This window comes from Martes martes, assembly GCF_963455335.1.
Source record: "Martes martes genome assembly, chromosome: 9".
NCBI classification, from domain to species: Eukaryota; Metazoa; Chordata; class Mammalia; order Carnivora; family Mustelidae; genus Martes; species Martes martes.
Window position 1 is genome coordinate 29298479 of NC_137896.1, and position 121537 is coordinate 29420015.

General features: G+C 48.4%; 1 protein-coding gene and 1 long non-coding RNA gene across 6 annotated transcripts; both read left to right on the forward strand.

Moving 5' to 3' along the window:
* The first annotated feature begins 9243 nt into the window (after positions 1-9243).
* LOC308349433 lies at positions 9244-39866 on the forward strand. The gene is made up of 3 exons (XR_013967450.1): positions 9244-9341; positions 9422-9557; positions 39444-39866. It is a non-coding gene; the product is annotated as an uncharacterized lncRNA (long non-coding RNA).
* An 11841-nt stretch (positions 39867-51707) lies between these two features.
* On the forward strand, positions 51708-113577 carry SMOX (spermine oxidase). Of its 5 annotated transcripts, XM_080814669.1 has the most exons (9): positions 51713-51774; positions 72311-72424; positions 100395-100628; positions 104514-104740; positions 108741-108914; positions 109075-109834; positions 110508-110668; positions 112531-112620; positions 113075-113574. In XM_080814669.1, exons 3-9 carry the CDS (start codon positions 100421-100423, stop codon positions 113210-113212), a joined length of 1758 nt encoding a protein of 585 aa, XP_080670795.1. In that variant the 5' UTR covers positions 51713-51774; positions 72311-72424; positions 100395-100420; the 3' UTR covers positions 113213-113574. The 5 variants fall into 5 exon arrangements, with proteins under 5 accessions (XP_080670794.1, XP_080670795.1, XP_080670798.1 ...); XM_080814668.1 differs by lacking the exon at positions 72311-72424 and having other exon boundaries at positions 51708-51774; XM_080814672.1 differs by lacking the exon at positions 112531-112620 and having other exon boundaries at positions 113075-113575.
* Positions 113578-121537: the final 7960 nt, after the last annotated feature.

Here is a 121537-nt window from a genome sequence, read left to right on the forward strand (position 1 = left end):
TCCTTTCTATGTGTAGTAATCCAGGTTCTCCAGAGAAATGGACCAATCCAATATGCATAGAGAGGGGGAATGGAACAGGGGGAGGGGAAGGGGAAGGGACTGGTTTATGTGATTATGGAAGCTGATAAGGCCAAACTCTGAAGGGTGGGCCACCAGGCTGGAGACGCAGGGAAGAGATGTTACAGTGACAGTCCAAAGCCCATCTGCTGGCAGAATTTCCTTTTGTTTGGGGCAGGTCAGACCTTTTCTCTATTTAGGCCTTCAACTGATTGGATGAGGCGCACCCACATTATGGAAGGCAATCTGCTTTACTCAAAGCCAACTGATTTGAATATTCATATCATTTAGATATGATAGACACTCTCACAGAAATACCCAGAATAATGTTTGGCCAAATATCTGGATGCCCCATGGTAAGCCATGTTAACACATAAAATTAATCTCTGTACTAAAGTGACTTCACCAAGCAATAGAAGTGGTAGCTTTAAGTCACTGAGGTGTTACCTTGTATTGGGGGCCTTGTGCTTACTTCCCAACACCTCACACACGTATGGTAAGTTTTATGTTCCTTTCACAGAGGAGTCAACTGAATCTTGCCCAGTGTTATAGCCAATGTTGATGACCGGTTTTGATCTCTTTTCCCCACCAACGATCCCTCTCCCAGCTGCTGTCAGGGGGGTGGTTAAAAGCTTACATCTGAGACTCCCTCTGGAGGATGGCCTGTGGCTGCTGGGCTTGCTTTATTCTAGAACTTTCTGGGAGTTTACACCCTCCTCTCCCATTGCCACTGCCCCCATCTTCCAGGGATGGACAATGACTGATTGACACAGGGGTACAAAAGCGTGGCCTGCTTACCTCAAGGGGAGAGAGCGCTAGACCATTTACTCCCCAGAGCTCCCTGTGGGATCTCTGGCAGAGGTTAGGCACCAACTGAGACCCCATTCTTGCTGAGTATCTTCTCCTACTTTGTCCTGCTTCCCTCTCTCCCTCCCTTTCTCTTGAGATCACTTCCTCAGTAAATCATGTGCCCAAGAATCCCCATCTCAGGTTCTGACTCTGGAGAGTGGGATCAAAGGCCCCTGTTAATAAGGAATTTAACGCTAGGTGTACTTGACTTCAAAGTTGGCCCACTGAACCCCTGCATTGTCTATAGCTAGGGGTGGTAGGCTGGCAGGTGTGAATGCATCCTTGAGAGACCCTGGTCTCAGCTGCGAAGAGGAGAAGAGTCCTAGCCTTGAGGAAGGTCTTAGTGACTGTGTTAAACCCTCTTCCTCGCTTTCTTGTCTCTTATTCCACAAAGCACAGCACTAGCAACAAGCTGCTCAATTAGGTACCACCACAAGGTCAGGGAGGGGCAAGCTGAAAGCTGGGCTTGTGAGCAAAGAGACCAGGGGTCCATAAGTCTCATGCCTAAGGCTTCTCAGAGCAGAGAGTCACAGCTTTCAATAGCAGGAGACCAGATGCACAGTAATAGGAACGTACTGGAAGTCCTGAGCTGTAACTTGGGAGAGGGTGCGAGCCAGACCCAGGTGGGCAGGCTGCCTAGTCAGCAGGCTCCGGTCCTCGGCTGTGGTCTGAGGCCCCCGTTTGCAGCCCCCTGCCTGTGGGAGTGCTGAGTCACCACCCTGGGAAGGTCTCGGCTGGATTTTTCCATAACTTAGAGGTTTGGACGTGCTCCAGTCATGCCTGTTCCAGTTAGAATGTTGCCTTCAGATTTCCCAGGAGGCTTCCAGCCCTGTTTGAGAGTCAGCTGCTCAAGGATAGCAAATAAGTGAGAACAAGCTGTCCCAGGTGAAGATGAGGGAGTCTGGACCCAGGAAGGTAGAGAGCCAGAGCCTGGCAGAGAAATTAGTGAGGGGGGCTATCCAGTTGGGGAACGGGTCCTCACTGGCCCCCAAAGAGCCTTCTACTCCGCCTGGCTGGAGAAGACAACAAAGAATGGGGTGCCCACTACTGGAAGGCGTCTCTCTTTTTTTTTTTCTTAAGAGAAAGCATGTGTGTGCATGGAGAGTTGGGGAGAGGGAGAGATCCCAGGAAGACTCCACTGTAGAGCCCGGGGCGGGGCTTGATCTCACCATCCTGAGATCCTAACCTGAGCCAAAATCAAGAGTCGGACATGTCACCGCTTAACCGACTGAGCCACCCAGATGCCCCTGGTGGAAGGCTTCTCTTAATGAAAAGAGACATTATTGGGCTGTTCTCTTTGGTTAAAGACCTTTATTACTGCCTCCTCTATGAAAGAATACAGAGTGGGGGCTTTGGTGTCAGGTAGACCTGAATTAAAAGCTCTGTTCAAGCCTTATAACTTCTGTGATGCTGGGAGGGTCACTTAATGTTTCAGAGCCTCAGTTTCCTCATCCAGTAAATGGGTGGCCATGGTCAGCAGACAGGCTCGTTGTCTGGGATGGGGCAAGTCAGAGAAAGTAAGTAGACTATTAAGAGGCAGAGATAGCCTAGATGGATTAAGAATGCTAGGGGAAAATCATCCAACTTTACCATGAAGGAGACAATTTGCTTCCAGAGCCAGGGTGGTAGACAAAAGGCCCCCGCTCACCCAGTCCAGTGCTCGAGGCAGACATCACTAGGTGTGTCTGCGAAGTGTAACCCTGGAGAGAGCCTCTGGGTAGCTTCTCTTGTTGGATCAGACATGGCACTTGGGATAGAACCTATGTGTCATCCTCACTCTAGAGTCAAGATAGCTTGATAGCCATCACTAGGAGTCTCTACGTGAGTATATAAGAAGGAATTTCAAGGACAGAAAATTGTTCTTTAAGGTATCTTCTAGCTGGAATGCCTGTGGATGGAGATGGCTCTGACTGAGTGACCCAAAGGGTCTGTTATTTTCTGGCAGCTTGAGTTATGTGGCAGAGGTCAGGCGTGGTGTGGACCTTCCAGATGACCACTAGCTTGGCAGCCCTGGTCTCATCAAAGATGGACTCTTAAGCTGCACCACTCTCAGCAGCAGGCCCTGAGACAAGGATTATACAAACAGTACAAGAATGCAAGTAGCTTATTTGCAATATGATCCCAGGACTACCCATGGGAGATTCAAGAAGTGAGATGGGGTGGAGGGAGCAGAGAAAGAAGCCAGTGCAAGTTGGATTTTGAAGTAGGTTGTCATTGTAGGTGTCTAGAGCTGAATCCTGCAGAACAAAGGCTGGGAGACAGTGCAGAGCACACATCAGTGCTATGGTATCAAAGGGTGAAGGAGCTGGTGGGTATTTGTATATGCCAACTCCCACCAGTAATTAGTTGAGGGTTGCTGGAGTAGGATGTTAAGTCCCTGGTTACAGATGAACAGGATGGGGTCAAACAATCAGAGAAAGCTCTCAGGCAAAAAAAAAAAAAAAAAAAAAAAAAAAATCACAAATACTGGCAACCAGAAGTGATAAGAGTCAAAATTAGTTATCTGTTATTCATGTGGTCCCCAGATCCCGAGGAGCTCGAGCAAGTCTGTGCATTGAAAATCAGATCAGCCTAACCTTTTCCCAGCACGCAGTTCTCTTTAAGATGCCAGCCTCACCCTGCCCCACTTTGTTCCACTTCTAGGGTATAGAATGCATTGTCCCTGGACTGAATGACCAGAACCCTTATGATTAAAATAGCAAATACTTATTTTGTGTTTACCATAGACCAGGTGTTCTGGTAATTGCTTTATAAGAATGACCTCATTCTTATTGAGGTTGTCATTTTTATGACAACCCTGTGAAACAGGTGCTATCACTTTTTAATTTTATTTTATTTTTTAGGGAGGGAGTAGGGAGAGGCAGAGGGAGAGGAAGAGAGAGACTCCCAAGCAGGCTCCACACCCAGTGCAGAGCTCAATGTGCAGCCCAACACGGGGCTCGATCTCACAACCCTGAGATCATGACCTGGGCCAGAATGAAGAATCGGATGCTTAACTGACTTATAGATTGAATGTTTGTTTTCTTCCAAAATTCATCTGTTGAAATCCTTCCCACCCCACCCCCCCCGCCAATTCGTATCTCCCCTAAGTGACACTATCCCATGAGAGCCCATGCTGTCCTCTCACCCACCCACCCAGGCTGCACCTCACCTCACCATTTCCCAGAGCCTCATCAAATCCCGGAGCCTGTGCTGGACTCCCACGGGCTGTGAGACTGGGGGCTTGGGCCAAAGTGAGCTAGATCTCTGGGGTGGGGAGCAGAGGGAGCCCAAACAATGCTCTTAGTAGTCTTTTCCAGACTCCAACACCCAAATAATGAGTTCAAGGGAGAAGACACCAGACTTGATTCTCATTTTCGTGTACCCTATGCCCATTGCACCGTAGGCCCTTCAGTGTCTCCTGTTTGGTGCCTAGGACAGGGCTGATGCTGTGGGGCACTGGCAACGTGTGCAAATTACCAAAGCCCTACCCTTGTGGAGCTGACATGTTGACTGATGACAGACTGACAGAAAACAAACATGTCAATCAGTAAACAGACTGTGTCAGATGGTGGTAAGTGCTCTAGAGAAAAACAGAGGTGGTAAAGTCTACAGGGCTGAAGGAAAGTAAAAGAAGGAGTGGGCACTAGAGGAAGAGCTTTGCTCTCAGGGGACCAGCCAGTGCTAAAGTCCAGAGGCAGGAGCATCCTTAGCCTATGAAAGGACCATGTACAGTGTGACGGAAGTGAAGGAAGGGAAGGGATGATCGGAGAGTAGTAGCAAGGAGGGGATCACATAGGACTTCGCAGACATTATAAGGACTCTTTCTTTTCTTTAGAGTGGGGTGGGAGCCATGGGAGAGTTTCCAGCAAAGGCAGAACAGGGTCCTGCTTAGCCTCTGCGGGGTTACTCAGCAGTGAGAATCACCCAGGGCTGGGGAGTCCTGGAGGGAGAAAGAAACAAGGAGGAAGCCGAGGAGAGGGTTTCTGCAGAGAGCCTGTTGACAGGTGATGGTGGTCCAGACCCCTGGTAGCCGTGAAGGTAAGCAGTCAGGTGTTTTGAAGGCACATATGATGGGACCACTCATGGCTTGGATGAAGGATGTATGATTTTTTTTTTTAAGATTTTTTAAAAAAGATTTATTTATTTATTTATTTATTTGAGAGAGAGAGAGAGAGAGAGAGAGAGAGAGGAAATTGCATGTGAGTGGGAGGAGGGGCAAAGGGAGAGAGAGAGAATTCCCAAGCTGACTCCCCACTGAGCAGGGAGCCCAGCTCAGAGCTTGATGCAAGGACCCTGAGATCATGACCTCAGCTGAAATCAAGAGTCAGATGCTTAACTGACTGAGCCACCCAGGTGCCCCCATATGATTCTTTATATATGAAGTTCAAGAACAGGCTAAACTAAGCTAAAATCAGAACAGTAATTCCCCCTGGGGAGGATGTTGGGATTGACGAGGAGCGGCACACACGACCTTTCTGGGGTGATGGAAATGTTCTCTATTTTTATTTGGGCGGTGGTTTCACAATATATAGACAGGTTTTTTTAAATCTACTGAGTGGAATCCTTAAGGTGTATGCATTTTACTGTGTGTAAATTAAACTTCAATTTTTAAAAATGGCACAATGAAAAAAGCAAATGACCTTTGAAACGGGGGTCTATTTGGAATACCTAGGTCCTTATAACAGAGTGTAAAAGGATAGAGTGGTGTGAGGGAATTTATTACCTTCTTTCAGTTGTACAGTATCAACCCCCCCCCCCCTACACTTGGGGCACCCAACACTGTGAACTTGCTTTCTCCAGCCACGAGAGTGCAGGTCCAGAACCGAGCTTGGCCTCTCTGGAAGGCTTCCCAGAGCGCTGAGTCTGAGGCCACAGAAAGCAGACAGCGCCAAGAACACGGCCACGGTCAGAGGTGCCAATGCCCGGCCACATTCCTCCAGTGATCAGTTCTTCTGATCAATCCTATAAGTCACCCTGTAATCTTCTAATAAATCCCTCTTCTGGTTAGGCCACTCCGAGCCATTTTTGTGGTTTGAGACCAAGCGCCCTGCCTGGTCAATGCTGCGTGGAAAGAGCCCAGGGCTGAGTCAGAGAGACCTGGACGGTGTCCTAAGTCACTCTGGTTCATCAGGTCCTGCCACACTGGTGATCAGACAGCCAGAGGGAGCTTATCCCATGACCAGCCCAATCCACGAGGGAAAGCCAGAGGGCAGGGAGAGCCCCCTGCGAGGGCGGGGAGAGCTGCAGAGGGCAGCTGCAGGGCAAGCCGGCCCAGCCAGGGAGCCTAGTTTCATCTCTGAAGGTGCAGACTGTGGCCTACCAGTCTTGCTGGATTTAGGGGCCGGACCTAACCCTTATAATCTAGCCTGAACACTAGGCAAAGACAGCTTTCAAGGAAGGAGGGGCCCACATTCCTGCCTGTGGAATGTCTCCCAGCATGAAACAGAGCTTGGGCCTCAGCAAGAGGAGGAGACCAAGGGGTGCCTGGGTGGCTCAGTCATTAAGCATCTGCCTTAGGCTCAGGTCATGAACCCAGGATTCTGGGATTGGGCCCTGCATCAGGCTCCCTGCTAGGTGGGAAGCCTGCTTCTCCCTCTCCCACTCCCCCAGCTTGTGTTCCCTCTCTCGCTGTGTATCTCTCTGTCAAATAAATAAATAAATAAATTTTTAAAAAAGAGAGAGAGAGAAGGAGACCAAACCCAAGATGTGAAATGGGCCTTGGAGCCCACGGAGGTGTGCGTGTGTGCGCGCACACCCTAGCCTCCTCTAAGAGGGGTCTCCCTGCTCAGTTTTGCTCTGATTACAACCACAGCTGACGTTGCTAATTCAGCAGCAAACTCAGCATAGCCACTCACGGAATTGGGGTGCCGGCGGGTAACTGCTGGAGAAAGACCTGTGTGGCTTGGAGCCCCGCACAGGGCAGGCCCTGGAGGCCTGGGAGACTGCAGTGTGCCTGTGGATTTGAGCCCTGGGGTCCCTGCTGGGCTCCAGGCCGGGAGACCTTGTCCAGTCCTCTGACATTTCCTGGGCTCGGTGCCACAAACCAAGGCCCCAGTGTGTGGAAGCATTTTGTAAACTCGTCTGGGCTGTTCCCTTCTGAGTGGTTTTAAGGCTTGGTTTTTGTTTTTCATTTGAGAGACACTAGCCCCTTGGGGATGGTGGCCATGAGGGAGCTAGGAAGAATCTAGGGAGGCACATGAAGGGAGAAGATGAGGACTTGGGGTTCTGTTTGAGGGGAAGGGTTTGCCTAGGAGGTGGGAGGAGTAGAAGGATCCAGAAAGAGAGAGCGCTTGGCCTTCTGGAGTCCCCCCCAGCTCGGGGAGGGGAAGGCTTGGGACAGTTGCTGCAGAGGACTTTTGTTCACAGCAGCTCTGCGTTCCCTCAGCTGCTGGGCTCAGAGAGTTGGAGTTGGGGGGGGGGTGGCGGGAGTAGGGTGGAAGAGGTTATCCTCCCTGCCTTCCAAAGGCAGACTCCTGGGTGGTCTGGACCTACGTCAACACAACTCTCCCCTCCTCTCTTCATCCTCCTCCCTGCTGCTCTGAAAGTCCAGTGGCGTCACTGCTTCCAGATGTGGTGTCCAGATGTGGCTTGGAGCGGGTCAGGCAGATCAGGGAGGCAGAGGCAGCCACCTGGCTTTTCCTCCCCCCTCCTCCTCCAATGGGGCCTGCCCAGTGCACTCCCTCCCTTGCCTTCCTTTCACCACTGGGTCAGGGTACCAGGGACCTAGAGGCACGGGTGGATGGATAAATAAATACCAGTTAGGAATAAACCTGAGCCAGACAGATGCATCTTTATTCATGTTGGAAAGAGCTTATAACTGGGGGAGTGGAGAACTCTCAGATATTTCCGTTCTGAGCAGTCCTAGTGGCTCCAGGAGGAGGAAGTGAGCTGTCTCCTTGGCTGGGGACCTGCCAGGGCACTGGGCTCTGGGCCAGCCAAGGCCTGAGAGAAGCTGCTGAAAACCTCCCCCTTAATGGGAACAGCCTGGCCCCTTGTGTCTCACTGGGACGGAGCCCCAGTTAGGGGGGAAAGGCAGCTGTTTTATTAGTGACAGGCTGTGCAAACCAGGCGGTGCTGTGGGGAGCGAGTTCTCTTGTTGCCTGGACAAGCCTGTATCCAAGAGCACCATGCGCGAAGTCCCCAGGGCTCACGTTCAAATGCAGGTTCTGACTCAGTCCATCTGGGATGGGGCTTGGAATCTCTTATTTCTAACTTGCCCTCAGGTGATTCTGATGCTTGCTGGTCTGTGGACCACATTTTGAGTAGCAAGGCCCTGGACCAGACATCTAAAACATGTCAATATTTTTTGACACTTCTTTATTTTTTCCTGCAGGCTCTCCTCGACTCTTCTTTCTTTTTCCTTTTCTTTTCTCTTTTTTCTTTCTTCCTTCTTTGCTTCCTTCCTTCCTTTCCCTTTCTTTCCTCCCTCCCTTCATTCCCTACTTAATCCCTCCCTCCTTCTTTCTTTTCTTTTCTTTCTTCTCTCTTTTCTTTTCCTTTCTTTCCTTCCTTCCTTCCTTCCTTCCTTCCTTCCTTCCTTCCCTCCCTCCTCACTCCCTTCCTTCCTTCCTTCCCTCCCTCCTTTCCTTCCTGCCTTCCTTTAATTAAAAAAGTACCAAAGACGGTGAAAAATCTCCTAACCCCACCCCCGCAAGGCCATAATCCCTTCCCATGGCCAACCAGTGCTGTTGACTTTCGTGTACATCTCTCCTGAGATATTTCATGAACATACAAATAACTCCGTGTATTCTCTTCTCCCTCTGTGTCCTGTCCGAGCACCTGCTATGGTGCTGTTTTGTATTTTGCTTTTTTCACTTAACAACATGCCTTGGAAGTAGCTCCAGTTCTTTATTTCTCTTTTGAAGTTGCACACTTCCGTTAGATACCAGAACTTATGGAGGAAATCTCTTTTTGATGGATACTTGGTTGTGTCCAGTCTTCCGTCCTTGCATACAGGAGTGCAATGGACACCTTGGAGTCCTGTTACTTCCTGCAGGTGCGAGTCTATCAGGCAGACAGAGGACTGCAAGTGGAAATGCAAGGTCAAAGTCTACATGCTTTTGTAATTTTGATAAATATTGTCAAATCGACCTCCCCAGGGAGGTTGTGCTGACAAGGGAGAGAGGGCCTGTTGCCCTTATTCTCCCAATGCCAGGTGTGAACAAATTCCTCATCTCTGCCAACTGGAGATGGAAAACATGGTAACTGTACTTTTTGAAACTCTCCTCCTGGGATCGCCAGTCTGGTTCAGTAGACTGAGTGTTTGACTCTTGATCTCAGGGTGGTGAGTTTGAGCCCCAGGTTGGGTGTAGAGATTACTTAAAAAATAAAATAAAATCCAAAGAAAGAAGAAAGAAAGAAAGAAAGAAAGAGGGAAAGAAAGAAAGAAAAGAAAAGAAAGAAACTCTCTCCTCCTTTAGCGTCCATGGCTCTCTTCAACTATTTATTTATCGGTGAGTCACTGCTTTGATTGTTTCTGGGCCAATGACCCAGCAGAAAACTCTGGACTAATCCCCATGCTCTCCTCTGGTAGAGGAAGACAAGCCAGTAGATCGTCAATAATTCCTGATGAGCACAGAGAATGCTGTGAGAAGGGGGTGAATTCTCCAGACAGCGCTTCTCAAACTTCAACGGTGACTGTTGCCTCAACCAGAGGATCTGATTTAAAGGTAAATTCTCACTCAGCAGGTCTGGCGTGGAGGCCAGGATTCTAGAGTTTTAACAAGCTCCTAGGCGAAGCTGGGCCATTGGGCCCCAGGTGACATGTTAGTAGCAAGGACTAACCTGAAACAGGGTTGGCAAACTGTTTCTGTAAAGGACGAGATAGTAAATCTTTTCAGCCTTGTGGGCCACATGGGGTCCATTGCAGCTCTTGAACTTCGTCTTTGAAAGCAGCCTTGGGGGGCACCTGGGTGGCTCAGTGGGTTAAAGCCTCTGCCTTCGGCTTGGGTTGTGATCCCAGGGTTCTGGGATCGAGCCCCACATCGGGCTCTCTGCTCAGCGGGGAGCCTGCTTCCTCCTCTCTCTCTGCCTGCCTCTCTGCTTACTTGTGATCTCTGTCTGTCAAATAAATAAATAATATCTTTAAAAAAAAAAAAAGAAAGAAAGCAGCCTTGGACAACACATACATGAGTGGGTGTGGCTGTGTCCCAGGAAAAATCTATTTACAAAATAAGCAGTGGGCCGGATTTGGCCAGCGGGCCAGTGTTGTTTGCCCCTTGCCCTAGAACATCAGAAGCATCCCAGGCCTGCTTGTGGCCCTGATGAGTAAAGGGTGCTATTGGAGCAGTTGCAGGGGCCTGAGCTCGTCAAGGGGTCAGTGGTGCTGGAGGAATGGCTTATTAGTCAGAGTCCTACCAGGAAAACAGAAACCAGCGTTTAATAGAGGCAATTAAATGCCGGGAATTGGTTACATAGGTAATGGAAGAGCTGAGAAGTCATCCAGGGGTGGCCCAGAGATTAGCAACAGCAGGAAGCTGCTACCACCCTGGGGAGGAGGAGGAGGAGATGGGAGGAGGTGGTGTTGCTGAGCTCAGATTACCCGGTGGGAGTGGGAACCATGGTAGGTATACCCACTGGGAGCAGGAACCATAGACGAGGTCCAGCTGTGGTTGGAGACCCTGGAATATCCCGGCTTCTTCCTTTTTCTTGCCCTCCCTTCTCTCATCCATTGGCCAAACCTAGCTGTGATCCAGCCTACACAGGACACTGCAGGGGCCAGCCCCCCTCCCAGAGAGCTGAGCAGGGGAAGTCAAGGCATGGCCTGAGACCAATAGGACAATGCCCGGCCACAGAGATACTTAGAATGAGACTTGAAGTGTAGGTAATTGACCCAGCACAGGAGAGAGGAAGGATGGGTATTTCGGGCAAAGAGAACAGCCTAGCTAGGGTGTGTAGGGGTGAGTGTGTGGGAGGAGGTCAGCAGGGAGGCCTCTCCCTTAGGCAGGCTGAGATTTATGATTTAGAACAGGGTTTGGCAAACATCTGTGTCACATAGTTTTCCTTGTTTTGTTTAAAAACAAAATGTAAATACGTAAAAACCATTCTTAGCTCACAGGCCACAGACGGCTTTTGGCCCATGGTTGTTTGTTAGCCTGTTTTAGAAAAATCTACTTTAAAAGGATGGATAGAGGTGGATAGGAGGCTGAGAGCAGACAGAGAGGTGGGAAAGGAGGTGGCTGAAGATGCCAGGCAGGAGATGGTAGCCGTCCACCTGGGGGGCCATCATGGTGGAGAGAAGGGATGATGTAGAGATTCAGAATGGACAGGATGTAGAATGAAATTCTGGGCCAGGCCTGGAGGGGTTTTCATACTGACACATTGCTTAGCTCAGAACTCCTGGCTCCCTTGCTTCAAGGAGCTAGAGGGACACCTGTCATCCCAGCAGTGTGCTTCCCTACCCCACCCCCCAACTCCTCCCCAGTCCTCTGTTTAAGAGGAATGAGTTGTGCTGCCTCTAAGTTGGGATTCAGGGCTGCCCAACTGATAGTGACTCACTGACTGCTCATTCTAGAATATTGGTGCTGAGCATCTGCTGTCCTCAGTTTCAGGGGTTGGTGGCCATTCCAAGATGACCATGGGTAAGACCTGGGAGGCCCCTTGCCCAGTGTGGGTCCAGACACCTGCTGGTAGCCCCTTCCAGGTGTGAACAAATATGCCAAGGATAATTGTGGCATAGATAGGGCTGGAAGGATGTCTTAGTTTGGGGTCCCCAGAAGGGAGAGACAAAGATTCGAGCGTAAGTAGTTCAATGCACCGTGGGGGAGTGGGAAAGTGAGACAGGAGGGCAGTAGTCCATATGGGGCATATTATGGAGGTAGCTCCACTGTGGGCAGCTGGCACTTAGTCCTGGAGAACTCTGGACTCAGAGTAGAACATGGTCCTGTCAGAGGGGCAAGGCAGCCGTATTTCTCCATCATTTCCTGTGAGGGACAGATGGAGGGCTCTCCAAGGCATGCTTACTCCCTGGCATTTGAAGTCCACTCTTTGGCTTTCTGCAGCTCAGGAAAGAGAACTCTGAGGTGTAGACATGCAGTAGGAAGATAGCTGGAGCTTTCTGATGCGGTAAAGCCCCCAGGAGATGAGCAGGAGGCCTGTAGAAATACTCTATAGATAATTATCTTCTGCTTTTGATGGTTGGGGAAACTGAGAAGCAAAGTGACAGCTCAAATCACACAGCAGTTTTATGACAGTTGGGGGGCCAGAGCTCAGAGCCTGTGAGTCCAGCCCCTGCTGTCATGGGTCACCGGGGCATGAAAGGCCCTACCCTTCGTGTCTTATAGGTTGACTCCAGTTATCCCATCTGCCCACCTGCTATATTCTCTGCCCTGAATATTCCCCACTTCCTTAGTCTACCCAGAGCCCAGAGCCATATCCAGGGGAAGGGGGAGTTGCAGGACATGTTTATGTGGCAAGGCTTGGCTTCCTTACCAAGTATCTATATGGGGCATCCAGAGACTAGGAGGAGGGTAAGCAGAAGACAGAATGGGGCCAGGAGTTGGGAGGTGGCCAACTGGTGAAGCTGTGGGGGCAGGGTGTTCTGAGAAGAGGCAGAGATAGAATGTGATGGAGTTAGTGTGGAAGTCTCTCAAGGGGACTATGAAGTGGGCTGGGCAATTCTGAGCCCCTTACCTCTTGTCCTGGTTACTTGGGACTGGGACCCTTTGCAGAGCAGGGAACAGAGGTCCCAGGCCTCAACACTGAAGCCTGTGTGTGTTCAGAATTGAGCACGAGCCAACCACTTGGTCATCTGTTCATTCAAGGATCAGTTATGGGGGCTCAGGGTATCCCAGTCATGTGCCAACCACTTGGGGGAGACTTGGAGGAATCAGACTGTTCTCAGAACCTGTTGTATCCTGTCGGGGGAGTAGATCAGCTTTCTTTCACCTGAATTTTCCATTCTGTATTGAGTCCTGAGTTGAACGGTTGAAGACAGCACAGCCCTCAGGAAGTCTTCAGTCTGAGAGGGAGACAAACTTTCAAATCCAGGTGCGGAGTTGCTCCTTGCACAGGGAGGCTTAGAAATAGTTTTGTTCCTGAAGTCTTTGACACCCAACAGGGGATAGGGGTGACCGGAAGCTCTACCTGAGTGGCCCAGCGGAACCTGCATGAAATCCCATCCTATTCCCAAACCTAGCCTGTGACCAATGATTATCAAAGATGGTGTACTCTTTCTCTCCTTATGCCCTCACCCTTTGCAGTGTGACTTTGCCACTTATCCCATCAGGAATCTCTTCTTTACCCCTTGAATTTGGGCTGGTGTATTAGGGTTCTTAAGAGAAACAGAACCAACAGGATTTATCAATCTATTGATTAGTTAATCTAGATCTAGATAGAATTATCTCAAATTAGATAATTAATCTAAAATTAACCACCAGGGGGTATCTGGGTGGCTCAGTGGGTTGAAGCCTCTGCCTTCCGCTCAGGTCATGATCCCAGGGTCCTGGGATCGAGCCCCCCATCGGGCTTTCTGCTCAGCGGGAAGCCTGTTTCCTCCTCTCTCTCTCTGCCTGCCTCTCTGCCTACTTGTGATCTGTCTGTCAAATAAATAAATAAAATCTTTAAAAAAAAAAGGTAATTTTAAAATAAATAAATAAATAAATAAATAAATAAATAAAATTAACCACCAGGGTTGACCTGTCACTTGCTTTGGGCCATAGAATGTGGTAAAAGTGATGGTGTCTGAGTCCTGAGCCTAGTTCTTAAGAGGCCTTGCTCAGTTCCACTCACTGTCTTGGAATTCTGCCCAGTCACCATGTGAACAGTCAGGCTGACCCTTGGCAGATGAGAGACCATCTGGAACAGAGATGATTTGTGTCAATTGATGCCAGGTCTCACTCAACCTGGCAGCTGACAGTGTATGTACAAGGGAGTCCAACCAAGATAAAATTGCCCAGCAGAGCCCAGACCAAACTGCTGACCCATAGAACCATGAACTAAATAAAGAGTTGTTGTTTTGCCACTTAGTTTTTGGAGTGGTTTGTTACACAGCAAAACTAACTGATACACAGTCCAACTTCTGTGGTACCCTAACAGCCTGCCATCTTGGCTGATAGAGAAGACACAGGCAAACAGAGGGCCTGTTTCAGGTTATAATGAGGCTCTGTGGGTGTCTATATTCATTGGGGGCATGCATGTAGACATTCTTCCACCCTGATATTTAAATATAGCTCTGCACAAGCCCACTCTGGCCTGGCAGGCCCCCACAATAACGCACCAGAGCAGAGGGAGGGGTGGTAACTGGCAGCTGGCAGCCAAGAAAGTTCATGTTGGGGGTTGAGGGAGACCAAGGGCTGGTCTCAGCCCTGTAGACTGCGAGGAGCTTCAAGGATGCATCATAGGATCGAGCACAGGAAAAGGCCTGGAGCCAAACCTGGGCCAAGTTCTGTTTCTGTTGCTTGTCATGTGTGTGTCCTGGGGCAAGCTGCCTTACCATTCAGAGTCTCAGGTTCTCCAAGGGGAGAGTTAGGTTTTGGGGGGCCCAAAGCTGATGGCAGTTGGGAGACTGCTTTAAGCAGAAGGATACAATACTATGATGGTAAAGTTGCAGGAAGGGGCCCAGGCAAGCGATCCTAAGCTTCGTGAGCTTGGCAGTAAATTGCTCCTGGCTTCCTCACTAGTAAAATGGGAAAGTTAATAATAGCCATTGAACAGGATTGTTTTGAAGGTCAAACGAATACACTATAGATTCATAGATCATCTACGCATATTATAGTGGGTATCCTAGTGGGTGGGGTCTGGCAGGAAGACAGCTGTGCATGGGGGAAAGGGCCCATGTGGCAGCTGGTGGGTGGGCTAGTGGGAGGAGAGCTGGGCAGGGAGGAGGAGGAGTGGAGTGAGAGGAATGGTGTGGAATTTCTACTACCACCTGGCCCACAAACTGCCCCAAGGCTTGCAGGAGGGAATTCAGGCAGATGCAGGTGCTCATTTCATGAGGGTCTTGGGGAGGTCCTGGGACCTAAGTAAGGTTATAGCAGGTTTCTGGATGCAAAAGTTTCTTCTCTGGCATAAGAGGTTGAAATGGGGATTCTTGAGCAAGTGATATATTGAGGGCATGCTCTCGGAGAAGCATAAAAAAGAGGGAGGGCAGCAGGACAGTGCAGGGGAAGATGCTTAGTAAGGATGGGGTCTCAGCTGGCATCTAGCCTCCCCCTGATCCCACAGGGAGCTCTGGGGTGTGAATGGACCAGTTGAAGTAAGGAGGGCAGGCTTTTGTCAATCAGTTGTTGGGAGGATGGTGGGAAGTATCATTTTCCAGGGTTACCTATCAGCCAAGGGCAATTCTCAGGAGACGGGGGCAGCCTTGTAGCAGCTGGTGGATGAGTACAGTGGCCTGGGAAAGGGGATCTGCTCAGGGCACCAACAGAATGTACTACAAGGATCCTCCCCACATTTCTCCATGATATTCAGACTTATCATGGCATGGCGTTGGCAACTTGGGGAGTGCAAAGGAATGAATGGATGGAATTTAGGAGGGACCGGAGTGCTGATCTTTAGGGCACTCTGGCAGGGGAAGTGATGAGGTGTTGCCCCTCCAGTGGCTTCTAAGGACTTGGTTTTCTAGGAGGGATCACTGTGCTAAGTTCATTGGAAATGGGCGGGACTTTCAGAAATAACTGGGCAAGTTGAGGGACCCCGAAGCCCCCGTGGTCTGCAGATGGGGGGGGGCGGTTAAAGCCCACAAGATGTGTATTTTTCCTGTTAATGCAACCTAATTTGTGTCCATGTATTGATCAGACTTGTAGGAACTCGGGGCACATACGGTAAAGGGCTTTGGCAACTATAAAGTAGAGGATGATTTCCAAGGTCATGCATGTGATGAGATGGTAGGTGGTTTCCAACCCTGTGGAAGGACCAGAGATTCACTCCAATTCTGGCAGCGGTGCATTGGTTGGTTCCTAAAGAAGAGGAGCTAGGGAGGAAGGTGTGGTGGTTTGGTGCACCTGGGGTCCTGTGATCAAATGCAATGTTCTTTGTCTTCGGTGAGATGGGTCTTAGAGAAAAACAGCTGAATTGGGGTGTGGTGTAGGCTGGAATGTAAAATGGGAGAGAAACTTTGGAAAACTGGCAGCTTTTTGTGAAGTTAAACATACATCATAGGACCTAGCAATTCTACTTGTATCTACTCAGGAGAAAGGAAAATGTACACTGTGGTTTATTTGCTGCTGCGTACTAAATTATGTCCCAACTTAGAAGCTTAAAAGAACAAAAAACACTTATTATCTTCCCAGTGTCTGTAGATCGGGAATCCAGGAGCAGCTTAGCTGGGTGGTTCTGACGGGAGGTTTTTCATAAAGTTATAGCCAATTTGGTGGCCAGCCAACAGGAAGGTTTAATGGAGTTGGAAGATCTGTTCCTAAGATAGGGCTCACTCATACACCGGGCAAGTTAGTGCTATCAGTGAGAGGCTTCAGTTCTTCTCCACGTGGACCTCCCTGTAGAGCTGCTTGAGTTTCCTTATGACATGGTGGCTTGCTTCCCCCAGAACAAAGGATTCTAGAAAGTGAGGCCATGCTGCAAGCCTTTCATGACTTAGCTTTGAAATACACATACTGACACTTCTGTATATCCTATCATCTACTTGTCTGCTCTATTCTGTGTTGCAGGGATCTGCATGAGCTCATGAAGGGTAGGAAGGGAGGGTCATTGGAGGCCATTTTGGAGGCTGGTGACCTCAAAGGTTAATGCAGTCACACCTCCTCTGTTCTGCGTAGAGCAACACATGCACACCTGTGGCATCTTGAGATGAATGTGTTGAGTCTTGAGTATCATTCATTCCCAGTGGAGCTGTAAGAGCAGAAGAAGAAGGAGGAGGAGGAAGTGAAGGAGGAGGAGAGAAGAAGACTGCAGTTCTCGGCAAGAGGCTGTGCAAAGGTCCCATGGCCTGGCTGGAGTGTGTGAGTTCTTGAGTGAATAAAACCTTGACCCATGAGCCAGCCATGGTGTACAGTGTGGCTTGGTGTGGGTTAGTTAGGCCCAATGGGAGGGACTGGAGGAGCCAACCTGGTCTCTACTTTTATAGACCCTGAAACAAGGGTGCAGGACCTCTAAGGTAACCTCTCAGCTGGTGTGTCAAGTTCAACCAAAGTGGCTATAAAAGCACTTCCATGAGGAGGAATTTCCAAGCCCAAGGGCTTAACTTTTCCTCATCCTGGAGTCTCCATGGCAGGGTAGGGAGTGTGTGAGGGGTCTGCTCTGTGCCATTAAGCCAAGGAAGAGCAGTCTCCAGACTATGGTCCCATGATACCTCTCCTGCTTTCCAAGACAGGAAACAGGACTTACCCTTAAAGACCTTTATTACCTGGCCTTGTGCTTTATGAATAGGTCACTTCAACTGAATTGCAGGGAGTTCTGATTGGTGGGCTCTTCCCCAGGAGTTGAGTCCTTGACTGAATGTAAGATCCTCAGTCCCCAATCCTTCTCCACAAACCCTATCAGCTCAATTTCCCATCTGGGAGCCTGGGGGTAAGGTGAGTTGGTGCCCATCATATGGGCTGTGTTAGAGGATAGAGGTAGGAGATCAAGACATGGCCTCCTTCTGGAGGGCAGCCTATGTTCCCATAATGGATTTTGGAGCCTCAATAATGGATTTTGAATGAATACAGAAACTTAGGGACCTCACAAACAGGTCGACTTCTTCTTTTTCTTCACCAAAGCCCACATGACCTAGGAGTATGTGTGAAGAGATGAGAATGGAATGGGAAAGAGAGGCACTAGCCCTTTAAAGAGAAATCCAGGGTTTGCAGAGAAGTGCAAATTAACATGCAAATGGTCTGCAAAAGCAGACTTGGGACACAGGGTAGTGGACTTGGATGAACCAAAGGGTACCCGTGCCAGTTTGCCCAGCCCTGAATCGTGGTTCCCTGCTGGATGTGAAAAGAAGCACTACAGCTCCAGAATTTCTATAAAGGAGGCAATGGGGTAGGGAGCACAATCTGGCTGGGGAGGCGGGAGGCTAGAGAGTCATTGAACTGACCTGGGAGCCACTCACTTTTTTAAAAAAAACTGATTATACATTTATTAGAGGGTGGCTCTGATTCTCAGTTTCTGTCTCTAATCTGTCAATGTGACTGCAAGAATCAATGCCACTTAAATAACTCCCATACCCAGTTCTTGGGCTACCTCTTTCCAACTTGATGGTCTATTTTGGAATTTTGTAAACCACCCCTCCCTCCATATTCCTTTACCACCTGGATTCAGCCATTCTTTTCATGACTGATGGAATTCGACATTCTTTTCATGTACTTGCCTGGTGCTAAGGTTGTTCCAGTGACCTATGCAGACTCCTTCCTGGAGCTCTGGACTCAAGCAGCACAGTGTTTCCTAAACAACTCTCTCTGGATGCCTGTCTCCCAGGGACCCCAAGCTGTGCAGATTTGAGGTAGGACTCAGAGTCCTCCAAAATCCAGTTCTTGGGAATATTCGACAGCTCACTCCATGTCCCGGTAAAATGGCAGCCCCATCCAACTGGCGTACAAGTCAGAAGGCTGAGGTCAGCTGGGACACCTTTCTTACTCTCATGCCTTTCTCCTCCCCTCTGCCATGAAGTCTGTAAGTCCCAAGTCCTCTTGTCTGATACCTATACCATTTCAATGGCTCTTAGCTGGTCTCCCCACACCCTCTCTTACTACCCTCCTACCTTACTACCAGACTCCTTCGATCTTCACTTAGATATCAGAATTATTCTTGTCCCCACTCTGATACAATAATCTATCTGTGTGATACTTGGAAAGTTGCTACACTTCTCTGAGCCTTAGCTCCCCATTGGTCAAAGAAGCTTGCCAAGGACCAGAACAGACCAGTTTCTGAGGTGTCATGGCTCTGAGAGGTGGGCTGCTTTCTGGATAGAGGGTACCCCATGGTGAGGTGAAGGACCCCCATGGGTCCAGGAACTGCCATGTAAGCAGTCCTCAGAGCCTTTGCTTTCCAGGTCTTTACAGCCTGCCTGCCACTTTTTGCCACCAAGAAGTGGGGGGAGGAGTCAAGATGGCAGAGAAGTAGCAGGCTGAGACGACATCAGGTAGCAGGAGATCAGCTAGACAGCTTATCTAACCATTGGGAACACCTACAAATCCAAGGGGAAATTGAAGAGAAGAAGAGCAACAATTCTAGAAACAGAAAATCGACCACTTTCTGAAAGGTAGGACCTGCGGAGAAGTGAATCCAAAGCGACGGGAAGATAGACCACGGGGGGAGGGGCCGGCTCCCGGCAAGCGGTGGAGCAACGGAGCACAAAATTGGGACTTTTAAAAGTCTGCTCCACGGAGGGACATCGCTCCAGAGGCTAAACCAGGGGGAAACCCAGGCGGGATCAGCGTAACCCCAGGTCCCACGGGGTCACAAAAGGACAGGGGGCGTCTGAGTACCACAGAGCTCGCAGGTATTAGAGCGGGGAAGCCGGCTACAGCGACAAAGCTGAGGAGCAAGCTCTCAGCCCGGGGTTACCTTGTGCCGGTCGCAGGCTGGGTGGGCTCGGAGCACAGCCGGAGGCCACGGAGACGGAAGTGACCAGGCGCATTTCTCCAAGTGCCAGCAATTGACTGCTTTCCTACCGGCGCGACCACAGGCCAGGGAGGTGGGGTGGTTGGGCTCTTTTCTCCGAGGGCACACTGAGGAGCGGAACCCCAAGCTCTCGGCTCCTCTGGGTGGAGAGATTGGGAGGCCGCCATCTTCATTCCCGTCCTCCAGAACTCTATGGAAAGCGCTCAGGGAACAAAAGCTCCCGAAAGCAAACCCGAGCGGACTACTTAGCCCCGCCCCTGGCAAGGGCGGTGCAATTCCGCCTGCGGCAAAGACACTTGAGAATCACCACAACAGGCCCCTCCCCCCAGAACATCAACGAGAAACCCAGCCAAGACCAACTTCACTCACTAAGGAACAGCAGAATTCTATAGGAGGAGAAAGCAAATCTTATCTGGACAAAATGACAAGGCGAAAAAACTCACCACAAAAAAAAAAAAAAGAACAAGAGGCAGTACCGAAGGCTGGAGACCTAATCAATATGGACATTGGTAACATGACAGATCTAGAGTTCAGAATGACAATTCTCAAGGTTCTAGCTGGGCTCGAAAAAGGCATAGAAGATATTAGAGAAACCCTCTCCGGAGAGATAAAAGCCCTTTCTGGAGAAATAAAAGAACTAAAATCTAACCAAGTTGAAATCAAAAAAGCTATTAATGAGGTGCAATAAAAATGGAAGCTCACACTGCTAGGATAAATGAGGCAGAAGAAAGAATTAGTGACATAGAAGACCAAATGACAGAGAATAAAGAAGCTGAGCAAAAGAGAGACAAACAAATACTGGACCACGAGGAGAGAATTTGAGAGATAAGAAACACCATAAGACGACACAACATTAGAATAATCGGGATTCCAGAAGAAGAAGAAAGAGAGAGGGGAGCAGAAGGTATATTGGAGACAATTATTGGAGAGAATTTCCCTAATATGGCAAAGGGAACAAACATCAAAATCCAGGAGATGCTAAGAACGCCCCTCAAAATCAATAAAAATAGGTCCACACCTCGTCACCTGATAGTAAAATTTACAAGTCTTAGCAACAAAGAGAAAATCCTGAAAGCAGCCCGGGAAAAGAAGTCTGTAACATACAAGGGTAAAAACATTAGACTGGCAGCGGACCTATCCACAGAGACCTGGCAGGCCAGAAAGAACTGGCATGATATATTCAGAGCACTAAACGAGAAAAACATGCAGCCAAGAATACTATATCCGGTTAGGCTATCATTGAAAATAGAAGGAGAGATAAAGAGCTTCCAGGACAAACAAAAGCTGAAAGAATTTGCAAACACCAAACCAGCTCTACAGGAAATATTGAAAGGGGTCCTCTAAGCAAAGAGAGACCCTAAAAGGAGTAGATCAGAAAGAAACAGAGACAATATACAGTAACAGTCACCTTACAGGCCATACAATGGCACTAAATTCATCTCTCTCAATAGTTACCCTGAATGTTAATGGGCTAAATGCCCCAATCAAAAGACACAGGGTATCAGAATGGGTAAAAAAGCAAAACCCATCAATATGCTGCCTACAAGAAACTCATTTTAGACCCGAAGACACCTCCAGATTTAAAGTGAGGGGGTGGAAAACAATGTACCATGCTAATGGACATCAGAAGAAAGCTGGGGTGGCGATCCTTATATCAGATCAATTAGATTTTAAGCCAAAGACTATAATAAGAGATGACGAAGGACACTATATCATACTCAAAGGGTCTGTACAACAAGAAGACCTAACAATCTTAGATATCTATGCCCCTAACATGGGAGCAGCCAACTATATAAACCAATTAATAACAAAATCAAAGAAATACATCAACAGGAATACAATAATAGTAGGGGACTTTAACAGTCCCCTCACTGAAATGGACAGATCATCTAAGCAAAAGATCAACAAGGAAATAAAGGCCTTAAATGACACACTGGATCAGATGGACATCACAGATATCTTCAGAACATTCCATCCCAAAGCAACAGAATATACATTCTTCTCTAGTGCACATGGAACATTCTCCAGAATAGACCACATCCTGGGTCATAAATCAGGTCTCAACTGGTATCAAAAGATTAGGATCATTCCCTGCATATTTACAGACCACAATGCTCTGAAGCTAGAACTCAATCACAAGAGGAAATATGGAAAGAACGCAAATATATGGAGACTAAACAGCATCCTTCTAAAGAATGAATGGGTCAACCAGGAAATTAAAGAAGAATTGAAAAATTCATGGAAAAAAATGATAATGAAAACACAATGGTTCAAAATCTGTGGGACACAACAAAGGCAGTCCTTAGAGGAAAATACATAGCGGCACAAGCCTTTCTCAAGAAACAAGAAAGGTCTCAAATAACAACCTAACCCTACACCTAAAGGAGCTGGAGAAAGAACAACAAAGAAAGCCTAAACCCAGCAGGAGAAGAGAAATCATAAAGATCAGAGCAGAAATCAATGAAATAGAAACTAAAAAAACAATAGAACAAATCAACAAAACTAGGAGCTGGTTCTTTGAAAGAATTAGTAAGATTGACAAACCCCTGGTCAGACTTACCAAAAAGAAAAGAGAAAGGACGCAAATAAATAAAATCATGAATGAAAGAAGAGAGATCACAACCAACACCAAAGAAATACAAACAATTATAAGAACATACTACAAGCAACTCTACGCCAACAAATTTGACAACCTGGAAGAAATGGGTACATTTCTAGAGACATATAAACTACCACAACTGAACCAGGAAGAAATAGATAACCTGAACAGACCCATAACCAGTAAGGAGATTGAAACAGTCATCAAAAATCTCCAAACAAACAAAAGTCCAGGACCAGACGGCTTCCCAGGGGAATTCTACCAAACATTTAAAGAAGAATTAATTGCTATTCTCCTGAAACTGTTCCAAAAAATAGAAATGGAAGGAAAACTTCCAAACTCATTTTATGAGGCCAGCATCACCTTGATCCCAAAACCAGACAAGGATCCCACCAAAAAAGAGAATTATAGACCAATATCCTTGATGAACACAGATGCGAAAATTCTCACCAAAATACTGGCCAATAGGATCCAACAGTACATTAAAAGGATTATTCACCACGACCAAGTGGGATTTATTCCAGGGCTGCAAGGTTGGTTCAACACCCGCAAATCCATCAATGTGATACAATACATTAATAAAAGAAAGAGTAAGAACCATATGATACTCTCAATAGATGCTGAAAAAGCATTTGACAAAGTGCAGCATCCCTTCCTGATGAAAACTCTTCAAAGTGTAGGGATAGAAGGCACATACCTCAATATTATCAAAGCCATCTATGAAAAACCCACCGCAAATATCATTCTCAATGGAGAAAAACTGAAAGCTTTTCTGCTAAGGTCAGGAACATGGCAAGGATGTCTGTTATCACCACTGCTGTTCAACATTGTACTAGAAGTCCTAGCCTCAGCAATCAGACAACAAAAAGAAATTAAAGGCATCCAAATTGGCAAAGCAGAAGTCAAACTATCACTCTTTGCAGATGATATGATACTGTATGTGGAAAACTCAAAAGATTCCACTCCAAAAGTGCTAGAACTTGTACAGGAATTCAGTAAAGTGTCAGGATATAAAGTCAATGCACAGAAATCAGTCGCATTTCTTTACACTAACAACAAGACAGAAGAAAGAGAAATTGAAGAGTCAGTCCCATTTACAATCACACCCAAAACCATAAGATACCTAGGAATAAATCTAACCAAAGAGGCAAAGAATCTGTACTCAGAAAACTATAAAGTACTCATGAAAGAAATTGAGGAAGACACAAAGAAATGGAAAAATATTCCATGCTCATGGATTGGAAGAACAAATATTGTGAAAATGTCTATTCTACCTAAAGCAATCTGCACATTTAATGCAATCCTTATCAAAATCCCATCCACTTTTTTTTAAAGAAATAGAACAAATAATCCTAAAATTTATATGGAACCAGAAAAGACCTCGAATAGCCAAAGGAATATTGAAAAAGAAAGCCAAAGTCGGTGGGATCACAATTCCAGACTTCATGCTCTATTACAAAGCTGTCATCATCAAGACAGCATGGTACTGGCACAAAAACAGACATATAGATCAATGGAACAGAATAGAGAGCCCAGAAATAGACCCTCAACTCTATGGTCAACTAATCTTTGACAAAGCAGGAAAGAATATCCAATGGAAAAAAGACAGCCTCTTCAACAAATGGTGCTGGGAAAATTGGACAGCCACATGCAGAAAAATGAAATTGGACTATTTCCTTACACCACACATGAAAATAGACTCAAAATGGATGAAGGACCTCAATGTGAGAAAGGAATCCATCAAAATCCTTGAGGAGAATGCAGGCAACAACCTCTTTGACCTCAACCGCAGCAACTTCTTCCTAGGAACATCACCAAAGGCAACAGAAGCAAGGGCAAAAATGAACTATTGGGATTTTCATAAAGATCAAAAGCTTTTGCACAGCAAAGGGAACAGTTAACAAAACCAAAAGACAACTGACAGAATGGGAGAAGATATTTGCAAACGACATATCAGATAAAGGGCTAGTATCCAAAATCTATAAAGAGCTTATCAAACTCAACACCCAAAGAACAAATAATCCAATCAAGAAATGGGCAGAGGACATGAACAGACATTTCTGCAAAGAAGACATACAGATGGCCAACAGACACATGAAAAAGTGCTCCACATCACTCGGCATCAGGGAAATACAAATCAAAACCACAATGAGATACCACTTCACACCAGTCAGAATGGCTGAAATTAACAAGTCAAGAAATGACAGATGCTGGCCAGCATGCAGAGAGAGGGGAACCCTCCTACACTGCTGGTGGGAATGCAACCTGGTGCAACCACTCTGGAAAACAGTGTGGAGGTTCCTCAAAAAACTGAAAATAGAGCTACCCTCTGACCCAGCAATTGCACTACTGGGTATATATCCTAAAGATACAAACGTGGTGCTCTGAAGGGGCACATGCACCCGAATGTTTGTAGCAGCAATGTCCACAATAGCCAAACTGTTGAACCTAGATGTCCATCAACAGATGAATGGATAAAGAAGAAGTGGTATATATACACAATGGAATACTATGCAGCCATCAAAAGAAATGAAATCTTGCCATTTGCGATGACGTGGATGGAACTAGAGGGTATTATGCTTAGCGAAATAAGTCAATCGGAGAAAGACAACTATCATATGACCTCTTTGAGATGAGGAAGTGGAGATGCAATGTGGGGGGATTGGGGGGGAGGTAGGAAAAGAAAAAATGAAAGGATGGGATTGGGAGGGAGACAAACCATAAAGGACTCAATCTCAAAAAACAGACTGAGGGTTGCTGGGGGGAGGGGGGATAGGAGAGGGTGGTGGGGATATGGACATTGGGGAGGGTATGTGCTATGATGAGTGCTGTGAAATGTGTAAACCTGACGATTCACAGACCTGTACCCCTGGGGATAAAAATACATTATATGTTTATTAAAATTAAAAAAAAAAGAATTAAAAAAAAACAAAAAAACAAAGACGGAAGAAGTGTAAGCCACAGCTGAAACTCATGTGTCTCTTCTGTTCCTCTCCCTGTCTCCCACATGCCAAAAATACGGGCTTGCTTCTCTCCCATTCCACAACTTCAAAGCCAATACAGTCTAAGCCAGGCTGTCATCCTGTGAACTATCATATATTGATCTGAAAACCCCTTTTTATTTTAAAATTATTATAGATTCACAGAGAGTTACAAAGGTGGTAGAGAAAGGTCTCAGGTGCCCCATACCCCTCATCCTGCTCCCCCCAATGGTTACATCCGACCTGACTATAGTAAGGTATCAAAACTGGAAAATTGACATCGATATGATGTATGCATAGTTCTGAGTTATTTTGTTATTTTTATGGGTTTTCATAACCACCACTCTTGTCGAGATGCAGAACTATGGCACCTCTGCAAAGATCTCCCTCCCACTACTCCTTTGTAGTCATGTTTGCTCCTCTCCCTACCATCCCTCATCCTTGGCAACCACGGATGTGTCCTCTATCTCTATATTTTTGTCATTTTGAAAATGTTACGCAAGTGTAAGTATACAGTATGTGATCTTTTGTATTCCCCCCCGCCCCACCAAGTCCCACAGATCCATCCAGGTTGTTGAATGTACCAATCGTTTCATTTTCTGAGTAGTGAATGTACCACTTGCTGTGACTGAACCAGTTTGTGTAACCATTCACTTGTAGGATGTTTTGTTTGTTTCCAGTTTTTGTTACTATAATTGAAACTGATGAACAGTTTTTGACAGGCTTTTGTGTGGGTATAACACTTTATTTCTCTGGGATAAATGTCCAGGGGAACCATTGCTGGGTTGTATGGTAAGTGTATCCTTCGTTTTTTAAAAGAACTTGCCAAGCTATTTTCTGAGTGGCTTTACAATTTTCCATTCCCACCAGCAATGTATGACAGATCCTGATTCTCTGCATCCTCTCAAGTATTTGGTATTGCCACTATTTGTTTTTTAATTTTAGCTGTTTTAACGGGTATGTGATGATATTATATATGGTCTTAATTTGTACTTCCCTAAGGGCTAATGATGTTAAGCATCTTTCCATGGGCTTATTTACCGTAATGTACATCTTCTTTGGTGAAACATCTCTTCACGTCTTTAGCTCATTTTTAAAAAAAGATTTTACCTATTTACTTGAGAGAGAGAGAGAGAGAGAGCGTGCGAGAGTGAGTGGACGTGAATGGGGGAGGGACAGAAAGGGAGGGAGAGAGAGAGAGAGAGAGAGAATCTTGAGCAGACTCTGTACTGAGTGTGAGGCCCAATGGGGACTGGATCTCATGACCCAAGATCATGACCTGAGCCAAAATCAAAAGTCGGTTGTTTAACCAACTGAGCCACTCAGGTGCCCCTTTTGCCCATTTTCTAATTGGATTGTTTTGTTTTTTTAAATGTTAAATTTTGAGAGTTCCTTATATATTCTGATATGCATTCTCTGTTACATATGTGGTCTGCAAATATTCTTTTTATAGTATAGCTTGTATTTTCTTCTTCTTTTTAAAAAGATTTTATTCATTTATTTGAGAGAGAGAGAGAGAGCATAAGAAGAGAAAGGGTCAGAGGGAGAAGCAGGCTCCCTGCTGAGCAGAGAGCCTGATGTGGGCCTTGATAATGGGACTCTGGGATCATGACCTGAGCCGAAGGCAGTCGCCCAACAAACAGAGCCACCCAGGTGTCCTGTAGCTTTTATTGTCATCCTTTTAACAGTATCTTTTGCAGAGCAAAAGTTGTTAATTTTGACAATGCCCAGTTTATTGATTTTATGAATTAAGATTTTGGTGTCATATCTAAGAACTCTTAGGTCATCTGTTTGGATGACTTTCTTCTCTAAAAGTTTTATAGTTCCATCTCTAAATCTGTGATCCATTTTGAGGGACTCTTTTGTATAAGATGTGAGGTTTAGGACTAGTTTCATATTTTTGCCCATGGATATCTAATTTCTCTAACGCCATTTGCTAAAAATTTCTCTATTGGATCGCTTTTCTACCTTAATCAATGTCAGTTGGCCAGGGGCACCTGGGTGGCTCAGTCAGTTAAGTGTCTAACTCTTGATGTCAGGTCAGGTCATGATCTCATGGTGGGGAGATTGAGTCCCATGTAGGGCTCTGAGCTCAGCATGGAGTCTGCTTTGTCTCTCTTCCTCTGCTCCTCTGTTCAATCTCTATCTCTGAAATAAATAAATAAATAAATAAAATCTAAAGTTTTAAAAGAAAAAATGGTCAGTTGGCTGTGTCTGTGTAGGGCTATTTCTGCGTTCTCTAGTCCATTCCATTAATCTGTTTGTCTATCTCTCTGCTGATAACATACTGTCTTGATGATTATTGCTATATATTAGACCTTAACATTGAATAGAATGAACTCTTCCCACCTTATTATTCTTTCTCAAAATTCTTAGTTCCTTTCTGTACAAATTAGAGAGTAATCTTGTCTATATAACATTTTTCTGGGATTTTGATAGGAATTGTATTAAACTTCTATATCAGTTTGAGAAGAATTGACTTCTTTACTATAGTGAACACAATCCATGAACACATTATCTCTCTCCATTTAATTAGATTTTTAAAATTTCTGGGCCACCTGACTGGCTCAGTCAGTAGAGCATGTGAGTCTTGATCTGGGGGCTGGAAGTTCAAGCCCCACGTTGGGGATAGAGATTACTTAAAAATAAAATCTAAAAAAAATGTCTTTATGTTTTGTAGTTTTTAGTATACAAGTTCTATACATGTTTTGTTAAATTTATATGTAAATATATCATTTGTTTATAAATAAATAAATTTTAACAACTATAAATGGTATTGCATTTTTTCCAGTTTATTGAGGGGTGTGCTTATGATTAACCATTAAATTGTATATGTTTAGATAGTACAATACCTTTTAAAGGTGTGCAACATGATGTTTTAATATGTATACCTTGTGAAATGATGACCACAGTCAAGTTAATGAATACATCCATTACATCACATAGTTAGTGTTTTTATGTGTGTTAGAACATTTATGATCTCCCTTGAATTTTAGCAGATTTCAAGTATACAATATAGATTTCAAGTATTTCAAGTATACAGTATATATAGTATTTCAAGTATACAATATAGTACTATAATCACCATGCTATAAATTAGATCTCCAGAACTTATTCATCTTATAATTGAAAGTTTGTAGCCTTTGGCCAACATCTCCCCATATTTCCTCTGCCTTCCTTCCCCAGTCCTTGGCAAACACTGTTCTACTCTCTGGTTCCATGAGTTAGATTTTTTTAGACTCCACATGTAAGTAAGATTGGACGGTATTTGTCTTTCTGTGTCTGGCTTTTTCCACTTAGCATGAAGTCCTCTAGGTTTATCCAGGCTGTGAATGACAGGATTTCTAATAATATTCCATTGTATATAAATACCACATTAAAAAAAAGATTTATTTGAGAGAGAGAGAGAGAGAAAGAAAAAGAGAGAGAGCGTGACCAGGGGAGGGGCAGAGGGAGAGGGAGAGCAAGAGAATCCTCAAGCAAACTCCCTACTCAGTGTGGAGCCAAATGCAGGGCTCGGTCCCAGGAGCCTGAGATCATGACCTCAGTTGAAATCAAGAGTCAGACACTTAAAGGTATGAGCCTCCAGGTGCTCCTATACCACATTTTCTGTATCCATTCATCTGTAGATTGACAGGTTGTTTCCATATCTTGACTATTGTAAACAATGCTACAATGAGCACCGTAGGGCACATTATCTCCTTGAGATACTGATTTCACTTCCTTTGGATACATATCCAGAAGTGATATTGGCTGTCCTACAATGGTTTTATATTTAAATTTTTGAGGAACCTCCATACTATTTTCCATAGTGGCTGTCCTAATTTACATTTCTATCAACAGTGCATAAAGTTTCCCTTTTCTCTACAGCCCTGGCCAACACTAGTTATTTTCAGGTCTTTTGATAATAGCCATCTTAATGGAAGTGAGGTGATCTCTCATTGTGATTTTGATTTACATTTCCCTGATAATTAGTGAGGTTGAGCATCTTTTCATAGATCATTTGCATGACTTCTTTGGAATAACGTCCCTTCATTCTTCAGGTCTTTTGTCTGTTTTTTTAATCAGGTCATTTGTTTTTGTTTTTTGCTGTTGAGTTGCTTGGGTTCCTTATATATTTTGGATATTAACCAATATTTGGATATATCAGATATATGGTTTGTGACTCTTTTGTCCCATTGGGTAGGTTGTCTTTTCATTCTGTTGATTGGTTCCTTTGGTGTGTAGAAGTTTTTTAGTTTTATGTAGTCCCACTGTTTATTTTTGCTTTTGTTGCCTGTGCTTTTGGTGTCATACCCCAAAAAATCCAGCTCTCCAACTCCCTTGCTCTCTAAGGACATTTTCTTCTGTTCATGACAGGTTTCAAGAGTATCAGGTCATGGAATTACCTTCCTTAGGCCCTCCTGGTCTGCCCTAACCTTCATTCTTTTGCTTCTTCCACTATACATGTTCTTTGCCAGCCTGTGCATATTCTCTCATGGGGACTCCAACCAGACCCCTGCTGGTGTGTTGTTTTTCCAATATATTCTCTGAGTGCATGGAGATAGAAAAAAAAATACAATTGATTTTTATATGTTGATCTTTTATGTTGTGACTTTGGTGAGCTCACTTATTACTTCCAGAAGGTTTTATTTTTTTGTTTTTGCTTTTTTTTGTTTTGTTTTGTAAATCACTAGGTATTTTCTAGATAGGCGATCACTCTGGCCTATTCAGCCAGGGTGGCCTCACCCCAGTTGAACTGCCATTTTGTTGTAAAACTTAAATTGACCTTGCCCCCCACCCCCACCCCAGGAACTTATTTAAAAGCAAGTCCAGGAAATCAGTCCCAGGTAACAAAGTCCAAGTACAAGGGTGGGTCAGGCCAGGTGGAGGTATTCAATCAGTGGGGGCGCATACTGTCTCCTAGTTACCAAGGTGATGGGCTAGTTTCCATGGCTACTGTGGGGTGAATTGTAATTCAATTAGCCACCTGTGTGGGGCCAGGCCCAACCACATGGCCTTTGCTCTATAAAAGTTAGTCTGGAAAGCTGGGAGGGGTCATTCTCTCTGCAGGGGCCGGCCGGACCCGTTTGTTTGATGGTCGGTCTGATTCTTGATGCTTGGCGCGAAATAAAGCTTTGCTTGGCCTTCGCTTTCTATCAGTCTCGCTCCTTTAATCACGGACCCATTATTGGGGTACCCAATTTTGGGGGGACCCAACAATGTAATCTGCAAACAGAGGAGTTTTACTTTCTTTTTAATCTGTATGTTTATTTCCTTTCCTTGCCTTTTTGCATGGGTTAGAGCACTATGTTGAATGGCACTGGTGACAGTGGACATCCTCACCTTATTCTTCTTCATAGTAGAAAAGCATTCAGTCTTTCACCATTGGATGTGATGTTAGTTGTAGCTTTCTGTAAATATGCCTTATCAAGTTGGGGAAATTTCTCTCTATTCTGAGTTTTCTGAGAGTTTTTTTTTTTTAAAGATTTTATTTATTTATTTGACAGACAGATCACAAGCAGGCAGAGAGGCAGGCAGAGAGAGGGAGGAAGCAGGCTCCCTGCTGAGCAGAGAGCCCGATTCGGGGCTCGATCCCAGGATCCCAGGATCATGACCTGAGCTGAAGGCAGAGGCTTTAACCCACTGAGCCACCCAGGTGCCCCGAGAGTTTTTTTTTTTTTTAAGATTAATTAATTAATTTTTTTTTTGAGAAGGAGAGAATGAGTGAGCAGGGGGAGGGGCAAAGGGAGAGGGAGAGAGAGAATCTCAAGCAGACTCCCCTTGTGGGGCTTGATTCCATGACCCTGAGATCATGACCTGAGCCAAATCAAGAATTGGATGTTTAACTGGTTGAACCATCCAGGCACCCCTGAGAGTTTTTATTATGAACAGATGTCAAATGCCTTTCTGCATCAATTGATATCATTTTTAAAAAATGATTTTTAAGAAATATTTATTTATTTCAGAGAGAGAGAGAGAGTGTGTGAGCATGAGTGGGAGAGGCAGAGGGAGAGATTCTCAAGCAGACTCCTTGCTGAGTGCAAAGCCTGACTGACGTGGGGCCCAATCCCATGACCATGAGATCACTACCTGAGCCAAAACCAAGAGTCTGATACTCAACCAGCTGTGCCACCCTGGCATCTGATATAATTTTTCTTCTTGGTAGTGTGGTGGATTACATTGGTTTTCAGATACAGAAGCAGGCTTTCCTATCTGAATTAAGGCCCACTTGTTTTTGATACACAAATATATGTCTTTTAAAATATATTTTGAATCTTATTTGTTAATATTTAGTTAAGGACATTAGCATCTATATTCATGAAGGATATTGGTCTATAGTTTTCTTTTTTTGTCCTGTCTTTGCCTGTTTTTGATATTAGGGTAATACTAGATCCACAAAATGAATAGGGAAATGTTCCTTCCCCTTCTATTTTCTGGAAGAGAGTGTATAAAATTGATGTTAATTCTTCTTTAAACATTGGATAGAATTCTCCAGTGAAATCATCTGGGTCTAGATATTTCTTTTTCTTTCTTTTTTTTTTTTTGAGAGTCTTAAAATTATGAATTCAACGTCCTTACTAGTTAAAGACCTGCTTAAATTATCCGTTTCAAATTTGGGGGGGGATTTGTGATAGTTTGTGGTTTTTGAGAATGTGGCTCATTTCATTTCAGTTGTCAAATTTCCGTGTGTAGAGTTCATTGTGTTTCCTTATTATCATTTCAATGTCTGCAGAGTCTATAATGAGACCACCTATTTCTATCTGAATATTGGTAATTTCTGTTTTCCCTCTTTCTTCTTTTGTCTGTCTTGTTGGAGGTTTATCTATCTTACTAATTTTTTTTAAGGAAACAACTTTTTGTTTTATTGCTTTTAAAAGAAGATTTTATTTATTTGAGAGAGAGAAGGGGAGAGAGAGAGCACAAGCTGGGGGGAGGCAGAGGGAGAGGGAGAAGCAGACTCCACAGTGAGCAGGGAGTCCAACTTGGGGCTCGATCCCAGGACCCCAAGACCATGACCTGAGCCAAAGGCAGTCACTTAATTGACTGAGCCACTCAGGTGCCCCTGTCTATTGCTTTTATCTATAATTTTCTTGTTTTCAGTTTTATTGATATCTGCTCTTATCTTTATTATTTCCTTCTTTCTCCTGGATTTGTTTGTGGTTTTTTGCTCTTCTTTTTCTCATTTCTCTTTTCTATGTAAGGATTTAGTACTACAAATTCCCTCCCAGCAGTATTCCTGGTCAAAGAACACAACCGGTGTGATTTTATTTTTACTTATTTTTTTAATGGTGAAAACAATTTATATGTAGATTTAGGCAGCTGGACTCAGTTTAGATGGTCCCAATTTTGTTGGCAAGATCCAAAGCACCATAGTCAGGAGCCAGCTGGACATATGCCTTCTTTTCCCTTTCAGGCCTGATCAGGGTGTTGACCTTGGACACATCAACGTCACAGAGGTTCTTCACAGCCTGTTTGATCTGGTACTTGCTGGCCTTGACATCCACAATGTACACAAATGTGTTGTTGTCTTCTACTTTCTTCATGGCTGACTCAGTGATTGGGGGAACTTGGTGATGGCATAGTGGTCAAGCTTGTTTCTCCTGGGGAGCTCTTTCTAGGATATTCAGGCCGACTTCAGAGACTATCTTAGGCTGTCAGAAGGTAGGTGATATGTGGATTTTTTTTTTTTCTGCTGTGGCTGGGGAAGCTCTTCAGGGCTACTTTCTTGGCCTTCAAAGGCTTTGCTTTGGTTTTGGCTTTGGGAGGGGAGATTTTGTCACTGTCTTTGCAGAAGGGCTAGTGAATAAATGAAGTCTGAGGCCAGGGTTGGAAGTCCCACTGAGGCCAGGTTATTATAGCATTGGCTCCCATTTTTGGTGCTGAAACCTGGTTGGGTTAGTTAGGGGTCTGCCTGATGGGATGAAGGTTTCTTGCAGGGCATCTCACCCCTCTCCACCTGAGGATCCCTCATTGGGTCAGTAGAGCAGCTACTGGCTGGGATTTTTTTTTTTTAAACATTATTTATTTAGAGGAAGAAAGCCAGAGAGAAAGCACAAGTGGGGGGAGGGGCAGAGGGAAAAGCAGACTCCCCAATGAGCAGGAAGCCAGGAAGCCCCATGAAGCCCCATGAAGCCTCATGCAGGGCTCAATTCCAGGATGCTGGGATCATGACCTGAGCCAAAGACAGGTGCTTAACAGACTGAGCTACCCAATTGCCACCCCCCCCCACCCCCGCCGGGATTTTTAATGTAAGATCTCAGCCAGCCCGGGCCTTTCTGTTGCTGAGGAGCTCCGCAGGTTGGCAAGACTGTGGGGCTGACAGCTGCCCCCTGGTGGCCAGCCTTGGCCTCATCCCACCCCCACAACAGCTCTCCTACACGGTGTCCTCCCAGTCTCAGGCAGCAATGGCACATCCCAGGGATGGGCCCTCTAGTTCCCAGATGTAAGGGAACAAGAATGAGGGCTCACCAGCCCTCCTACTTTGCCCTCCTTTCTGCTGCATCTTCATCAGGGAAGACTTGGGCCATGTCTCCCTTCAGCATCCATGACAATACTGCCAGCATCCCAGCCCCTGTTGCTCTCCAAGGCCACTTTAGCATGATCAGGACAGATTCCAAGAATATCAAGTCATGGAAGGACCTCCCTCAGCTCCCGCTTTATCTGACCCTCCCTCTCTTGCCTCCTCCTCTTGGCATGTTCTTTGCCAGATTGTAGATTCTATCAATGAGGGAGGCCCAGAAGTCCCCTGCTTCTGCAAGTGCCCAGGGCCTTATGAGTCAGATGGACACACACTCTGAACAGGTTGGGGCTGGCATGAGCCCCCCAGTGCTCTCTCTCTCCCCAAGGCTCTGTGCCCCTCAGCAGGCTTCCCAAGAACAGCCCTACAGACATCCCCTCCCTGAATCTGTAGCCAGTGCCAGCCCATACTCACTGGCAGCTAGAGTAGACGGGGAGGTCATGAGGCCCCATGGTCCATTGGTTCTGGACCAATGACGGATTTATCGAGCCCCCAACATGCTCTGACTTTGTTTGACAGAAAGCCCAGGATGAGCTGCGTCTGCAGTGGGGACACCTGCAGTAGGTGTGGTGGTTAGGGGTGGGGAGAAAGCTCTTCTTAGACCAGAAAGGTCAGGCATCCCAGATAACTGGGCTGAAGTGTGGGGTCTTCATGCCTTCAGGCCCATCTACTTTATCTATAGCCTCTCCCTAACGTCCTGGTAAGAAGACACAGAGCAGGTTCTCCCTAGGTCTGGGGAAGAGTCTTCACTTCCTCTTCTCCTTCTTCCCATTAGAATAGTTCATAATAGAAAGGGGAAACTATGTCTCCACCAGACCTAGATGCCTCTAACAAGCAAATGTGTAAAACAAAGATGTGAATATTATGTCAGTTGTTGGGGTTTTACCCAATAAGTCATCCTTTTTACTGTGTTTCGGGTTATCTTTATTCACAGGAGGCAAAACAGAGGTCCCAGGTCAGTTCCCAGCTCCCCATGTCCACCAGTTTCCTGGGGGTCTTTGAGTTGGTGGGATGAAGTAGTTTCTGGCGACCCACACAGGTTGAGCCTTACACAGAGCCTGGGTATTGAGGGGCCCAGTATTGAGTATTGAGTGGAGAAGAGCAGAGGGCAGCCTGTCAAAGAGGTAGTGGGAGGATCATTGAGTCACAGATGTTCTACAAGGGCACAGGTGAGGCCATGAGAGTGGGCACAAAGGAGCATGCATTCCCCCAGTTGCTCTGTCCTGGGGCCTAGTGTTTCCCGAATGGGGCTCTAGGGGTTTGAATCACTTCTGAGGCTGAGAACCCAGGCTCAGAGAGAATTGTGGGAGCCTCACCTACTTGTAGGACTCAAGCAAGGCAAATCTCAAAGGCCAGCAGTAGGTACTGAAGCTGGGTGTGGGGACTCGGGGATAAAGCAGACTTCTGGGGCACAAGAAGACCAGGGGCTGGCCTGAGGGGCAGATGGGATGCCCAAGAAAGAGCATTAAAAAAATCAGAGCAAGTTCAAGTGTACCGAAGGCAGACCTGGGACAGGGAAGTCCAAACTGGTAGGTAGAGGAGATCACCAGCAAGTCCAGGTAACCGGGGTGCTTGAAAGACCACACAGAGGTGAGCTCAGTCAGAATGGATCTATCTCGATCTCGATCTCGATTTCTATCTATCTCTATTCTCTCTCTCTCTCTCTCTTTCTATATATCAGTTAGCTCTTGTTGTGTAACAAACCATCCCAAAATTAAGTGGCTTAAAGCATTAATTATTATTTTTTGTGCATCTATAGGTTGGCTGGGCTCCGCTAATCTTGGCTGGGCATGCTCATGCTTTTGTGATCAGTTGCTGCACTGGCTGGGAGTTGGCTGGTGTCGAATGGCCCTCCAGCAGACCAGTCCAGGCTTGTTCACATAACAATTGGAGGGGTCCAGGAAAGCAAGTGAAAATATGCAAGGCCTCATGGAGTCATGACTTGGAACTAATACACTGTCACTTCCGCCACCTTCTTTTGGCCAAACAAGTCTCAAGGCTAAGCAAACAAGTCTCAAGGCTAAGCTGTGCTTGAAGGGGTTTGGAAATAGGCTCTGCCCCTTCATGGGAGGAGCTACAAAGTCACATTAATGGGAGGGAAGAGTAATGGGACCATTTTTGCCAATAGTCTACCACATCGCCCATTTACAAAAGACAGAAACCTGTGTGACATTGTGATAGCTCCTTTTCTCCAACACCCACTATATCACCCAGGCAAATTGATTTCACCTCTAAAGCTCTGTTCAACTTCTCCCACCGTCACCACCCCAGCCGGAGGAGCCCTAACTGTCGGTCTAACTGGTTTACTCACAACCTCACTGTGGTTGGATTTCTTTAAAGTGCAAGTTAGATCCAATCAAGATCCTATCACCTCTCCTTGCTCCAACCTTCCAAAGACCCTACATCCATCAGGTCCTAGTGGCAATCAGCAGAAACAACCTGTGACTAGAGCAGAAAAGAAACCTCATCAAAGGGTATTGATGAGCTCACAGGACCACTGGACAACTAGACCCAGAGATCACACAGGCACAAAGGGTGGGGATTGGGTAGTCAGCACCATGGTCAAAACTACACTGCTGAAGCATGGGCAGGGTGAGGGGGCACTCCACAGCCACCACCACTACCAGGAGGAATCCTCTATAGTTCCCCCTTCCTTGCATCATTTGCTGCGGGACTCAAAGACCTGAGTGGAAACACCTTATTGGCTAAAGCCCCCAGTTTTGGAAATGAAAGTGAAAAACATCTCATGTAATTTCTGTGCTGACCAGTCAGTAGGGATTTCCTCAGTCACAGGAAGGAGATCCAGATGCTGGACTTTCCTTTTCTCCAACTTTATGGTGCTTAGTGGGCTCCAGAAGCCAGCAGAGGCTGGGTGGGTGGGTATCTTAGCTGGTATGGGGTATTCCTGCTGCAATAAGCATTCTTTTTGTTCAGAGTCACAAACCCCCTTTGGTTTAAGTGATAGAGTGGTGAGAATGGGGACCCCCCCCACCGCCCCCTCCCCCCAGGCATAAAGAGGAAAAAGTTAGCCTAGTCCTCTGGAGAAAAAGAAATAGGTCAAAAGCTAAAAGTATGACCTAATCCTTCTTAAGTCAGGCAGGAAATAGGAGACAGGCAAATGTTGTGCAAGAGAGATTCCCCTGGGCTTGGCAAGAGGATCCAGGGCGGGAGGCCGGGCCTCAGGACCCATTAGACTCACAGACTTTGTCCAGATGCTCTGAAAACTCTCTCCCAGTGTCGGGGTCCGGGGTCCGTGTCAGGATAGACTCCCCTGTTCCCACCCTGGAAAGAGCGAGAGAGACTGGAAGGGGGCAGGAGTAAACAGGAGAGGAGACTTAAATGGCTGCTTGTTGGTACCTCTCCCGAATCCCTTTACAGGCTGGGGCACCACTCCGCAGCTGGGGTGCTTAGTGCCTGCGCCTGGGTCACCTATAGGCTTTCTTCCCCGGAGAATTAGCTCAAACCGAGCTCGGAGTTTGGTAGACTAGGTGTCCCCACCCCCAGCAGCCCGCAGCCAATGGCTGACTGAGATGTAAAAGCCCCGCCCCCCTCCCCAGGTGAGTCTCTGCCCAAACCGCGCTGTGCCTAGCACCTTGGTTATGACGGCGAAGGGAGCAGTTGACGTGCTCCTGGGGCTTCCCCTTTCCTCGGCCCCTGCTTCCCCATCCCAGCCCAAAGCTGGGCCTCATCTTCTCTCTCTATTCCACTTCCTCCCCGGGTTGGGAGCCAGAGAAAGGATGGCAACCGGCCCGTTGGCTCTCTTTTGCCCCCTCGTGGATCTGGTGAGAACTATGGTGACTCCCAGATCTTTTGCCGCCACCCCCCCCACCCCGCCCCCAACCCCAGCCCCCAGCCCCCAGCCTACTTGTTTTCCCAGAAGTGGAACGCTGGGATTGAGGAGAGCTGGGATTGGGGTCAGGTAAACACTTGTAGCTGGCAAAGTTGACGGTAGTTTTCCCAGAAAAGGCCTTGATGGGTTTATTGTGGGGAAACGCATGGTAATTTGGCTCAGAAAGCCTTGAGGTTCGTGAGGGCCAGGCACGGAAGGTGGAGTGAAGGAGCTGGTTGATTCCGTGAGTGATTTCTGTGGCCTTGAGCCAAATATCACCTCTTTGGATCACAAATTCTTCTTATGACAAGTGGAGAGAATCAGACCAAATCCTGTAATCTGAGGTCGTTGGTGGATTTAGTGTACTTGCAGATTTAAAAAAAAAAAAAAAGAAAAAAAAAGATTTATTTTAAAGAGAAAGAGAGAACATGAATGAGTGGGGGGAAGGGGCAGGAGAGAGTCCTCAGGCAGACTCCCCTCTGAGTGCGGAGCTCCTGGGGCTGGATCTCACCACCCTGAGATCATGACCTGAGCCAAAACCAAGAGTCTGAACTTCACTGACTGAGCCACGCAGGCGTCCCAATGTAATTACAGATTTGAGAGCTTTGGTGTCTCAAGCCCTACTGATCTTGTCGCTGTGAATTTCCATCATATGTCCCATCTTAGCTATGCAGCTGTATGTGTGATTACCTATTTTATTTCTTCCGTGTACTGCAACCTCTTCCTGCTGGTCTTCCAGTGTCCACATTGCACACGGCAACTAGAATTCTCCTACTTAACACCATATGGGTATGACACGAAAGCCTTCAAGACTTCCCCGTTGCACCTAAACACCCAGTTACGTTCTGTGGCCCCCTCAAACCCTTCATGATCTGGAGCTTGCCTCTTTCCCCAGCCTCACCCTTACACTCTCTTCATTGCTTCCTCTGGTCCCACGCCTTCCTTCAGTCCCTTCACCAGCTCTTTTCCATCCCAGAGTGTTTTCATTTGCTATTCCCTCTGCCTGAAAATCCTTTTCTCGTGTATGTGTGTGTGTGTGTCCAGCTCTTTTTCAGTTCTTTACAGCTTAGTTTAAATATCATATCACAAAGCAGCTGTACCCAGTTCCCTCTATTTATTTATTTCCTTCATAGTAATTACCACAGTCTTACATTATCTTGTTTACATGGTATTACCCCCCCACCCCCCCACCCTGACTTTAAAATGAGTCTGCCTGGGCTGCCTGGGTGGCTCAGTTGGTTAAGTGTCTGCTTTCGGCTCAGGTCATGATCTCAGGGTCCTGGGATCAGCAGGGAGTCTGCTTTTCCCTTTGCCCCTCCCCCTGCTCACACTCTCCTCCTAACTCTCTCTCTCTCTCAAAGAAATAAAATCTTTAAAAATAAACAAATAAAATGAGTCTTCCCATCCCAAGGTCATTGTAATCCCTAATGCCTAAAATAGTGCCCACTATTCTTCTAATATCAGTTAGGAATATGTTCGGCTGCAAGTAACAACAACAACATGTGACAGTGAACTTAATAAATAAGGGTTTATTTTAACCACCTAGGAAGAAATCCAAAGGCAAGCCGATTGCTGTTATTGTTTTAGTGACCCAAAATACCACTGGGCCCCCAGGCTCTTTCCATATTTCTCCTTCATTATCCTTAGCATGTTGATGTTTCTCCCCTCATTTGTTATAAGATGGCCACTCCAGATGTAGGCGTCACATCCACATGTAAGCTGGGGAGACACGAAGAAGGTGCCAATCATGTCTCCTTCTATGCGAGTGAAAGTTTTCCTAGGACTCCCTGAGCAGATTTCCCTTCACATCTCATTACCCATAACTGGGTCGCTGGTTCTAGCTTCGAGGGAGGCTGGAAAATGGATCATATGATGCTTCTTAATTTTATGTGTCAATTTGACTGGGCCACGGGGTGCCCAGATATTTTGGTCAAGTATTATTCTAGGTGCTTCTGTGAGGGTATTTTTGGATGAGATTGACATTAAATTGGTTGACCCAGTGGAGCACATTCCCCTCCCTAATGTAGGCTTCACTCTGTTGCAGGTATGAATAGAATAGAAAGGCTGACTCTCTCCCAAGTAAGAAAGAGTTCTTCCTAGCTGACTTCTTTCGAACTGGGACATTGATTTTTTCCCTGCTTTCAGGTTTGAACCAGGACATCAGCTCTTCTTGGGTCTGGAGCCTGCCAGCCTTTGGATGGGAACCACACCAACACAATCCTGGTTATCAGGCCTTTGGACTTAGACCGGAACGAAACCACCAGCTCTTTTGGGTCTCCAGCTTGCTGACTCACCCTGTAGTAGTCGGAACTTGCCTTCTTCCATAATCACATAAGCCAATTCCTTAAAATCAATCAATCAATCAATCAATTCTATTGATTTATTTCCATGGAGAACCCTAATACAGAATATTGTTATGATTGGTTCAAAGTGCTGTACAACAGAAATATAATGTGAGTCATTTGTGTAATTCCAAGTCTTCTGTAGCCACGTTAAAAACAAAGATGAAATCACTTGTGGTAATATATTTTATTTAACCCAAGCTATTAAAAACATTTACTGTGACATAAGATCGATGTACAAATTAATAAGGAGATATTTTATAATTTGGGAATTTTATAATTCAAAATCTTCTGTGCATTTTATACTTATAACAAATCTCAATTCAGACCAGCCACATTTCAAGTGTCCAATAGCTGCCTATGGCTAAGGTCTACCATATTGGCCAGTGTAGGTGTAGACCATCAGGATACATTATTTGTATTCAGAATGTATAGAGAACTCTTAAAACTCAACAGTAAGGAAACCAACAACTCAACAAAATATGGGAAAAGGTTTGAACTGATACTTCACCAAAGAAGAGATACAGATAGCAAATAAATGCACAAAAAGATGTCAGCATTCAACCTAGTTAGTCATTAGGGAAATGTAAATTAAACCACAATAAAATCTTACTACACAGCTACGAGAATAACTGAAATAAAGAGAAAGACCACAACAAGTGTCATTGAGGGTGAAGGTCAACTGGAACTCTCACTCAGTACTTTTGGGAATGAAAGTGGTACAACCATTTTGAAAAAGAGCTTGGTATTCCTTAAAAAGTTAGACATACACCTATGATGTCACCAAGCCATTTCCTTCCTGTGTATTTACCCAAGAGAAAGAAAATGTTCATACAAAGACCTGTATGTGAATGTTCATAGCAGCTTTGTTTGTAATAGTCAAAAATTGTGAACAACCCAAATGTTCATCAACAGACAATTGGGTAAACAAATCATGGCATACAAGGAAACACTGCCCAAGAATAAAAGTAAATTATCAATACCTGCAACAACACAGATGAAACTCAAAATAATTATGAAGGAAGTCATATTAAGAAGGTCCTGGTAACTGGGTTCCGAGGTGGCAGGGCTATGTTAGGTGAAGAAGGAGGTGAAGCATGTGTTTTGAAGGAATAGCCTTGGGTCTGTGCATTGGGAGGCTATGGCATCTTTTTCCTTTAAGGCTCATGGGCTTCAGCAGAGCCATCTGCTTTTTAGAAGTGTGAACCTCAGCAGGCCACAGGATGACTGCTCTCTGCCATGTGAGGGCATCAGTCACATACCCAATGGTCACACAGTAAGGGTCATTCCTCTGAGCCTGGCATCAGTCGTGGCTTATGCTGAAATTGATGTACGGTGCAATGAGACATATAGGTAGGTCCAGGCCAAGGTACATGATCCAGGGCCACATTAAGGAGGACCTCAATCCCATACTCCTGTTCCCACATGCCAACTATTGAAAATTCCAATGTTGGCTGGAAAAATCTATTATTGATGATCTATTACTGATGCTTCAGTAGGACTCAGCATATGCAGCACAAACTAGCACAGTTCATAACACAAGCAGGGAGCAGAACCAGTTAATAAGCCAAAGCAAGAGAAGAGAGACCTCCAATGGCTGTGGTGATCAGCTAAATACCCACTTGGCATGCCCGTTGTTGGGGTCCATCCTGCCTCTCTGGGGAGACAACATGTGTCGAACTATTGCGGAGTGGTGTGTCATGATGGCCACAACTGGCTTTGAAAAGCTGCATCCTTTTCAGTGGGGAGCCATTGAGGGCTTTAGACAGAATAGGGACAACATTGATTTGGGTCAGAGAAAAATCCCTGGGGTGAAGGGGGATGGTATGCTGCAGTGGGGAAGAAGGGTTGGAAGTGGGAGGAGCGTGGCAAGATGTGTTTTAGGTGACCATCTTTCTTTCTTTTTTTTTTTTTAAAGATTTATTTGTTAGAGAGAGAAAGAGCTAGAGAGAGCATGAGCACAGGCAGACAGAGTGTTAGGCTGAGGTAGAGGGAGAAGTAGGCTCCCCGCCGAGCAAGGAGCCTGATGCGGGACTTGATCCCAGGACTCTGGTTTCATGACCCAAGCTGAAGGCAGCCGCTTAACCAACTGAACCACCCAGGCATCCTGTTAGGTGACCATCTTAATAGCCCAATGAGATGTGCAAAAATGTTCACTCTAGTTGGGGGAGGGGATGAGGGCAGGTGAGCAGAGTGCCTAGTGGCTTGGAAAGAAAAGAACATGGCTGGGAGGGCTCAGGTAGCTGTTGGCACATTCGTTAACCTTGGTGTGCCTCAGTTTCTCTATCTGTACAATGAAAGTGCGTTAGTCTGCAAGGACTGCCCTAGCTCACTATCACAAGCTGGTTGGCTTGGACAACAGAAATCTGTTTTCTCACAGTTCTGGGTCCGAGATCAAGGTTTTGGCAGGTCTGGTTTCTTCCCAGGCCTCTGCTTGGCTTGTAGATGGTCCTCCCTCCACCTGGGACTATTCTAATTTCCTCCTCTTACAAAGACACCAGTTATATTGGCTTCTGGCCCACCCAAATGACCTCATTTGAACTTATTTATGTCTTTAAAGACGTATCTCCAAATGCAGCCACATTCTGAGGTTTTGGCAGTTAGGACATCAAATATCAATTCTCAGGGGGAGGTAGGCTACAACTCTGCTCATACAGGAGGCTAATGAGAGAATTTACTTCACAGATTTGTGAGGATTAATTGAATTAGGATGTGTAAAATGCTTAGAACAGCGATAAAAAATGTTTTTCTATTATTAAAGAGGACATAGGAAAATGAGGCAGCCATTTCACGGATGTCTCGAAACTCCTGCCTCCTCCAGGAGTGGGATCCTTTGAGTCCTAGCTGTTCTCTGAGCCCAGTACTCTCAGAAGCCCTCTTCACCTGCTTCCGGTGTCTCCCATCTGAGACATCTGAGGTCACAGTTTTTCTTTATTCTTTTTTAAAATTTTGTTTATTTACTTTACACACACACACACACACACATAGCACAAGCATGGAGGAGGGTCAGAGGGAAAGGAAGAAGCAAACTCCCCTCTGAGCAGGGAGCCCTACGCGGGACGCCCTACGCAGGGCTCTATCCCAGAACCCTGAGATCATGACCTGATCCGAAGGCAGATGCTTAACCAGTTGAACCACCCAGGCGCCCCCAAGGTCAACAGTTCTTTTTTTTTTTTTTTTAAAGATTTTATTTACCCATTGACAGAGAAAGAAGGCATAAGCAGGGGGAGTGGCAGGCAGAGGGAGAAGCACGCTCCCTGCTGAGCAGGGAGACTGATGCGGACTCAATCCCAGGACCTTGGGATCATGACCTGAGCCAAAGGCAGACACTTAACGATTGAGCCACCCAGGCGTCCCAAGGTCACAGTTCTTAAAGGTCAGGACCCTCTTTAATCCCCTTCTCACAGGACAGCTTGACCAGAGGGTGCCTTGAAAATAACAAAGCCTGTGGTTCTCAAAGTGTGGTCTCTAGACCATCAACATCACCTGGGAACTTGCTAGAAGGCAAAGGAAGCAATTCTGTGGGACTACCACCTGGGGGCAGCACAGGACCACTGGTAAGCATGGGCTAGGCCAAGCACCTACAAATGCAAAAACCTTTCATGGCCTTTTCTGCCTCCAATCTGGCCCCAAATCCCTCTGCTCTCCCCAACAGCGCTGGAGGGACCTCTTGAGAGCCCCTAACCCGATTGTGTTACTGGTTCAGAAATCTTCAGCGGCTCCTTAGGGCAAGAAAGTCTGTCTCCAACAGCATCTCCTCCCTCCTGCATCTTCCATGTCGCCCCGTGCTTTTTGTACGTTCCCTGGACTCACACTGACCTGGGTTTGAATTTCAGCTCTGCCATTTTGGGTGTGATCCGGGCAACACAACATCATTCTGAGCTTTGTTTTTCTCGTCCCTGAAATGGCGGCAATTAGTAAGAGCTTCTCTCATGGGTTATTAGGAGAGAGAGCTGGTTGATAAAGGGCTTTTAGCCCAGGGTCTTGCAGACCGTGTACTCCGTGCCCAGCGACCCAGCTTCCCTTTCTGCACTACAGTCAGGGTGCCCAGGCCCACACCTTCGCCAGAGGCAGTGGGTGCTGTTGAGTTCCACCCATCTCCCCAAGGTCATGACTTCCAGCAGTCGGCTCCTCTCTCTCTGCCTGGGGCATCCTCTGGCTGCTGCTACCCTGTGTGCGTCAAACTCTGTGCGATGAGGATAATACTTGTGTCTATTTCATGGCACTGCTGGAAGGGCTTGATTATTGCCCCATGGAGAAGGGGTCCTTAGATTTCTGCTGTCAGGGTGTAGACCTAGCGCTCGCCCTTCTCTAGCCCATCTCTGTGACTTCCTGTACCCACAGGAGTGGCCGTGTCAGAATATCTGTGGATGAGGGATGGAGGAGACCCAAAGGGGCCTGGAGCTCTGGTGGCTTCCTGCCCCACCACTCCTGACCTCTTGCCCTTGGGCCACACGGGCTGGCTCAGGCTCCTCCCTCCACCCCACCCCCGCCCCACCCCAGACATCTAAGATGCCCCTGTTGATGTCATAGGGTGTAAGAGGACACCAGGCACCAGGGACTGCCAGATGACCCTGGCACCTTGGCCAGGGCAGCTGGTGCTCTCGGAACCTGGACTGTCTTGGGCTGGGGACCTGGATGTGGCCCTTCTGCCTGCAGCCTGCCTGGGCTGGGGGCACAGGCCTTGTCCGATAGTCAGTGTCACTGGGACTCCACAGTCCTCTGTGGCTGTCTCCTGGGGATGGTTTGCCCTTGATCTCCCTGTTCTGCGAGGGGCTGCTCCTGCCCCCGGAAGCAGTAGACTTTCCTCTGTGTGGCTGGATGTAAGGGACTCCAAAGTCACACTCCCCACCCCACAGCTGAACTCTCTCTCCTACCCCGGCAATCTGTGCGGTCTCTGCAGGAGGCCTGGGGCGGGGCCCATCACCCTCTTCTAGGCAGGCTTTGCAAAAGCTAGCAAACTGTAGCCAGGACCAGCTACGCAATCTGGGGCACTCTGCGCAACACGAAAACGCAGGTTATGAGGCTTAGGAAATGCAGGTTATGAAATGATACAGAATTGCCAGACAATGACAAGGGAGAAGTAAGGCACGTGTAGGGCCCTGCGTAGAGGCCCCGGTGGCACTTGCCTACAGCCCGCCTCTGACTGTGATCCTTCTGTCAGCACGCTCAAGTTGGTCAGAACTTCCCTTGCACTAAGGTGTGGCCCGGGAGCTGCTCAGAGAGGATTCAAGAACACGGAGTCAAAATGTACCCCTTCCCCAGCTCAGAACATCTGTTGTCCCGATATCCAAGTATCCAAGAGATACTTGGAGCCAGTGTTCTCTGTGCGGGTGGTCTTTCTCACTGGTGCCCTGCCCCCGCTTCAGGGTCCTGGAGTTCTAACAGCCTGAGGGGCCGTTTTTGTCTCCCATCCAGCGGGTCCCAGCCCCACCCACAGGGGTTGCTGTGTTGGTTGTGTCTGCTCTGGGGTATGGGGAGGATCCGTTGAGGCCCCTTTCCTTTTCCGTGGGCAATCATCAGACCTTTGGGTTTAGGTTTCAGCAGCCCCTAGAGAGCCCCCAGACGTATTCCTTGCACTCAGGGGTGCTCCCAGCTCTCTCTAGGCCCACCCTCCCAGCTTCTCCCCCCTAGCTCTGTGCCTCAGGACTCTGGGCTGTGTGATTGCTCCAGTGGGCTGCGGGCATTGTGCCTTCCCCTTGGAGTGTGACCAGTGGGAGCAGTAGCAGGAAATTGACGGGAATGAGAAGGGTGGGGCACTTTTCCACCAGCTCCCTCCCAGAAACTCCTATCCTGGCTGGGTCCATGTCCCAGGTCCCAGCTTCTGGTGAGGCAGCTTCCTCCACAGAGCCATCCCTGCCTTTAGGGTCTGACTCTCCTAGCTGATAGCCCTCTCCCCTTGGCTGGCCAGGCCCTGGGCTCATCACAGAGTCCAGTTGTCACTACTGTTACCCCCCACATTCTGCCTCCCCCACCCCCAGATGTCCTGATACCCCGCCCAAGCCTCTCTGTAAATAGTCCCTTTATCAAACTCTCCCAGGATTTTCCTGAATTGAATTTGCATCTATTTCCTTCTGGGATCCTGACTGGTATAAGCATCTTTGTTCTCTGTTGTACTCCCAAATCTGACTTTTGTAGCTCCCAGTCCCTTGGGACAGCTAGGTCAGGGGGTGAGTATCCAGGAACTCCAGTCAAGGCCCACTCCCTGGCTTCTTGCAGAAGTCAGAACCTCCCTCATGTTTTCCCAAAGATGTCCACGGGAGCCTCCATTTACAGTGAACTGGGAAACAGGGACCTAGATGTTGTGACTTTTCCTTTCAGCTTCAGGGCCTGATGGAGGCAAGTTGGTTTCCTCAGTCAGCACCTCAGCCCCGGAGAGATCCCCTTTGATCAGGTGACTAGGTAATCAGATAAGCAGAGAATCAGATAACTAGGCGACCAGGTGAGCAGACAGCCAGGCAGACAGACCTGTAGACAGCACTTGCTGAAGAGCTCTTCCTTTCCTGGTGTTTTTCTCCCTTCAACTCCTCTTCCTGTCAGTCCCCTAGCTTACCATTGACCTAAACCAATCAGCCAATCAGCCTTAATCAAAGCTGATCCCAGGATCTTCCTTACCAAGAAGAGGTTCTTTCTTGCTGGACCTGCTGAGGGATAATGAGGTCTGGGCCTCCTAACCTTAAATCCAGGACAGAGGCCAACCAGGAAAACAGCAGGGCTGAGAAGCAGACATTAAGCCCTGATAAGCCATTCCTAAAGCTGGCTACCCTAGAAACTTTCAATTATATGAACAAAGAGGATTCCCTTTTTGCTTAAAGGCAGTTTATGTGGAGTATAATAATAAGAAATACATGTATTTCGTGTTTGTCTCCATTCTTGGCACAGAGTATCTCAAAACCCTTGGAATTTCTTAGGTGATAGAAGTGTCTTTTGTTATTTGTAATGAGTCCTACTGATCATACTTGCGTGTATGCTAATGAGGTGATTTGGGGGGCCGGTCCCTATATAGCCTCTGGATGGGCTTCCCAAATTCCTAGGAACCTCTTCATCTGGTTGCTAATCTGTAACTCTTCTATTAACCTGGTAATGAAAGTATAAGTAAATATTTCCCTGAATCTGTGAGGCACCCTAGCAAATTACTGGAGCTGAGGAGAGAGTTGTGGGGAGCCCTGATTTACAGCTGGTCAGTCTGAAGTAGGGGTGGCCTGGACTTCTGATTGGCCCTTGAGGTGAGGAGCAGTCTATTTGCCCCTAGCTTTATCTGGATGTAATTGACATATAACATTGTTTAAGTGGTATACATTGTGTTCATTTGATACACTTACATATAGCAAAATGATTATCACCCTAGTTGGTTTCCACTGCCATCTTGCTACAGAATTACCATTTCTCTTTTTGTGATCAGGACTTCTAAGGTTTACTTTCTAAGCTCCATAAGTGAGATCATACAGTATTTGCTTTTGCAGGGCTTATTTCACTTAGCATGATGTCCTCAAGTTTCATCCAAGTTGTTGCAAATGTCAGGATTTCCTTCTTTCTCATGAACTGAGCAGTATTCCATTTACACACACACACACACACACACACACACACACACACACACACATCCCACATCTTCCTTATCCATTCACCTGTTGACAGACACTCCTGTTGTTTCCATATCTTGGCTATTGTGAATCATAGTGAAGTCAGGGGTGCAGATAATCTCTTGGAGATCCTATTTGCATTTTGTTTGGATACTTCCCCAGAAGTGGCCTTGCTGGAACAGGTGATAGTTCCCTTTTAATATTTTTTATGAATTAAATATGTTTTATTAATTTAACTTGTAAATCAAAATTATTTATAAATAATTAAATATAATTATTATGAATATTTTTATATATAACATGTATAAATATAAATGATTTAGAAATAAAAGTTATTTATAACTAATTAGATAAAATTATTTATAAATAATTAAATATAAATAAAATAAGATTTAATTTATAAATTAAAATTATAACTATAACATGATAAAATAATAAATTAATAAATTATTAATTTTGTATTGATAAAAATTAAATTTTAATAATTAACATTGTGAATTGGGAGCTAGTTTTTACCTGTGGGGTCTGAGGCTACCCCCAGGTAGATAGGATCAGAATGGAGTTAAATTGTAGGACAACCCAGTTGGAGGCCACTGGGGAAATGAATTGCATTGCCCTGGGAGCAACCCCATGCATCTGGTGTGTGAAGTGTTTTGTGTGAGAATGTCCAGAGAGCTTCCCAGACCCTGCAAAGGCTAAGAGCACTGGCTGGGGTGGGAGAACCACAGATGCTTTGCTCCACTGGCCTGCCATTGAGTGTGAGAGGGATCAGGACAGAAGTGCCCACACAACAGGCCTCTCTTTGCTTGTGAGAGACACTCGGGAGGCCTGGGATCAAACACAAGTTTGCTTCTTGCGAGCTGGGTCCATGGACATGTCCCTTCTGCTCTCAGGTCCTGGCTTCTCACGGGTAGCTGTAGGGAGAACTTCTTGGTCTGCTTTGCCACTGAAGGAGAGCCCCATTCCCTGGGAGCTGTTAGTGGGGTGTGAAGGCCTGGAAGTGGCTCTCAGAGCCCGAGTCCTTGTGGCCTCCAGGAGAGAAGCCAGGGCTCCCTGTCCCTATTCTTCATTCAGAAAGCTCAGGCTCCCAGCCAGGGTAAGAGCCTCCTGTCCTGGCAGCTAAGCCTTTTCCACTGGGGGCCTCTCCCGCCTTCTCTTTGTGCTTCCCTCAAACCCTGCCCTGAACTGGTGTTGCACAGGGAGCTGAGCACATGTTAATGCCATTTTATCAAGAAAGCCCATCTGTTCTCATAACTCAGCCTTTAAGCGCTTGGGATTGCTTGTCCCAAATGCTTAGAGCTGTGCCTCTCAAAGAACGGACTTCAGACCGGAAGGGAACTTGTTAGAAATGCACATTCTCAGGCCCCACACCAAACCTGGGTGGGGGCAGCAATGTGTGTTTGCAGGAGATCCCTGCCCCCAGAATGCTTGCTCAAGTGTGAGAAGCCCTTGGAGCTGCAGTGAGAACAGCATGCAGCCGTTGCTGGTCCCCAAGGGGCAGGAGGGGAGGATCTGGTACCTGCTTAGATCTCTTGGATGTGCAGGTAACCCATCGCTCCCCTCCCCCCACTCCTGGAAGTGAGTGCTGGCTGCTAACAGCTTCCAGCTGACCCTTTGCTTGAGCGCTGCCCAGTGCTGAATCTCTACGTCCAGAAACGCCTGTACACACTTGCCTCCCCTGCCCCCCACCAGTGGGCCGCAGCCAAGGACCGATGGTTGAGATGTCACAGCCTGACCCTTTATCTCAAGGTGGGACATATTGGTGGGAATTACTCTCCCAATTCCCTCTGTGAATTAGGTCAAGGCTTTAATGGTTAGACTTTAATTGCTCCAAGTTGCTACTTATTCCAAATGCCTAGAGCTGTCATTGGTGTAACAGGTATGAGTGACCCCGTGACACTCTGGTGTAGAAAGAAAAAGTCCATTGACTTGCTTTGGAAAAATAAAAATAAACTTGGCTCCAAGGCCCTGCCTACCAAGATGACTATGCTGGGTTCCTGTCCCCTGCAAGCTGGTTTCAAGTCAGTCAGGAGGGCCTTCTGCAGTCCCAGGAGCTGCCCCCCCACCAGCATCTCAAGTGCTGCTGAGCACCACTGGGGGGAGGGGGCCATTTTCCTCTTGGTCTCAAAGACTCAGCTTGGTCGCAAAGAATCTGTCCTCGGTCAAGACATCACAGGGACATGTTTCCCAGGGAAATTAAAAACAAACAAACAAACAAAAATGGCGATTATTCTCTTCCCCAACTGCCCTTCCTGAGAGGAGAGAGAGGAAAATGTTTACTTGCTGTCTTCAATGAGGGAAAACCAAACCAAACCAAACCAAAGGCAGGGCATGAATTAGCTTCCCTGCTGGGTATCAGAGCAGATGGCGTGCGTGCATGTGTGTGAGTGTGCGTGCAGAGGTGCGTGTGTATGTCTGTGTGTGCAGGGATGTGTTTGCAGGTGTGTACTTAGAGGTGCATTTACATGCTTGAGCCTGGGGCTCGGGTTCCATTACAGAGAGATAGTAACCAAGGCCAGAAGTCCCTTCATGGCCCATCACCCCCTCTAACCCCCAGAAGTTGTCAGTCATGCCCTCCGTGTTGTGTTGTTTCCGCCCAGGGCCTCACGACTGCTGACTGCTACCGATCTCACCTGCTACCCTGTAGGAGCCCCCTGGGAGCATGGCAGCTGTTGCTGGACAGGACAGTGCGATGACAGTGCGATGACCTGTCTGGGCTCCAGCACCTCTCTGCTTTGGGACGGGAGGGGTCTAACATCCTGAGTTGGGAGCAAAAACAGCAAAACCTGGGTTATTTTCACCCTAAACATATCCAGAGGCCTGGGGGTGACAGAGAAGGGGAATTTAGTTGAACAAAAATATAAAAAGATCAGACAGAAATATAGGAAAACATAGCCTCTTTTCCCCTGGGATTGGGGCTTCTGGGTGCTGTCTACTCATGGCTTTGCTTTTATTTGCATTAAGACTTTCTAAAACCAGGACGAATTATGTGTACAACAATTAAAAATGAAACCACAAAATAATGACAAACACCCCCACCTCCCTTCCTTGAGTGCCAGCTTCCTTTCCTATCCCCCATTATCGGAGGAAAGCTTTTACTTCCTCAACTTGGTCTTACGCAAACCTCTCCGCACACAGAAAGAAGTGGGAAGAGCAGTACAGCAAACACCCGTCCGGTGTGCAATATACCCCTCCACCTAGGTTCAAAAGTGCTAATTTTTTTTAATCTTTGCTTTATTTATACATAGGTACGTTTTCCTGAAACATTTGTAAGTAAATTGTGATGTGCTTCACCTCTGAACACATCTGAATACGTCATCTACATTTCAAGATTCCAAAGACTCCAGATGGCAGTTTCATGTGGAATGTCCCACAATCTGGTTCAGTGACCGTCAGCCCTCCCTCCTCAGCCCATTTGACTGCACAGGATGTTTCTCTGGACTGCTTCCCCTGTCTAGATGGGCTGCAGATTCAGGGTCTATTGGAAGCCCCACCTCCTCCACGAAGCCTCCCCTGGCGTTACCAGATAGACCCTGTTTGGTTATTCAGCTCTTTGTCCAACATTTCAGAGTAGAACAGCTCAGCCCGAGACCCAGTCCTGTTCTCTGGGAGCCTGCGGTCCCGAGTGTTGGGCAGGAAACAGGCAATTAGGCAGAGGGCTGTGGGTGCTGTGGGATGCTCTAGGACTTGGTGCTGGGGGAGGAGGCCAGGGAGGGGAGCCTCCCAGAGGCTGGGAATGGTCACAGAGGGTATTTCAGAGAGGTGGAGGGCATCTGAGCTGAGCCCTGAAGGATCCATGGGGAGCATGGGGAGCCAGGGACAGGTCAGGATTGGCAGAAGTCGCCTTGGTTAGATGCTCACGTTAGAAAAATTTCTCTGCCCACCTAGTCAATAATACTGTTTGAATGCACGAGCCACAGAAGAGAGAATGGATTGGAGGACAGAACCGGAAGTATTACAGTCATCCAGGGGTTAATCAAAGTGAGGACCTGAGTAGATGGATATGAGGGTGTTGGAGGGGTCCACGCGGCAGGGGCTGGGTTTGAGTGGATGTGGGAGGGTGAGCAGGGAGATAAGTCAAACTGGATAAAGCATCCACACTTCTGGCTTGAGCAGCTGCACCGATATGGTGCCTTTGATGAGTCAGGTAATTTAAAAAAAGAAATAGGATTTTATGGGTGGGTGGGTGGGGAAATGAGCTTCCTTTTGCGTGTGTTTTGTTTGAAGTTCCTGAGGCTCATCCAAGCGGAGACATCTGATAGTCAGGAGTTTATATGAAAGGTCAGGGGACTCATCTAGACGGCGGGTACAGATTTGTGGGGCTCCAGCAAATGCATGACTAGTGAAGCATGCCTAGGAAGAGAGGGCGTCTGCAGAGAAGTGGGCTGAGCCCTGCACTTGGAGGAACTGCCACATTTAAGAGTTAGAAGGAGGGGACTGAAAAGGAGTGGCCAGAATGGTAAAGAGGAAAGCCAGACCCTGGTGCCAAGGAACCCAAGAGGGCTGCCAAGGAAGGAGGAAGTGGCTAATGGGTCGGATGATCCCGAAAGGGTAAGTCAGACGAGGATGTGCAAAGGTCCTCTGAGGGTGTTATCAATGAAGAATCGTTTCCACTGAGCAATAGGGGCAGAAGTAAGAGCTCCAGGGGCTGGAGTGCTAAGGACAATGAAGGCAGGGAGAGGCCAATAGGGTTTGCTCCTTGAGTGATAGGGAGGAGTTGAGAGTGGGGCTGGATGGGTAGAGAGGAGGGACGAGAGATCCCTTGAAAAGGGTCTTCCCATTCTCCCCTGTCCCTTAGTAAGTGGCTGGGGAGGAGGGAAGCTCTGATGGGACATGGAGCGGGGAGGATATGGCAATTGCCAAATAAACACACCATCCAGGGAAGCCGGCCAAGGCTGGGCCCAGAATATCTGGAACGGAACCCGTCTTCCTTCTGAAGTAGGAAGTGGTGCTGGGAGCCGAGTTGACCGTGGAATTTCCGAGCTGTGAGGATATTCCCGGTGAATGCTTTTTATTTATTTATTTTTTCATTCATGAAAAAGAGTTGGAATTAAGTGACAACCCCCCCCCCCCCCAAACATTCCCTCCCACAGAGGAAGCGCTTAATTTAGCCTAATGTTCCCAGTTGAAAAATATCCTTGAGGTCTGGAGACATCTGCTGGCTTGTTTGTCACCCTTGAATATGGCAGGATGTTAATGCCTATGGCAGGATCGGTCTCTTTGTGTCTTGATTTCAGCGGAGAGAATAGGTGGCACCATCCCAACGTCAGTGCCAAGGGGAAGTCCTGTGAGACCACCCACACAGGATGTGGGGAGAGGTGTCAAACACCAGCTTTGGGAACCTTAGATGACTCTCCCCATGCTGGCCCATCGAAGAGGTTGGTGAGGCGGGGGTGGGAGGTAGAAAATTAGAATTTCTTTGCAGGCGCTGGTGCTAGGGGTTCTATCTCCCTTGGGATGAGGGAGAGTGGTGTTTCCCTTTATCTAGGGTCAAATGACAGGGCCCTGGATGATACTACTCAGAGAGCTTAATATATGCCCTTGGAACTTGTAGGGCGCGGTAGACTGGCCTTTGTACCACCCAAGAGATTTGATTTGTAAAAAGACTGTGCCTAGAGCTAATTATCTCGGATCTAAATGGGAATGTGCTTGTATGGGGAGTAGCTGTAGCCACAGAGGTGGTGGGTTAAAGGGGCTAGGTGGGTTAAAGGAAGCAAAGAGGATTGTTTGGATCCCTCTCCAAGGGGTCACCTGGCATGAGGGGGTGACCCCAGCATGAGGACCCTGGAGGTGGACCATCCCAGATACCTATTAACAGGGTTTATAAGAGATGTATCCCTGAGAGGCGGTTTTTAAAAGGCATCCTAAGCAAGAGATAGGCCAGGATCCAAGGCTTTCTCAAGCATATATGGGAAGGGTGTTGGCTGTCCAATGGGCATCTGTCCAACAGTGAAGATCAGAATACAGCTGTTTCTTTCCTATCTGTGATATTGTAATTTATCTTAGGAAATATATATTTAGCCTTTGCCCCTGGTTTCTGGCACAAAACAACTGAAATCCTTGGGATTTCTTAAGTGATAAGAGTAATACAGGCATCTTGATACTCTTAACAAAACCCTTTCAATCTCACCTGAGTTTATGTTAATTAAGTGAGGTTTGGAAAGGCCCAAGGGTGGGAGCTGGTTGCCAGGGAACCTACTGTGAGATTAGAGGACTGGAACTTCAGTTCCTGCTCACCCACCCAGTATTTCCAGGGAGGGGAGAGGGACTGCAGATGGAGTTCAATCACCAATGGCCAATGATTTATCCAATCAGGTCTATGTAACAAAGCCTCCATGAAACCCCAAAAGGACAGGGGTGGGAGGATTTCTGGGTTGATGAACACACGGAGGTGCTGGGAGAATTCGTGCTTGAAGAGGGCTTGGAAGCTTCATGCTCTTTCCTCCATACCTTATCCTATGCATGCCTCTCTTCCATCTGATTGTTCCTGAGTATATCCTTTTCTAATAAACTGGTAATCTAGTGAGTAAAATGTTTCTCTGAGTTCTGTGAGCTGTCCTAGCAGACTAATCAAACCCAAGGAGGAGGCCATAGAACCCCCAATCTATAGCTGTGGTCAGAAGCACAGAAGGGGCACTTGGGTGATTCAGTCAGCTAAGTGTCCCAACTCTTGATTTTGGTTCAGGTCATGATCTCAGGGCATTGGACTCCATGCTAAGGGTAGAGCCTGCTTAGGATTCTTTCTCTCCCTCCTCTCTGGCCCTCTCGCAAGACATTCTCTCTCTCTCTCAAAAAAAAAAAAAAAAGGTGCACAGAGGACAACCTGGAAGAGAGAGCAAGAGAGCACAAGCAGGGGGAGCAGTAGAGGGAGAGGGAGAAGCAGGCTCCTCGCTGAGCAGGGAGCCCGATGTGGGGCTCCATCCCAGGACACTGGGATTATGACCTGAGCCGAAGGCAGACACTTACCGAACTGAGCCAGCCAGGTGCCCCGGAGAGAGGACAACCTGGACTCTTAGTTGGCATTGGTATCTGAAGTGGCCAGTGGGATGGGGTGGGGAGGTCAGTCTTGTGGGACTGAGCCCTTAACATGTGGGATCTGATGCTATTTCCAGGTAGATAGTGTCAGAATTGAGTTGAATTGTGGGACACCTGGTCAGCGTCCTCTAAGAATTGGAGAATTCATTGGTAGTTTTGGGAAAAAACACACATTGGAACATCTAAGTCTATTATTTCATTTGCCCTTAAGGCAGTTATCATCAAGTTAAACAAAAAGTTACGAGTTTTCAAATGTAAAAACAAACCAAAACCCAAACGAAACAAAACAAGATGGGGGCACCTGGGTGGCTCAGTTGATTAAGCAACTGCCTTTGGCTCAGGTCATGATCGCAGGGTCCTGGACGGAGCCTCATGTTGGGCTCCTGGCTCAGCGGGAAGCCTAGTTCTCCCTTTCCCTCCGCTGCTCCCCCTGTTTGTGCTCTCTCTCAAATAAATAAAATCTTTAAAAAATATATGTTCTTTGGGTAAGGTTACTTGAGCATCAGAATGAATGTGGATAAATACAGCTGAAGCCTTCTAGGGGTTTGAAGAGGCTGGACTACGAAAGAAACTCCAAGCCTGGTCTAAAACCATTAAAACAACCTGAACCAGGTTTGTAAAAAAAAACAAACAAACCTGAAGCCAGCTTTGAAAGCTCTGTAGAGCCCTGGTCTTTGTGCAAATGCTTGAAAGTCCACTTTTTAACTGAGAAGAACTGATCTCCAAGTGGGCAATGTTAGGACCAATGAGGAAATGGACCAGAACCAAATAGGCCAACCAAGGACCTCATGTCATTGTCAGGGCAGTGAGTCTCATGACTCTTACCCTTGAGCTCCCCCCTCTGTGAGGCTTGATCATAGCTTGAATTATTGACTATTGGGCAGGTTCCCTACTCTCCCATTTTTCAAAGGAGAGCTTTTGTCGCCATTACCCTGTTTCCACTCCAGCATTGTCTATAGCCCCATGTGTGTTGGGGAACAGATAACATTTATTTTATCGGTCACTGAACACAGAGAAATGTATCAAGGCCTGATGGAGAGAGCAGGACGTCTTGTAGGGTTCCCGACTTTTGAGCTGGAGTCATTCATTGGATAGGGTTTGGGGGTTATCTCCCTTGGGGTGGGGCAAGAGATTTTCTATGTGTGGGTACAAGGGTTTGCATGGCAAAAGTGGTGGACTGTTAAAAAGATTACTAGATATACCCCATCTTCTCTATTTTCCTTTTATTTTATGGCAGTGGAAGTTTTTCTAGGTGCTTGGTTACTGGCCAGGACCCCATTTCCCAGATTCCTCTGTAGCTGGATGTAGCTATGTAGCCAAGCCTATGAAATACAAATGGAAGTGATGTATACAATTCCCTGGTTGTGCCCCTAAAAGGACATTTGCTTAGTCTTCATTTCTGAAATGACTTTTTATTTTTACTCAAAATTCTCTAAGTGCTGCACCTTATTTCTAATTTTTTTCTATTCTGATTTATGTAGCTATTTCATATCTTATAAAATCTCATTATCTTTTAGCTCATTTTGGTATAGAAGATTACATTTTAAAATCTGTTTTGTGGGCACATCTTTCTGGCCCATGTTTACTGTCTATAGAGACGTTATTTTGCTCCTTATCTCCTTCTTTCTTATAATAACATCATATGGGATTTGGCTTTGATATTTATCTATTGGTTATTTCTATATCAAGTTAGTTTTCCTGAACTTTTAGAAGAAGGTTAGCCAGGACTTCCAGTACAAATAAAAGCAAATGACAGTGGGTTTCCTTGTCTTATTATAGAATTTTTAGAGTAAAAATGGAACACTTCTCTCTTTAGTATTTTTTCTTTTTTCAAATTTAAATTCAATTAGCCAACATATAGTACATCATTAGTTTTTGATGCAGTGTTCAATGATTCATGAGTTGTGTATAAGTATGTTTTTTATTCTATTTCTTAATTTAATTTAATTTTTTAAAAATATTTTATTTATTTATGAGAGAGAGAGAGCGCGCACGCATGAGCATGAGCAGAGGGAAGGGCAGAGGGAGAGGCAGGCTCTCGCTGAGCAAGGAGTCCGATGCAGGACTCGATCCCAGGACCCTGGTATCATGACCTGAGCCAAAGGCAGATGCTTAATTCACTGAGCCACTCAGGTGTCCCTAAGTATGTTTTTAAAAAAAGATGTTGGTGGACATCATTTATCAGGTTTAGGAAGTTCCATTCTGTTTCTAGATATTTAAGAATTTTAATTTTTAATGGACATGATTTAAAAAATTATTTTTCCATTTGAGATAATCTTGTGTATTTTTGAAATTTAATAATGAGGTGAGCAATATATATTAATGTTGAACTATTTCTGAATTCTGGAGGTAAATCTAATGAGGGTATAATGTATTGTTGTCTTAAATACATTCTTGTACATAGTTTGTAGAATTTTGTTTTGAACCTTTATATCTATGCTTATAAGTGATACTGGTCTGTGATATTTCTTTCTCATTTTGTTCTTGTTTGGTTTGGGTATCAAATCCAAAAAGGTTTTTCTGACTTCATAAAATGATTTGGGACATGTTCTTTTTTATTTTCTGGAAGAGTTTGCATGAGATTGGAATGATCTATTCCTTGAATGCTTTGAAGAAACTGCCTATAAAACCAACAGAGCCCCTTTTTAAAGGGATAGGTTTTCAAACATTTGATTAAATTTTTCAAGTGTTTATGGAATTATTTATCTTTTCTATTTCCACTTGAGTCAATTTTGGATAGATGTATTTTCTAGGGAGTTATGCATTTCATCTAAGCTTTTAAGTTTAGTAGCAAAAGACTTCACAGTTTATAGTTGTTTACAGTGTAAATATTTGTATTTTCTATTATTATGCATCTTTTTTCATTTTTAATATTGTTAGGTTGTACCTTCTTATATGTTAAATATATTCTTCTTATGATATATAATATAGTCTTATAATATAGATGATATATATCATAAGAAGACTATCATATATATATTTTATACATATAAAATATATATCACTTTATTTACATATCATATATATTATATATGTACTTAATTCCCAAATTTTATTATTTCATTCCTTCTGTTTTTCCAGATTTATTCTATTATTTTTCCCCTCATGTTTATTGTTGACTGATAAGCTCAATAATTTTCAGCCTTTCTTCTTTTTTAATATTATCCTTTATAGTTATATGCCAATCACATGTCATGTTTCCTAGAAGTAGAGTCTGAAAAGGGGATTCTTGTGCATATGATTTATTGAGAGAGGAGAGGGCTTTCAGAATAAGGAAGCTGAGGGAAGCTGGATATGGTAGAGGAAGGAGTTAAGCAAGGATATGATCTCAGCTGGAACCCATCCAGGCCTGATCCATGGGGAGCTCTGAAGTATGAATGGACACAGAATTGGTCCCACTTTGAGGCAAGTGGGCTGAACTTTTATACTCCTACCCAATCAATAATTGAATACAGACTGCTGTTAGGAGTGGGAGGGAGGGCAAATCTTCCAGGTGAAATGGCTCCCATCAACAGAGGACAATTCTCTGTAGAAGGGGCCATGAGCTGCTGACAGGCACATTTACCATTAAGTGTGAAAAAGCATTATGTCTAAAAAACATACATACCTTAATCAAAAAACATTTTATTGCTAAAAATGCTAACCATCATCTGAGCTTTCAGTGAGTCATAATCTTTGCTGGTGGAGGGTCTTGCCTCAGTAAATGGCTACTGACTGATGAGGATGGTGGTTGCTCATGTTTGGGGTGGGTGTGGCAATTTCTTTCTATTTTTATTGAAGTACAGTTGACATACAATGTTGTATTTGTTTCAGGTGTACAACATAGTGATTTGACATTTTATACATTACTCTATGCTCACCGTAATAAGGGTAGGCAATTTCTTAAAATAAGACAACATTGAAGTTTGCTACTTGATTGACTCTTCCTTTCATGAATGTCATGTTCCATGATTTTTGTTACATTTCACACACAGTAGAACTTCTTTCAAAATTGGAGTCAATCCTCAAAAAACCCAGCTGCTGCTTTATCAACTAAGTTTATGTAATATTGTAAATTCTTTGCTGTCATTTCAACAATCTTCACAGCATCTTCACCAGGAGTAGATTCCACCTCGTGAAACCACTTTCTTTGCTCATCCGTAAGAAGCAACTCTTCATCCATTAAAGTTTTATCATGAGATGGCAGCAATTCAGTCACATCTCTAGGTTTCACTCCTAATTCTAGTTCTCTAGCTAGTTTTACTACCTCTGCAGCTACTTTCTCCACTGAAGTCTTGAGTCCCTCAAAGTTGTCCATAACGGTTGGAATCAACTTCTTCCTAACTTCCATTAACGTTGATATTTTGACCTCTTTCTATGAATCATGAATGTTCTTAATGGTATCTTGAATGGTAAATCCTTCCCAGAATGTTTTCAATTTACTTTGTCTGGATCCATCAGATCAATCATTATCTATGGTGGTTATGTTCTTATAAAATGTATTTCTTTTTTTCTTTTTTTTAGAGAAAGAGAGAGAGCAAGTGGCGAGGGACAGAGGGAGAGTGAAAGAATCTTAAGAAGACTCCATGCTGAGCTCAGAGACCAATGTGGGGCTTGATCTCACAAACCTAAGATTATGACCTTAGCCAAAATCAAGAGTCAGATGCTTAACGAACCGAGCCACCCAGGAGCCCCCAAAATGTATTTCTTAAATCTAAGTCTTAAAAGTCAAAATTACCCCCCAATCTATGGGCTGCAGAGGGATGCTGTGTTAGCAGGCATGAAAACAACATAAATCTTGAGTATCTCCATCAGAGTTCTTGGGTGACCAGGTGCATTTTCAATGAGCAGTAATATTTTGAAAGATAGATATATATATCTATCTATCTTTCAAAAAAGAAAAAAAAATATATATTTTCTTTTTTCCCCTTAACAGTGGTTCTCAACAGTTGGCTTAAAATATCCAGTATACCATGTCGTAAACAGATTTGCTGTCATCTAGGCTTCGATATTCCATTTATAGAGCATAGGCAGAGTAGATTTAGCATAATTCTTAAGGGCCCTAGGATTTTTGGGACGTTCATGACTATTGGCTTTAACTTCAAGCCACCCGATGCATCAGCCTGTAACAAGAGAGTCAGCCTGTCCTTTGAAACTTGGAAGCCAGGCATTGCCTTCTCTTCTTCAGCTATGAAAGTCCTAGATGGCATCTTCTTCCAGTAGAAGGCTGTTTCATCTACATTGAAAGTCTGGTGTTTAGTGTAGCCACCTTCATTCTTAGCTAGATCTTCTGGATAACTTGCTACAGCGTCTACATCTGCACTTGATACATCACCTTGCACTTCGATGTTGTCGGGATGCTTTTTTCTTAAACCTCATGAACCAACCTCTGCTAGTTTCATTCTTTTCTTCTGCAGCTTTCTTACCTCTCTCAGCCTTCACAGAATTGAAGAGAGTCAGGGCCTTGCCCTGGAGAAGGCTTCGGCTTCAGGGAATGTTGCGGCTGTTTTGATTTTCTATATGGACCACTCAAACGTTCTTCATATCAGCACCAAGGCTGTTTCACTTTCTGGTCATTTGTGTGTCACTGGAGGTAGCACTTTTAATTTCCTTTGGGAACTTTTCTTTTGTGCTCATGACTTGGCTAACTCTTTGGCACAAGTGACCTAGCTTCCAGCCTATCTTGGCTCTTGACCTGCCTTCCTCTCTGAGCTTAATCATTTCTGGTTTTTGATTTAAAATGAGAGATGTGCTATTCTTCCTTTCATTTGAGCACTTGGAAGCCATTTCAGAGTTAGTAATTGGCCTACTTTCAATATTGTTGTGTTTCAGGGAATAGAGAGGCCTGAGGAGAGGAAGAGAGATAGGGGAATGACTGGTGGGTGGAACAGTCAGAACACACAACATTTATTAAGCTTTTTGTCTCATGTGGGGCATGGTTTGTGGTGTTCCTAAACAGGTACAATAGTTAACATCAAAAAGAACTGATCATATCATATCATATCATATCATATTGTATTACATTACACATATGATAATTAAAAAGTTTGAGATATTGCAGGAATTACCAAAATGTGACACAGAGACATGAAGTAAGCAAATGTTGGAAAAATGGTGCTGATAGACTTGTCTGATGGAGGGTTGTCACAAACCTTCAATTTTTAAAAGACACAATATATATGAAGTGCAATTAAACGAAGTCTGCCTGTACATGATGTTGGAGGAATTTCTGTAATTTTACTTCTTCTCACAAAACAACAAGGAGGGACTTCATGAAATAAAATAAAGATATCCATAAGTAGGTAAAACTGTGTCATGGCCCAAAAGCTTGCCTGTCACTCACCACGCAATGCAACTCAAAGCAGGAGAAAATCCCAAACCCCTCAAATTGAACAAAAGACATTTCAAAAACAAGAGGCTGGTGTGATGGGTGGATCATGTGGGAGCTATTGCTGAAGCTCTGAAAATCAGTTTCCCCAAAGCTTTTTGCTGACTTTGAACAGAAGCAGTTTAATTTCTAGTGATGTGATTCAATCAGGGAAAATGAAACTGTGATTTTAGGCAAGTAGGGAATGATGACAATATCACATGTTCTTTAAAAACCTCAAAATTGTACTGTCCATTCTAAAAGCACTAAGGAAATTAATATCATAAGCACAGGTTTCCAAAATAAGGTAATCACTTTGCTGATATATGTAGCTGCCACTAACCCCAAAAGAGGCCATAATATTTAATGGGAATAAAGTGTTCATATTTTAATTTTCAAACCAGAATACTTACGAGAGTAAAAGAGGGGGTGTGGATATGGAGGTGATAAGGATAACAGAGACTGTCCCAAGTAAATTGGGTCACCCTGATTTTAAATCATAAAGCAATTTCTGAGAGTGGTATTTTCCCCAAAGATGTTATTGTGGCTGCATACCATAATGGATGGATTCTGGTTGAACCAATGGAGGATTACCTAATAGGCATTTAGAATAGACTTCAGGAGCCATTGGCAACCAGTCTACCCAGTACAATACTCTTTTTTTTTAAAGTAATTTTTAAAAAAGATTTTATTTATTTATTTGACAGAGAGGGACACAGTGTGAGAGGGAACACAAGCAGAGAGAGAGGGAGAAGCAGGCTTCCCACCGAGCAGAGAGCCTGATGTGGGACTCAACCCCAGGATGCTGGGATCATGACCCGAGCTGAAGGCAGATGCTTAATGACTGAGCCACCCAGACGCCCCAATGCATTACGCTTGATCATGTTTTGGGCATTTATTTGAATAGTGAGATAATAAGCTCAAGAGACAAAAAGAGGGAAAATACAAAGAGAGGGCCAGAGAGTGAGAGTACACAGTGAGAAGTTCTAATATATATTTAATCAAAGTTCCAGAAGTTGAAGAGCAAGAGAGACAAGGACAGAGGCAATGCTTGAAGAGAAAATAGCTGAAAAATTACTGAAACAATTGAAAGATACCAACCCACAGATTCAAGAAGCTAAATTCTAGACTGTACATAAAAAGAAATCTACACTTAGCTACAGAGGGCCAAAGACACAGAGAAAAATCTAAAGAGCAGCCAAAGAGGGCAGAAAAGGACATAAATTTTAGTTAGCTGGTAATGGAAATGAGAAGAAAGTGAAACGGTATTTTCACTGTGTTGGGGAAAAAAAAATCCATGTAATTCTATACCCAGCTAAAACACCTTTTAAGAAAGGTGAAATAAAGGCATTTCCATTAAATGTAAAGTCTAAATTCTGAGTTTATACCCAGCCAAACTTTACTAACAATTGTTCAGTAAGTGCTTTAGGTAGAAGGAAAATGAACTCAGATGAAAGGGCTGAGAAGCAAAAAATAGGCAAAGAGCAAAAGAAAGAAAAAGAAATAAATAAAGAAAGAAAAGTAAACGAGTTTATGTATTTTTCCACTATATTCACTTCCCAACACCAGACACATTCCCTTTTCCTGGCTCTGCCACTTAACCCAATTCTCAAGAGCTTCTGAGTGGAAAATAAAACCCTGCTACCAAATGCTTTAGGAGGTTGAGAAAAAGTAATTTTAATGCCAGAGTATTCGGTACCGTTAGAAAGACCATGACAACCTTTATTTTGAAATATGTGATGGAAGCCACGAGAGAAAAATATGGCTTAAAGGAAACACATGATGGGATCATTTCAAGGCTCTTCTCCTGATCAAAAAGTGGAATATAAAGAGAAGTCTCAATTCAATGATAAAACAAACAACCCAATAAAAAATGGGCAAGGATTTGAACAGACGCTTCACAAAAGAAGATATACAGGTGATAAAAAAGCACATGACAAGATGCTCAACATCATTAGCCATTGTGGAAAAGTAGATTAAAACTATTATTGAGATGTTATGACACTATAGTCATATGATCCAGTGATCCAACTTCTAAGTATTTATGCAAATGAAATAAAAACTTATGTCCACACATAAATCTATATGCAAATGTTTATGGCAGTTTTATTCATTGTCTCCCAATAAGTAATAACCCATATGTCCTTCAACTAGTGAACAATAAATCTGGTATATCCATATAATGGAATACTACTCAGCAATAAAAAGGAATGAAGTACTAATATACACAACATAGATGAATTTCAGATGCATTAGGCTAATGTTATCCTCAGGGTATTTGACAATCTCATTTTCTTTGACATGGAAGTAGATACGCTCATTACACACTTGTGTGCAATCCCCCTCCCCCAACACACACCAAAAACATTGGTTGTTGTCATGTCAAATTTCCAGAACCATTTCCCCAGCCTTCTCTCTCCTTTTTGGCAGATGACTTTTCCACCTACTTTACCAAGAAGGACTGGATTAGGTGAATACATCTGACCTTTCTCTCCTCCTCCTCAAATGTTCTCTCCTTATTCATATGATGAAACAAACAGCCTCTAAACATCTCAGGGCATTTGCATTCTAGTATGGAAAGTAATTTTCAAATTAATAAAAAGTACAGGGGCACCAATGTGTATCAGTTGGTTAAGCATCGGACTCTTGATCTCAGCTCCCGTCATGATCTCAGGAGTTCAAGCCCTGCACTAGGCCCCATGTTGGGCTTGGAGCCTAATAAAAAAAGAAAGAAAGAAAGAAAGAAAGAAAGAAAGAAAGAAAGAAAGAAAAGTAGAATAAACTTACCAAAAAATAGAATAAGCTCACCAAAAAGTAAAGTGATTTGGTGGTATGACCAGACACTGATACCCCTTGTTGTTTTGAGATGGTTTGAAGACCAATTAACCATTTAGGTTGAGTGAAAGAAGCCAATCTTAATACTATACTATTGTATACTAATTGTATACTAATATGATCTATATCATATTAGTCATACTATATGTCATACTATATGACATTCTAAAAAAGGCAAAACTATAGAGACAGTAAAAAGATCAGTGGTTGCCAGGGGCTTGTGGGGAAAAAGGGGAAAAAGTTGGAGCACAGGGAATTTTTAGGACAGTGAGACTATTATTCTGTATGATACCACAATGGCGGATACGTGTCATTATACATTTGTCAAACCATAGAATGTACAACACCAAGAGTGAACCTTAATGTAAACTATAGATTTAGTTAATAGTAATGCATCAATATTGGCTCTTCAATGAAAATGAGTGTGCCACATTGAAAACAATGAAAACAAATGTACCACAATAATGTAAAATGTTCAAAATTGGGACAATTTTGGGAAAAATTGGGAGGAAGGGTGAAAGGGTATATGGAAACTGTATGTTTTGCTCAATTTTTCCTTTAAACCTTAAACTGTTAAAAATCCACTAATTTTTAAAAAAGTGATGCAGGAGAGTGAACTTTAGATGTGAAAATTTAGGAACACTTAACCAATTTTATGTTCCTTGATATGATAAGCCATAATCCATTGACCCTAAAATAGTTTAAAAAAGTCTCTGAATCAGGTTGCATCTTAAAATTGATGATATTTTGGGGCGCCTGGGTGGCTCAGTGGGTTAAAGCCTCTGCCTTCGGCTCAGGTCATGGTCTCAGGGTCCTGGGATTGAGCCCTGCATTGAGCCCCGCATCGGGCTCTCTGCTCAGCGGGGAGCCTGCTTCCCCCTCTCTCTCTATCTGCCTCTCTTACTACTTGTGATTTCTGTCTGTCAAATAAATAAATAAAATCTTTAAAAAAATTGATGATATTTTAAATTCCAGGAAATATGGTATGACAAAATATACATCTAAAGAGGTCTGAAGGAGGTCTTTTAATAAGTATTAAATAAAAATCTAATGCTCAATGTCTTGGGAAATACAAATCAAAACCACGATGAGATACCACCTCATACCTGTCAGAATGGCTAAAATAAACACAGGAAACAACAGATGTTGGTGAGGATGTGGAGAAAGAGGAACTCTCTTACACCATTGGTGAGAATGCAAACTGGTGCAGCCACTCTGGAGAATAGTATAGAGGTTCCTCAAAAAGTTAAAAATAGAGCTGTCCTACAATCTAGCAATTGCACTACTAGGTACTCACCCAAAGGATACGAAAATACAGATTGGAAGTCGTATATGTACCCTGAAGTTTATAGCAGCCTTATCAATAATACCCAAGTTATGGAAAGATCCCCAGTGTCCATTGACTGATGAATGGATAAAGAAGATGTGATCTATATCTATATCTATATCTGTATCTATATTACTCAGCCATCCAAAAGATGAAATCTTGCCATTTGCAATGATATGGATGGAGCTAGAGTGTATGATGCTAAGTGAAATAAGTCAGTCAGAGAAAGACAAATATTATATGATTTCACTTGTATGTGGAATTTAGGAAACAAAACAGATGAATGTAGGGGAAAGGAAAAAAAAAAAGAGGGAAACAAGCCACTAGAGAGAGAGAGAGAGATTGAGATTGAGGGAGAGAGAGTGAACAAGTTGGGGAGGGGCAGAGGGAGAGGGAGAGAAAGAATCTTTGCAGACTCCACTTTCAGTTCGGAGTCTGACATGGGGCTGAATCCCACGACCCTGAGATCACAACTGAGCCAAAATCAAGAGTCCAATGCTCAATGGACTGAGCCACCCTGGTGCCCCTATAAGAGACTCTTAAGGATAGAGAGCAAAGTGAGGGTTAATGGAGGGAGGTGGGTGGGTGATGGGCTATATGGACGATGGATATTAAGGAGGGTACTTGTTATGAGCAATAGGTATTATATGTAGGTGACGAATAACTAAAAAAATAATAAAAATAGATTAGGAGAAATAAAAATCTAAGATTAGAAAGTGTTGCGTTATAGTTTAATTGTCAGTGTTTTTCAAGTGGGGCTTAAAATAATAGTGCGTCTTACAACGCATGGTGTCTCAGGTTAGATGAGATATAGATTAAGTGAGCACTATAAAAATCGGCTAGATGATGTATATTTAATTTATCTATTGTTGCCTCTGATGGTGGGCGTTAAGGAGGTTACAATTTGAATTCTAGTGCTTTATTTCTTGTATTTGAAAATGACAAAGCAACTGACATGAAATGTTAGCAAAGATAAATCTGAGAACTAGGAGCATGGCATTACGTCTTTTTCGGCTATTTTATTTTATATATTTAAAAATTTTATACAGCAAAACAAATAGCTGAAAAAAAAATCAAAGAACACCTCAGAAACCTTCTCAGAGCTGGCCAACTGCCAATTTATTTGTTGGGGAGTTTTCTTGGGGCATTGGGGGATGGCGGAAACGGAGGGAAGAAATTGTCAGCAGGCAGACACCAAAAGACAAATATTCCACTTATATGAGGTACCTACCATAGTCAAATTCATAGAGACAGAAAGAAGAATAGTGGTTACCACTGGCTGAGCGTGGTGGGGGAATAATATTAAATAATATTATTTAGTGGGCACAGAGTTGCAGTTTGGAATGATGGAAAAGTTCTGGAAATGAATAGTGGTGATGGTTGCACAACACTGGGAACATACTTAAAACCACCAAATGGTACCCTTAAAGATGGTGAATTTTCTGCTATATACCCCCTCCCCCAACCTGGGTAGGGGAAAACAAGAGTTTTGTTATGTTGGGTTTGAGATGCTAAAGGTAGTTGGATAAAATCCAAGCTCAGGGGAGTGAGTGATCATGAGCTGTAGACACAGACTCAGCAGACACCATGTTGAAGCCACGAGGCTAGAGAGAGGGGAGGGGAGACCAGGGCCCTCCGACCCTCCGAGGAGTGGGGCCAAAGAAGCCATGAGCAGAAGGTCTTCCCAGTAAGAGGGAGCAGTCAGTGGTCTCAAAGGTTTCTGAGAGACTGACTGAGGTGAGGCCTGGCATTTGGCAACGTGGGAGTGCTGGGTTCCAGTGGAGTACTAAGTACTAAGTATTAAGTACTAAGTAAGGGAGGGAGACTCAAGTGGGTTAGGAAGGAGAAAGTGGCGATGGGAACTATCTCCAATATTTTGAAAAAATTTTGCTGTGAATATTAGGGGAGGAAGGTGGGGGATAGCTAGAGGCAGATGAGGTGGTCTAGGTAGCTCACCCCCTGTTTAAAAAAAATTGTATTTATTTTAGAGAGAGAGAGAGAGCAAGATAAGGGGGAGGGGCAGAAGGAGAGGGAGAGAACCTCAAGCTGACTCTGCTAAGTATGGAGCCTGACACAGGGCTTGATCTCATGATACTGAGATCACGACCAGAGCCGAAACCAAGAGTTGGACGTTCAACCCACTGAGCCACCCAGGTGCCCCTCACCCACCACCCCGAGCCCCCGTTTTTAATAGATGAGAGATTCCAGAAAATGTTTTTAATGCTTATGGGAATGATCCACTCTTCCCATTAGAGAGGGGGCGAGGAAAGGCATAGGAGAGGAGAGAGAACCGAAGGAGGGACATGGTTGGTGTGAATGGCCTGAGGTGGGAGCAGACACTCCATTCCTGAGGAGCATGGGTGAGAGAGTGGGCGGTGGGGCTGAAGTTTGGTGGTGGGAAGGCAATGGGGTCAGCTTTCTGAGCTGAGCTGAGCCCACGAGAGGCTGTAGAGGTCTGGGCACAGAGAATTTGTGAACAAGTCGTGGCAGAGGTGGGAAAGGCGACACCCTCCCTCAGGAAGTGCCATGGGTCTACCCGGCAAGGCAGAGTGCCCTGTGGAGCCCTGAGGCCCAGACATTAGTGGAAACCACCGGCAGGGAGCTCAGGCAGGTGGGCCTCATGCACTTGTGGACCAGCAGCAGGAGCAACACCAGGGAACCTGTTAAAATGCAAATGACCTGACCCACCCCCAAATGCAAATGACCACCCCAACCCCACTGAATCAGAAACACCGGGGTGGGGCCCTACCCACCTTTGTACCCACCTGTGTTTTTCACAAGCTCTCCAGGTGATTCTGAGAGTTTGAGAAGCTCAGAACTAGCGTAAAGGAGCCAAGAGGACCTGGGGATGACCTGCCACTTGGAGGTGAAGGCAGGCAGACATTTCTAGTGCTGTGAGCTCCCTGATGGATCTGGAAGCAAACTCTGGAGACTGACAGGACTGGAAGGCCCTTTAAAGGAACTCTGGGCTTTCTAATGAGTGATTATTTCATAAGACAAACATCTTTCAAGTGTCCTTTTTTTGGAGTCTAAATTTGAATATTGAGTTTCCTGTCCACGGTGGCTTGAAAGGACCCCAGACTCTCTCTCCCCAGAACCTTCTTGGGGCCTGCTCCATCTTCCCACATGGCTCCATTGCAGTTTTCAGTTCCGTGGGGAAAACAACGGCCATTCCCCTATGTGTGAGGCCTCTTCCTTTCCTGATGAAATAGAGACAAGGATGAGTCAGCCTCTCCCAACCTCCAGGATCTCCAGTCGTCCCAGTGACTCAGAGGATGGTCTGTTTCATGGGTAAGTGCTCCTCCCAGGAAGTTGGCAGCCCTAGCCACCCCCTACCTCTGTCACCCCCCTCCCCCCAGGGCTTCCATGAAGACACATTACTAGCGAGACCCAGTGGGGGGTGGGGAAAGCCAAGAAAGGTCAGCCATAAGTGGACCGGGAAAGAGGGTGGGAGGTGAACGCCTACAATGCAGGAGGCTAAATTTGTTTCTCATTTGGGGGTGACCTTGGATGGATCCATAAAGGGCTCAGTGTTTCTTTTCTTTTCTTTTTTTTTTTTAAGATTTTATTTATTATTTGACACAGAGAGAGATCACAAGTAGGCAGAGCAGCAGGCAGAGAGAGAGGGGGAAGCAGGCTCCCCGCTGAGCAGAGAGCCTGATGCGGGGCTTGATTCCAGGACCCTGAGATCATGACCTGAGCTGAAGGCAGAGGCTTAACCCACTGAGCCACCCAGGCACTTCAAGGTTTCAGTGTTTCTACTTGAGAAATGGGAAAAATCATATATCCTACAATGTGGGACTCGGTAGTGGCCCAAAAAGAGAGAAGATGAGCCTCTTGGAATATATCTGGCTGGAGACATACTTTGGAACTTTTCTGTGCAAAAGAGAGGGAGCACTGGGGAAGGTTTATCCTTGAGGATTTCTTAGGACAAGCTGCCATCTGAGCAGGGCCTGTAGGAGGGTGCGGAGGCCTCCATGGGAGGAGGACGGGAGGTCAGAGGTGGGAACACTGGTCCAAGGCAGGGGAACTTGGCAAGTAGGGGTACCATGGGGGGCACAGAGCAGCTGATAGAAACACAGCAGTCCCCAAACCGTGGGTTCAGTGGTGCCAGTGTTGCTGGGTCTGTGACTCTTCTCCTTCACCCCTGTGTCCATCAGTTTTTCTCTCTCTCTGTCTCCTCCCCCTTCTCTCCTATGTCACAGAGAATAGTGAAGCCTCCTCTTCCCACGGGTTCTGTGTTTTCTTTCCTGTTTAGATGGTGACTGGCATCTATCTGTTTATGGAGTCAGCAATCAATCCATCCTGTTTACTTGTCGCTGACACAGTGCGTTGTGGTCAGTGAGGCTGTCCACAGCCCCCCAGGGTGGGGTGGGGACCAGGATGTTGACATACACACACACACACACACACACAGGCACACACACTCAGCCATGACCAGGTCAGTTGGCCTCACCAGAGCCAGGAGCTCCTGGTCTGTTCTGCTCCGATGTCTGGGATGCTGTGGGCAGTCAGCCGGGCCAAGGTCATCTCCTCCGCTGCTGAGCTCCATGGCCAGCATGCTTGGCCCAAACTCAGGGTTCAGGAGCGATCTCCTGACTGCAGCTGAGTGCCCAGAGCACAGTTCCTCAGGGGTTTTGGGGGGTGGAGGGGTCTTAGAAGGGAGAAGGACAGTGCCCAGAGAAATGACGTCAGAAGGCAGCTTGCTTAGTGTGCCTGTTTCTACACGAGGGAGTTAGGAGCAGAGAAGGCAAAGGAATTATGGATTGGGTCACCATTTACCGCATTCCTTCTGCTCCCCTCTCCCGCTTGGGCCCCTCCTTCCTAATTCATGTGACTTGAGACCCACACTTTAGTTTGTTTTTCTTGGTTTCCCCAAATCCAGTGCAGTGACACTGGTCAGGGTTAGACTGGAGATTGACGAGGTTTCCTGGGGTTTGTGGTGTGAGTGGGGAGAGCAGCGGGGGTCAGGCCAGACCTGTGGGGAAACAGGGGGCGGTGGTGGTGGGCATTTAAATCGAGGTCTGGAGGACCCAAGGCTAAGAAGATGATGCCCCCTGTTTTCAAGGTGCTGGCCCGGGACCTGACTTCTAAACTCTGAGCATAGGGCCCAAGCATGCAAAGATTGTCAAACAAAAAACCAAGGAACAAACAAAATCCACATAAGCCAAGAGTCTAGGCGGATGCCCTTTGATGCTTCCAGAGGATTCTCGGAATTCCTGAGGTCATCTGGAGCTCACCAGGGTCTGCCTCATGGCCTGACTGTACACTGTACACCTACTAGACAGACCTGGGCTTAGGGGAGGGCGGGGGGCTCAGCGGTGCCACTCACTCTCAGGGCGTGTGACTGGGGCCCACACTTCTGGGAACAAATGATTCCTTGTTTGTCTGAGATTCAGACTGAACTGAGTGCCCTGTATTTTTCTTTGCTAAATCTGCCAACCCTTCTAAGCCCTCCAAATGTTGGTCCCCACCCTCAACTCCTACCTAGAGGCCATCAGTAGCAAACTCTGCATTATTCTGAAGTCTGGGATTTCACCTCAAAAATTCACGTAAAGTTTAAGCCCACCTGCGTGTTTCTACCCGTGTGTTGCCGTAAAACAGCTATTAAATTATCCTAGTTAAAAAGCAAATCTCTCCCATGTACTCACGCTGGATTTTGGGTTAGTTAAGGTCCTGCTCAGCCTGTCAGTCGGCTTTCCAGTGGACGGAATGAGCACTGTGGACCGTCTGCCCGGGGCAATGGTGAGTGAGGAAAAGGGCAGGAGAGTGAGATTTTCAAAAGGGGATTTGTTCAATTTAAAGGACTCCATTTTTTACCTTCCTAGTCTGCCTTTTCAAGATGTCTTTCACAACATGGGAATCACTTTAGTTAAAAACATTTGATTCCCTTACCTAGTAGGATAAAGGGTGGACAAGCAGAAAGCCAGAGCCTCTAGAAAAGTGGAGAGGAGGCAAGACAGTACACGTCCCCTGAGAACAGTGAGGGGTGCTTTTAGAGCAGTGGCTACACACTGGGATGGCTAGGGTGCCCAGGTTCTCCCCAGACCCCTTACTTCAGAGCCTTTCAGTGGTGGGGGGGGGCGGGGGAGTGCTTTCAAAAGCTTTCAAAAGCTTCCCAAGATATCCCAGTGTGTGTTGAGATTCTTACCATTGCTTTGGAGATCTGCCACTCAAAGTCGGGTCTGAGGACCAGGGGCAGCAGTTCCAGCTAAATCTCAGGCCCCACCCCAGACCCGATGAATCAGAACCTGCATTTTCACGAGGTTTCCAGGGGCTTGGCGTGCCGTCTGAGAAGACCTGCTGGAGCACACCTGTTGGGAATCTCAGCTTGATGGGTGTGGTCACAGCAGCAGCTGGCTTTTTCCAGGGGGACCTGAGGGCCACTGGTGCTAGTCTGTCCATCAGAGCCCACTGCACTGTCTCCCGCTCCTGGGTGTCTACAGTTGTAGGCTTACCCACACTGATGGAACTTGTATTCTGTGCCTGGGTCTGTTCGTGTCTTTTCATCGATACATCCTCGTTCCATTGGGACAACCGTACGGTAGCCAAAGTTGTTGGCTGAAGAACAGGGACTCCTATCCTGGCGGAGAAACCTAAGGACGTCGGTCAGGATCTGTGGAGAGGACAGGCAGAAGCATACAATGTGGCCTTGACTTCAGACGCAGTATTCACGTACTGCAAGGTTATGTAGGTCTGGTTTTGAGCCATGTAGTCTCTTGCTGTTTAATTCTTTCTTCAGTCGGTTAGAATTGATGTAACTTTCAAAAAGCCTGGGTAGGTGAGATTGTTCTTAGTCTCTATCGGTTGGCTATTGTCGCAACAGTGCTTGCTGTGTAACAACCACGAGACCTCAGTGGCATACAACAATTAGTATTCATTTCTCATGGGTATGTGAGTTGCCTGGGATGACTCTGCTGAGGTCCTGCGTCTACAAGTTGGCTGGGCGTTTGCTGATCTGGGCTTGGATCAGATAGGTGCTTCGAGATATGGTTTGGGAGAGTCTGAGTGCCGGTCTGCTGCTTGAGTGTTCATTCTGCAGTCCCGGGCTGAAGGGCAGTGGCTACGCAGGAGAATGTTTCTAACGGAGGTGGAGGTGGAACCATGCAGGAACTCTTCAAGTAGAGGCTCCAAACAGACCTATTACCACTTCTACTCGATTTCACTCAAGCCTGACATTGGTGGGTGGGAAAATATACTCCACCTGAGTTGTGGCAAGAATATGGAGGCAAAATACTACACAAGGAAGTGAAGAATTGTGGCCAGTAGGTCAACCCACTGTATCTTCCAACCTGGAATGATGCTTCCTTTGGGATATATGACCCATCCCTTCCAGAACTTTAAAAAGCTCCCTTATAGTGGGGACTGCTGGCTGTTCACCAAAAATCACTCTCCTACCCTTCCTGGATTCCCATCTTGAACGTAATTCCCGGCCTCCCATGTAGTTAGGTGTGGCCATGAGACGGGTTTTAGCCAATGGTGTGTGAGTAGAAATGATGTCAGTTTTCAAGCTAAGGCTTTCTTCTGCTGCTGGCTTTGTGCAGATGACTGCAAGACCCTGATGGTTGCTGGAGGCACATGTTAGAATGAGCCTAGATCCCTGAATCACAATGTGGAGGAAAGCCATTATGAAATGGGAATAACTCTTCATTGCATAGGTAAGATATGAGTTTCTATTATGTTTGAACTGTATTCTTGGGTCTACTTCTTATAGAACCCAGCATTACTTACAACTGATACACTTCCTAAAGCCCTTCCTCATTACTCTGGCCTCTCCCTGTGGTGGTGGGTGTGGAAGCACTTGGTAAACTAGAAAGGGCTCCACACATGTGAAGTCTGACTGTGATCAGTGCTTTACTAATGTTTCAACACAAAGCCCAGTCTGGATCAGCTGTATGGAGGTGACATAGACTGATGCTAATAACCAGTGACATCTGGAGGGGAACTGATGGCTTGGACATCAATTTTTATATTCTTTATTCTTTTTAATCCTCACCACAACCCTGAGTGACAGGGGCCTAACATTACCCCCATTTTAAGAATGGCAAAAGGGAGATTGCCAAATGTGTTCAAGGCCTTGCGGTTGGTCAGGTCCCTACACCTGACCTCCTTCCCCTCATTGTTTTGGGAGGAAACAATGAGGAACCTTCTTAGCTCCAGTCCACTTTGCACCAATCAGGTTCCAAAGACCCCTTGGTGGGTGGGGGGATAGAGAAACAGGTTGTACCCAAGGCTGCTGGTGGTGATGGAATGATTTGTAAGGAGCATTTAAAATTCCAGGCCCTAATCGAAACCATGTACTCCAGAAATCCATTCTTGAAGGTAAGGTATGGGGTTTCTGTTTCATGGTAGATTATGTTTATGATGGCTACCAAGGAATCCTCCCATTCATGTACGCTCATTTGTTACGGGTTGAATTATGTCTTCCCCATAGATACATCAGGTATATTGGAGTTCTAATCCCCAGTACCCCAAAACATGGCCTTATTTGGAGATCATGTCTTTACAGAGGTAATCTGGTAAAAATGAAGTTATTAGGATGGGTCCTGATTCACTGGCGCCCTTGTAAGGAGGGGAAATTTAGACACAGAATAGGGACAGGCACAGAGGGGAACTTGTGTGAGGATGAGGGGATGAGGACAGAGATCAGGGTGATGATCTATAAGCCAATGACCACCAAAAATTGCCAGCAAAACACCAGAAACCAGAAGACAGCCGGAACCAACCCTGCTGACACCTTAATCTTGAACTTCCAGCCTCCAGAACCGTGAGCATGAATTTCTGTTGATTAAGCCATCTACTTTGTGGGACTTTGTTGCAGCAGTTCTAGCAAACTAATATAACGCTGTACTCTTCCTATCAAGAGGTGGAGTCCATTTATCCCCCCCTTGAATCTGGGCTGGCTTTGCGACTTTCTTTAGCCAATAGAATGAGGTAGAAATAATGAAATGGTACTTCTGGGTCGAGGTCTTTAAGAGGCCTGGCTGCTTCCATCTCACCCCAGAGAGAAACCAGCCTACTATGTTGTAAGGCCATTCTACAGGAGAGGTCCCATGGAGAGAGAAACCATTTGGATTGTTCCAGACCCAGCCAGGCTTCCAGCTGATGTCCCTAACCAACAGCGCACACAGCAGAAGAACTGTCTAGCTGAGCCCAGTGAACCCAAAGAGTCGAGAAATCAGAAATTGTTTTAAGCCACTAAGTTTTGAGGGTGGTTGGTTACGCAGTAATAGGCAACTGAAAGGAACTTTGGCAAGTCTTCTAGCATCCCTGCCACAGTAGTCCCTACGGCCAGATGCCTCGGGTGCCATCCTTGCTACCGTTCCTCCCCAGTGGATTCTGGGTGCCGCCTGTTTCCTCACATTGCTCACTTCCTCAGAAAACTCTTCCGTGGTGGGTCTGGTTGCAGGGCCCCAGTGAAGCCAGCACCCCTGCCGCACAGGAAAGCAGGAAAGAGCATTTTGGCTTTGGAGGAGGAGGTGCAGGATTCATGACATGGAAAATTCCCCAAACTCAGTTGTTCAAAAGCTACTGGGCACCCCTGAAATATGACGAAAGCTCTCCACAAGGGCCAAGTATATATATATTTTTGTGAACTCTCTGTGTGCTTGGCACACAGCTCTGGGCCCATTCACCTTCTAATTGTAAACAGTGCCCTGACATCACCCTTCCTCCCTCCACATCCCTGTGGTTTGGAATGGACCGACTCCAGGGCTGCATGTGATTCAGGCCCAAACAATGATATGGGATCCAGGCTGAGCCAACTTGGTGTAACCTTGGCTTTTTGCTGGGACAGTTGAAAGAAATGAGGACTTGAGCTGTGAAGGTGGAACTTAGAGCCCCTGGCAGCCATCTTGCCACAGCAAGGAACAGAGAAGAGAGACGGGGAGGGGAAGACTAAGTCTTGACGGTATTTTTAAAGCCTCTTGGTACTCAGATCAGGCAGACCATTGACGTCTTCTCTTATGTGTGCGTACGTATGTCCTACTTGCTTACACCCAACCAATCTGAGTAGTTTTCCATCATTCGTCAAGTCCGTATTAATGTTTTTATTTAATACAATGATTCTTTGGAGTAGGTATTATTTATTAATCCCATTTTACAGATGAGGAAACTGAAGCACAGGGAGGCCACATAGAGGCCAAATTCAAACCCAGGAAATTAATTCTGAGAGCCCACTCAGAAACCTTCCTCTTCCACAGTGACAGGGAAGGATTCACAGAGGAAGGTGTGACATTTAACCTGATCTTTAACTCCAAGGGGACACAGGGATTGGTCGGGAGGGGGCGGAAAGGTTTTCTAGGTGAAGGGACTAGCCTGGGCACTGACCAGGACTTTTCTGCTGAGAAGAAACTTCACCTAAAAGTCACCATCTCCCTGCCTTGAAGCCTATCCTCACATGGGTTCCTCCTGCCCAGGAACATCAAACCCCACTTCTGTAAAGACACCTCTGCTCTCTGGGCCTCCACCCATGTGGACCTATGCTCTGCAGTGGGGCCTGGCACGTCCCCTGTAGGGTCTAGGCTAGATGAGGCACCCTCCTCAGCCTGAAAGACAGTTCAGGGCAAAGGCCTGGCTTCCCCCCAACACTTCCACCGCTTGGACTTGGTCTCTATGGGTTCCAGGAGGCCCTGGAGATGTTCACAGGGTTAAACAGAATGAAATGGTACTAGACCAAGTGACCTTGCCCCTTAAAAGAGCACAGATGAAAAACTGCACAAGGGACCAGAACAGTGCTTGCAGGATCTCAAATAGGGAATAAATAATTTCCAAATAACTATGATTTTTATTTTTTTATTTTTATTTTTATTTATTTATGTGACAGACAGAGATCACAAGCAAGCAGAGAGGCAGGCAGAGAGAGAGAGAGTGAGAGGGGGAAGCAGGCTCCCCGCTGAACAGAGAGCCCGATGAGGGGCTCGATCCCAGGACCCTGGGATCATGACCTGAGCCGAAGGCATAGGCTTTAAGCCACTGAGCCACCCAGGCGCCCCATAACTATGATTTTTAAAAGAAAATAAAAAGTGACCCTCACACCTATTTGCTTCGGTTTTTATTAAATCGAGGATGAGGCACTGGGTACTACTGAAGGCTGTTTTCTGAAAGGCCAGTTCTGCTCCGTGGGCTGCAAAGGGATGGGCCGTGGCGGTGTGAGCGACCCCTGCCACCTGCCCCCCACTCCCAAACCCTCGCTGTCCAGAGTTGGAGACGGAGGCACGGAGGTCTCAGAGGCGTGGTGGCAGTCGGCTGGAGCGGTGGAGGCACCGGTGTAGGGGAGAAAATGAGATTAGTGGCAGCCCCTGGGGACGAGCCCTCTGTTCCCAACTGAGATCCAGTGTCGGGTCTGCGCGAGTGAAGGCAGCTCCAGCAGGAGAGATGGACGCCTCTTCCCTCCAAAAGCAGGGTTCTGAACTCCGCGGGTAAACCGAGGCCCGAGCTCTGGCTCTGAGGGTCGTCTCGCAGGCAGCCTTGGCCCGAGTTACGCCCAGCACAGGGCGGGCCGGGCTGGGCTGGCTACTGTTCTTTTGGGCTTGAGTGGGGACGTTTGGCCCCCAGCTAGAGAAGTGGGTGTCGGGCCCAGATGTGGAGCGCGGGGCCGAACGCTTCAGAGGCAGGGGCGGGACACTTCGGAGGCAGGGGTCGGCGGGTCTTCGCCTCCGGCGGCCCCAGCTTCCCCGCCCCCGGCGGGCCGGGCCGGGGAGGAGCTCGGCGCGTCCCCGCCCCGAGGCGGAGCGGGGGGTGGGGGTGGGGGCCGGGCGCGGGCGGACCCGGCGGGGTGGGCCGGGGACGCGAGGCGGAGCGGGGCCCCACACAGGCCGCAGCGGCTGGCTCGGGCCCCTACGGTCCCGGCGGCGGCTGGAGGAGGAAGCCAGGCGGCTGGAGGAGGAGGGGAGGCGGAGGAGGCCGAGGCTGGAGCGCCGCTTGCCGCAGACTCACTTCCCCGGCTCAGCAGGGAAAGGTACCGCGCGCCCGCTCCCGGCCCCCGGCCTCTCGGCCCCGAGCCCCCCAGCTTTCGCTCGCGCCGGCAGGGGCTGCGGCAGCCGCGGGAGGGTGAGGGGCCCTGAGCGCCCCCGAGTGCTCCGGCGGCCGGGGGCTGCGGCGGCCAGCGCGGCGCTCGGGCGGGAGGGCTGGGGTGTGCGGCAGCCGGCAGGAGGCTCGCGGAGAGCGGTGGGCGCCGCGCCCCCCTCGCTCGCGTCCGGGGAAGCGGTGGTCCGGCCGGATGCGGTGATCCCCGGGCGGGGGGCTGCGCTGGCCAGGCCAGCGCACGGCGGTGGAGGGCAGGCCGGACCCCCGGAGCTGCGTGCGGCAGGGGAGCGCCCGGGGCGCCCGGCGGGCGCGCTCGGTGGGCGCAGACAAAGCCGGGCGCTGGCGCCCCGCGACTACTCGGGCGGTCCAGGGGGTGGGCGCTGGGGAAAGAAGAGAAGACGCCGGGGCGACGGCCGGGACATGGGGAGAGGCTGGGCCGCCCTCCCTCCGGCTGTCCGGGTGGTCTCAGGGAGGGGGGGCGGCGGGTAGGGTGGGGAGCAGCTCTCTCCGAAGGGCCAACTAGGGAGCCAGTCTGGAAAAGGGGTAGGCTGTACTGAGCGCTCACTTTGGGGGGAGGGGCTGAGAGAGGCGGCTGCCTTGGGGCTGGGGGCTGGGGCTCTGGTAAGGCAGGTGAGGGGCGCGTGTACCCCCTCAGAGCTAGCACTAGGAAGAGGCACAGCCCCGATGAGGTAAGTGCAGTGGCAGGCACCAATGGTGGGATGTACCCACAGGTTGTTTGCCGAACCTGCTGGTGGTGACACATCACCTGCTGTCTGTGCAACCTGGTGTTCAGCAGGTGCCCCAGGGGTTGTTGGAGTGGACATGAATAGAGGGTTAGGTAGGCATGCGTCTGAAAGTGTGTGCGGGGAAGGCCCCGTGTTTGTAATCTGGCACTTCTGCCCCCCTTCCTTCTTATGAGGGGGGGAGGAAGCATCTCAGTTCCTGCCACAGGCCCAGGCTGCCACTTGGGCTCCAAGGTGGTCTGCTCCCTGTCCCTCACTCTTGGATTAGTTCCCTTCTCTCCAGTGTTAGAAGTGGCTTCTTTTTTCCTGGATAAGAACACTTCTTGACACCCTCCTTCCCCCAGTTATAGCCCCTCTTTTTTTTTTTTTTCCTTCATCCTTCATTTTTCCTCCCTTACACACCTACTTCTCCACCTCTCTTCACAGCAGAACTTCTCCGAAGAGCTGTCTGCACCTGCTGGAGCACATTCCTTTGCTTCTGTCCTAGCACTTCACTGAAACTGCCCCAGTCAAGGTTTCCAGGGATTTCCACGCCCCCACAAGCAGGTCTTCCTTGACCCCCCTTGGTTTTATTCATCTTTTTTCCTTTAGAATCAATATCCTCTCTTGACTTCTGGTTTTCCTTTTCCTTCCCTGGCTATGCCTTCTTTAGGGATCTTTGGGGACAACTCCTTCACTCAACTCTAAATGTTGGAAGATCCCAGGGCTTTGTCCTCAGCCCCTCCTCTGTCCCGACTCCCTACTATTTACCTATCCTCCCAGCTCTTATTCTTTCTTAGGATTTTTAAAATCAAGCAGTAGTTCACAAACACACTGATCTTAAGTGTATATCATTTTCCTTCTCAGGATTTTAAGTAGCAAATTTTGTCACCGGCTCCAGCTTCTGTATCTAGCCGCCCATCTGTTGATTTGGGGTGTCCTGGATGTCTCATAGGTATGAAAACTTCATATGGATGACACAAAACCCTGACTGCACTCTCCAAAGGTGACCCTCTGTGGGCCTTCCCATCTCTCTAAACAGCCCATAACCCACCCACCTTTAAAGACAGGAACTGGTGGCACCAGCTCCTCCCTTTGCCTCCGTCCCCACATCTAACCCAACATCACGTCCATTTGGCTTTTTCTGCAAGATGTATCTCAGGCCTGTTCTTCATGCTCTGACTCTACTGCTGAGGCCCCAGGCTACCGGCCCAGGCCAAACACCTTTTATGTCTTGCCCCAGTGCTGTAGTAGCTGCTCTCTGCTTTCTCCAAATTCCCACTTGCCCACCTCTAATCTATTGTAATTGAGCAGCAAGAATGATTTAGAAAAATAGTGATTAGATAATCACATTCCTCTAAAACCCTTGATAGCTCCCTATTGCACTAGGAATAAAATTTTAAAGCTTACTGATCAGACGCTCCATGATCTGGACACCATTGACTTCCTCCCGCCTTATCCTGACCAAGTCCCCTTTGCATTCTTCCTGATAACCAGGTCTGAATCACTTCTGCCCCCTGAACACCAGCTCTTTCCTGCCCTGGGCCTTTGCTTGTGCCATTTTCTCTGCCTGGAATGGTCTTCTAGGGTTTTCTACTGGGTTGGCTCTCAACTTAAAGGTGCCTTCCCAGTCTTCGTAGAGGTCCCCTCCCCACTCCCCTATAATGCATCATAGCACCTTGTTTCCTTTCTTCATTATATTTATCACAGTCCATAACTGTTTGTTGCAGTCGTCTGTTTACTTTGTCCAGCTTCTCAAGGACTGGACCTTGACTGAATGGCCTCCGACTGTACCTGGAGCATCTAGCAGAGTTCCTGGCATGTAGCTGACTCTCGGGAAGTCTTGAGCCAGGTGGGAAGGTCAGGGCTGGGTTAGGCAGAAAGACATGGGTATTACAGTCAGTGGACGAGCCCCCTCTTTAAACCTTAAGTTACCCTGAGGATTTTTATTTTCTGTCCACAAAAGAAGTTGTACAAATTGCTATAAAATCAGACGGGGCCAGTGGGATGTGAAATAGGAAGTGGGAAAGGTCCAGGCAAGCTCAAAAGCCAGGCCTGTATGCCAAGAGGGGGATTGGGTAGGTTTGGGGCATATGGACTTGATGTGGATTGTGGTGGGTGGGGCATCAATGATTTCAATTGCTCTCTTTGGTGGAAATCCTGGCTGGGTCAGCAGAGAGCTGTGTGTGTGTGTGTGTGTGTGTGTGTGTGTGTTATCTAACTCAGGAGATGGGGGCGGTCTGGGCAGCCAGAGATTTATTTCAGGCCTATCCCTTGGGTACCTGCTGGGTGCCCAACCCTGGGGGCAGGGAGTTGAAGGGGAGGAAGAAGCTGGGGCTTGGGGTGTTTCTATAGACCCTTGTCTCTGCACCCACAGCTCTCCTGTTTGTACAAAGGAGCTGGCTGAGAATCAAATTGTGTGACTGGTGCTCTCAGAATGGAAAGCTGAGAACCAGGGGACCTGAGCTCTGGGAGGGCCCTGGATAGAGGGACTGGTGATAGACCAGTGGGATGCTGTGAGGGGAGTGCTGGAACTAGGGGGTGGGGGTTCAGACCTAGGGTTGGGCTGACAAGCCTAGGAAGAAGCAGGAACAAGGGAAGTATTCTGTTGGGAGAAATCAAGCAGAGCACAGGAGGCTGGCCCAGGGCCCTGGTATACTCATTGGGTGCCAGGCAATCGTCTAAAGACTTTGCAAATATTAACCCCTTTCATCCTCTTAACAGCTCTATGAGGTGGGTCTTACTCCCATTTTATAGATGGGAAGACCGAGGCACAGTCATATAACTCAGTAGAGATAGAATGAGGATTTGAACTCAGGGAACCTGGCTCCAGAATCCGTGCCTTAAGCCACTCCACTCTGCCACTTCTTCCATGCCTCTCAGATCCGCACCAGCTGAAGGCTTCTTAACAAACAAGGGCTTTTTCTGACTCCCAGAGTTTCCTGGCCTTGGGGGCAGGAGAGGTAGGAAAGTAGTCATACATTCTAAGGTAGAAGTGGTCCTCACTCAGAGTGGGCAGCTGAGGTTCTCTGCTTCATGCCCCATTTTTTCCAGGAGGGGCTCCAGGCCCAGGCCAAGTAGTTGGGTGTCATGGAGACTGTGATTTTGGGGTGCTGGGAAGGTCAAGTGCAAAAACAGCTCCCTGCTTGGGATGCCATTAGAATGTCACCTCTCACTCTTAATCTCACCAACAAACAGGGTTGCTGGGGGTTGGGGGGTAGGGAGAGGGTGTTTGGGTTATGGACACTGGGCAGGGTATGTGCTATGATGAGTGTTGTGAAATGTGTAAGCCTGATGATTCACAGACCTGTACCCCTGGGGCAAATAATACATTATGTGTTAATAAAAATAATTTAAAAAAAAGAAAAAGAATGTCACCTCTCTGGGTTTAGCATTGCCCATTGGCCTCATCATCTGCCTTTGGAGAACTCAGGAGGTCAGGTAGGGGCTCTGCAGATAACCTGCTTTGGATTACTTCTAGAATGTTGCCAGGTAGAGCTTCAGACTTGGCCTTGGGTTTGAGCAGAGCTGGGGGCACAGAGAAATGATACCTGAATAGAGCTTAATCCACATCACTACTCATCTTGTCCTTACCTCTTTTTATCTGTCTGTCTATAAAATGGAATGGGAGAAACTTTTCCTTGCCCTCCAGAGGTTGTGGAAGCTGGGAACTCCTTGAGGTTACATGCTTCAGTGCCTTCTTGCAGACCCAGCATAAGGGAGTGAGGACTTCCCACGAGGTGCCAGCCCCAGGAACTGGGCCAGGAAGGAGGGAGGCGGGTGGAGGGTGTGGCAGCCCTGTCCTTCGAGGCTTTCCTGTTTGGTCATGAGGATGCCTCTGGGCAGGTGACTTGGCCTCCCCAGGGCCTGGCTGGCTAGCTGAACAAGGGATGCTGACCATATAGGTATGGAGTCTCTTTGCTCCAAATTCTGAGCCCCAGATTCAGAGATCTGCTCCTCTATCTCTGCAAATCCTGCGAGACCCCCAGGAAAAGAGGGAGGAAGAGTTGGTGGCATTCTTTTCACTTTGGGAAACTGAGGCACAGAGTAAACACATCGCTGGCAGAAGCTCATCAGGCCCATGGTTCTTGGGAGTGCCCCTTCTCGGGCAGGGACACTTGTCCATACTGAGTCCTTGTCTGCTGGGTTGAGGTGATGACGGTGGCAGATCCTGAGGCTGGCAGGCTGGAGCCGAGGGTGGATGTCTCCTCAGCTGGACCTTGTTACCTATGGTGAGCACATATGCTCCTGTCTGGTGCTCAGAGCCACTGGGAACATGAGAGCTCCACTCTGCAGGAAATGAGTGAGCCATGCCAGATGTGATATAAGGAGGTATAGTTCAGCCTGCTTCCTGGAGGAGGTGATGCCTTAGAGGGCCCTGAAGTTCTGAGCAGCGTTAGCCAACAGAGGAGGAGATGGAATTCCCAAGGTGGAGGGGGAGTCTAAGCTTGGAGAACTGGGTTGAAGCCAGGTCAGGGAAGGTCTTCACTGGGTGCTGAGTCTAGACTTGATTCCTAGGCCCTGGGGAGCCATCGAAGGTTATAGGCCTCGGGTGCGATGACTTGATCAGACCAGTGATCTATAAAAGTGCTTCTCAAACTCTAACACATAGATCACCTGGGCATCTTATTAAAATGTAGGCTCTGATTGAGTGGGTCTAGGCCGGGGCCTGAGCCTCTGCATCTCACACATGCTCCCAGGTGGTGGAAACCTGCTGGTCCAGGCCATGTTTGTGTGGGGAGGGTTGAGACTGGGGACTCAGGGCCCAGGCAGGCAGGTACAGCGACAGGTACAGATCATGTGGGACCAAGAACAGGTAAAGGGGCCCATCGTAGCTCCCATGGACTGTATGGTTGGAGGCATAGGAGCTGCGAGTGTGTGGGGGGTGGGGGGGCTGAGGGAGGGGAGTACGTAGAGGGTGTGGGATGCACGGACCACTCTGCTGGGAGGGGGTGCTCGGAGTCTGGGTCTCAGATGGTCAGCATAGGCCTGATTTTCCCAGTTGCCTGACTGTGAGGAACTCTCAAGACCAGGAGAGGGTGTCTCAGGCGACTTCCCAAGGCAGGGTGACACAGGGCCAGCGTAAAGGGGACCTTATCTTTGCTGGCAGCTGAGCCTGGCCCTGTGGGTAGCCAATCTGGGGTGAGCACTCTTCCTCCAGCCAGGGTGGGGCCAAGAAGATTGGGGAAACAGCCCCAGACATGCCATCCTCTCCTAAAAGTCCCCAAAGTCATCCCAGCCTCTGAGCTGTCACCCCCAGGGTGTGCATTGTCCCTCACTCTGGCCTGTGTGAGTCCTGGCAGCTGGCACTGATGGTTACCTGAGCCGCTGTTGGGGTCTTATCCCACCTGGTGACCTCCCCTCCATCCCCGTACCTGGAAGTGAGGAGGCCTGGATGCTTCTCTCTGCCCTGCCCCTGACCGGGCTGCCACAGGCAAGTGTCTGCTCCCCTCTGAGGCCCTAGTTTTCTGTAAATTGAAGGACTCCATTCCCTGCCTGGGTGGGGGGAGAGGGTTACAGGGTTTGCTGGGTGGGGCATGGCATCTCAAAACAGCAGCTTCATATGTTTTAATTTTGGTTTAATATGAAAATTCAAGGCTAATGATGGAGTAGAAATAAGCAGTTTGTCCAAAAGCAGTGTCCAGCTTGCTCTGGGGATTTCCTAGGCTGCTTGCTGTCTGGGCCCTACATGGCCTGGTGCCGTGGGAGGAGGGTGGTATCTGAGGGCCCCAGTCAGATGAGGTTCCTTCCAGACGCTGGCAGGAGGGGAGGCAGTCACTTCACCCAGAGGAAGGTGGAAAGGACAGAAACTGAGGGCAGCACCGAGAGGGACTCTCAGGCTGAGTTCCTCAAATGTCCCATACATGTCCTAAAAGGATACCCACCTGTGATCCCTGCCTGTCTGCCCTCTGCTGTGCCAGGCTGTTCTGTAGGGGTGGGAGGGGCAGCATTTCGTAAAGACTGTTCTGAGAAACCCCAGGGGTTCTGGGACAGGTAAGGGTAGAAGCTGGGAAATTCGTTCCTCCAGCCTGTGGGAGATTCAGAATGCATTTAAGAGAATTAAAGGTTCTGATAAGTCCTGCAGAAAAAGAAATCTTTTGGTATTTCCTAAACTGATTTGACCATGAAAATCTTTGTTGGGGAAGACTGCCTAATAATATGTCCCACTGACCAGGAAAGCACCCAGTGGGAAGGGCTGTTGTGGAAAGATGCTGCTCCATAAGAAACCATAAACATGGGTGATGGGTGGGGCTGGAAGTACGAGGTAGGGAAAGAAGGATGACGCTAGTTTCCTGGAGGAGGTGGGCTTGGTGGGGTGGGTACTATTTGGACCATAAGTGGAAGAAAAGGGCACTGCAGAGGGAGGGTTGGTGTGAAGGGGATCTGGGCCCAGACCCGGCCCTCCCTTCTTGTGGCAACAGCTCTGTTCCACTGCACCGGGTGGCTGAGAAAGGCACCTGGGAGGACCCTTGTGGTAGCTAGGCCTGGGTCTCTGTGATTCCGGGATGGCCTCTCCCCATCCCTCCCCTGCCATCTCCTTGTTCTACAAGGTCTCCCAGCCTTTCATCTCAGAGAGTGGGGTTGTGATCTCTGGCCAAGAAGTGAAATTGCTGTGTGCCTCAGTTTCTTCATTTGGACTGTGTGGATGATGTGACTTCCCTTGTAGGGCCATTGTGACACTCAGATACTGGTTGGCTGCTCTCCGTGTGATTGACGTGGCTGTAGGCAGTGTCTCTGGTGTGGACTCAGGGAAGGGTACAGTTGCCAGGGACATGAAGAGGTACAAAGGCCGGCAGAGAGCACGGTGAGGCTTAAAGTGGGGTCCTGATTAGACCCAAGGAGTCATTTTCTGTAGAGGGGAAGGAAGAGGGACGGCGAGGGTAGCCCGGACCTGCTGCTTAGAGGAGTGGCCCGCGGGGTGGGGAGATTCTGACAGACTGAGATGTCACAAGCTTAGCCTGGGTGTAGGAGTCAGAAGGTTCCCTGAGTGCACTTAGGAGATGGGGTGCCGAGCGCAGGTGGAAGGTGGCAGGGACCTGCCTTGGGGAGCCATCAGAGGTCTTTGAGCAAGGTAGTGGTTTGATCAGAACGATGCTTTAGTGCGAAGCATGGCACGGGTGTGCAGGGATGGCGGGGTGGCGGGCAGGCCCTTCAAGTACACACGTTGGGCTTCCACACAGAAGAGCTGTGTCCCTGAGCACGGGGAGGGAGCAGGTTGCTTATATGACCCTTCTGCTCAGAGTCTCAGAGCTCTGAGTCATTTTCCCAAAAGGTTAAGAATCTCCCCCTGTCGCCTTCCTGGAAGGGGTGTTGCCAGTGCGGGAGGGGGAGGGGGAGAGTCCAAGGGCTCCTGCTCCCTGCCTCTCCCTTTCTGCTGCCCCGTGGCTGGCTGGGACGGTCAGGGAGGCCACCCCGCTTCACCCCTTGCCACACCTCATTTCCTCTGAGGTGTGAGGGCTCTTTGTTCGGCAGCTCAGGTGGAGGAGGTGGGGTGTGGCGGCTCCAGGAGTGACCCAGGAGAAGTTGCCGGAATGGTGCGTTGGGGCGGACCTGTGGACGCAGTGACGAAGGCGCTTAGGAGGCCCTGGCAGAGGATGCCCGGTGAGCGTCTTCACCCAGCCCAGTGCCAGGCTCCTGTCCTCCTCTGCCCTGGCTCCTTCCTCCTCAAACAGGCGGGCACCAGGGCCCTTCCTGCTCTCTCTGCATCAGAGACTGAGAGGATGAAAGATGAGGAAAAGCATTTAGGTTCCGCCAGAGTGGCGTGGCCCGGCTCTGGGGGGAGTGGAGGACCCTGCCTGCTCAGTCCAGATTCCTTTATCCTCTAGCTGCTTCCTGGGGGGAGAACGTTAAGGGTGGTATGATTTAAGACCAGGGGAAGAAGCCCTTGGAAATGATGTGTAATTTATTAGGAAAAAGAAGAAAGAACCTATCCACCCTCTGTCAACTTGGTGCCAGGCCCTGGCAGACCCATAGTGCCTGTCCTGGCCACACGGCCCCACCTGGCATGAGCTGTTACCCCATTTCACAGATGGAGACACTGGCAGTGCCAGCAAATGGCATGACTGGGTCTCACAGCCAGATTCTTGGACATCTGGTCTGATGCGCCTTCTTTGCCACATAGTCCCCCCAGAGCCTGTCCCCAAACCTGCAACCATGCCTCCTTACCCACAACCAGACCTCCTGCCCAAGCCAGCCCAAAGTCCAGACCCCAGGAAAGAGGGGCTGGCAGGTCCTTCTTTTGGACTGGCCAAAAAAATGAGACCTTAAGTCAGCTAGATTTTAAGGTGATTCAAGCAGGAGACACTCAGGATCAACAATGCGCAGACATTCTTAGGAAAGATTTTTAAATGAGGCTTTTAAATGTTAAACACAGAGATCCCTTTTACTCTCTCTCTCTCTCTTTTATTTTAGGAAATTAAAAAAATCATACACAATGTGTGCAGTTAACTTTTGAGTAAATCTGAAAAGGTAACTCAAGAAAAGAAAATGAACTTGACTCATTCCTTGGTTTTACAAAAGAGTAGAGCCGGAGCGTTAAGATCTTACTAAGTGAATTCTGGAGTGCATTATGCCAGATGGCAGATTATGGAAGCTCTCCGAGCCTCAGTTTTTCCCTTCTGTGGAATGGGGATATTGATGCGAGCATCAGCTGATATATTCCACAAGAAATGCTCAGCGCTGGGCTCCGTACCTCACATGCGCTCAGCAAAAGTAGTCCTAACGATAATTTGTAAGAACAGACGTTTCTTGATTTCAAAAGCTGGTGAGTTATTAAGTCTGTCTTTGAACTCAACAAAAGGACTTAAAGAATATGTTTATTGTCCAAGCCCAGCGTCTTAACTCTGTAGGTGTTTTATGGATTAAATCATGGGCTCAGGGCCCACATATGCATTTTGAAATGAATACCATTGGCTTTCCAGACCTAGTTCCAGCTCTTCCTGGGGTGGGGGTGGGGGGTTTCTGCTTCAGGGTTGAACTTTATGGAAAGCGTTTTATTGGGTGATCCAGTGTTAGGACTCGTTAGGACAGCACAGCTAAACTGCTCTGAAGTTACCAGGAGGGGGAATGTCTTGGGCCAGTGAGAAAGGAGGTGACTGTCTAGAGGGAAGTATGAGCGAGTTGCTCTTAGAATTTTCTTTTGTGTAGGCAAAGCGATCAGACCTCCGTTTCTGTTCTTGGTTATAGAGGACAAAACTGAGGGCAAAGGGCTGTGGCCCAGCACAGCGTCGTGCCTGGCAAACCCTAAGCCAGTCCTCATGGGGTAGGAAGCTGGGGGTCATGCAGCACGCCCCACCAGGGCCTTGGCTGGGAGGCAGGTGGCCTCCCAGTGGCAGCCACAGGTTTTGGCAGTGCAGCTGGGCTGAGCAGCCAGGCCCCGGGGATGCCTCCTGCCAGCCCCCGAGTGCCTGGCACAATGTGTTCAGTGTCAGTCTGTGGGGAGGGTAAGACAGGATGTGCCAAGCGGAGGGCAGTCCTCAGGCCTGCTGCCTGGGGAGGCTGAGTGGGAGCCTGAGAACCCAGCGAGCATGGGGCAGAGAGAGATGAGCTCAGGGTTGTCAAGCCCTGCTCTGCCCCTCACTCTATCCGGGTTGCCTCCCTCCCATCTGGGAACCTTTCTGAGCCTGTTTTGTCATCTGTAAAATGGGCAGCAGGATGTCGTATTAAAAGATTCAGTGACCGGAGAGGCGAGTCCCCAGCATGGGACCTGGCACACAAAGGGCTCCCTATATACAAGTTTGCTATGGAATGTATCTGGTGGCTGGGTGTTTTGAGGCTGTTTTCCTTTTCTTTTCTTCATTTTGGGACCCTGCATGCCACCTTTGCCCTGTGATAAACTCTGGTGAGTGGGGTCATAGGAGAAGGAGCTTTGCCCTGAAAGAGTTTACTGCGGGAGGAGGGGACAGAGTCCTGCTAAACCTTTCAGGTCCCCACAAACACTGTGTGGGCAGCCCAGCTCTGCCCTTGGGGTGGGGTGCCTCTTTGGGGGCGGGGTGTCCCCGGCCAGGCGGCATGGGGACCCTGTGGCTCAGGAGAGAGGATGGGCTTGCAGGAGACCTCCCTCCTCCTGGGGCTTGGAGCCCAAGCACAGACGGGCTTTGTGCAGTCACGAGGGGCCTGCTGGCGGCGGGAGTGGGGGAGTAGGGGGGTGGAGGGGGGGAACCGTGCCCAGGCTGAATTTGTCTCCCAGCCTCGGTTCTTGTCAGTGGTTTTGAAAGAGTCTGTGGAAAGTGCTGACTGGGCTGTTCTCCTTCACCCCAGAACTGAGGCTGCTGCGGCTCCTGGCAGGGAGAGGGGAGAAGCCCCGCAGGGAAGCAGCCACCTCCTCGTCCACCATCTCCGCCTCCCAGGCTCCGAGGGCGCCATCCGCAGAATGGGTGGATCTCCAGGTGCTGGCGGCTCACCCGGGTCAGGGGCTGCGGGAAGCTGGGATAGCCCCCCCTGGGGGGGGGCTTCCTGCTCAAGGATCCTGCACCAAGTTCTCTGGCCTCTGTTCTCTTCCTCCCTCCTCACACGCTTGTGGTGAAGAGTGAGGGGATGGCCTGTTCACGTAGAACTTGTCAGGGTTTGCTGGTGTCATGACTGTCACCCAAGTCATCCTGGTCCTGCCCTCGCCCTCACCCCCACATCCTGTCATTCAGCCGGTTCCCAGAGCGTCACCACAGCACTCTCATCCTCTGCTTCCCTCCTGCCTGTCACTTCCTCTGCTCCAGTGTCACCGTGTCGGCCAGACTTCCCTGACCTCCCCACACAGAGCAGCAGCCTGTCCTCTCACCCTGCTTTTGTGTGGTGGCACTCGTCACCCCGGACCCGTTGGACCCTCTGGGGGGTGGGTGGTGGAGGCTTCTGGCTGTCACTGGATCCTGACTACCTGCCACAGAGTAGCACTCACGGAACATTTTTGTTTCTGTACTTGTTCTTACTGTTTCTTTTGTGGTAAAAGATACATTACATTAAATTTACCATCTCACCCATTTTTAAGTATACAGTTCAGTGGTATTAAGGACATTCACGTTGCTTCCGCGCTCCCTCCTCACCATCCATCTCTAGAACTTTCCTTCATCTTTCAAAACTGGAACTATTCCCATTAAACATGAGCTCCCCCATCTCCCCCTTGTCCCAGCCCCCCGCACTCACCATTCTACTTTCTGTGTCTATGGATTCCACCACTCTTGGTCCCTCGTAGCAGTGGGATCACACAGTAATTGTCCTTTTGTGACTGGCTTATTTCACTTTGCGTGATGTCCTCAAGGTGCATGCCTGTTGTAGCGGTGCCAGAAGGTCAGTCCTTTTTAAGGCCGAATAATATTCCATGGGGTATATGCATCCTGTTGCTGCATCTGCCGACGGATACTTAGCTGGCTCCCAACTTTTGGCTCTTTTGGATAATGCTTCTACGGACGTAGATGTCTACCTATGTCTTTAAGACCCTGCTTTCAATTCTTTCACATACACACCCAGGAGTGGAGTTGCTGGATCAGACGGGAACTGCAGATTTAGATCTTACATTTATTTATTTATTTATGGGATTGGGAGGGGCAGAGGGAGAGGGAGAGAATCCCAAGCAGACTCTGTGCACTGAGCTCGGAGCCTGATGCCGGGCTCCGTCTCAGGACCAACACCGACAGTCAGCCACTCAACTGACTGAGCCATCCAGGCACCCCTGTATTTAACTTTTAAAAAGCCCGTCCACCTTGCCTTCCGCGGCAGCTCTGCCATTTTTCATTTCTACCAACAGCGCGCAAGAGCTCCCCTTTCTTCACATCCTCACCCAGCCTTGTAGTAGCCAACCTAATGGGTGTGAGGACAAAATATTTTTGCGTGAACGAGTGAAAATCTGTCCCCTGCTTCCTCCCGCCCCCATTTTCGCCCCTCTCCCCTCAGGCCTCATTTTCTCTCTTATCTTGTTGGTGTTCATCTCTGTGGCTTCTCCACTGGCGACACCCTTGGCTTGGAACATGCCGCCAGGCTTCAAGAGGCAGCTGAGACATCCTGCCCTTCTCACCGCACCCCTCCCCTCCAGGTCCTGTGCTCACCCAGACTCCCCACTTCTCCCCACTCCTCACCCTGCTCTACTCAGAGTCTGCAGTGCCTGTGTTGTTTGCTGAGGGACAGTGTGACCATCCTGCCCCTTTCTCTGGAGGGCTGGGGTGCTGTCTGAGAGAAGTTGCGGCCCTCTGGGGAGCCAGGGCCATCCTGCCCCTTCTCCTGGGTGCCCCTGGGGGTGGCGGGGGGCGGGGGGGAGGCAAGCTTATGTATGCGGCTGAGTCACCTGGGGAAGCTGAGGGGTGCCTTGCAGGCCTGCAGAGCAGCTCAGGTGGGGGCCGCTGCGGCAGCAGAAGGTCATGTGAGGGCAGCCACGTGGGGCCAGGGGCTCCCTGGCTTGGAGCTAGGTGGATGAGTCCTGGAGTGGGGGAAGAGTGCTGTTGAGAGTTGATCTTGGAAGCGGTGCCACTGGAGCCTTTGCCCTTCCCCCGCTGGAGCTCCTTTCTCAGGACTCTCCTGGATATCTCTGACTCCTCTTCCTGCTCCCATTAGGTGCCTGTCCTATCTTCTCGCGCCGTCACCGTCACAGCTGTTATCACAGCCCTATCCTACCTTCTCTCTTTAACCCATTGCTGTGTCTCAGGAGAGGCAAAACATATAAATCTCTCTGAAGACATCTGAGGGGGAGCCTCGGACCCGTGAGAGAGCAGAGCAGATACGATGGCAATCACCACTGATAGGCGAGGAAATAGAGACTCCCGCAGGATCACTGTGATCTAAATCCTGTCCTGCATGTGGGGTCTTCTCGAAGGGAGCAGTCCTCCTGGGCAGAGGTTGTATTGGTCTGGCGGGAGGTGCAGGAGAGCCCTGGGGCCCACATTGCAGGGAAGCAGGGGAGGGGAGGGAAAGGGAGACCCTCAGCCCAAGCTGGGGGAGGGAGAGGATCTCAGGCCCTGCTTGGCTTTGCTGTTCTTTTTGCCTCCTTGTCCTGCATGGGTGGACCCTGGATCTTCTGGGCTGGCCTAGAGTCTACACTGGGAGCCTGCCCCAGAGCGGTGATTCTCAGTCTCGGCTCCAAGTGAGCATCATATAGGGCCCTTATAATGCTCAGTCCCACCCCAAAGAGTCTGATTTAAGTGACCCAGCATGGGGGCTGGGTGTCGGTCATTTATAAAAATCTCCAGGTGAGCCTACTGACTGTTCCTGTCTCCTGGGCTTGTAGGTTGTAGGGCCTGGGTCAGACTGTCTTTCGTTCCAATACAGCCCTGAATTTCAGGGGGGTAAAAAAAGGAGCTGGGATCCCGAGTAGAATGGGGAGTCTGCCTGGGGGGTCTTAACCTTGAGGGTGACTGGGGAGACAGAATTGCTGACTGTGTTAGTTACCGATTGCTGTGTAACGAATGACACCACATTACAGTAGCTTAAAGCAGCTGTGTATTGTCCTCAGAGTTTCTGTGGGTCAGGCGTTTGGGAGCAGTCTCGGTGGGTGTTCCTGGCTGGGGTCTCTGGGCAGGTTGAGTCAAGATGTCAGCTGGGGCTGCACACACCGGAAGGCTTGACCGGAGCTGGGGGATCTGCTTCCTGGTGGTTCACTCACAGCTTGGCAAGATGGGTTGACTATTGGTAGGAATCAGGCTGTTGCAACACAGGCTTCTCGGTAGGATTTCTGGAGTGGCCTCTCAAGGTGGTGACTGGCTTCTCCTCTGGTAAGCAGCCTGAGAGAGTGAGGTTGAAGCCACAGTGTGTTTTCTGACCCAGTTTCAGAAGTCATGCTCTGTCATCTCTAGGACATCCTCTTAGTCACACAGGTCAGCGTGGGAGGAGACTGCATTAGGGCACACGTACTAGGAGACAAGGGTCACTGAGGGCCATCTTGGAGGCTGGTGACCACATGGATTGCCCCTTTGTTGCCCTTTTGGCCTCCCAGCCTGGGAGGCCCAAGCCTCCCCAGTAAGTGGGGTGGCCCTTCTCTCCTAGTGCTCTGTTCCTCCCCTGTCGTCGGCTGGGGTGGTATCACTGTGGGGTGGGGTGGTCGTCTCTGGAGGTCTTGCTCTGCAGTTATCTTGCAAGAAGGTCTGTGACTTCTCTACTGGCGTAACCACCCACCATCCCCACCACATTTGGTCTCCTGGCCCAGGCCATCCCCTGCCCCGTCCCCTGCCACCCGTGACCCTGACTAGCATGCACTTGGGCCCGTAGGAAAACAAACATAAGAACTATTGCTGCTACATGCGTGGCTCTGGGCTAAGTATTTTGCATTGTTGCACTCAGCCCTGTGAGGCAGACATTCCTTCTCCCCCACTCTATTGAGGAGGTACTGAGGCTTAGGTCACTCATCTCATTCGTGGTGAAGATTCAAACCACTGCTGTTAAAAAGCAAGTGATCTGATCCCACGGAGGGCCTGTGTGAAAGCCGTGGTGCTTTAGCATGTCCTCAAAGAGGGGGACTCATTATCAAGCTAGATCATCAAGTGAACCATAAGGAAGTATATTTTTGTGATTGTGTGTGTGTGTGTGTGTGTGTGTGTGTGTGTGTGTGAGAGAGAGAGAGAGAGAGAGAGAGGAGAGGAGAGTAGGGAGGGATATATGTGTCTCTTTCTGGGGTTTCCCAAGGGCTAGTGACTTGGCTGCCTCAAAACAGGGCTGGCAACGTGGGCTTGAGGCTAATTTTCTCTCAAGTTCTCCCTTTCAGGAGAACTTCCTCCCGGAGGAGTGAGTCACTGCAAGCGCCATCTCCTTCAGCTCTTGTGCCCACAGTCTGGTCTGCTGTCACCAAGGGCAGTCCCACAGCAGTGTGGTCACTAGGCCAGTGATTGGTTCTGTGGTCTCTTACACTTCTATGGTTGATGACTTCCTGGAGGAGGATTTAGAGTTTGGGTGTGCGGTCCTGCTCAGAGGGAGGAAATCCAGGCCATGGGATCTTATCCTAAGGGCTGCTGAGGGAGCCACAGTGAGACCTGTGCCCTTAGGACTTTGCTGGGGGACACTAGAGCCTGGCTCATAGGGATTATTGCCATGTTCTTATTCCATTTTACAGATGGGGAAACTGAGGCTCAAGGGCTCACAGACTCTCCAGGGCCACCCTGGTTGGGGCAGAGGTTGCTGTCTGGGGGCATTTCATCTTCTCCAGGAGCATCCAGGAGTGGCAGTCATCATCTCAGCCCCCTGACCTGTCTTTGGGCCGAGGGGTCCTGGGGTTTGCTTACATCCGGAAGCTCTGGGATCTGAGGGCAAGAACGTGGGCCCTGCTTGCAGAAAGGTGGCAGCCTGCCTGGCCAGAGAGGCTGTGTGGTGCAGTCAGGCACAGAGATGGGAACCCAAGGCACAGGCTCTGGGGAGCGGAGGTAGGAGATTGAAGGGGGCTGGCCTGGAGTTGGAAAGGCCCACTACTGATGGTTCAGAAGCCAGCCCTGACCAGTCCTGATCTGATCTCCGGTCAGAGTGTGACCCACTTATTTTTTGCTTGGGGGGGGGGTGATGTCCAGGGTGGAGTGTGGGCCAGAGCTGTTTGAGTGTGGCTGTGGGGGCAGGAAGGCTGTCCTGGGTTCTGCCCTGGCCCATCTCTACCTCTATTTCTCTCTGGCTGAACGGTCAGTGAGGCTACCAGCGGAGCTTCAGGCCCATCAGAAGGACTCTCCCCATTCTCTGGCTTCTTTCCAGCCTTGCTTCCCCTCCTCCACGTCCAAGTAGGCTTTGAGCCTGGGCAGGGTCATCTCCACGGTCTGTCTCTGTAAGCAGCTATAAGCTGGGGACCTGGAATGATCCTCCGGGGTCTCTCCTGTCTTGCAGAGCCTCCAGGGAAGTGGAGAAAAGACTGTAGTGCTTACCTCTCTAGGAATGCTTCCCCCTCCTGCCCACCATCACCTGTGTGGGCCACGCCATTGGCTTTGTCCCCCTATACACCAGGTCTGCGGCTGCCTCTCTCCATGCAGCGTAGGCTCCCTGCTTCCCCTGAAAAGGCTACAAATACTTTCAAAGCTGTGCTTTCAGGGACTTTACACATCTGGCCGTGAGGAAGAGAGATGGGTAACAAAGGCATTGTGTTGGGAGAGAAGTCTAAGGGCCAGGAAGGAAGATGGGGCCTCCAGAGCCCTTGCCCCATGTTGGCCCGTGAGAGCCAGAGGACACCGCTGTGGGTGGGCTCTGTGGAATGAGGCTCCCACCCCTTGCCCCTTTTATGAACTTGGAGTTAGCTGGTGACCATTGTCTCTGATGCCCGACCCTCCAGAATTGGGTAGAATGTAGGCTGACTCAGAGGTGGAGGTCAGTGAAACACAGGCTGTGGTGTACTCTGATTGATATCAGGGTCAAGGTCTCGTCTGATACTAGGGTTGGGGCCAAGGCTGAGGTTTGGGTCTGAGCTCAGACACTGACTGGGGTTCTTCCATAAGTGAGATGGAGCCCTGGGCCCCAGGAGAAGCTCCTGGGTCTCCCATTTCTGTCCTAGGCTCTTCAGGGGTCTTCCTCCCTCTGTGCTCTCTGGAGATGGCCCTGGCAGGGGGCCACACCTTTTGCCTGTGCTGTCTCATTTAATCCTCCCAGCTGTCCTGCCACACAGCGGTACTGATGCCCATTTTACAGATGGGAAAGCTGGAAGACTAAATGAGGCAGTTAAGCAAGTGATGGGGCTTAAACCAATGTGTCCAGGAGGTGGGGTACAGATGCTGTGTCCCTGGGGTAAGTTCAGAGGTATTGGCCAGGTGGGACCTGGAGAAGGGATGACCCTAGTCTAGGGTCACCTGATAAAGGAAAGACTGGGCTCCCAGGCTGCCCCTGCCCTGTCCCCATGCTTACCCTGTCTCACTGCCCACCCTCACACCCCTGTGGCTGGCCTGGCCTGACCCTGCCTCTTTCACTTCCTGGCTGCCTGGCCTGGGTGAGGAGGGCTGGGGAGGGTCTGGCTGGGAGGAGTTTGGGCCCAGCCCCTCCCTGGGGTTGAGGGGTGGGAGGGGCCTCGCTTGCAGACAGAGCCCCTTTGTCTGGGTTGCTGTGCAAAGCAGCTGGTCTGGGATTTCTGGGCGTTTTTTACATTTGAAGAATAATTGCATTGTCTGGGGGGCCCAGGAGAATCCAAGTCCCTCCCAGACCTGTCAGGCAGTCTGAAGAGATTCCCCTGGACCAGCCCCCCAGCTTCCTTCCCCCCTCCCTACCTTCTGTAGAAACCTGAAGCAGAGAGGGGTCGGTCCCTCCAGGGAAACTGAGGTAGGGCTGCTACCCCTGAGTATCTGTTAGGAGGAGAGACTCGCAAGTCCCCCGGGTTGGTTAGGGGAGGGTCCAGGGGCCCCCCAGAGCCCTGCAAGAACAAACATGGGCCATATAGGAATGGAGCAGGCAACTGATTGGAAGCGGTTGGGCCCACTTGGCAGTGCTTCCGCTGGTGGTGTCTGGACTCTTAACGGTGAGGTCAGGTGAGCCAGGTGCACTAACTGCCTTGGCCATTCTCTTCTCCTCTGGGAAATGGGTCATTCATAATGAGGTGACCTTGAGAAAAGGAAAGTGAGGCAGACACATTTGGGAGTAGCCTGTGTTCAGAGGGGAGCCAAGGAGAGTAGGGTTTTTTTTGTTTCTCGTGAGGGGAGACTTTGGAAGGGCGTGGGGGCACCTGGGATGCCGGCCCTCGGTGGCAGTGTCCACTGTGGGGGGAGGGAAGTGACCTGCTGATTACTAGGTGAGCAGAAGTGGACTCCAGTCCCGAGGAGGAAGGGGTGCCCTGCACGGAGCTGGACCACTGACCCTCCTTGCGGTTCACTCTCGTGGCTTGGAGAGGGGATCTCCTGCATAGCCTGGGGCTACACCCTGTTCAGTGGCTGGGGGGCTGCAGCCTCATTACCGAATCATAGCATAGTTTTTGCTGAGGTGAGATGTCCATGCTTTGGGGGTGGGGTGGGGGGAGCGATGGGGGTGGTGGAGTGATGGGGGTGGGGTGAGGGGGGTGATCGCAGAGCCCAGGTAGTGCCAGGAACTCCCATTTCCAGGGTGTCTGTTGCTTCAGGAAACATCAGTAGAGCAGGCCTTGTGGGTGGGTTCAGCCAGGCGCGGAGCCCCCCAGCCCCAGTGCCCTGCACAAGGGTGTGCATGTTAAGAGAAGCGGGAGCCAGCTTCTCTGACATGTGTGAGGGCCGGGTGTCTCCTCTAGGCCTTCAGGAGGGCAGCACGGGGGATCCCAGGACCTCAGTGAAGCTGGGGTATGTATGTATGTTTGGTGGCGTCTGAGTGAGAACTGAAGCCAGAAAGGTCAGCTGGGTTCAGTGGATAAAGGGCTGACATATGGAGGCCTTACCCATTCCTGGTACATGGTTAGTGCTCAGTGAATATGGTTATGTTATGTTCCAGGGTTATGTTCCTGGTCAGTGGGAGGCCTGGGCAGCACTTGAGGCAGATCCAGCAATTCTCTAGGGGTACAGTTCGGAGGGAGGAGGCAGGGAGGTGCGTCGGGGTACAGAGGGTAGAGGCCACAGCGATTCTGACTGTGGGCTGGACATGGCTTGACCTGAAGGAGAAGGGCAGTCTTCCCTTAGGGACACATTCAGCTTTGAGCCTGGGGACGGGTGCGCGGTCCTGCAGTGTTAACCATGATGCAGAAGCACAGGGAGATACGGAGCTGCCTCCAGCTCAGTTCTGGGCATTTGCAAGAGGGGCTGTGGCGGAGCCCAGGACTAAAGCATGTTTCTGGTATTTGGAGATCAGGAGGCACTTCTTGGAGGGTAAATTGGAGGGGGATGCAATGAAACTGGTGGGTGTGCTGAGAGAAGGTGTGGTGGGGAGGGGAAGTGAACACACACTGGCCTCCTCGTCTTCATTTTTGTTTCTTGGGGAGCCTGTCACAGGAACAGGGTCTTTCTTCCCTCTGTTCCTCTCTTCTTCCCCTGCTGCCGCCTTCTTTCCAGACTGGCTTCTTAGGCGGGTTCAGTCCGGGCAGTGTTGGCTTTGGGCCGCAGGGGGAGGTGTTAGCTGGCAGGCCAGAGCAGGGGTCAGGCAGTGGGGCATTCAGAATGAGGGTGGGATGCTCACACCATGCCTGGACCTGATTTCTCAAAGCTACCAGGCTTGGCCTGTCTGGGGACATGGGAGCTCCAGGCTCCCACCCTCATTTTGCCATGGAAGTAGGATCAAGAAGACAAGTGTCTGTTGCCCTGGGCCTCCCTCCTCCCCCACCCCTCCTCCTCCTCCCTGCCTGGCTGAGCCAGCACTTTTTCTTCTCTCCTTTATCTGCATGAGAAGTACAGGGTGTTCTGTTTCTCCTGTGCATACAGATCAAGGAGCGGATGTTATTTATTTATTTATTTATTTCCCAAAGGCGAGAGAAGAACAGGCAGGCACGGGGTGGGGGTGGGGGGTGGAAATTAAGTGTGAGTCTTCTTCCTCAATAAGCCATTTTCTCATAAATTAAAAAAAAAAAAAAACCTGAAAGGAAAAGATGCCACAAGCCAACAGAAAATAAGCGGCTTCTCACCCCCTCCTCTACCCTGGCTGGAGATAACAGAACACTGGAAGGTCCAGTTCAGGGTTTAGCTGAGGGCCTGGCACACAGTAGGTGTTCCTGCCCGAGGTTTTCTCTGTCCCTTTCCGTTTGGACCTTGTGGTGTATTGGCTCCATGGGCTGATGTGGAGGGCCACAGGGGGGACTCCTCCTCTCTCTGTGTGTAGGGCTTCTCTGGCTCCTTCCAGAAGGAATTGGACTGTGGGATTCCTTGTGAACATCAGAGGTGCGGGTGACCCACATGGCCCTTGCTTGCCTATTTCCACCCCTGTGCTGTTTGAATTTAAGGTCCCTGATACATTGGGAACTCGGAGTTCTTTCTATGTTCCTCTTAAAGGCAAACTGCCCACCTGCCATTTCCCACCGTGCATTTCTGAATCCTCCCCCAAAGACCCTCTGCTTATAATTTAGTTACAGAAATTTACAGGTGATTGTCACACTTGAGGCTCTTACGAGTATTCTCAGTCTGTGACATCCACACAGGGCCTTATTTGACTATAGCAATGTAGTGAGGACAAGACGGCCCTGAGGCTAGCCAGGAAGTTCATGTAGCCGGCTGGGCAGGCGCTGTGCCCCAAGTATGCTTTGGCTCTGTCAGCTTCCAGCTTAACTAGACCCTGAGTTTTCAGACGCGGTGGCCCACAGAGATTGGGGTTCTGTGAAGAGATTTCAGAGGGGAGTGGGGACCCCCTCACCACCACCATTTAATTCCAGTCACACACGGGGACCCACAGGAACTTTTCAAAAAGGGGTCGTCACCAGTCAGGTGTGAGACCCCTGCGGCAATCCCCTCCTTTATTGTAGGAGCGGGGCGGTTTTGGAGGGTGGCCCCCGGCGGCGGGTGGGGGGTGGGTTGCAGATGGAGCCCGGAGAGCAGGATGGAGGCCTCCCCGCCCCCCACCCTCCAGTTCTGGAGACTGAGGCATGCGGGCCGGGCGGGCGGCAGCTCCAGGTCGCATCGCGGGGTGCGGGGCAGGTGGCGTCCGCGGCTGCTCTGAGCACCCTGTGTGTTTACCAACCTGACGCCAGCCCGCGTCGCCTCGTCGACCCTTCCTACCCCGGCCGCCCGGGCCCCGCGTGCAGGCAGCCACACCCTCGCCTCTAAATTGAGTCCACCGGAAGGAGAACCTGGGCGAGGGCAGGGTGGGAGGGGAGGACGCGGCCCGCCGGACCCCGTGCTCCCAGAAGCCGACAGCACCTCGCTGCCCGGAGCCGGCGGGGACCGAAGGAGGAAGGAAAGGCTGTCCAGACCCGGCTCCCCTGGAAGGGGGCAGGGAGCCCCGGCCTCCGGCGGAGACTCAGCCTCGGAGGGGCCGGCGGGTGCCACCTTCCGGCCGTCGAGCGAACCGCGGGGCGCCGAGGTGGCCGGCCTGGGTCTGGGGGGCTTGAGGGGAGTTTGTGGGTGGGAGTCCGGTGCCCAGGAGTGGCCTCCGCAGGCGGAATGGGTGGTGGAGGCGTGAGGAACAGCTTCGCAGCCTCAGTGTATTTAGAAAAAGACCCCTTTGCTAATCCTATCATAGAGATGTTAGGGGGACTGAAGCCTCAGTGGTCAGACCAGGAGATGTGAGAAGGAAGCAAGTGCGAAGCTTCCCCCCCACCCCAAGCCACCCCATCCCAGCTATCCCCCATCTTCCTGGGCAGGAATGGATATGCAAATAGTTACTGAGGTGCACGCACATATATACAACAAATGGCACAAATCCTGAATTCCCCAAGTCAGTGGATCTTTATGTATACACTGTGTAGTCACCATTGAGATCAAGGTACATATCCCTTCCACCCCAGAGAGTTCCCTCCTGAGGCTTTTCAGTCATTCCCTTCCTCCCAGTCTCTCTTCTCTCCTCACAGGTTCATTTTACCTCCTCATGAGCTTCACGTAAGTGGAGTCATACAACATGTACTCTTTGGTCTCTCTAGCTTCTTTTGTTCAGTGTAACGTTTGAGGGTATCAGTACTTTGGTTCTGTTTATTGCTGAAGAATATTCCCTTGTACGAAAATGCTACACATAGCACAATTTATTTACCCATTTTCCCATGGCTGGGCCTTTGGGCTGCTTCTGTTTTTTTGGCTTTTATAAATAAAGCTGCTATGAGCATTGTTTGGCACGTCTATTTGGTGGAATGTGCCCTGCTTCTCTTGGGCTTATTCTTGGGGGTGCGGCTGCTTTGTCACTGGAAGGGTTATGCTGAGCTTTATTAGGTGTGGGAGACAGTTTTTTATTTTTTGTGTCCCCCGTCCACTCCACTGCCCAGCAGCCACCTTCCGCCCACCCTTCCTCCTCTGTTGTTAGGTCCCGGGTACTATTAGAGTCTGGAGCTTCTGCCGCTGAAACTTCAGCAAAGATAATTGAAAGAGAAGTTCCTTGGGTCAGGGAGGGAACAGGGACGGGATCAGAGCTGAGTGGCCCCTCGGGATGGCCCCCAGACAACTTCAAACCCCCGTGGTCACTATGGGAATAGAAGGGTAGCTTCTCCCAGCACTGGGGCGATTCAGGGACCACCCCCCCACCCTTGGCCGCCCCGCCATCAGCTCCCTAGCTTGGCGTCTCTGAACAAGCTGGCTTAGTGTAACTGTCAATTTGATGTCTGGCCTCTGGTGCCATGGGTCCTCACAGTCCACCGTTTCCTGGGCTCCTTGCTGCTTTGCGGTGACTGAGGGGCTGGGTGGCTGAGGAAAACAACCAGAGACCTACCCGGAATAGCAGAGGCTTGTCTGATACCGGCCTCGTGGCACTTTCCGGGGGGCGGGCGGGACTATGTCCTGCCCACCAAATTGCCACTTCGTTCAGCCTGTGAAAGACTAACAGAAAGCAAGAGGACAAGAGAAGGGGTAAAGGAGAAAGAGTGCCAGGGGAGAACCACGCAAGGGAGGGAAAGTAGAGGCTCCAACGCTGTGTGTGCAAGAGTCCTGAGGTTTGTGTGAGCATCTTGGGGTCCTTGTGAGCATCCCAGAGTCCATGTGAGCATCCTAAGGTCTGTATGAGCATCCGGTTTTGGTGTGAGCTGGACCACAGCAGCTGGGCTGGGGCAAGCTAGTTCAGGGTCAGCAGGGTCAATAGCTTCTCCTGACTTTGGCCTTTTTGCTCATCCCCTTCCTGGCTGGCTCTTGTCTCAGGTTTGCTGAGCAGGTTTGGGATGGGATTGATGGGTTTCAGGGGCTTGGGGCAGGCTCCCGGCAGCCCTGCTTGCTTGCGGGTCCCAACGATGCCTCTGCCCCACCTTTCTCCTTCCTTCTGTCTGTCCTTCTCCCTGCCACATCCTTAGGAGATGGTTCCTTTTGTCCACAGCTCAGGAGGAACACAAGGACTTGAGGTTACCCCCCTGAGAACAGAGCTCGAAACTGTCCCTTAGGACAGGTGGGAAGTGAAGGCAGAGTAGGTAAGCCATAACACCCCTGTCCCCCTCTCTCCGCAGGTTCCTAGGAGGCCAGTGCGGACGGTATGCAAAGTTGTGAATCCAGTGGCGACAGTGCGGATGACCCTCTCAGTCGTGGCCTACGGAGAAGGGGACAGCCTCGTGTGGTGGTGATCGGCGCTGGCCTGGCTGGCCTGGCTGCAGCCAAAGCACTTTTGGAGCAAGGTTTCACGGATGTCACTGTGCTTGAGGCTTCCAGCTGCATCGGAGGCCGCGTGCAGAGCGTGAAACTCGGTGAGTGGGCCCCCTCACCCTGACTCCTAGGCCAAGGTCATCTTTTGTCCTTCAGTGCTCAGGCCCTGCCTGGAATCTCATTATTTTGGTTTTCCCCCCCGCGGTAAACGTTCCATCATGCATGCTGCTTGGGCATTTGGCAGAAGCTTCCTTTGCCCTTTGAGCAACCCGAAGGGCCCTGGCCTTCGTTTTTGGCATATGACCTGGAGTGCACAGTGTTTAGGAAGGAGAGGACACCCAGACCAAACTGTCTTGGCAGTGGGTGGACCAGTTTCTACTTCTCAAGAAGAGGAATTCAGTAAATCTTTATGAGTCATTAACTCTTTTTTTTTTTTAAGATTTTATTTATTTATTTGACAGACGGAGATCACAAGTAGGCAGAGAGATAGGCAGAAAGAGGGGAGGAGGCAGGCTCCCTGCTGAGCAGAGAGCCCAATGCGGGGCTCGATCCCAGGACCCTGAGATTATGACCGGAGCCGAAGGCAGAGGCTTTAACCCACTGAGCCACCCAGGTGCCCCGAGTCATTAACTCTTGAGTGTGAATTAATATATCATGACCGAGAGCTAGTCCTGGGGCTAAGGAAGTAGTAGGAAGTACTCAGTAGGAAGGAGCTCAGGGAAGTAGAGGTGGATGGGATTTGTGGGTGATGGGCAGATCTTAGGATCATCTGGGAAGAGGATCTGTCTGGGTTGCAGAGTAATGAAGACCCTAGAGAAAGGAGCCGGGAAAGAGACTTATCCCAGGGGTGGGCAGATTTTTCCAGGGATCCTAACGGAAGGGGAACTTGCCTGAAATGGCAGCTGGAAGTCAGCGCTTCCCAGCCAGGGGATCTGATCAATGAGAGACCAAGTGGGCAGGGACCACGCCTGAAATCCCAAGGCATGTGCTACGTTGGCCCTCCAGAGAATTTTGTATCTGGGTCCATTCCTACACGGGGCAACAAGGCCACGCAGTTAGGATGCCCACATTTGATGGACGTGGAGCCTGGCTCAGAGACGGAGGTGGTCAGGCTTAGAACGAGCAGAGGCTGAGGACGCACATGGGGCCCTTTCCTCTTTCAGAAACTTTGATGTATTGAGAGTCTTCTAGAGCATTTCCTGGAAGGCATATATGAGGTTGTGTCCGTCTCCGGCACACACTGGAGTGTATGTTGGCAGTGAGGATGAAAGTGCCGTCCAAGGTGCTCGTAAACCTGAGGATGGCCAGCAGGGAAGCCCTGGGACTCTTCGGGAAGGGGCAGCTCCAGTCAGGGTTCTTGAGTCTTGATATGACGTTCAGTGTGCCACATAGAAGCAGAAGATGAGAGGACCCGTGGCCCTGTCTCATGGGTTGCTGACCACGGAGACATGCCATGCATGGTACAGGCAGTGAGGCGGAAGCCTGGGGCTTCAGAAAGCTGAGGGGAGGCACCCTCTAGCCATCTGTTGGTGACAGAAGACTTCCTGAGCTGGGGGAGCTTGGTGCTGGGTGGAGGAGAGGGGAGGAAGAAGAAGGAGAGTGCCATATGCGTGGAATGATGTATGCGAAGAAGATCAAGGCAGACCCTGCCAGGAGAGCGGACAGCACACCAGGGAAGGGCAAACTTGCCCCTGTCATGTGTGCAGACTTGCAGGGCGGAACTCCCAGGCTGCAGTTGGACCTGCTTCAGTGTGAGATGCTAGCTGTGAGTCTCAGTGACGCTGAGAAGGTGTTGCGGGCCAGAGGCTCCGGGGACACCGTGGGACATGAGGAGATGGGGTTGGTGCCCTTGGATGCAGGGGTGTCAAGGATCACGGTGGCCGAGGAGCAGATGGGAGAGGGTGGGAGATATCCTCAGACTGGGGCCTGTTCACCCTAACTCCTTGCAGAGCCTGGCCAGGAGGGGTGGGATGCCAACCTTGCGGCTGACCTCAGGCTGACCTCAAACCTGCTTTTGCCATGTGTTGAGCCAGGAAGGGTGGCCTGTGCCTGGATGTCCCTACCCAGTGGCAGTGGGATTTAGAGCTCCCTGGCATGCCCAGAGGAGGGCCCAGGCCCCTCCCCGTGGTGCTGGCCCCTTCCTTCTCTTGGGAGCTCAAACTAGGCAAGACACCTTGGGGAACCCCAAGCCTGGAGGCAGGGCACTGTTTTTTTTTTTAGTTTTTTTTGTACCTCCCTGTCTGTCCATTTTTCCTGGACAAAAGGACATACACATTCCTGCCTCCTCCTCTGCAGACACAAGGAAATTCTGTCTCACTGGCTGTGGCATGAGGCTGTGGCACGACGCCATGGGCTGTGGGATGCTTTTTCTCTTGCTCTGTGTTTGGTACATAGTATATACAGGGCTATTGTTAGTAACTGGTGGTTTAATTAGAAACAACCCAAGAGAGGGAGGGCACGCAAAAAAAGAATGTCCAGTTCGTGGGGTGAGGGGTGATACTGTTGTCTATTACGGCATATTCAGAGAGGAATTGCTGCCTAACAAATCACCCCCAAGTGTAGCAGCTGAAGGCAGCACCGTTTTATTTGCTTAAATTCTGTGGGTTGGGAATTTGGGCTGGACTCAGCTAGGTAGTTCTTTTGCTATCTTGCCTGAGATCTCCCACTCAGCTGCAGTCATCTGGTGGCTTGACGGGGACAGGTTTGTCTAAGATAGCCTTACCCATTTGTCTGTCTGCTGGTTGGCACTGGCATTTTGGCTGGGCCACATATCTCCGGCAGGATAAGCCTTTTCAGAGTGGTCAGATTCTAAGAGGGTGAATGTGGAAGCCATGAGATCTCTTGAGGCCTTGGCTCTGAAGCCACGGACATCGCTCTCACTGCATTCCCTTAATCAAAGCAAGTCACGAGGTCAGCCTAGATTCAAGGAGGTGGGGAGGCAGACCCCACCTCTTAATGGGAGGATTGGTAAGTTCATGTAAAAGGCTATGTGTACAAGGATAGGAAGAATTATTGTGATCATCTTGGCAAAAAACTTAGCTGCACATGATATCTTGAATCAGTCCTCCAAAACAAAACACAACACACAAAAAATGTTCCTCTGTCTTCTTCCATTGTTTCAACATCCTTGGGAGCTAGGCAAGGAAGGAGGCAATGTGCCATAGTCCCTGCAGCATCAGAAGAGGAAACTGAGGCCCAGGCACAGATGCCTCAGAGTATCTGGTACCTGGGCTGTGGGTGGGGTGGTGGAGCCAACCCCAGGCCTGGTCCTGCCTCAGCTTGGGTCCTGGAGTTGCCCCCTTCCCTAGTCAGACTCCCAGGGTTCTGCCCCCTTCTGTTCTTCTGTCTTAGGATGAGAGAATTTAGTTTTCTCTGGAAGTCTATTTTAGACTGCCTTGGGGAGGAGTCTTCCAGACTGTAATGTTTGTTCTCCTCTGCTCCAGACTGAGTTGGGAGGGGGCCACTTTCCATCTGGGACAAGTGTTTAGACCATTGGAGATGTGGAGGAACTGGAGTCAGGTGAGGACCTTGAGTCAGAGGCCCTCCCCCCTGGGTTTCCTTATCGGGTATTTCGGATGACCTCCCTTCCCTCACTGGGACCACTGTACCCTCAGGTGCCCACAGAATGTCTCCTGAGGGAGAGTCACCAACGAGGAAGGAGGGGCCAGTATCTGGTGATGTGTAGACAAAGGTGGGATGTAAAAGGAGAGCCTTCCAACTATCCAGTGAAGTGACCTTGGGGCAAATCACAGAGTCATTTAGGGTGTCCATTATCTCAGCTGAATGGTGGAATCCATTTTGTGCCACATGTAGTTTCCGCTGGAAACTTTTCACTGAAGACTTTGGTTGCCAGATGGGACCCAACTCCCTTTCTGCCCTGTTGTGGGCATGGAAGGAGGCTCTTGAAGGAAGAAGGGTGAGGCAGTGTTCTGGCCCTCTCTGAAGAAGCCCCTGCCCATCTAAGGGCCTGTTGTTGTCACCATCAGGACACGCCACCTTTGAGTTGGGAGCCACCTGGATCCATGGCTCCCATGGGAATCCCATCTATCATCTAGCAGAAGCCAATGGCCTCCTGGAAGAGACAACTGATGGGGAACGCAGTGTGGGCCGTATCAGTCTCTACTCCAAGAATGGCGTGGCCTGCTACCTCACCAACCGTGGCCGCAGGATCCCCAAGGACGTGGTTGAGGAATTCAGCGATTTATACAACGAGGTGAGGTGTTAGCAGGGCAGTTGGGCACATGGGCGTGGGAGGCAGGGAGCAGCCTGGTAATATGGGGGGAGGAGCTGGGTGACCTGTGGGGTCTTCTGTGATTCTGGTCATGTTTTTGCATCCTCTCTGGGCCCAGTATTTGGAAAATCAGGACAATTTGAGGACAGAATGAAGATGATGAGTGGGGAAGTACTAGGTAAGAGACCATCGATACAGATGATTAAATATTTCTTCAGAAAGACCTTAAACATCTTTTATTAGGGGGCATCTGGGTATCTCATTTGGTTGAGTGTCTGACTCTTAATTTTGGCTCAGGTCATGATCTCAGGGTCCTGGGATCAGCTGCATTGGGCTCTGCACTCAGCAGGAAGACTGCTTGAAGATTTCTCTCCCTCTGCCCCAACCCCTGCTCTCTTTCTCTCTCTCAAATAAATAAATAAATCTTAAAAAAATCTTCTTTTAGACTTTATTAGTAAGTGCTTGGGTGGTGATTGTTGTTGTTACTGCTTTTGGATACTCTTGTAAGTGGTGATTTTTTAAAAGTTTACTTTCTACTTTTTTCCAGCATGTAGAACTATAACTGATTATTACATATTGATTTAGCTACTTTGATAAAGCATTATTTTAATGCTAATATTATATCCGTTAACCTTAATTTATATTCTAATAATGCTTTGGAATCTTATGTACATACTATACCAAAAAATGGTAAATTTTTTCCTTCTTTCTAATCCTCAGACCTGCATTATGCAGTAGAACTTTCTACAACAATGGAGATATTTTAGACCTGCATTATCCAGTAGGGTAATCACTAGCTACATGTGGCTCTAGAGCTCTTGAAATATATCTAGTAACGCTGAGGAACTAAATATTTAATTTAATTAATTTTAAATTGCCACAGGTGTTTGGTGGCTATTATATTGGACAACACAGCCTGAGACAACTTATTTCTTTTCTTGGCATATTCCACTGGCTAGTGTCTCCAGTATAGTGTTGGGTAGAAGTGGCAATGGCACACATCCGGGTCTAATTCAGGTTTTTAAAAAAGTGTTCATGTTTTTAGTATCTTTCAGTGTTGCTGTGAACTGCACCTAACAACCAAGGTAGTATGGAGGCCTTGCCTTCTGATAGCTTCTCATTTATAGTGTAATGAACCTTCACCGCAGGTCAGCAAGTTGGCCAACAAGCACCTATTGCACATTTTCTGTCTCTTGGGTGTGGGGGAGGAGAAACAACTCTCCCTTTGGGGATAGTCCTTGCTGAATGGAAGGCAGGCACACCGTGACTTCTCTGTGTGCACCCACAAGGTATATTGTGTGTTTTCACTCACGTACAAAGAGACTGAATTGTTAACGAGCAGATAAGAACCAGTATTCTCCAAAGTAGACCTTTCTGGTCTACTGGGAATTAGTCACATCCTGATTTCCAAGTTGTAGTGAGTGCTTTAAACATGGCTGTCTCTTGAGAAGGACTTTCAGGGTCTATGACCTGCTTGTTCTCTTAAATGTGCTTAAAAGTAGATCATCATCAGCTTCTGCTTGTGGGTTTGATTTTTTAAAGCTACAAGTGTGAGCTATGGAGAGCAGGATGGCGAAGGTGGGTTATCAGTCGGAATCAGAATTTGGGTCAGAAGGAAGAGGTGTTAACCATGAAGAAAGAGAGATTTCCTCATGTGGCTCTTCACCAGAGCTGGAGGCCATTCTGAAGAGATGTGCTCTAAGCCTGGGAAGCCCTGCCTGAGGGTGGCTTCATAAGAAATATGCATCCTTCCTCCAAAGGTGATAACGACTTTGAAGGGCCACTCATTTGAATTTATTCTACTTGTTAACAAATAAATGAGTTCATGCTCTAGTATCTATAGAACTTAGTCCCTGGTACAAGACTACCTTCATTCAAATATTCTGCCACTTATGAGCTATATGATCTTGAGCAAGCTGTTGAGGCTCTCTGACCCTTACTTTCCTCATCTATAAAATGGACACAGTTAAGCCTACTTCAGAGGGTCATGAGGATTAAATGAGATCCTGATGAAAAGTGCTTACTGAGAATTGGGGTGAGGATTATCAGCTGGTACAGTGCCATTTACCTAGGTCACATTGGGAAGACGTCATTAAATCCAGGACAGGCGACTGTACCCCTATGCCAAAACCATGTTCAGTGAAGGCTGTCCAGTTGGTGGTTGACACAAAGAATCATGTAGATGTACTAAATTTATCACTCCCAGCTGCACATTTTAGCCTTTAGTCAACATAAGCTAAAGACTGGCTACCATGTTGCTTATTGCCTCAGGGGAAAAAAAAAAAAAAGAAAGCCAGGGAGGAGGAGGCCAGCCGAAAGCCTGACTCCTTGGCAGTGGTGCTGGGTGAGGAATTTGCTGAGGATTCCAGTTAAGGCCAAATGTCCAGCATCTTGTGACTGGAGGGAGGAAAACAAACAATTTAGCTCATTTTCTTCTTCATACTGTATACTTCAGAGACATGTTTAATTCATATTTCTAGCTCATGGGGAGGCTCTTCCCTTGAGTGGGATGGTGGGCAATGGGCAACGTCACCTTCCTTCTGCTAGGGTACAGCCACAGGGCCCTGTACTGGGGCTGGGGTACAGGGCAAACACCCATTCCCATGAACGTGTGTTGACCAAATTCAAACTCACTTTAGGACGGGGAACACACCACTAATTGACATCAGCCCCGGATGTTTGACCAAGGAGCCCACAGTTGCTGGTGTCCTGGGAGGGAGAGTGGGCCACCCTTCAGGGTTCAGAGACCTTGATGTGACTCTTAGTCCCTTGTGCCCTGACCCTGCCTGCCTTTTCAAAATCATCTCTTGTAACTTTCTCTTTCCTCGCTGCCTACTTGGGCAAGACTGAGCGACTTACGTTCTCTCAGGGCCTCTCACCTTCCTCATCCTTTCCTCTCTTTCTCACTGCCAGCTGTTAGAGGTCATCTGGGTCGATCCCATAACCCCTGGGTTCTTCCCTGTCACAATGCCTCATGTAGACACAGCCCAGTTATGATATCTCCCCACTCTGAGCTAGGGCAGGGGAGCGTCCTTCTTGCTCCTGATTATATTCTGTGTTTGGCACAGCCCAGTAACTGTTCATTGAGCGAATGCTGGGTCTCAGACCTTGCCTGCTGGGGATGCCATGCCTGACCCAGGACTAGCTTGCTTTCGCCAGGGAGACGAGTCCAGTGTTTGGTGGGAGTTATGTGCCAGGCAGGGAGGGGAGGCAATAGGACCACGTTCCAAGGGACGGTTTGTTGCTTTCTGTTGATAAGGTATGGGTTGGAGTTTTTGCCAAAATATGCCTGTGAAATGTATTTTCATTCCTCGGCACCCTGGGGCCTCCCTCCCCACCACATGTCTTGCCCCAACATGGCCATCTTGCTTAAACAAATCTGGGTTCCACAGTAAAAAGCACTTCGTGTGGACCCGGGAAGCACCGGGGAGGGTCTCCTGGGAGGTCAGATTTCAGGGCTCCTTCTGCTCCCTCTTCCCTGAGAACATCGGACAGGCCAGTTCAGACTGCCCTCCTGGGAGAGGGTGAAGCAGATACACTTGGCCAGGAGTCGTGGGGAAAGGGTTTGGGCATTTGGTTCTGGGAAAAAGGAAATGTGTGCAGTGGGAGCGCCCTTGGTGGGAGGGGGCGGTTCCTTTCCCACCAGGCACCAAACATTTTGCTTTGTTTTCAGCAAGGGCCCAGCAAGAGAGCCTCCAAGGCTCCCTCCTCTTCCCAACAGACCTAGCAGGTCTTAGAGGGCAGTCTGGAAGCAAGGAGGCTGGCTGTCCAGGGCAACTTGTCAGCCTGAACCTTGGCCCTATTGGTGCAGCCCAAGTGCGGCACCCAGGGCTGCACAGATTCACCAAGGAAGAGGATCTGTGGGCTCAGCGTGTCCAGAAATACCTAGAAGGTGGGGACTTCTGAGTTGGGGTTCTTTGGACTGAGATGGAGGTTGGGAGGAGGGAGTGTGTTTTCAGCCTCCTGGGGGTCTCTCTGGCAGGTCTATAACTTGACCCAGGAGTTCTTCCGGCACGGTAAACCAGTCAATGCTGAGAGTCAGAACAGCGTAGGGGTGTTCACCCGGGAGGAGGTGCGCAACCGCATCAGGGATGACCCTGAGGACCCGGAGGCCACCAAGCGCCTGAAGCTCGCCATGATCCAGCAGTACCTGAAGGTATCCTTGTCTGCCCAGAGCTTTGTTGAATACAGGGTGGTGGGAGGAAGACCCATTCTGGGGAGTCTGGGTCCAAGGAGGGTGGTGCTGCTTTGAGGTCCTCTTCCCACCTCTGCCCTGCCCTGGTGGTCACCCGGCTCCTCTCTGGCTCTTCCCACAGGTTGAGAGCTGTGAGAGTGGCTCCCACAGCATGGACGAGGTGTCTCTGAGTGCCTTCGGGGAGTGGACGGAGATCCCCGGGGCCCACCACATCATCCCCTCGGGCTTCATGCGGGTTGTGGAGCTGCTGGCCGAGGGCATCCCCGCCCACGTCATCCAACTGGGGAAACCTGTCCGTTGTGTGCACTGGGACCAGGCCTCGGCCCGCCCCCGGGGCCCAGAGATTGAGCCCCGGGGCGAAGGTGACCACAACCATGACGCCGGGGAGGGCGGCCAGGGGGGAGAGGAGCCCCGGGGGGATGGGCGGGATGAAGACAAGCAGTGGCCGGTGCTGGTGGAGTGTGAGGACTGCGAGGTGATCCCGGCGGACCACGTGATCGTGACCGTGTCGCTGGGCGTGCTCAAGAGGCAGTACACCAGCTTCTTCCGGCCAGGCCTGCCCGCCGAGAAGGTGGCTGCCATCCACCGCCTGGGCATCGGCACCACCGACAAGATCTTTCTGGAATTCGAGGAGCCCTTCTGGGGCCCCGAGTGCAACAGCCTACAGTTTGTGTGGGAGGACGAGGCGGAGAGCCGCACACTTACCTACCTGCCCGAGCTCTGGTACCGCAAGATCTGCGGCTTCGACGTCCTCTACCCACCCGAGCGCTATGGCCATGTGCTGAGCGGCTGGATCTGCGGGGAGGAGGCCCTCGTCATGGAGAAGTGTGACGACGAGGCGGTGGCCGAGATCTGCACGGAGATGCTGCGGCAGTTCACAGGTATGTCCCCTTGCCTCCGGCCTCCCTGTCCAGTCCCCCCCGCCCCCCTCCCACCACCGCCAAGCCCTCTACTTGGCCCTCTGCCTCTCCTGCACCTGCTGTAGCTCTCCGCAGCCCTGGATCGCTGTGTCCAATGGGAGAGCTGCCGCAGGGCGCCTGGGCTCCCAGACGGCGGGCTCCTCCCCGCAGCCCCCCTTTGGAACTTGAAACACTCAGAACCTCGGGCGCTGTGTTTCTTCTAAGGGCTGATGGTAAAAAACTCAGGTATCACCCGCAAACCTCAGATTGTCCATTTCCTACCCATACTGTCCGGTGCAGAGATGGATTTGCGTTTCACTGTCTGATTCTTTTAGTTGAACATTTTTTCATCCACTACCCCTGAAGTGGGAAGGGGATATATGATGATCTGCAATATTTTTTCATATAGGAAAATTAGCCCCCCTCCCCCATGAGCTGTTTTGCTGGGAGTGGCCACAAGGAGGCGCTGCGGGGGTGGGAGGGTAACGGGCTGGAGGGCCCAGCCCGGCTACCTCCTCCTGGGTCTTCCATTCCTCCCTGTGGGGGTCTGGCCTTCTTGCAGCCCTGCCCGTGGACTGCCAGTTGCTTGTTCAGGGGCGTCTTCCGTGTGCAGCCATTTTTTATCTTCCCCTTGGCTCTTCCAACTCCCCAACAGGGAACCCCAACATTCCAAAACCTCGGCGAATCCTGCGCTCGGCCTGGGGCAGCAACCCCTACTTCCGAGGCTCCTATTCGTACACGCAGGTGGGCTCTAGTGGCGCAGACGTGGAGAAGCTGGCCAAGCCCCTGCCTTACACGGAGAGCTCCAAGACGGCGGTGAGCGTGGGTGCAGGGTGAGGAGGGCCGGAGTGGGGCTGGGGGCTGGTGGGCTGGGGGCAGGTACTTTGGATGCGGGTTTGGTTGGCGGGGAGAGGGCGGGCGGTGCTCACCGAGGGGGCGGGCAAGCAGAGACGGACGGAGTAGCTCTGGTGTTGAAGGAGGAAACAGGAACACGTGCACTTAACATCTGGAAGGAAAATTGAGATGTTAAACACTTTATTGAGGTGGTAGAAGCTGAGCCATTTCATGCTCTGCCATCCCATACGGTAGCCATTAGCCACATTTCATTGAAATTAATTAAAAATAAAATTAATGTATTAAATATTTGGTTCCTTGGTTGAAGTTTGGTAGTTACGAGTGCTTAGTGGCTGCGGTGTTGGATTGTGTAGCTAATGGGGCATTTCTATCGCCACGGAAAGTTCTCTTGGACAGCACTGATTGCATAGAAGTAAGTTTCCCCAATATGTTTTATTTACTTCTTTTCCCTAATATTTTTCAGAAAAGAAATTTGAGAATATGGCCCTCCCCCAAATTATATCAACTTATAATAAATCATAGAGAAAAAGAATAAATTTGAGAGAAACAATTATATATATTTGTATATATAATTATTTTTGTTTATATATATGATTATTTTTGTATTATATTTGTATATATAATTGTATATATGTATTATATATATTTGTATATACAATTGTATATATTTCTGGTCTTATAAAGTGGATTTCGAGTTTCCCCCAACAAGTATACACTTGTTAAATACATTTTACAACTCCAGCAGAATTACACTGGGAATAATTCTTTGGTGTGAGGGGTGAAGAAGACTCCCAGTGTGTATTGTGCATGCCCTGGTTGGGCTCAGCGGGAGAGAGGAGCAGCAGGCCCTTGCTGCTGCCACAGCCTCCCTCCTGAAAACCAGACCTTCTCTTGTCACCTGCATCAGTTAGGACTAGCGCCTCCAGCACAAAGCAACATAAAAATAACTGGGGCTTACCCCAGACAGAGTCTCCTTCTGTCATATAAGGGGAAACCCAGAGGTAGGTATCAGGACCCAGTGTCACTGGCACCCAGCACCTTCTTCGAGGCCACTTTGTGGTTCTAGAGGGCTGCAAGGCTGCCACTCAGGTTTGGGACAGGCAGAGTCCCCTTGGGGCTGAGTCAGTTCCTCTAAGAAGACAGTGCACTTGAAACTGATTGGCCAGAACTAAGTCACCTGCCTAGAGTAGCTGCAAAAGGGGTTGGGATTGATCATTTTTTATTCTGGATGGCAATGCGCCCAGTTAAAGATCAGGGCTTTGTGATGGAGGAGAAAGAGGACCTCCAGCCTACCTACCTCTGCAGGCTCCTCCTTGTTGGTGGGTTAAAGCTTCCCTACTCAAAGTGAGTGGTCCGTGGACTAGCAGCACCAGCATCAGGGGGGAGAGCCTTAGAAATGCAGGCTCTCAACCCCCTGGACCTGCTGAATAAACAACAACAGGCTACCAGGGTCCCCTGTGGGTGCCTTTGCACATTCGGATTGAGACACAGTGGGAAAAAGTCCCAACTCAAGCTTGGAAGGCAAGCACTAGTCTTTGCCTGGGCTCCACCTAGACAGCTTATGCTTTCTCGAGATTGAGCCCCAGCCCTACCAAAGTTCTCACTGTCCCTTGCTTTAGTGCATTTTTGCCCCCATTTTTCCCTTCTTCCTTTACCTAGCATCTTCTGAGAAGCAGCCCAAAGATCCTGTCCTCTGGGAAGCTTTGTGCAATCCCCCTTACAGTGGGCCTCTTTTCTGGGCTCTCAGCACCTTGTCCAAACACCCATCATGTCACACGTGACACCGTTTAGTAATTGGGTTTCGTGTCTGGCTTCCCCACCAGCAAGGAAACTCCTCAAAGCAGCAGCCCGGTCACCTTTTATCTTCCAAGTGCTCAGAACAGTCCCTGGACCCTAATAGGGGCTCCATAAAGGTTTGTTAAATTACCGCCTAACTTTATCAAGTGCTTATGTTCTTCTAGGTTCTAAGTGCTTTAGATACATTATTTCCATTAATCCTTACACCCACCCTCAGAAGCAGGTGGTCTGAACCCAAGTGGCAGGTGACAAAAACCAAGGCTTAGGGAGGTTAAACCCCTTGCCCTGGAGTTCACTAGCAAGAGGCACAGTGAGCCTTTGAGCCTGCAGAACCAGGACTCCTAATAGGGCCCGAGCAGAAAGAACTGAGGCCTGGATGTCTGGGGAAGAAGCAGGGGAAGGTGGCCAGGTGGGATGGGCAACTCCTCATCCCGTGGAAACAGCAGTACCTGCATCTCAGATGCCTGCTGTCTGACCTGTGGTGTGGATAGGGGGTGGTTCCTGGGGCAGACAGGTAGCCTCCCGGCCTTTCTCGCTCCTCCACACTCACTTCCCCGTCCCCTGGCCCAGCCCATGCAGGTGCTGTTCTCCGGTGAGGCCACTCACCGCAAGTACTACTCCACTACCCATGGTGCTCTGCTCTCTGGCCAGCGCGAGGCTGCCCGTCTCATCGAGATGTACCGGGACCTCTTCCAGCAGGGGACCTGAGGGCCCTCTTCACTGCCCAGCGTGTTCCTTACAGAGCCACTAACTCGTGACTGCCAGCCCTGCCCCTCACTGCTGTGTGCTCCTCATTTTCTAATCCGCTGTAGACTGGATTTGTATCTTTGGTAGAGGTAGACACCCTCACTGGCTTCAGATCTGGTCCTGTAGCTCTTCCTTTTCTCCATGCCAGTTGGGGACCAGGGTGGGGCCCGATGATTTACCTCTGGCTCTGACCTCCCCTTCCCTCCCCCCGCCTTGTTATTGTAAGTGCCTTCAACACTTTGCATTTTGGGATAATAAAAGAGGCGTGCCCTTCCCATGCTCCTCAGCTTCTCTCTTCTTCCGTTTACCTCAGCCTCTTCATGTATATGTGTGTCTCTAGTGTTTTTTTGTTGTTGTTTTGTTTTTTAGCCCATCCTTTTTGAGTGAGGGGATGGTGGGAGGGCTGTGACCTGGCTGTGCCCCCAGAAGGTAAAGTATCTGCCTTTACTGGAAGGAGTATCCCCTTACCTCAGTCTGTTTGTGGTTGTTTGCCTTCCTGCTGGCGAGACCCCTCAGGGCTCAGGGCTCCTCACTACTCAGCTCAGCTCCTTTGGGATGGCTCTGTGTCTGCCCACTGGCCCTTTGCTGGACCTCTCAGAGCCCTACTGGGTGGCATGGCCACATGGAGTAAAGGTGAGTTTATGGGAGGGGACATCTGCTGTGGCTCCATGCCCCGCTCAGGTGTATTAATTAGTAGTGATTGTCACCCGGCCTTGGGGCCCTAGGTCTGGCCTTTGGGGTGGCTGCTGTTGACTTCTGGGAAGGAGGAGAGTCTGGCCATTTTGGGGGGAATGTTCTGAATTGTGGCCCACCTGCTGTATTCCAAGGGCCTATCACTTATTGGAGGTGTTGGTCTTTTCGGCTTTTTTTGCTGAATGAAAACACACACACACACACACACACACACACACACACACACACCCCTCCCACCGGCATGCGTGCGCACACATGCAGACACACTCACCTGTGCGCGTGTGCACACATGCATGCACATATGTGTGCAAGCACAGATGCACATCTACACACACTCCCACACGATACACCAGCCTGCACCCTTATGCCAACACAACCTCACGTACATGCACACGCAAAGAGCCTTAAAGAACATTTAGTCATGTTCTTCCTCCAGACTGCTAATGACAGAGTTCGCATCGTCTAGAAGTAAGGGATTTGGGTGGGGGAGGACATTGTGAACCTCCAGCTGGGCCCGCGTGGTTGAACTCTGTGAATTTAGGTTGGGCCCCCTTCTCAGAAGTGTAGGGCCTGGCTCCTGCCGTGACCCCACATCCCCTCCCCTGTTGCCTCCAGTGATGATGGAGCTGTCCCTGCCGTGGGCACACCTGCACTGCGGCCTGCCTGCGTTCGCTGACACACACCCCCGCACACACCCCCAGCACGTGCACTCCGCTCACAGGCACCCTTGCTTTGCCCAGGTGGGTCCTCCTGGAGCTCATGTCGGGGACTCGTCATCACCTGGCATGTAACTTAGAAAACTGTAAGCTTAGAAACATTTTTTGAGAAGAGGTTCCATTGACGTGGTGCAAGCTCAAAGGTCATGAAAGGGCGCCTAGGAACGTCCCCTCCCACACCTGTCCCCAGGGGTCTGGCCACTCCCCACCACCCGTGTTCTTAGAGGCTCCATTTCCAGTATGTCCATGTAAATAGGGGCCCTTCTTGCTCCCTTTTTACACAAAAGTGACCAAGTATTCATCCCGTCCGCATTTTGCTTGTTTTCGTTCATGTAATCTATCTCGGAGATCTTTCGTAGTGGTGCTTTTATGCAGATAATATAAATTTGGACTTTGCTGTGGTCCAGGGGGAGGTGTCTCCTTCCCGGCCCACAGTCACTTTGTGGGAAGCGCTGTCTGTGGTCTTCACCTCGGGAGGCCCTGACCCAATATGCACCCTCCCGTGTCTTCAGTTTTCCCCACTGACTAAGGTGGGGTGGATAGAAGTGTCTTGGCACATAAGGATGGGGGAAGTAAGTAATAAGTAGATACCCCGGATCATCGGCAGAGGAATTTTAAAGGGCTCCATGAGGTGAAAGGGTCCTAAGTGTTTATTCCGTGATTGCATGTTGGGAAGCTTCAGGTGTGGGCAAGGGGGAGGGAGGGAACATTCACTTAGAGCCAGCCATCTACCAGGCAGGGTGTCCGTTGTGAACACTGGGCACACGGGCCTCTTAATTTGACACGGAGGCCAGCTCAGGCTGGGGAGGGGGACTTATCCCCACGGGGAGACAAAGCCTGTAAGAGTTAAGTAATGGCCCCCAAGGTCACTGAGGTCTGACTTCCATTGCAGGCTCTTCTATTTACTGCACTGAAAAGAAGAGGCTGGTGCCAGGGGGAAAAAAAAATCTGAGGCCGTTGCTGGAGAGATTGGCCATGGGTATGCCGTACTGGGAAACTGTGTGTCAGATTTCGTCAATAGAACCAGCTGTGGTACGTCCATACAATGGAATACTATGGAATACTATGTACCAATAGAAAAAAACCAAGCTGTTATTTTCAACATCAATTCATCTCTAAAACATGAGGTTGAGTGAAAGAGGCCAGACACAAGCCTATATATACTGTATGATTTTTTAAAATATGAGGTTCAAGAACCAACAAAACTAACTATAATGTAAGATATGAGAGGACGGGTAGTGCCTGGGAAGAAGTATGGGTAGGGGTGCTTTCTCAGTTGCAGAAATGTTCTGTATCTTGACCTGGATGGCGGTGGAGTGGGTACATACATTCGTAAAAATGCACTGGGTTATACACTGAAGACTTAGGCATCTTTCTGTGTGTGTGATATAACTCAATATAAGAAGTTTAAAGAAGAGTCTGAGGACACCCATCCCCCCACCGTCCCATCCCAAAATACACGGTTGTGTTGACCCAGTGAATTTCATCCTTGCAGCGGAGAGGACACATGCCGAGAGCAGATAAAGGGGGAAGGACCTATTTATGTCTCTCTGGCTGCCTGGTGATAAGGACTGGCCTTGTGCTTACTGGCATGTCACCCTTTATCAGACCCCTGACTTAGCTCCCCTCATCTGGGCATTGACAGCTGGGTGAGGGAGGCAGGGATTGTCTCACAGCAGAGGAGATCCGGGTTCTCAGAACAGCTTGGGACTGTTCAAGGCCATGCAGCTTGGAGCCCACGCCATCTGAGGGGGAGTGAGCCACCCTGGGAGGAAGGTGGGGACAGGTGCGGGAGGGGTGGCCCTGGAGAGTTGGCCACAGCTTTCCGGGGCGCCACCTCCACATTGAACAATCACATAATGTGGGGAGCATTTATGGTTTGCAGCTCCACACACAGATGTGAAGCAGATAAAAGCAAGGGCCATTCAGAAACAAGACAGACTAGATGCACCAGGAACTGAGGCTGAGTTCCTTGCTGTGACTAGGTCTCTGAGGCAGCCTTGGCACTGAGGGACGCTCAGAGGCCTCTCTCATGGGTGGCAAATGTGGCATGCACAGGCCACCACCCACGTCAATGCCTGCTCAACAATTCCTATCCCCCGCAGAAAGCACTTGAAAGGAAATGTCTCTGGCCCAAGATTTTAGTAGGACGGTTGCGGTGGTGTCTTGTGCTGGGAGCATCGGTGAGGCCGCGAGCCAGGTGTTCAGTTGTGGTCTTGTGGAAGCCTCAGAAATGTTCCTTTCAGGGGCCCAGGGGGTACTTGGCAGGTACTGTGTCTTCCCACCGTGGCTGGTACGGGACGGTTTGCAGTTAGCCCCTGCTTCATGGGAGCCACTGGAATGTCTGTGCTGCCCACAAACAAATGTGGGAGAGAAGCATTTCTGGTTTGAGTCACCCTACATTTACTTGGGCCTGTTGAGATGAGCCCGAGGGTAACCCCAAGGTACAGAGCAAGGTGGGCTGCTGGTTCAGTTCTAGAAAACCGCCTGCTTAATTAATGGTCTGCCAAACATAATGGTAGAGTTACAGGAGGCCGTGCTGTCTTATAATGACTGGCTGGGCTGTTTGTTGAGGCTACTCCTCATTTGTGTAGGGTAATCAAATCTCAATGGATGGGAGGCACTGTGGCCCTACTAAGGTGGCCTCCGGGACATCTAAGCTCATGGTGGGCACGTGATAGAAGAAGGGAAGGGGCTGGTCACAAGCCCTGCTTCGTACTAACTGGAGATGTGGATACGAAAGCTGGTCTCGCCTCTCATGAGTCCAGAAGTGGTTGTTGAACACTGATTTTTGTAGGCACTGATTTTCAAAACCTGGCTTTCTGTTAGGAGATGCAAAATGCCAGGCATATTTTATTTCAGTAAGCTCAGTATTTGGGCAATTTTAAGACAACCTGCCCCCACCCCAGGTTTCCCCTGTCAGCTCTCCCCCTTCATCCTTTGAAGCCTCCGTCTCCTCACTGTCAACCGACAACAATGTCTCCTGCTTCATAGTCTCAAGAGAAGCCACTGGAGGCAACTTCCTTGCCAAATCTACAAAGAGCTTATCCTCACACCCGTCCTGATAGGGACTGCTCCCATTCCTCCCAACGCAAAGGAAATACGTGACTCCTGTGCGTCTCCTTCCCAGACGCAGGGACCTTCCCCCATTCTTTCCTCTCCCCCTTCTCTCCACTCCATCGTTTCTGTCCACATTTCAAGATGCTGTTGTCTTTCTAATCACCCCATCCTCTTTATACCACCTTCCTTTGCCTTCCTTTCAGCCAAGCTTCATGCTAGCATTTTCTACACTTGGTCTCTCGGCATTCTCACTATCCTTACCCTAGTGGTTGTCGGTGGGGATCCTTAGGTTGCAGAGAGAGGCACAGGAAGGGCAGCGCTGCCTCCCCTTCTCACCAAGGCTGGGAGAGGTGGGGGAGGATCCAAGGCTGACTCAAGGGTATCCGGAAATAAGGGCAAAGTCATGGTCTGAAACAGTCCTCTGGCGCCATCTTCTGGCCATATGGGACTACAGCCCTCTCGCGGCAGGGAGACCAGGTCTGTGCTGGATTCTTCTCAGGGGGCTTTTCTGAATTCAACACCACGACCACCACCCAACAAATCACAGGAAGCATCTTTAATTTACATAGAATAAGTGAATAAAATAAGATTGTAACTTATTCTAGAGTAGCATTTATTTTTCGTTCTTAACAGTAAAAAGAGACCTTGGTGGCCCCAAGATAAAATTTTCTTTCTTGGGGCGCCTGGGTGGCTCAGTGGGTTAAAGCCTCTGCCTTCGGCTCAGGTCATGATCTCAGGGTCCTGGGATCGAGCCTCACATGGGGCTCTCTGTTCAGCAGGGAACCTGCTTCCCTTCCTCTCTCTCTGCCTGCCTCTCTCCTTACTTGTGATCTCTGTCTGTCAAATAAATAAATTAAAAAAATTTTTTTCTTTCTTTCCTCCCTCCTTTCATTCCTTCCTCCCTCTCCCTCCCTCTTTCCCTGTCTCCCTTCCCTTCCCTTTCTCTACCAGACTTTAAGCGCTTTCCTTTGTATGCCAACCTCAAAAAGATCTAATTAGGCTTTAATAAATAAGTTCACTAAATAAATAAATAAATAGATAGATAAAACATTTAACCTATTTGTTTCCCAAACAAACAAAAGTTGGACTGTATGATTTGAAGTCTTTTAAATTTGTTGAGTTTGTTTTATGGTCCAGGATATGGTCTATCTTGGTACATGATCTATGGGGTTTGTGAAGGATGTGTATTGTGCTATAGTTGGGTGGAAAGTTCTATGGATGTTGATTAGATCCTGTTGGTGAATGGTATTATTGGTTTCTTCCATATCCTTGCAGATTTTCTGTCTAGTTCTAGCAGTGGTTGAGAGAATAGTGTTGAAGTATCTAACTATGATTAGGGATTTATTTATCCTTTCAGTTCTAGCAGGGTTTTTTTGTGATGTCAATAGACTATTTTAGAACAGTTTTAGACTTAAGAAAAGGTAAATATATAGAGTTCCTTGCCTCCAACCGTTTTCCCTATTATTAATATCTTACATTGTTATCGTATGTTTGTTACAACTAATGAACCAACGATGGTGCGTCATGGTTCGCCAAGTCTGTAGTTGATTCAGATTTTTTTTTAGTTTTTACCTAATGTCTTTTGTCTGTCCCAGAATTCCACCCAGGATACCAAGTTCCATTTAGCTGTCATGTTTCCTTAGGTTCCTCTTGGTTGTGACAGTTTCTCAGACTCTCCCTGTGTTGGACAGTGTTACCAGTCTTGAGTGCGGTTAGGTAGGATGCCCTCTACTGGAGTTTGTCTGATGTTTTTCCCATGGCCAGACTGGGGTTATATGCTTCGGGGAGGAAGACCGCAGAAGTCAAGGGCTGTTGCATCTCATCACATCAAGGGTACCTACCACCAACGTGATCTATGACTGTTGATATTGACCTTTCTCACTTGTCCTTGCTCGCTTGACTATTGGTCAGGTTTCTGCACCATGAAGTTATTCTTTCCCCCACTTCCCATGCTCCACTCTTTGGAAGGAAGTCACTATGGGCAGCCACAGGTAAGGAGTTACGTTCCTCTCCTTTAGAGTGTCTGCCTTAATCTCTTGTAATTCTTCTATTCTTTCCCCTCTCCCCCAGCCTCCTATTCATTTATTCAGTAAGTCATTTCTATGTACCAGAGCGGATTCACGGAGATTTATTTTATGCTTTGGATTATCCAATACTACTTAATTTTGTTATTAAGTTGTTCCAGCTTTGACCATCGGAAACTCTTTCAGATGGTTCCTATGTCTCTTTGACGTACCCCGATCAATGTGTGTGTGTGTGTGTTTCTTTTTTGAACACTTATTTACTTTTTGGCTCTACATGATATTCCAGGCTCAGCTGGCCTATGTCCCTGCCCCAGTCATAGAAACAGCCATTTCTCTAAGGAACCCTAGCTCCTTTTGATAGAGTCTGGTGTTAGAAACCAAAGTTTGGGTATTTGGTGTGCTTGTTGCCATGGAGATGTCTCTGCTTCTAGGCTCTCTCAGCTGACAGCTATGTATACACTAACCATGTATATATACATATCTGTGGGTATTTTAATATGTAACTGTTTGTATCTATATTAAGTGTGGATTCTTAGGGATCCCTTCCTCACCACAGGCATCATTCTAGCTGCCTCCCATCCCCTTCATTCCCAAAGGGTATTTTCACTGGATGGAGGGTTCTGATGGGCAGCTCTGTTCTTAGAGCCCTTAAATGCTGTGCTTTTTTGTCTGGCTTCTGTGATTCTGATGAGTAATCTGCTGTCTTTAGAATTGTATTCCCCTAGAGGAAGGTGTCATTTCTCTCTTGCTTCTCTCAAGATTTTCTCCCAAGTTGCCAAAGCCTTCAGACTCAGCATCCAGGTAATCCCCTTTAATGGAGCTTTCTGGTGATGTTACCATCTTGTCTATAACTCCTGCCCCTTCTGGTCAATTTCTGTCTTCTGAATTCCCCCAGCACTGCAGTTTGCTTCTTTACTGTGCTTCTTCACTGTACTTGTCTTGTTTGCTAATAACATGACCATGTGTCTTAGGTGGTTCACAGAGATTACATCCTTGTATGCCCCTAGCATCCAAGTATTTAATAAGGGTGCCAAAAAAAAAAAAAGTTTATTGACTGGTGAAGGTAATAACAGAATTGGTGTAAAATCCTCTGGCTTTTAAAAATTAATTTTTAGTGATATAAATAGTTGTGAAGATATTCTCCTAAAAAATAAAGGAACTTTACAGATAAAGCTAGAGTTGCTTGTGATCATTTCCTTAATTCTGAGCCCCCTGCCCCCTTAAGGATTTGGTGTTTGTCCTACCAAAATATAAGAATCTGTTTCTACATCCATAATATGTGAATGTAAATTATATCGTATTTTGTATGTCCGTGTATTTTTAGATAAATGGAGTTGCCCTGTACATACTCTCTTTCAATTTGCTCTTTTGTTCACACAACAAAAGAACTCTCTGCTTAAATTATGTATCTCATGTATTCCTTTTAGCTGATAGATAGCCTTTCATTGTATGACCATACTTCATACTTCACTTTGTCAAGGATGGACATTTTGTTGTTTCTAGTTGTTCATTATTATAAACAATGCTGCGATAACAAGAGACAATGCCCCTGTGTGCACATGTGTTAAAGTCCCTGGGTCATAGGGCATAGTATTTTCAGTTTTGGAAGACACTACCAAATTATCCTGAAAAGAGGTTTACCAAATTTACATTCCCACAAATGGAGTATGAGAACACTTGTATTTATGCCATTTTGCCATCATTTAGTGTACTGAAAAATTTGTGTTTTTTATTTTTTTGTCATCAGCTAGGTAAAACCAGGTGTCTTATTTTTGCTTTAATTGCATTTCCCA

Coding starts and splice junctions, on each gene's coding strand:
- SMOX (XM_080814668.1), top strand. CDS start 100,421: ATGCAAAGTTGTGAATCCAGTGGCGACAGTGCGGATGACCCTCTCAGT. Junction 100,629..104,513: donor CGTGCAGAGCGTGAAACTCG/GTGAGTGGGCCC, acceptor TGTCACCATCAG/GACACGCCACCTTTGAGTTG. Junction 110,669..112,530: donor CGGAGAGCTCCAAGACGGCG/GTGAGCGTGGGT, acceptor CTTCCCCACCAG/CAAGGAAACTCCTCAAAGCA.